General features: G+C 34.7%; 4 protein-coding genes across 11 annotated transcripts; 2 read left to right on the top strand and 2 right to left on the bottom strand.

The window, feature by feature from the left end:
• Positions 1 to 837: 837 nt before the first annotated feature.
• On the bottom strand, positions 838 to 6,812 carry LOC120351517. 3 transcript variants are annotated; one of them, XM_039429258.1, is made up of 3 exons: positions 6,324 to 6,812; positions 4,986 to 5,166; positions 838 to 1,215 (listed from the first exon to the last, which is right to left on the bottom strand). In XM_039429258.1, the coding sequence occupies exons 1-3, from the start codon at positions 6,795 to 6,797 to the stop codon at positions 857 to 859; spliced, it is 1,014 nt and encodes a 337-aa protein (XP_039285192.1). In that variant the 5' UTR covers positions 6,798 to 6,812; the 3' UTR covers positions 838 to 856. The 3 variants fall into 3 exon arrangements, 1 of the variants encoding a protein (XP_039285192.1); XR_005571440.1 differs by lacking the exon at positions 6,324 to 6,812 and adding an exon at positions 5,566 to 5,723 and having other exon boundaries at positions 1,199 to 1,215; XR_005571441.1 differs by lacking the exon at positions 6,324 to 6,812 and adding an exon at positions 5,562 to 5,710 and having other exon boundaries at positions 1,199 to 1,215.
• A 2,746-nt stretch (positions 6,813 to 9,558) lies between these two features.
• On the top strand, positions 9,559 to 37,160 carry LOC111063351. 2 transcript variants are annotated; one of them, XM_039429256.1, is made up of 7 exons: positions 9,559 to 9,802; positions 14,537 to 14,660; positions 20,828 to 21,084; positions 23,924 to 24,126; positions 27,615 to 27,708; positions 28,496 to 28,643; positions 35,549 to 37,160. In XM_039429256.1, exons 1-7 carry the CDS (start codon positions 9,712 to 9,714, stop codon positions 35,694 to 35,696), a joined length of 1,065 nt encoding a protein of 354 aa, XP_039285190.1. In that variant the 5' UTR covers positions 9,559 to 9,711; the 3' UTR covers positions 35,697 to 37,160. The 2 variants fall into 2 exon arrangements, with proteins under 2 accessions (XP_039285190.1, XP_039285191.1); XM_039429257.1 differs by lacking the exons at positions 9,559 to 9,802; positions 14,537 to 14,660 and adding an exon at positions 18,024 to 18,141 and having other exon boundaries at positions 35,549 to 36,328.
• Positions 37,161 to 42,592: 5,432 nt separating this feature from the next.
• Positions 42,593 to 94,814, bottom strand: LOC111063362 (serine/threonine-protein kinase grp). Of its 4 annotated transcripts, none has more exons than XM_039429253.1 (11): positions 94,658 to 94,814; positions 77,384 to 77,504; positions 75,313 to 75,536; positions 71,836 to 71,900; positions 69,962 to 70,087; positions 67,484 to 67,613; positions 59,796 to 60,005; positions 49,012 to 49,265; positions 46,962 to 47,093; positions 45,725 to 45,897; positions 42,593 to 43,083 (listed from the first exon to the last, which is right to left on the bottom strand). In XM_039429253.1, exons 2-11 carry the CDS (start codon positions 77,446 to 77,448, stop codon positions 43,050 to 43,052), a joined length of 1,413 nt encoding a protein of 470 aa, XP_039285187.1. In that variant the 5' UTR covers positions 77,449 to 77,504; positions 94,658 to 94,814; the 3' UTR covers positions 42,593 to 43,049. The 4 variants fall into 4 exon arrangements, with proteins under 4 accessions (XP_039285187.1, XP_039285186.1, XP_039285189.1 ...); XM_039429252.1 differs by having other exon boundaries at positions 94,553 to 94,710; XM_039429255.1 differs by lacking the exon at positions 94,658 to 94,814 and adding an exon at positions 85,136 to 85,157.
• Positions 94,815 to 98,051: 3,237 nt separating this feature from the next.
• On the top strand, positions 98,052 to 112,485 carry LOC111063508 (TLC domain-containing protein 5). Of its 2 annotated transcripts, XM_039429251.1 has the most exons (5): positions 98,052 to 98,183; positions 104,382 to 104,698; positions 107,905 to 108,057; positions 111,252 to 111,622; positions 111,744 to 112,485. In XM_039429251.1, the coding sequence occupies exons 2-4, from the start codon at positions 104,473 to 104,475 to the stop codon at positions 111,617 to 111,619; spliced, it is 747 nt and encodes a 248-aa protein (XP_039285185.1). In that variant the 5' UTR covers positions 98,052 to 98,183; positions 104,382 to 104,472; the 3' UTR covers positions 111,620 to 111,622; positions 111,744 to 112,485. The 2 variants fall into 2 exon arrangements, with proteins under 2 accessions (XP_039285185.1, XP_039285184.1); XM_039429250.1 differs by lacking the exon at positions 111,744 to 112,485 and having other exon boundaries at positions 111,252 to 111,693.
• Positions 112,486 to 113,885: the final 1,400 nt, after the last annotated feature.

Genomic DNA, 113,885 nt, shown 5'->3' with positions numbered 1-113,885 from the left:
CTTAAAGATGCATACCTCTTTAAGGTCTTTGATTGAAACTATAGACCTTACAGAAATAGACACGGCTTCTCCAGAACATCTGTGTAATCCACTTGTCAGCTGATTGATTATGAATAATTCTATAGTCTGATTAATCCTATCTTCAGAGTAGATGATATAATAAGTGATATCGGAGTAAGGAGGAATTGCTTTTCTTCTCATATTATTCCTAAAATGCAAAATTCAAAAAAAAACCTTGTGTATACATCGACGCGCAGTTGAAAAAGGAATATTCCTGCCAAATCTCATAGAATTCTATTAACGCATTTGGCCGTAAATGCGTTACATACATACGTAAAAGAGAAAATCCGAGTTGAAACATAGACCTCACTACGTTCGGTCAATTATATATTTAGAGCTTTGTCGAATGATAGACATGGATTGCAAGACTAATACTAGTAGTTCTGTGAACAGTAGACCTCACGCAGTATTCTCATTAACAAGTACCTGATTGAAACTATAGACCTTATGGAAATACAGCAATAGATTGGCTTCTCCACACATCTGTGTAATCACTTGTCAGCTGATTTATGATGAATAATTCTATAGTCTGATTTTTAATCTAATCTTGGCGTATGAAGGAGGCTCCTTTTTCCTTTTATATTATCCTTGAAATGCAAGATTTTCAAAAACTTGTATATACGTCGATGCGGAATTAAAAAAGGAACATACCTGTCAAATTTCATGAAAATCTATCGTTTCGCCGTGAATGCGCAACATATAAACATTAAGAGAAATGTCAAACCGTCGACTTGAATCTTAGACCTCACTTCGCTCGGTCAATTAATCAAATACTGCCATTATAACGAGGACCTCACTATAGTATACTTGGGTGCCACAAAGTGGCAGTGGATAACTTACCTACTACGTATTCTCTGATAGAAAGTGGTAGACGAATATGCTTCAAATCGGTTCCGTGACCTTCATGTTTGTCGAAAAATTTCACATAAATTTGATCACCTTCTCTCACTACTAGCCTTGATGGACACTTAGTTTCTAGTTTTGCAGTGCCTTGTGATTTCAGCTTTCGTTGTCTCACTTCTACAGGTTTATATCTTCCAGTTCGTGAGCAATGATAATAGAGGTGCTTAGTTCCCGAAGTACTAATCACTCCTGCCCTTCTGAAGTAGCTAGAATGTGTTTCCAGTTCCATCTTTGATTTCCATTCCAAAAATTCTGAAATAGAAGAATAATATGATGAACAATTATTAGTCTGAATAAACAATTCTAATGGAATATTATGCGACATTTAAACAAATAACGGAAACATTTGAAAACACCTTGAAACTTGAGTGGGAAGGACAAAAAATATTTTATTCAGACTAATGTAAAGTTCAAGATTTGCCATTTGAGAATTATTAATAACATCTATCACATTTTTCACAATCACTTCTTCAAGATGGCTTCCTCCTGCAGGAATACACTCTTGATATCTGTGTTGAGATTCCTGAACGATTGCTGAAACATTTCAGCTGTGCTTCTAGTGGAGAAGATTGTTTTAATTTTCGGAACAAAATATTTCAAATTAATATTCATTTTACAGTTTTGAGTGCTAAGTAGAATATATTTTGTTATCAATTCGGATCTTAATTTTTCTAAATTCAAAATTAATTGTTTGTATTTGTTAATTAAGTGTTTGTATTTTGTTTCAATTGAAAAGTCGCACGTAGCCTTTATTTGGACGATTTATTTTAGGAAATTGGGATGAAAAGAAGTTTTGGACTGTAGTCTGTTTCTTTGTCCTCAAGTTGATTGTAAATGATAAACAAATAAATAAATATTGTTAATTTTATCTTGAATTGTCTTTTATGATTGAACCACAGTTATTGGTCAAGTTGTGAAAACGTTTGATTCGAGATAGCTCCACAAACAGAAAATTGCAGGTGGACAGATCATGGGACCAGGTAACGCAGATGTTGCAGCGATCAATGAGGAATCGTCAACAAAGATTTCAAGAGTGTATTCGTTCAGGAGGAAGCCATCTTATAGAAGTAATTGTCAAAAAGTGATCGATGTTACTAATAATTCTCAAATGGCAAGTCTTGAACTTTACATTAGTTTAAATATAATCATTTTTGCCCTTCCCACTAATGTTTTATGGCGTTTTTAAAAATTCCCGTTATTCTGTGTCACTCTATATATAAGTCACTGTATGAAGCCTAATGCAATTGTTTTGTTTATTTTGAATGGGCACGTTCAGCTGTTGGTTTCAACTGATGTATAACAGTCTTGAGCACATTTACTTGATACTTGTTTTTATCCCACTGGAAACGCGGTCGCGTCGTGGTCGTCATTCTGCAGAAATTCCTCCACAGAGTAGAATGGCCTGGTTATCAGGTAGCTTTTCAGGGTTTTCATTAATTTGTGCTGTCCTTCTATGTGTCGTATGGTAGCTGGAACTTGGTTGAATATTTTGGTGCTCAAGAATTCAGGCCCATTCCTGGCTAAAGTTGATGTCACCTACGCTACATGGATCATTCGTGTCTATCGGGTGTTATATGGATTAAGGTGGGCCGTCCACTGGAACTGATTTCGTCTGAACTAGCATCGGCCGAAAACTACCGAACTCGTCCGAACGATCCCCCAACAAAGAAATTGACGTCCATTGCAACAGGCTCACACGGCCGTGCATGGCCGTCTCCGGCCGAACAAGTTTTCGATTCGAATTGAATGGGATTTTCTGGCTCTCTCCGGCCGAAGTCGAGCTGAGACAACATCATCCTAACCTCAAAATTGTTTCACAGTCTTGTCTATTTTTGTTTTTTCAAGTTCTTCTGTTTTATAAAGTTGTAACTAAGGACAATGAAAAGTTGATAAGTTTTGTTCAAGAGCATGTTCCATTGTGGGATATGCGAGACAAAAGATATCATCGTCGTGATGCTCAAAGGAATCTGTGGACAAAGATTGCTGAAAAAATGGGATCTGAAGATAAGATTATTATAATGAATAACTAATTTAGTGGATATTATTTTGTTTATTCAGTTTTCAAAATCTCAATATAATCATTATTTATGAAAAATTTTGGTGGCTATGAAAATAGTTAATTCAATAATTTGCAACCAGCCTACTACTGAACTAGACTGACGTAAACGGTTCCAATGGACAACCATATTCGGACGAATTAACGGCCGGCAGATTCGTCCAATGCAACGGCCAAACGGATCGGCTGAATACGGTTTCAATGGACGGTTACCCTAAAGTTATTATTGCAAACATTTCGTGTTTCCTCTTCACCATCATGGCTGTCTCCAGGATAAACATCGCTGGTACGATCAAAATACTTAGTTGTAGAAACAGCGGTCTACAATGTGCTATATATATTATGATGCTTTACAAATCGAACGCACAAGTCAATATGCTTCTGTAATAGAAAAATTCTGTTAGCCAATGCGCTTCCACCCCACATTGTTATGCAGTAGCTCATAAGGCCTCCACTTGAGTGCTTAGTACCATGGAGAAACAATAGCATAAGTAGATATCCCATGGTATAGGGCGTTAATGTCGCAACTTTTACTTTTATCTCAAGCCGATAGTTCATGTAATTCTTTCCCGTGAAACTGTGTGACACTGGTAGTCTCTCATATTGTGCCTTTCATACACTCTCACCCCAACAAAACAGTAAAATTCGACAATAAATAACAGTAATCGGCTTGAGATAACAGTAAAAGCTGCGACATAAACGCCCTAAACATGGGATATCTACTTACGCTATTGTTTCTCTATGGTAGTACCGTACATTTTTAATAAAAGTGAGGTTATGTTTGATGAGAGTAATGTTTTATAATTTTAGATAAGACAATAATAAATAAATGTTTATTTCCCAAAAAAACTAAAACTACAACATCAATTACACAAAATATTAGATAAATTACAAACATACAATAGTTAGTTACAAAAAAATCTTATGTGTCCTCTACTTGTTTAGTTTTTTCTGTGTGGAAATTAACCTACTCCACTATGGCGTACCATGTTCTAGAGTAGGTTAAGAAGAATTAGAGAAGACAATAATATTCACAAAATTTGTTACATGCTAAGTAGTGACGAATTAGATCTTATATTTTTAATATGTGAGGTTAGAAATGGAGTAGCTTAGAACTGAAGTAGTGACAATGAGCAAGACAGTCGTAAGGTCGAGAGACTGGAGTATCCTCGACTGGAGTCGTACGATTTGAGTCGAGGTAGTGTAAGTTGAGCCTTATATGCTGCTAAAACATTTATAGTAGACCTTCATCAAAACGTCCCTGTCTTTAATGGGCAAAAGCCTGCGAATCACTGATGTCAGTCTTGATAAAACATTTACAATGTGCTAGTAATATCAGAGGTTACTATTTATAGTGGTTCCAAGATATTTCGTAGATTTGCTTACTGAAATAATACTGCTGTTGTCCAGTCTAAGCAGTGGCGATTTGTCAGGCTTCTTACAATTGTAAAATTCTACTATATTTGTCACATCTCGATTTAAGAACAGCTGTTTACTTGTGCACCATTCTTGCAACCCTTTTTGAGTTTTATATCTCAGTAATTATCATAGCTTAACCACCTACATTCTCCTATGATCTGCTTAAATTATAGTATTGAAGAAAGAACTTCTGTTAGGGACTCCCCACGAAAGCCATAAGATTATTATTATTAGTGTGATTGAAGTCTATAAATTCATTTCAAAGCCTACACTAATCTAACAAAGTCTAACTTATGAATCTCTTGTTCACATGAACCAATTGCTGTATTTGAAAATGTTCTATTTGACGTCAATGTTAACAGAGTTCAATGCAAATTAAATATATTAAGAAGTATGAATAGCTTCAATACAGAGAACTAAGTACTGGTATGAATAGGTTAAATAAAGAGAACAAAGTATGAATAGCTTGAATACAGAGTCCAGTATAAAGATTACATACAATTTAAATGAACTAAAATTAAATTATTGATTATTTCAATTGACTTACCTTCCATAGAATCAAATAAATATTCCATGAAGGATTCTGTAGACCTACTACATTTTACTTTTTTTCTGTGGCGCTCCAAACTATTTTTGCGAGGAAATGTTTTATCACAAGATTCACATTTAAAATCCTTACATCCATCCATATGATTTTTTGTTTTGAAAAACCAGTTACTGTACCAATACTGAAAGCATAGAGGGAATAAGATAATTTATTATTAGAAATATAATATATTTATTTGGTAAAAACAAAGTACCTATAACAGGACACTCAGTATTTAGACGGTATTAAAAATATCAGATGAATTTTACTAGTGAAATAGACGACAGAACTAAGAACCTAGAGTCTTTATTTGATTTATTTAGTTTTATTTTATTTATATAGACAAATTTTAACAATTAATATGGCCTATTGAAAACTGATTTTGGCTTAACCTAAAATCTATAATACATTAATAATTAATAGTAGTTGAAAGCTTGCTATACTTTCTTATGCTTGTGAAAAGACTAAATTGCTTGACGAATTTTGTTTTCAAAGAGATAACTAGATTAACATAACAGAAACAAACAACGTTTTTACCTACTTTACAAAATATTACCAATATTTTTAGGTCTTCTAAAGTTCCAATAACAAATTTTGCGATCTGTCAAATAAACGGCCAACACACACAAACACAGTTTCAGACCTTGAACCGATAAGCTAAAAATCAAAATTTGGGCAAGTCTTTAGTGCTTAGCACTCCAGTGTAGTGGGCGTTAATTCAAATATATACAATGACAATATTCCTGATTCTAAGTCGTGAAATTATTAAATAATTCTGACCCCTATAATATTAAGTAACCTCTAAATGAATTATGAATAACCCGTTACCAAACCTCTAACCTACGAACCAGCGCTTCACTCTCGTCGATTGCATACAAAATATGGTCTATAGTGAGGTCCATGTAATAATGGCAGTCACAAAGTAGGAGAACATTCTCTTCTCTTTATCCTCTTCTCTGTGTGGCAGTCGAGAAAAATAGGAGAGCAACGTCGCCGATCCTCACTGTCTATAAAAATAGACAATGCTTTTCCAACGTTAGCTGATACAGGTTTATTAATGTAATATTAATTGTTCATCTTCGTTTAAAATAATCAATTATATCTTATCAAGCAAGAAATTATAGTTTTCAATAATTTCATAATTAAGATGAAATATTTTGTGAATCAATTATCTATTTAGTATTTATTTAAATAGGTCTATAAAAGGGATCACTAAAGTGAAGCCCACTGGGACACGTCAAAAAAGTAAAAAAAAAAACTGCCCGGAGGCAGAAATCAATTAAGAAAATAGGCACTCACCACACTGCTCTCCAACATAAAGAACTCACGGAGTGAGTACAGAGGGTGATCCGTCAGCAGGCTTCTCAGAGCCCCTCGAAACCACACAGCAGGCAGATCCCTGGCCAACAGAGGCAGCCTATTATAGAGGCTGATAGACATATGAGCCAGACCAGTCCGAGTTCTGCTCAGCCTCTGGTAGGGTAAATCCAGCCTGAGTCTACCCCCAGTCTCATATGGGTGGAAGCTCTTTCGGGTCACGAGCAACCCCACGTTTGCATGTGTTCTGCAAAGGGTATGAAGAACATAGAGGGAGAAGACGGTGAGGATCCTCTCTTTGATAAAGAGCGGGTGACAGTGGGCTAATCTACCATCCCCACAAATAATCCTCAGGACCCTCTTCTGGAGATGAAGGACTCGGGCGACATCTGTGGCTCCACCCCAGAGGGGGAGGCCATATAAAATCACGCTCTGAAAAAAGCCAAAATAGCACATTTTAAGATAATGAGGTGGCACACTGTATTTGAGACCTCTCAGCAGAAAAACCACTCTGCTCAACCTGGCACAGACTATCACAATGTGCTCGCCCCATGAGAGCTTCCTGTCAAGGGTAAACCCCAACAGTTTGATGGGGGCAAAATTGTATTCATTCCCATTTCTGAGACTGAACACAATAGACTGAGTTTGTCTTCATTGAGGAGGAAGCGATTGGCAGAGAACCAGTCCGATTCAAATGCCCCAGTCTCCACCATAGCTGCTATCAATAATTCTACATTGTTAAAATCCGATCTGGCAGTGGCAACAGAGCAAAGCAAGAGAGAGATAGTGCTATCCGCTTTGTTGAATGAAAGATAAGGATAGCAATACCATTGCTAATCAAACACTCATTATAACGTAGACTTCACTATAGGTGGCACAGTCCTGGGGTCTGTGGCATCTAACCTTGAAGCACGCAGTAAAGAACACTAACACTGGTTTCCTTATTCCGTGCTTGAAGGCAGGAAGCAAGTGGTGCAACTTTCAAATTTAATGCTGTAAAGCATGGAGTACTACAAGGATCAGTCCTGGGCCCCCTAATATTGCTTATTAATGACTTCACGAGCACAATGAGGTGCAGTACTTTTTGCAGATGGCACCACCTTTGATATCCAGATGCATCACCATCGAACAGGTGAAAGAAATGTCTGCCAGTCTCGTTGAGGAGGCCAAGCTATTGCTTCTATAGTGAGGTCCACCACGGTATTTAGATGAACGGTATTTCTTCTTCTATATACCGTGAGGTTCACGTTATAATGACAGTATTTGATCTACTTTGGTTTTGCTATCATTGTCTATCATTTGACAAAGCTGGTGGTACTATCCTTTTCTAGGTCCACAACGATGCCAATTATGTTTTTCACAGTGTAGAAATATAATTAATTAATGCAGAGAATCGGCATCGCTATTCTTCTATCTTTATCCACTGTCATTATAACGTGGACCTCACTATAGGTGACAAATTGAAGCTCAATGGAGATGAAACGAGCATTCTAGTCTGCTCAGCTCGATAAAGAGTTGAACAGGTGCAGAATAACCAGTAAAGCTGCTAGGTTTCTGCAGGAAGCTGTGGGAGGTTGAGCTGGATCATCATGTTGAACAGGTGTGCAGGAAACGTTCAAGACTATTATACCTCCTCTGAAAACTGAAACACCTGGTTGACCATAGCGGCATTATCATGCTGCTTATTTCTCCAGAGCCACATGAACTATGGGTTACTGCTGATGGGTCATTCAGCAGCCATCCATGATGTTCTGCTTCTGCAGAAAGAAAACACTGAGGATAGTGTCTTTCTCAGACTTCAGGGATCATTGCCAGCCTCTCTTCAGGAGTCTTGGAATCCTCACTGTGTGCAGCCAGTATATACTGTACTCACTGATGTACATGAAGAAGAACCAGCATCTGCTACAAAGAAAGGTACATGTGTAAAATACAGTCATGCTACCTTATTGGAGATGATGCAGCAGACAGCTTCTCAACACAGACTATAAAATCCTTCAACAGTCTCCCCATCCCAAGGAGATACAAAGCAAACCAAACGCTAGGTTCTACACAAGAATTGCAAAGAACAAACTCATCAAAATACCACTCCACTCATTGGGGAAGTTGAGGGAGGACTTTTTTGTAGAGCACCTCCACAACATGAATATTCATGCAGTTTTTTCTAAATGTATGTGACAGAGGCCACCACTCGCCTCCACTCCACACAGCTCACCTTGCTCTTCGATTTTTGTCGAGATTATACTAGCAAAGGCAAGTCACTTCCTGCCTTGATGAGGCACTCGTCTTCTGGTCACATTGCAGTGTGAATAGCAGATGAATGTGAGCTGTACATGTTGACTATTTGGCGAGAGTGTCTAGGTACAACACAAGCGGATCGCACTCCTCTTGCCATATACAGCAATGAGCCACAGAGAAAGAAATTCCTTCTACTTCGTGAATGAGCACAGAATGCAAGCCGTGACAAAGTTCCTATCCACACTCTTAAGCTCATCCTCATTTGAACACACACTTGACAGGAGTGTGGAAGCGGCAGTTTAGAGAAAATTTATAATTAGCTAATTACAGTGAAGTGTAATTGAGAGTTTACCAAACTAGTTGGATGAACAATCACATTTCTGTTCTACTCTGGGCTACATATATAGTGAGGTCCACGCTATAATGACAGTATTTGATCAACTTTGGTTTTGATATCCTTGTCTATCATTCGACAAAGCCGGTGGTACTATCCATTTCTAAGTCGACAACGATGCCAATTATGTTTTTGACAGTGTAAAAATATAATTAATTAATTCAGAGAATCGGCATCGCTATTCTTCTATCTTTATCCACTGTCATTATAACGTGGACCTTACTATAGGTATATTGATGAGACTCAAATTTAGGGATAGGTTAGAGGATTTGATTTTGGCTTTTAATAATAATTATATCATTTTGCTTCCAGCACGGTATTTAGATGAAAAATAATCTTCTTCTATATACCGTGGCTTCCAGCAATATGTATAGAATTATTAAATTCTACAATTGAAAATATAGATTCTGACTTTTTAAAAATTAGCTCGAGTCAATTTCAAAATTTAGAATCAGCAATATCGTCAATGTAGCTGACAAAACAGCCACGTTGAGCGCTTGAGGTCAGAGACTTATCCAAGTTTAGATTTTTAGACAAATGTAATAGCGATTGCGTAGTTCGATGCAATTTTCTCGATAGAGAAAGTCGTCTCATCGTGTCGTTTCTTGTTCAACTTTTCATGTGTCAATCGTCGGCCCGCCGATTTCCAACGTTGTATAGCTAGATTTTTTATTTTTTAGCAAATATTTAAAGCATTGTTGCCACATAATTTTCTTAGTTTTTCAAACTTTATTCCTAACAATGTTTCCTCACAAACAGTTTGACTCGCGACATCCGACATCAACTCCAAATATGAATAATTCACAACTTCGAATCCCTCCATCCATAAAAAGTAAGCAAGCTTTAACACCAAAATTTCTATTTTTTTGTATTTAAATACATAGATTTCAATGTAAAAGAAAATATTCTCTTTAAATTATATTATTTATTATTATTATATTATTTATAACAAACATGTATTAGGTGTAAGTGCACGTCCAGTGCCAACATACCTATTATCAAATTATTGGTTGGGATCGATTTAGTATGTTATTTTGAGCACAAAATCGCAAAAATAAAATAAAATAAATAAAAATAATTTTTTTTCGTAAAATAGAAATCTGGATTGGTTAAGTTGAATGGTCCCGTAGGATCAAACATATGAAAGCTTATTCTGTACTGTATTGAAACTGTAATACTCTTTCTATTTTTAGATCTCATGCTAGTGATGATTTAGTCATAATTTCTAGAGAATTCCAAATAAAATTTTTGCTTACCGTATATAATTGTTTTGTTAGGCTTCAACAGATAACTTTTTATGTATAAAAAACTACCTACCGTACTTTTTTGTCGGCACTTCAAAGTTTTGGTCTGTCATCTTGAATCCAAATTTCAATGTCCTTTTTTTATTAATGGGAAGGTGGTTTTATCCTACATGTTTTCAAAATGTTCAAGATAAAATTAATTGCAAAAACCGCAAATCTCAAACCGTTTCAAAGCTTTTCACATTCAAAGATAGGTACTATAATACCTCAATACCTCCTGCTCCATCCATTACCCACATTTGTGAGATCAATGGCGTCATAGAATTCAATTTTAATAAACATAATTAGCCTACTTATAATCTACTTATTCAAATTACTCATGAATTTATTCACATTATAATATGCCTTATCACAAAGCAGCTTCCTGTCGGCTCTCTTGAAGGCGGCCTCATCTAACTTCACACCAGGAGGCAGTTTGTTAAAGAATTTCAGTGTAGAAAATCTATAACTGGCGACACTCAGCAGCTCGCGGTGGCTGGTGTTGTGGTAGTGAATTTTACTAAGGGCAGCCAGTATATGCTGTATCCTCTTGACATAGATAGATGTAGACAGATAGATTTTATTTTTCAATTATTACTAGGCTTGTCGCCTATGGTAACATGGTTACATGACAATATATTCATAGTTTACAATACTATTAATATTAATACCATACTTACTTACTCCCAGGGCCATCTATATCTAGGTTGATATTTGGCCGCACCAACAAACTGTCTCCACGTAGTTCGCTCCTCAGCATCCAAGTCTCTCCATGTCAGTCTTAACCTGTTGCCACCATCTCTGTCTGGGTCTCCCACGGGGTCTTTTACCTAGAGGGTTGGGTGTTGGAACTTTTTTCAGCTTGGACTCTTTTCCTCTTGTGAGTATGTGTCCAGCCCATTGTAATCTCCTACATTTTATTTCACTTACAATGTCTGGTTTATTGTAGAGGTCTCTGATTTCCTTATTATGTTTCCTCCTCTATTCTCCTTGCTCGTACGTGGGCCCATATATCTTTCACAACAATTTATTTTCAAATACTATGAGCTTTTGTTCTTCTTTCTTGGTCATTTTCCAAGTTTCAGACTTAGAGTAACACTGGACTTATAATTGTCTTGTATAGTCTGAGCTTTGTTCTGTGAGATAGGGACTTTGAAGAAAGTAGCTTTTTGCAGGCATACATACACCCGTTTGCTGAGTTTACCCTATTTTGTATCTCTACACTATCCAAATTTTTACTTGAGATTGTTACTTTGAGATATTTATACCATTTACAATAATATTCATAGTTTTACAAATCATCCTAAAAGATGATGACACGGTTACATGACATACACCAAGCACTATAATGGCTGAAGACCATCAGCACACCAAGGCGAGCAAAGTTGGGCTTGCAGTGGGCAAAATTGTTGCCGCCTGTTATGAATCTTACAGCCCACTTTTACAGCCTCAGGACATCTACAGCCCCAGCCGAATGACCCCACAGGAGCAATCCATAGGTGATGTGGCAATGGAAGTGCTTCTGATGTTATTCCAAATACATTACACCGATGTATAGATGCTGGGAAGAAAGGGGGAAAATTTGAGAGCAACAATATAGGTAGAGTTTGTGTGTGAGAGAGAGCAAGAGAAAGAGTGAAAATGAGAAAGTGAAGGATAAAGAAGAAATAGAATGACAGAGAGGTAGACGGATATAGTGAGGTCCACGTTATAATGACAGTATTTGATCAACTTCGGTTTTGCTATCCTTGTCTATCATTCGACAAAGCCGGTGGTACTATCCTTTTCTAGATCCACAACGATGACAATATTATGTTTTTGACGGTGTAGAAATATAATTAATTAATGCAGAGAATTGGCATCGCTATTCTTCTATCTTTATCCACTGCCATTATAACGTGGACCACACTATAGAGAAAAAGATAGATATAGTGAGGTCACGTTATAGTGGATGCGTTTGATTAGCAATAGTATTGCTATCCTTGTCTCTCATTCAACTAAGCGGATAGCACTCTCTCTTTCTCGCTTTGTTCTATTGCCAGATAGTCTTTTAACAATGTAGAATTAATAATTAATCAACAAAATATTTCATCTTAATTATGAAAATTCATTATGAAATTATTGAAAAATATAATTTCTTGCTTAATAAAATATAATAATTATTTTAAACGAATCAATATACGAGTGCGTCAACCTAAATTTATTCGGGTAAAGTACCATTTGTATTCTGGAGAATTTGAAATCTTAATGAAACTAATATTAGGCAAGGGATGTGACAGAAGAGATCATTTCAGGAATGAAGATATTAGGAAAGAATTGAAAATCTGCAGCATGAATGAAAGAGTTACGGAGAATCGGCATCAATGGAGGGAGCATGTTCAAAGAATGTCAGCTGAAAGAATACCATTTAAAGTCTATAATTATCAGCCAGTAGGCAAAAGAGATGTTGGCAGACCACGCAAGCGTTGGCAGTAATAGGATTTTTTTATGTTTATTTGAATAATTGGCTAGATGTGAGTCGGAACAGGTTAAAGCCTAATCCTTGTTTGTAAGAAGAAGAAGAAGACTAATATTAGGCTACTATACGAGCTATTAGACTAACAAATATCAGCCCAATCGGTATTTGAAGGTGACGAATAAGCTTTCTCTAACCAGTACTTGAAGTAGCGAACTTCTCAATATTGTTGGAAATACAATAGACCGATAGGCTGAAATAGAAACACCGAGATCCAATGATGAAGTTCTCCAATGTAAATAAGTTCCACACGTCTTACCGAATTCCGCGCATTTACATCATTATAAGGTACTTCTCAGTCACCAGGCCCCTCATCTTGAGCAGCAGAAACAAATGCGGGAGAGTCCACTGGTTACCTGCTGTATATGACTGTTCTAGCTGAGTTTGCTGTCCAGCAGTTTCACTGGATTCTGAGGGTCACGCAGTTCTCGTGACAAGCTGCAGATGATCCTTTAAGTTTAGTCCTCATTCAGCTGGAATCGAATAGCCAGGAACCATGAAGTTGCAAATCGAAGATGCAGTTAAAGAAATGACGTTATTCAACTATATTTTCTGTATTATTGTTGAATAAAATGAATATTCTATTCTATTCTAGGAATCTTCTTCTTCTTCTTTTTCTTGACCCCCTCTGCCGTTACAGCGTAGGGGTACCAGCCTCGGTCCATCTCCTCCATGCAGTCCTATCCTCGGCCATTCTTCTCATATCTCTCATTGTCTTGCCTCTCTCCCTCCCCAATTCCTTCAGATAGCCTTCCCAGTTCATCCTAGGTCTACCTCTCCGTCTCTTTCCTTCCCTCCTAGCCTCCACCACTTCCTTTACTGGGCGACATTCTTGCATTCTAGTGAGGTGTCCAAACCATTTGAGTTGCCTTTCTTTTATGTCTTCCATTAGTGCTCTTCTTCCCACTTCTCCTCTCACTCTCTCATTTCGCCATCTATCGTGTCTTGTCTTTCCTATTGCTCTTCTGTGGTACCTCATTTCTGCTGCAGTAACCTTACTCCAGTGTTTCTTGAGGGTTACCCAGCTTTCACTGCCATAAATGAGAGTTGGAGCAAACACACAATTAAATATTCTTTTCTTTGTCGTCATATTTAACTCTCTTTTGCCAACCACGGTGCTGTTCAGCTGGAAATATTGCTTTTTTCACTCTGTTTGCAATTTCTCTATGTAGTTTTCCATCTGCACAGATAATTGCTCCCAGATACTCGTACTGGTCTACCTCATCCAGGGTCTTTCCTTTGCATGTTATTCCACAGCTATCTCTCTCTCCCACCGCTACCCTCATAATTTTACTTTTGCTCGTATTCACCTCCATTGATCGTCTTGACAAAACCTTTTTCCATACGTCAACTGCCTTCTGGAGTTTCCTTGCACTGTCTTCCATCAGAACAATATCATCTGCGAATACCAAGGCCTGCAAGTATACTGGTCTAAGATTTTTATGACCCACTCTCATTTTTGGGGTGTTTCTTTTGCAATACTTTAGTATACTGTTCCTATTCTAGGAATGCCTTGTAAAATAAATATTAAGTCACTGTTAAAAATGATCGCTAGATCGAAAGTACTTCAGTCAGCAACTAAAAGTTTTTAATTATTTACTTGATGATTGACTGCATGTCGTGTTTCATTACATCGAAAAAAGTGTGTAAATATTAAGTTGTTTGGATAATTCCCTCCAAACGTGTATAAAATATCCTTTGACTGCATACTAGATGATTCTGATCAATTATTAGATTGATATACAGTACGGTATTTAATTTTTTATAGATCAAAATATGGCACAGCAATTCACAAGCAATAAGGAAAATGAAATGTATCCAGGATCAGGTTTTCATCCAGATGTTTCAATGCAAGCCATGAACTTGCCATCCAGGCAGATGCCTCAAAACAGGTTAGTCTAAAAACCTTAGTAATATTATAATTAAGTCAATTTTAATAATTTGATTGTAGTGGTATTTCTCCATAATTGAAAGAATAAGACGTTGATATTGGTAATACAAATTTTATGTATTCGAATATTAATTCATAATACAGAACCAGGTTTCATTGTAATACCTACCACATCTTCAGCTGAATCAACGTCTTTTCTTTCAATTTAGTCAATTTTTATTCATCATCTCAAGACTTTCATAATGATATGTAAATACGCTATATTATCTGCTGCAAATGTGCACTTTCTGCAATATATTGAGACCCGGTTGCACAAAAGGCCTGTATAATTTTAATCGTGATTAAATGCCACGAGAACCAATCAGAGAAGGCTTCTATGATTGGTTCTCAAAGCTTTCAATCAAGGTTAAGGCCTTACAAAGGCTAAAAATAAACTTTCTACTGATGATATTTTTCAAAGTTTTTCGACTTCTATATCATCAAGCTATCAAAATGAAAAAGTTTTCTCAGGATTTTTTTTCTGATCATTACTTTTTGAGATGAGCGTCTAAAGTTCAAATTTTTGGGACAGAACATTTCAAATTCGGTAAGAGATAATGAGATCCATGAGATTTAGAGGATTGATTTTTCATGGTATTGCTGATCTAGTAAAACAGAAATTTTCTGAAAATATCAATTTTTAAGATAGTTATCCAATTTACTAATACTAACCAAAAATAACTTTTAGTTGAGGTATTTTTGGTAAATTGAATAACTTTTTCAAAAGTTATATATTTTCTTCTCTCTAATAATAATGTCCTGATTTTTAATCTTCAAATAATTATAATTTAGGTCTCAGATGTTAACAAAATCACTGTGACACAGACACCCGGTTGCACAAAAGACTGTTAACTTTTAATCCCGATTAACTGCCACGAGAACCAAACAGAGAAGCCTTCTTCTCAGAAAAACTATCACTGATTGGTTCTCGTGGAATTTAATCTTGATTAAAATTTAATAGGCTTTTGTGCAACCGGGCCTGAGTCTCGAGTGTCTTATTGTGGCTTGTAGCGTCTATCATGTCAGGTACTCTATTTCTTGTTGCTCTCTCAAATTGTATCATAATATCGGGAACCGAGCTACGCTCGTTATTTTTACTTTCCTTGCCCTATTACCATAGGTAAGGAAAGTATTGCTTTCCGAGAAAAATTAAGGTACCCAATTTCTAAATTTCTATACGTTTCAAGGTCCCCTGGGTCCAAAAAAGTGGTTTTTGGGTATTGGTCTGTATGTGTGTGTGTGTGTGTGTGTGTGTGTGTGTGTGTGTGTGTGTGTGTGTATGAGTGTATGTGCGTCTGTGTACACGATATCTCATCTCCCAATTAACGGAATGACTTGAAATTTGGAACTTAAGGTCCTTACACTATAAGGATCCGACACGAACATTTTCGATCAAATTCAATTCAAGATGGCGGCTAAAATGGCGAAAATGTTGTCAAAAACAGGGTTTTTCGTGATTTTCTCGAAAACGGCTCCAACGATTTTGATCAAATTCATACCTAGAAAAGTCATTGATAAGCTCTATCAACTGCCACAAGTCTCATATCTGTAAAAATTTCAGGAGCACTGAACCATCTATGCAAAGTTTGGTTTTAGATTCTCAATTATCAGGCTTCAGATACAATTTAAACAAAAAAATTCAAGTGGAAAAGATTGAGCATAAAAATCTCTACAATTAATGTTCAGTAGCATTTTCACCTAAAATTGAAAATAAGCTCGAAATTCGAGAAAAAAAGATTATTCAATTGCAAACTGTTGGCAACTGTTGATTCTATAAAATCATTCACTATGAAGAGATAGCAGACTTCGTGTGTCAGCAGCGCTATTGTCCTGTCACCAGCTGGCTCAAATCTTAGAAAAGTAGACCTGAGATGCGCGGGAACACTAGCGTCAGTTGATCAATTTTCATAACGGCAAGGAAAGTTGTGTGAGTGCACCACACCAGATTTTTATTTATTTATAAACAGAACGCAGTTCTCGTGACAAGCTGCAGATGATCCTTTAAGTTTAGTCCTCATTCAGCTGGAATCGAATAGCCAGGAACCATGAAGTGGCAAATCGAAGATGCAGTTAAAGAAATGACGTTATTCAACTATATGGACATTTTCTGTATTATTGTTGAATAAAATGAATATTCTATTCTATTCTAGGAATCTTCTTCTTCTTCTTTTTCTTGACCCCCTCTGCCGTTACAGCGTAGGGGTACCAGCCTCGGTCCATCTCCTCCATGCAGTCCTATCCTCAGCCATTCTTCTCATATCTCTCATTGTCTTGCCTCTCTCCCTCCCCAATTCCTCCAGATAGCCTTCCCAGTTCATCCTAGGTCTACCTCTCCGTCTCTTTCCTTCCCTCCTAGCCTCCACCACTTCCTTTACTGGGCGACATTCTTGCATTCTAGTGAGGTGTCCAAACCATTTGAGTTGCCTTTCTTTTATGTCTTCCATCAGTGCTCTTCTTCCCACTTCTCCTCTCACTCTCTCATTTCGCCATCTATCGTGTCTTGTCTTTCCTATTGCTCTTCTGTGGTACCTCATTTCTGCTGCAGTAACCTTACTCCAGTGTTTCTTGAGGGTTACCCAGCTTTCACTGCCATAAATGAGAGTTGGAGCAAACACACAATTAAATATTCTTTTCTTTGTCGTCATATTTAACTCTCTTTTGCCAACCACGGTGCTGTTCAGCTGGAAATATTGCTTTTTTCACTCTGTTTGCAATTCTCTATGTAGTTTTCCATCTGCACAGATAATTGCTCCCAGATACTCGTACTGGTCTACCTCATCCAGGGTCTTTCCTTTGCATGTTATTCCACAGCTATCTCTCTCTCCCACCGCTACCCTCATAATTTACTTTTGCTCGTATTCACCTCCATTGATCGTCTTGACAAAACCTTTTTCCATACGTCAACTGCCTTCTGGAGTTTCCTTGCACTGTCTTCCATCAGAACAATATCATCTGCGAATACCAAGGCCTGCAAGTATACTGGTCTAAGATTTTTATGACCCACTCTCATTTTTGGGGTGTTTCTTTTGCAATACTTTAGTATACTGTTCCTATTCTAGGAATGCCTTGTAAAATAAATATTAAGTCACTGTTAAAAATGATCGCTAGATCGAAAGTACTTCAGTCAGCAACTAAAAGTTTTTAATTATTTACTTGATGATTGACTGCATGTCGTGTTTCATTACATCGAAAAAAGTGTGTAAATATTAAGTTGTTTGGATAATTCCCTCCAAACGTGTATAAAATATCCTTTGACTGCATACTAGATGATTCTGATCAATTATTAGATTGATATACAGTACGGTATTTATTTTTATAGATCAAAATATGGCACAGCAATTCACAAGCAATAAGGAAAATGAAATATATCCAGGATCAGGTTTTCATCCAGATGTTTCAATGCAAGCCATGAACTTGCCATCCAGGCAGATGCCTCAAAACAGGTTAGTCTAAAAACCTTAGTAATATTATAATTAAGTCAATTTTAATAATTTGATTGTAGTGGTATTTCTCCATAATTGAAAGAATAAGACGTTGATATTGGTAATACCAATTTTATGTATTCGAATATCAATTCATAATACAGAACCAGGTTTCATTGTAATACCTACCACATCTTCAGCTGAATCAACGTCTTTTCTTTCAATTTAGTCAATTTTTATTCATCATCTCAAGACTTTCATAATGATATGTAAATACGCTATATTATCTGCTGCAAATGTGCACTTTCTGCAATATATTGAGACCCGGTTGCACAAAAGGCCTGTATAATTTTAATCGTGATTAAATGCCACGAGAACCAATCAGAGAAGGCTTCTATGATTGGTTCTCAAAGCTTTCAATCACGGTTAAGGCTGTGCAAAGGCTAAAAATAAACTATCTACTCGTGATTTTTTCAAAGTTTTTTGATTTGTATATCATCAAGCTATCAAAATGAAAAAGTTTTCTCAGGAAAACATTTTTTTCCGATCATTACTTTTTGAGATATGAGCGTCTAAAGTTCAAATTTTTGGGACAGAACATTTCAAATTCAGTATGAGATAATGAGATCCATGAGATTTAGAGGATTGATTTTTCATGGTATTGCTGATCTAGTAAAACAGAAATTTTCTGAAAATATCAATTTTTAAGATAGTTATCCAATTTACTAATACTAACCAAAAATAACTTTTAGTTGAGGTATTTTTGGTAAATTGAATAACTTTTTCAAAAGTTATATATTTCTTCTCTCTAATAATAATGTCCTGATTTTTAATCTTCAAATAATTATAATTTAGGTCTCAGATGTTAACAAAATCACTGTGACACAGACACCCGGTTGCACAAAAGACTGTTAACTTTTAATCCCGATTAACTGCCACGAGAACCAAACAGAGAAGCCTTCTTCTCAGAAAAACTATCACTGATTGGTTCTCGTGGAATTTAATCTTGATTAAAATTTAATAGGCGTTTGTGCAACCGGGCCTGAGTCTCGAGTGTCTTATTGTGGCTTGTAGCGTCTATCATGTCAGGTACTCTATTTCTTGTTGCTCTCTCAAATTGTATCATAATATCCGGGAACCGAGCTACGCTCGTTATTTTTACTTTCCTTGCCCTATTACCATAGGTAAGGAAAGTATTGCTTTCCGAGAAAAATTAAGGTACCCAATTTCTAAATTTCTATACGTTTCAAGGTCCCCTGGGTCCAAAAAAGTGGTTTTTGGGTATTGGTCTGTATGTGTGTGTGTGTGTGTGTGTGTGTGTGTGTGTGTGTGTGTGTGTGTGTGTATGAGTGTATGTGCGTCTGTGTACACGATATCTCATCTCCCAATTAACGGAATGACTTGAAATTTGGAACTTAAGGTCCTTACACTATAAGGATCCGACACGAACATTTTCGATCAAATTCAATTCAAGATGGCGGCTAAAATGGCGAAAATGTTGTCAAAAACAGGGTTTTTCGTGATTTTCTCGAAGACGGCTCCAACGATTTTGATCAAATTCATACCTAGAAAAGTCATTGATAAGCTCTATCAACTGACACAAGTCTCATATCTGTAAAAATTTCAGGAGCACTGAACCATCTATGCAAAGTTTGGTTTTAGATTCTCAATTATCAGGCTTCAGATACAATTTAAACAAAAAAATTCAAGTGGAAAAGATTGAGCATAAAAATCTCTACAATTAATGTTCAGTAGCATTTTCACCTAAAATTGAAAATAAGCTCGAAATTCGAGAAAAAAAGATTATTCAATTGCAAACTGTTGGCAACTGTTGATTCTATAAAATCATTCACTATGAAGAGATAGCAGACTTCGTGTGTCAGCAGCGCTATTGTCCTGTCACCAGCTGGCTCAAATCTTAGAAAAGTAGACCTGAGATGCGCGGGAACACTAGCGTCAGTTGATCAATTTTCATAACGGCAAGGAAAGTTGTGTGAGTGCACCACACCAGATTTTTATTTATTTATAAACAGAACGCAATTCTCTAAAATGATCGTTTTTATATTTCACAGCTGGCTATACATTATCTTATGAATTTCGGGGATGCGATATTTTTATTTTACACATACTCACTCGCTCACTCACTATTTTACTATCCACAGACGACGAAAGGAGTTTTCCCAAGGATGAGACCTAGTGCAATCTTGTTTTTATATCATAAACCTACTATGTTCCAAATTTCGTGAAAATCGTTAGTGCCGTTTTTGAGATCCGTTGAACATAAATAACCATAGATAAATATAAATAACCAGATATAAAAATACAGAAATTGCTCGCTTAATATAATAGGATATTGCATTATTTTCACGGTAGCTGTTCAGCCAAGGATGAATTATCTTTTTAATGTCGTTCAGCGAGTTTTCCCAAGGATGAGACCTAGTGCAATCTTGTTTTTATATCATAAACCTACTATGTTCCAAATTTCGTGAAAATCGTTAGTGCCGTTTTTGAGATCCGTTGAACATAAATAACCATAGATAAATATAAATAACCAGATATAAAAATACAGAAATTGCTCGCTTAATATGATAGGATATTGCATTATTTTCACAGTATCACGCCAGATACCGCATTTCTTGTTATTTTCTCATATTGATACAACTGTGATATCCTGAAGATTGTAATATTTTGTGCTTCTTTTTCGCAGGTTCTTTGCTCAAAGCTCCGGCGGTTCACAGTCGCAGGGAGGAAATAGATACACCAATTTCTTTCAGCCTCCGAACGCTGGTACGTTTGTGCAAGGTGGTCAGAGGTACAACTCGCAAATTGTCATGCCTAGTCCTTGCAATGTACCAGGTTACGCTGGATACAACAAGATGCCTAGTCATCACATGAATGCGGTGATGCCGAATGCTGAGAACCAAGGAGCATGGCGTGACACCCAGTATCCTCCCAGAAACGTTTGTAAGTCACTCTGCAGTCTAGACAAATGATTCAAAAAGGACTTAACAACTTTTATGTGACTTCCGTTGGTTATCCTGCAGACATCCCATCGATAGTCGATTTCTTCCTAGACTCGCACTAGCATTCCAGGTGTAACTTGCTCAACAGCAGCGCAAATCTTTGCTCTAAGTTCAGGTAGAGTGGCTGGCAAGAGAGGTACGTACACCATTTATCTTTTATAAAACCCCACAAGAAAAAATCTATCGGTGTTAGGTCTGGTGAACGAGGGGGCCATGCAATTGGCGCATTACGGCCAATCCACTGTTTGGAAAGCGGTCATTAAGTAAATCCCGGGCGTCAGTCAGATAGTGTAGTGGTGCGCCATCTTGCATGAAGGAAACAATTTCGTTATCGGTCATCCTCATCGATCTGTGGTATCAAAAAGGTTTGCAACATATCAAGGTACACTCCAAGTTTTTTCTCGCGTAGTCAGCCTGGTCGCGCCGCATAAGCGCTAGCGGCAGTTGCATCAAAGATGGCTGCCTTCACTGGACCCGAGCGTGCTAGCTGTGTGTTTTGGTTTGAAAAACGGCATAGTGTACCTTGATGAAAACATTTTTGATACCACAGATCAATGAGGATGACCGAGAACGAAATGTTTTCTTTGTGCAAGATGGCGCACCACCATACTATCTGACTGACAACCAGGACTCCGCTTTCCAAATCAGTGGATTGGCCGTAATTGCATGGCTCCCTCGTTCCCCAGACTAACACCGCTGGAGTTTTTCTTGTGGGGTTTCATAAAAGATATGGTGTACGTACCTCTCTTGCCAGCCACTCTACCTGAACGTAGAGCAAGGATTTGCGCTGCTGTTGAGCAAGACCTGGAATGCTAGTGCGAGTCTGGGGAGAAATCGACTATCGATGGGATGTCTGCAGGATAATCAACGGAAGTCACATAGGACACTTTTAGTTTAAGGTAAGAAACGTGAATTGTTTTCCTTTAAAACAACACCAAGACCAGCTCTGTACCTTGTTCAATAAGATTTATATGAATTTTCAAAATTGTAAAGTCCTTTTTGAATTACTCGATATAGTTGAATAATGATTAATCCTTTAATATTTATAGTGCCGGTTGCACAAAAGCCGGTTAAATTTTAACCGTGATTAATTCCATGAGAACCAATCACAAAAGCCGTATTATCAAAAAGGCCTTCTTTGATTGGTTATTGTGAAATTAATCATGGTTAAAATTTAACCGAGCCGTAGACTTTTAATACTGTACCACTATAGTGAGGTCCACGTTATAATGGCAGTGGAGAAATATATGAGTACAGCGTTGCCGATTCTCTGCCTTGCCACTGCCTTCTATAGAGGATAGCTGATACCGGTATATCATCTGTTATATTATTCACTGTTTAAAATGAACAATCATCCTTTATTTTCGTTAACACAAATATTTCTCAATGATTAAATATACAGAGGGAGTCATATGTATGGGAACCCTTCAATAAGTTGGAGACTGCTGTAGATATAATACTGTAACTTTCAGGATATTTGGTCAAATTCTCTACCTTTTGATGAGTACAACCGAATTTCAACCCCCGTAGGTGACTTAGGGATTGTAACTCGAATATTTTTAATGTAAACACCCATTGTGTAGTACATCATTTTCAAGGTCTTTTTAAAACAAGAAAGATGGTATCGATAAAAAGTTCTATGATACTTGTATCCAAAATGACAGCTGATTGAAGTTTTAGTTTTTAAAGAAATAAGGAGTTGTTACTCAAATATTTTGAATGTTAACACCCATTGTGTGGTACATCATTTTCAAGGCCTTTCTAAAACAAGAAAGATGACACCAATATAAAAGTGTTCTATGATACTTTTATCCAAAATGGCGGCTGATTGAAGTTTTAGTTTTTGAAGAAGTAAATGATAAAGTTCAATCAGCCGCCATTTTGGATAAAAGTATCATAGAAAATTCTTATTGATGTCATCTTTCTTGTTTTGTAAATGCCTTTGAAATGATGTATCACACAATGGGTGTTTACATTCAAAATATTTGAGCTACAACCCCTCATTTCTTTAAAAACTAAAACTACAATTAGCCGCCATTATGGATACAAGTATCATAGAAAATTTTCATGGATGCCATCTTTCTTGGTTTAAAAAGGGTTAACGATTGATTCAGTTGTGTCCTAGAGATTTGAAGTGATATACTGATTCATTTACATTGATTAATACTGATTCATTTACATTGATTAATACTGATTCATTTACATTGATTGATACTGATTCATTCACATTGATTAGTACTGATTCATTTACATTGATTAATACTGATTCATTACATTGATTAATACTGATTCATTTACATTGATTAATACTGATTCATTTACATTGATTAATACTGTTTCATTTACATTGATTAATACTGATTCATTTTAATTGATTAATACTGATTCATTTACATTGATTAATACTGATTCACTAACATTGATTAATACTGATTCACTTACAGTGATTAATACTGATTCATTTACATTGATTAATACTGATTCACTTACATTGATTAATACTGATTCCCTTACATTGATTAATACTGATTCACTTACATTGATTAATACTGATTCATTTACATTGATTAATACTGATTCATTTACATTGATTAATACTGATTCATTTACATTGATTAATACTGATTCATTTACATTGATTAATACTGATTCATTTACATTGATTAATACTGATTCATTTACATTGATTAATACTGATTTATTTACATTGATTAATACTGATTTATTTACATTGATTAATACTGATTCATTTACATTGATTAATACTGATTCATTTACAGTGACTGAGAACACCCAGCTGATGAATGTTGCTAATTATTCGCAAAGGCAGTCTCCGAATTTGATGAGCTTTGAAGCTTCTAGTTCGCAAAAGATGGCAACTTCAAAGCCATCTGCTACAGACACTGCATCCAAAACTGCGGCAAAATTCACTCCATCTGCGTCTCCTGATAATAAGAAAAAGCCAATCAATCTGGACTTCTATGTGAGTATTTCCATGAGACAAATGCTTTCAAATGAAAAAATCATTTTCCTTCAAAAAAAGCATTAGGATAAATAAATATTTATAATTGTACAGATGAGAATCTCGAAGAAGGTTCCTCAAATGGGCGCACTTTTTGTAATTTTTTTATAATAATAACTTTATAGCCTGGTTTTCACTAGTAGAGTTAGTGGTCGAGTAACTGGCATACTAACTCTACCAAGCTAACTCTACTCTACTTACTTGCTCGAGTAACTGTTTTCACTACAATTGAAAATAGTACGTAAAGTGTGTTGTCTAGAGAACAGAACTAACATTAAAATGTTAATAATCAATATAAATAAAAATCGAGCCTCATCGATTTTGACGTTCAATAACTTTTTTATGTGTGCACAGACTTTGATGATTTTTTTTTTGGTTGTGTTCGCTATGTCCAGGACCAGGTTTATGGCCTATCAAGTTTATAATCCAACTTCAGGACTCTTTCCTATGGTCCTTCAAAGTGTACATGTAATCCTTATGGGAGAAGATTTGTGAGCTGGTCACACACAGAAATAAAAATCAGCTGTTATAATCATTGCGTCATACAACAGCCGTCGGTAGATAGTAGACAAGAGTGTGTGCTGCTCCATAAACACCCATGTATTCTATTCTAAACGCCCCGACTAAAAACAAAATGACTGTTCTGTGTGTAACCATCCATCAGTGCAGCCTCAGGTTGAAGACGTACATGCTCTAAAGACTTTGCTTTGATTCGAATAATTGTGCTGTCTTCGGTGTTCAGAATTAATTGATTTTTAGCAAATTATTTATTTTGCAGTTGGAAAATTATCTATATAAATAGAATGCCGTTTCGCGCCTCCTCAGGTGTGCATCCAGCTAAAGTTTTTCATGAGATGTCTTAAACTATTTGGCGGTACAAAGTTCGCCGGGCCAGCTAGTTAAACACCTAAACATCTTAACACTTTAATAAATTAACTCCTCTAAATAAATGTTGATAAATAACAATACTTCTTAAACTTGACAGCCTACGGCACGACTCTACTAGCTCGAGACTGTTTTCATTAGCATAGTAGTGGTAGAGTGGAGTGAGGAGCGGTGGGGGGAAGGCAAGTGGTAGAGTACAATCCCTCGGTGCTATACCACTCTACACTACTAAAAACTAGTACTCTACCACGACTCTACCATGAACGTTTTCATTTGGAGAGTTCACAAGGTAACCCAAGAGCCCAGATAACTCTACCACTAACTCTACTAATGAAAAAACCAGGCTTATGAGATAGAGTATTGGCCAGGGTAATAATAATGAAACTGTAATATTTAAAGTCGTTTGATTTTTTGTTGGTGAAGTGTTTTTCTCCTTTACTATACAGGAAGGTATCATCTCGCATGATAAATTATTTTATATTTTAGCCTCAAGACTTATATATCAGAGATATTACCACCTGGGGCCTATTTCACAAAGGTACAAGTATTGTTACCAACCATGGTTACGAACAAGTACTTGTAGTTACAAGTTTACAAGTACTCACGTTTCACAAAAATTTATGATCTGCAAGTTTACAAGTTTACAATTTTACAAGTCTACAAGTACTTCAATAGTAAACATAATCTATTTTCATGATGATTTCCTTTTTTCATCCTTTATAAAGGTTACTTGTACTTTTCAATAATTACTTTGAAAATATTTGAAAGCAATATAATGTTTTTTGTACAGTCTACTTCATTAAATTTTATTGCTGAATTTGTAACCTACACAGTACATGTACTCTGTATACATAGTATACATAGTGTATATAAAGTGAATGTACTATATATAATGTATACTATAGATATACTGTGTATATATACTATAGTACACATAACCTATGAGGTAACACATTAATAACTATTTTGGAAATTTATTAAATTCAATTTCCTGATGCATATATTTCCAAAATAATGAATAATAGAGGAATATAGGGCATTTTTGATTATTAGAAATATTTATTGAATATTTAAAATCATTTTAATAATCACTTGTAAATCCTTTACATAGCTTTCCACTTCGGTAGAAATTTCATAGTTACGAACAAGTAATTTCGACAAAAATTGTTGGCTACAATGAAAATCTTTGTGAAACACTTGTTCGTAACAAGCAAATCACTTGTAAACTTGTAGAAATTCATTGTAACTACAAGTTTACAAATTCTGCTTTTGTGAAACGCTAGTAATCAGCTGTTCTCCAAAACCATGGTTGGCAACAAGACTTGTAACCTACTTGTACCTTTGTGAAACGGGCCCCTGGTAATATTAGTTTAGTATAAGTTAATTGTTTCACAATGGTAGAACAGAATGTATTCTAATTACCTGTAAATAAACATATAAATCCCACTTCCCTTTTTAAAATGAGTTAATCATGACATGCTTCGGCTATATAATGCCATTATCAAGTGAGTGTTCAATTAGAACAATCTAATTACCTACTTTGGAAGGAATCAATAGAATCTTTTGGAGAAAATGTATGACAATCATCACATTTTATCCAAATATCGGGGCACCGTGCTTCGATCGTTATTTATTTATTGACTTTTGATAAACCAAACACAATTCTTTAAAATGATTGGGGAAGTACTAACAGGCGCAGCCCAAAACTGTTTCTTACCCGAATTTTGATTTATACACTATAAATAGTCCAGAAAGTAGGTTATGTTCCATACACTTGAATTCAGGTTCAATTTTCTGTTCAAACATTTGAAAACAAAAAATATATCATTTAGATTATATACAAACCAAATAACACTTACTAATCACTTGAAATTGTCAAATAATGATCAACTTTTAAAATTATGATATACTCTAGTTTAGGAGGATTGTCATGTCGTGTCAACAAATCAGATTATGTTGATCAAATCGATTAAATTGTCTAGCTAGATAAAATTTCTCGCTGATTGATTATGATTACACAGCTGGAAATAATTCTGTCTCTCTCCCACACAGGCACACGCATCTTCTGTTTCGTCGAGAGACGACGAAATTATCATCTGTTTTCCAAGGATGAATTATCCTTTTAATGTTGTTCAGCGAGTTTTCCAAAAAATGAGACCTAATGCAATCGAATCTTTATATCATAAACCTACTATGTTCCAAATTTCGTGAAAATCGTTAGAGCCGTTTTTGAGATCCGTAAAACATAAATAACCAGATATAAAAATAGCCAGATATTGCTATATACAGATATCTTTATATCATAAACCTACTATGTTCCAAATTCCGTGAAAATCGTTAGAGCTGTTTTTGAGATCCGTAAAACATAAATAACCAGATATAAAAATAGCCAGATATTGCTATATACAGATATATAATATACAGAAATTGCTCGCTTAATATAATAGGATATCGTACAGATATTATAATCAATTAATGTATTCTAGATAAGTTATATTTGTTGTGATATAATGTATGGATATAATCAAACTAATCTTTAATTTGTGATTTTTTCATGTGAATAGGAGCAGTTCAATATGATTGGCTCTGTGGAACAAGTCATTTGCTGGAATCAAATGGCTAAAGGAAAGAAATGCTTCATAACCTACGAAGTCCACGGTAAATATAGTTAATAATTAAATTACTGTATATGTACAATAAAATAATATTGTCTTCACCATAAGGCTGGGCGTACACCGGTTAGTCAAGACAAGACAAGACAAGACATGATCAGACACAATACCTCACTTAGTTGCTTATGACGCAACACACACTGATTAGGCTGGGCACACACCAGTTATACAAGACATGATCAGACACGCTTAGTCACAATACTTCACATAGTTGCCTATGAAGTCATGTCTAATTGCAATGATTAATCAGTGTGTGTTGCGTCATAAGCAACTATGTGAAGTATTGTGACTAAACGAGTCTGGTCATGTCTTGTCTTGTCTTGACTGAGTGGTGTGCGCCTAGCCTTTCAGTCACATTTTGATAACACGTTTATATACTCTATTCATAAAATTAAAAATATTATTCCCTGTATTGAATTATAGCAGGTATTATTCATAAAAGTCAATTAAATAATATTTTGGTGTTATTGAATGAAAAAGACTAAGAAATTATCAAAAACCACAGATTTATTGATACTTAGAAAGACCGGTTTCGGTTATTACACCATTGTCAATTTCTGATAAACTAAAACTAAATACAAGAGCAGCAGAATTTATACTAGTAGGCGAGTACTGCTATTGGTCAAGGGCATGAACGCCTGCCATTGGCCCAGCTAGACAGTCTCCTCCCACTCAACGGTGTGACAAAATGTTTTGAATTTAGAAAAATATACCAGAGTTCATGTTCTGCATAGATGTTGAATATTGAAAATTGGGTTTGTCAATTTTTTCAGGATTTTTGGAATCTGTCTCCGAAGAGTCTCCTTCAGTATCAGTACTGTGGATAAAGCAAGACCCCCACAATGGTCTCGTAATTCAGGGAGTATATTGTAACATCGATCGGAGACTTTCAGATAAACTGCAACCAGGAAACTATGTTGTGTGAGTAACAATTTTAACAATTTTGGAATTTTATTTTTTAGGGGGCGCGACAGTCGAGACCGACGACATTCGAGGCCTACGACCGTAGAGGACTGTTTTACAGTCCTCTACGGTCGTAGGCCTCCACCGTTGGGAGTGTACGAAAATTACATTTGAGGCCACTTTTTCAGGAGTCCTCTCCCGTCGTAGGTCTCGACTGTCGGGGCTGTACAAAAATTAGAGTGGCCTCAACTGTCGCCTAACGCAGGCGACATTTGAGGCCTCTTTTTCAGGAGTCCTCTACCGTCGCTGGCCTCGAATGTCGCTGGTCTCGACTGTCGGGCCTGTACAAAAATTAGAGACTCGCTTGCAGCAGGCGACATTTGAGGACACATCCTACTGCGATTCCAGACAAAATACATTTTATAATTATTATAACTTCCGATTTGTTGAAAACTAAATAATGGAAACTTCCTTCATAAAAAAAGCATATGAACTTTGAAGGTAGATAGTGCTTATCCTTGAAGGATTTTCAGAACGACGTATGATGTTATCATCATATGAAAGTAATCATGTAATTAATTCCATGAGCAACATCGTTAATGAAATAAATGAACAATTTAGTTGTTATGAGAAAAGCTCAATGTATATATAGATCAAGAAAATGTTATTGATTTGTAACAGGATATTGATTCGTAGAATAAAACTATCATGAACTGAGAATTTGACATCAAAGTATCAAAAAGGTATTTACGACTTTGAAAATTTCGTTTTTTATGATGAAGCAACTAAGGTTTATTTACAGTTGTAAAGTTGCAATACTTATTCATAATATGGAAAGAATAATGGGATATTATTCACTTGCTGGTAAATCCATACAAATTAAATGTTAATATTTTTTGGTGCTGTCTACCATTCTGGAGAGCCTAGCGCAGGCAACAGTTGAGGCCTCTTTTTCAGGAGTCCTCTACGGTCGCAGGTCTCGACTGTCGGGGCTGTACAAAAATTATAATGGCCTCAACTGTCGCCTAACGCAGGCGACATTTGAGGCCACTTTTTCAGGAGTCCTCTGCCGTCGCAGGTCTCGACTGTCGGGGCTGTACAAAAATTATAATGGCCTCAACTGTCGCCTAACGCAGGCGACATTTGAGGCCACTTTTTCAGGAGTCCTCTACCGTCGCTGGCCTCGAATGTCGCCGGTGTCTACCGTCGCTGGTCTCGACTGTCGCAGGACTCTTCTGTCGTTTTCCTCCGTTTTTTATGGGAATGATTTACTAATCGATGGATATAAATGATAAGATGTGATAGGACATTAATTATAATAGTCAATATTATATAATTATAATAGGACTATCAATAATCAATACAATTTAAGACCCACCTCAAATAAGCACCTAATCTATCATACTAACATTGAAAATATTAGAAGACAACTCATATATTTAAGCACTAAAATTATAAATAAAATTCCTGAACAAATTATTAGCTGTGCCAAGATAACAAAAAAAGTAAAAACAGATATCAATGCTTGGATCAAAATTAACTACTTCTTTCTACCTTTGAGAACTATAATAAGTTAACAGAGAACTTTTCTGATTAGTGCGCTCACTTCCCCTACTTGTGCTCTATCACATCCCTTTCCCAATCCTTTTCAAAAATTCCAAGGATCAAAAGCCTTCCTATGACATGGATAGCCATAGTTGGAAGAACTTTTGATCCTCTACCCTTCTTCACCACATAACATGTATAAATTGCCTTCTGATATTGTAATGTCTTCTCATATTTATGTTATTTATTTTATACTGTAAAGTTTTTTACTTTCCTTGCCCTACTACCATAGGTAAGGAAAGTATTGCTTTCCCAAAAAAATTAAGGTAACCCAATTTCAAGTTTTCTATACGTTTCAAGGTCCCCTGAGTCCAAAAACATGATTTTTGGGTGTTGGTGTGTGTGTGTGTGTGTGTGTGTGTGTGTGTGTGTGTGTGTGTGTGTGAGTGTGTGTATGTGTGTGTTTGTGTGTGTATGTCTGTGAACACGATAACTCCATTCCTAATTAACCGATTGACTTGAAATTTTAAACTTAAGGTCCTTATACCATGAGGACCCGACAATAAGAAATTCAATAAAATTCAATTCAAGATGGCGGATAATTACTAAAAAACCATATTTTTCACGGTTTTCTCGAAAACGGCTCTAACGATTTTCTTCAAATTCATACCATGGATAGCTATTTATAAGCCCTATCAACTGACATGAGTCTCATTTCTAGGAAAATTGCAGGAGCTGCGTAATATTCTCGAGAAAAATGGCGGATAATTACTGAAAAACCATGTTTTTCACGATTTTCTCAAAAATTACTCGACTGATTTATTTCAAATTCATACTCTGTATAGTTATTTATCAGCTCCATCAACTGGCATGAGTCTCCTTTCTGGGAAACTAATGGGGGGTTCACCCCATCCTTGAGAAATGGACTTTGTAACCTCCTTCTCGTGCATGAGGTAGGTAGGTAGAGCAGTTCATAAAAAGAACACATAGTCGAGATATTTAATCTGTAGAACAGCTGTTTTGACGACTTTTAAAAAAATCGAATTTCACAATAATTTACACAAAGGAAAAAGTACTCTGAAAACAATTATATATTATTATTTAGTAGTCTGATAGTAGTTTCAAATATGTTGACGCCAATCGTCATTATGTTATTCCCCTAAATTATTCTCGTTCAAGAATGAGGGTTACAGTTCAATGAGCAAGGAAAGTTGTGTGAGTGTACCACACCAGATTTTTTATTGATGTAATTAATTTTTATTTCATATTGATGTATCGTGTGTGTGTGTGTGTGTGTGTGTGTGTGTGTGTGTGTGTGTGTGTGTGTGTGTGTGTTTGTTTGTGTGTGTGTGTGTGTGAATAAATGAATTGAAATTGAAATAGGATATCACCTGCTATTTAAGAAGGTGATATGCTGACGGGGTGACCACTTGACGCAAGCGAGCAAGGTTATACTCTGTCGTGTACGGTCCCGACAGGATGCAACCTGCCATTCCATGCTGACGGAGGGACAAGTTGACGGTAGCTATATATTTTCGCTAGGTGATAAGATGTCGCCTTTGCTCAAAATGTCGAGGGGTGACATCCTGTCGCGTACCCGATGAGGTAATCAAACCTCCATGCTATCGGCGGGATTCGAACCCACGAACCAGCGAGGTCCACGTTATAATGACAGTATTTGATCAACTTTGGTTTTGCTATCATTGTCTATTGTTATATATAATTGAACTACCGCCTACACAGAGTATCCAACATAAAATATCTAGCATTTTTTACTTTCCTTGCCCTATTACCATAGATAAGGAAAGTATTGCTTTCCGAAAAAAATTAAGGTACCCCAATTTCTAAATTTCTATACGTTTCAAGGTCCCCTGAGTCCAAAAAAGTGGTTTTTGGGTATTGGTCTGTATGTGTGTGTGTGTGTGTGTATGAGTGTATGTGCGTCTGTGTACACGATATCTCATCTCCCAATTAACGGAATGACTTGAAATTTGAAACTTGAGGTCCTTTCACTATAAGGATCCGACACGAACAATTTCGATCAAATGCAATTCTAGATGGCGGCTAAAATGGCGAAAATGTTGTCAAAAACAGGGTTTTTTCGTGATTTTCTCGGAAACAGCTCCAACGATTTTGATCAAATTCATACCTAAAATAGTCATCGATAAGCTCTATCAACTGTCCCAAGTCCCATATCTGTAAAAATTTCAGGAGCTCCGCCCCATCAATGCAGATAGATTCCCAATTATCAGGCTTCAGATACAATTGAAACAAGAACAATCAAGTGGAGTAGATTGAGCATGAAAATCTCTACAATTTATGTTCAGTAACATTTTCACCTAAAATTGAAAATAAACTTTAAATTCTAGAAAATGTGATTATTCAATTGCAAATTATTGTTGATTCTATTAAATCGTTCACTATGAAGAAATAGCAGACCTCATGTGTGTCTCCAGCGTTATTGCCCTGTCACCAGCTGGCTCAAATCTTTGAATAGTAGACTTGAGATGCGCGGGAACACTAGCGTCAGGTGATCAATTTTCATAACGGCAAGGAAAGTTGTGTGAGTGCGCCACACCAGATTTTTGAATTACCCGATATAGTTGAATAATGATTAATACTTTAATATTTATAGTGCCGGTTGCACAAAAGCCGGTTAAATTTTAACCGTGATTAATTCTATTCTGTATCGTATTCGATTAACAATATACAGTGTTCAATAAAGATCATTGAAATAATTCTATGAGAGTTCTTATTCTTTCAAAAATACACAACATCTATCATTCGACAAAGCCGGTGGTACTATCCTTTTCTAGGTCCACAACGATGCCAATTATGTTTTTGACAGTGTAGAAATATAATTAATTAATGCGGAGAATCGGGATCGCTATTATTCTATCTTTATTCACTGCCATTATAACGTGGACCTCACTATAGCAGACCGAAGTTGTTACCACTAGACAAACCCTGCCAGACGGTTTAGATATTATCTGTATGAAGTTTTTGTTAGAATTCTAACTGCATGTTTAGTTTAACAGTTGAAGTTTCGCGACATTTGAATGTTGTTGGCACATTCAATATAATCATGTATTAATTTCATGCCTTAACTTCATGTAAGAGTTTTGCATTTCCACTCCTGATTGATTGAGCGTAGCGAAGTTCCTGTTCAGACTAGAATCTCTTCTATAAGCTTTACAATAACACTATTGATTAATTTCAAATTTTGTACACGCACATTCTGCAGCTCGAGTTCGTTGGCCAACTGAATTCACCCAACTGAGTTCAGTTGGCCAACTGAATTTACCCATTCTTTCTTCCTTCTTTGAGGATAACATTGAAAGTGCATCTTAAATAAGCCTTAGTAAATTATCTGATTATCTTATTATCTTATTGGTTATCTTATTAACAAATAATTTTATTAGTAATCGGATTCCAATCTGATATTGCATGAGGTACAAGGGTGTGAAGAACATAATTTTATGATCATCGACTTTATATCCAATTGAATTAAGAAGACGCAGTAAACATATTAATTCATATGACTTTGTGTATTTTTCAATGTAAAAATTAATAATTAAAATGAGATTCCATTGTCTTCCATGTTCAAAAACAATAATTCCACAGAACTGGAAGTTGTGTGATTCTAAATTAATCAATAAATAAACTTACACCCGGTTGCACAAAAGTTAACTTTTAATCCCAATTAAATGTTATTAGAGCCAATCAGAGAAGCCTTCTCTTCAGAAATACAGAACTTCTCTGATGGGTCCTTGGAATTCAATCATGATTAAAATTTAACAGGGTTTTGTACAATGGATTTAGCCTCAGTAATACTGTTTATATAGCCTCAGTATTTGAATTAGATGAAATAAATTTAGAATGTCTAGCAATTTTTCCAATGAAATATAATATTTTATAATATTTGAGATCCTGATCTCAGAACATAATGCTTATCCTACATTTATAATATCCGGTTGCATAAAAGTCTGTTCTGTTTAATCCCGATTAAAAGCCATGAGAGTCAATCAGAGAAGCCTTCGTCCCCTCAGAAAAACAGGAAATCAGAACTTCTCTGATGGGTCCTTGGATTTCAATCATGATTCAAATTCAACAGGCTTTTGTGCAATGATGGGCCTCAGTATTTGAATTAGATGAAAGAAATTTAGAATGTCTAGCAATTCTTCCAATGAAATAAACTAGTAGTTCTGTGAACAGTAGACCTCGCGCTCAGTAAGTTACATTGACCTGTTGATTGTATTCTCAAAAATTAATAAATAATTCATCAATTTAAAATGTCTAGAAAAAAATCCTAAATAAACATAGAGCTTTCTGTCCCATCTTACCGTGACGTGTCGTCCCGGAATGTGAGTGTGAGCGCTGTTATCAGGTCTGGATGCAACTGTCTACAACGTTGATGGAAAGATACATTTTCAAGATGTTTGATGTTTTTCAACGGGTAGTATAAATTATAGTGCACTAGACAGCTGAATTATGATGAATAATTCTATAGTCTGATTTTTACTCTAATATTGGCGTATGAAGGAGGCTCCTTTTTCCTTTTATATTATTCTTGAAATGCAAAATTTCCAAAATAAAAAGGAACATACCTGTCAAATTTCATGAAAATCTATCACCGCGTTTCGCCGTGAATGCGCAACATATAAACATTAAGAGAAATGCCAAACCGTCGACTTGAATCTTAGACCTCACTTCGCTCGGTCAATTATTTTACTAGTAGTTCTGTGAACAGTAGACCTCACGCAGTATTCTCATCCACTTGTACCTGATTGAAACTATAGACCTTATGGAAATACAGCAATAAAATGGCTTCTCCACACATCTGTGTAATCACTTGCCAGCTGATTTATGATGAATAATTCTAGAGTCTGATTTTTACTCTAATATTGGCGTATGAAGGAGGCTCCCTTTTCCTTTTATATTATTCTTGAAATGTAAAATTTCCAAAACCTTGTATATACGTCGACGCGCGATTTAAAAAGGAACATATCTGTCAAATTTCATGAAAATCTATCACCGCGTTTCGCCGTGAATGCGCAACATTTAAACATTAAGAGAAATGTCAAACCGTCGACTTGAATCTTAGACCTCACTTCGCTCGGTCAATTATTTTATAATACCTGAGATCATGATCTCAGAAAAATATATTACCACGTTTTGCCGTGAATGCGCAACATATAAACATTAAGAGAAATGACAAACCGTCGACTTGAATCTTGAACCTCACTTCGCTCGGTCAATTATTTCATAATACCTGAGATCCTGATACCAGAACATAATGCTTATCCTACATTTATAATATCCTATATAAGGCTATTGATTTTTGATTTATTATCAACGATGTTTCTATTTGTCTATAGGTGTTACGGACGAATGCTGAAAACGAAAATAATGCAGATTTTCAATGCAGTCGTGGATACCACAAGGGATGTTGGAATCAAAAGGATCTCATTCCTCTGCCAGAGATCGCTGCAAGAGTTCATCAATAGAGAGAACTCAAGCATCTAAGTTTTAATTAATTAAAACTACAGGCACATTCGCAAGGTTCCTGCATTTCTAGTCGGACCTAGTCGAATTATTGAACAAGTTCCTAGATCCGATAGTACAAGATTTATATAACTTAAAATATATCTAAATACGATTTAATGGTTGCAATACTAGGATAAGAAACTCCTAACAATGCTTTTGTTATGTGATAGAAATGATTCTAGAGAAAAGGTTCTCTATGAAATTACATTTACATTCCTAAATAACCTTCAACAAGTTCCTGTAGAGATCAGGTATTACAGTAAATATATAAATTTAATAGATATGAAGATGAGGAATTGGTGATCAGAAACTCAAAAATCGTTCTCGATATGTGATGAAATTATTACTAGAGAAATAGGTTCTCTATGAAATAACATTAATTTACCTTCCTAAATAATATTCAAGTTCCTGTAGAGATTAGATAGTAAATATAAATAACTTGGAATTATTTAAATATTCTATTTGATATGATGATAATATAGGATAAGATACAACGTTCTCGTTGTGTGATAGAACAACAATTCTAGAAAAAAATATACTTCATGAGTTTACATATACCTTGATATGTATTAACAAAATAGATTATATAGGTAGTTACATATACCTTGATATGTATTAACAAAATATATAGGTAGTAAGTTTCCTATAGAAAATTTCTCGATTAATTTTGTACCGTGAAATGTATAAGGAAAAATTTTCTTTCAAATGGATTTAATGGATTATAGTGCAATACCAACATGTTTGGTTTCTAGAATATTTCCAGAGAAAATATTCTATGTAAGTTAATGTTGCTGATAGAAACGTTACTTTAGATTATATTTTTAGTTGTTATTTAGTTCAAGGACGAAACCAATAATATGTAACCTGAAGGAGCTTAACAAGAACTTGATCTAAGTAAATTTGTGAAATCGAGTGCCTTATAATGGTTATGTCTGTTAATTACTTTTAGTAGTATTATTTTATCAATATTGGTTTTTAGAGAGAGATAGAGAAGAGGTGATCAGTTTGAATTACAATGAAACTCAAGTGCCTGATAATAGGTTTCTTCATCAACTACTTTTGAAAGTATTATTTCATCAATATTAGTTTATAGAGAAATAGGAAAAAGAATATTAGTTTGAATTGAAATGAAACTAAAGTGCCTAATAATGGTTTCTCCATTAACTACTTTTCAAAGTATCATTTTATTTATTAGTTTATAGTGAAATAAGAGAAAAAAAAGATTAGTTTCAACTCCTATGTTAAAATAGTACCGTAGATTTCCATCTGTGCAATATAGCAGAAATAAGCTCATCAATTAGAATTATTATCAAATAACTTATCAAGTACTCAGTAACTTAATAATTTTTATGGTGCACTCTGTACAATCTTTCTTCAGAAGTTCAAATTTTTAAGAATATTTTTTGTGAATTGAATCTAATAAAACAATTTCTGAATCTAAAATTTGAACATTATTCTCAAACTGAGTTTGATACAAGAGCACAATATTATTGTGTCGATGGAATTTTTTTAGATAGGGGCCTGTTTCATAAGAACTGGCTTTACCCTGAGAGCCTTCATGTAGCCTACACTTATGCCCGGTTGCACAAAAGCCCATTAAATTCCTGATTAAATGTAACGAGCACCAGAGGCATTTTTTAAATGAGTCTTCTCTGATTTGTTGTCGTGACATTTAATCCCGATTAAATAAGTAGCCTAATATTAATGAAAATGTAAAGAACTGACAATGCTAAAAATTATACTGTTTAAATTGAACTTCTCTTTAATAAAACTTGAACATTATTTCTTTGTTCTTAAGTTGATAGTATATTACTAGCCGCCAGGCTCGCTTCGCTCGCCATATCCGTCTAGCCAGGGGGCTCCGCCCCCTGGATCGTCCAAGAATGAGATCAGCAGGCGAGCTTCGCTCGCCTGCATTTTTCATTTGAGCATTTTTATCATATGTTAGGACAATCCAGTCGTGGGTCCAGACTAAACGTCTGGCTAAACGGATATGGCGAGTGAAGCGAGCCTGACGGCTAGTAATATACTATTCCCAGGATTGAAGTAGCAGTGCCCAATCAATTTTTCCGCGATAAATGCATTGAAATCTTCAACTTGGTGCCAACCTAACAAAGTCAACTCAACTTAATGCCAACCTGACAAAATTATTAATTTAGTTGCCAGTTAACAACTGTTTCGAAGAGGTACTCTATCTAGATTATAGTTCTATAGTAACATATGATATGGAAATTTCAATTATAATTAAGAGATTGGGAGAAGAAGAATATACATGCTAAAAGACGAACTTTAAACCCTTAAAAACAACCCTTAGAGTTAAAATATTGCCAAAAGATTTCTTAGTGCGCCTCTAAAGGGCCAACTGAACATACCTACCAAATTTGAACGTTTTTGGTCCGGTAGATTTTTAGTTATGTGAGTGAGTGAGTCAGTCAGTCAGTCAGTGAGTGAGTGCCATTTCGCTTTTATATATAGAAGACTGATGAATTCAGTACCTCTTGAATGTTTCTGCTGCCCTGGTGTATTTTCACTAAAGTCCGAGATAAATTACTTTTAACACGGCTCTTTCTCGAAGACAGAGAGGTCCGATGCTCTATCCTCCACTAATCACTCCCACTACCTAGCAGCATTCTCCTTCTTTTGTGTCCGAGTGAGAGCGGCAACACTCCCCTCCATATATTGCTGGCAATGTTCCAAGTAATGTACTGGTCAGCAGGTAAATTGGTTTGTGTATGTTACAGAGATGTTTTCATCACAAGAACATGAAGCAAAATGACACGGCGCATCCAATTGTGCGCAGGATGTCCGTCTGTGTCTATGCTACAAACTGTGGAGGGAGAAATGGATTTCTCCTCTTCAAGTTAAAAGTAATTTATCTCGGACTTTAGGTTATATCATTCAAGACTGCAAATTCAGTACCTCTTGCATGTTTCTGCTGCCCTGGTATTCTATCTTTTCTCTATGATAATACCTATTAATATTAAAAATTGTTTTTAGTTTGTATCTTTTAATACAATTTTTTTCTTATAATTTGACTGCAATCTAACACTTTGGTTATCGAACAGTTCAATTCTAGCTTAAATTAATAGGTTAAAGTTCGACACTAAAGGGAGGGTATACCCCTCCTTCACAGCCTAACTGAGCAATGCCCATGCACTATTACTTTCAGTATCACTAAGAGAAACAATAGCGTGAGATATCACATGGTATAGGACGTTTATGTCGCAACTTTTACGGTTATCTCAAGCCACGTAGTTCTTTCCCGTGAAGCTGGTAGTCTCTCATACTGTGCCGTTCATATACTCTCACCTCAACAAAACAGTAAAAATCGACAATAATCGGCTTGAGATAACAATGAATGTTGCAACATAAACGCCCTATACCATGGGATATCTACTTACGCTATTGTTTCTCTATGATATCACTCACTAACACTATACTACATTTACACGAGATCTGTAGGCTTCTTCCTTTTCAATGACATGAGTAATAATTCTAATTCTATTATCGATACGTTAATAAATAAATTAATTACTATTTGTTTGAACTATGTTGTAAATAAATGTGAAATATGAGAAGGTTGGGTAAAAAAAATTCAAAATACAGACAATTGATGAATAACACTAATTTTAATAGGTAAATCGTAAAAACTAGACTTATAATATTATTACAAAAATAATTGAAGTCAACATCGTTCAAAGCTATAAATTGTACTTTCATTCGAATAAACACAAGCAATCTAGTTTCTCTAAAGTAAAACTTTTCTCAATAGATTCAGTCTTTAAAATCCTAATTCAAGTGTTCAGTTTCATAGAAATGGTTCTATATTGGAGATACGAGATTTGAAATATACAATAAGACAATAAATTATACAGAAAAATCATTAAAAGTAAATGCGTATGGCTTTTGTTGGTGGGAAGGTCCCACCGCCTGAATATATAATTTAAGCCGTCAATGGGCCTTACGACTGTCATACTTCAGCCGGGACCGACAGTTGACGTGCCCATCCGATAACACGGGAGTGATCTGGTTTAAAAAAATGTTGATAATGATAGGGATTGAACCCGGGATCTCTATGCTCTACGCAAGCACTCTATCCACTAGACCACGGATCACTCCAGAAAAATCATTATTTCCAGCAATCGATATTTCAAGGTTTCATACCTTGAGAGACATCAGGTTCAACGTCAATTACCTCGAAAGTTGCGGCATGGTGGGGTCCATCATACAGCATAGCTCGAAAAACAGGACTAGAGATGCCAAACAACAGTTTATGACCTTTGATTCTGCACTTTTGTTCACCAACCAAGAATTTACAATCACTTAAATCGTCGTTATTGAGGCAAAGTTCAAACTTGCTCTTCAAGAATTTTGGAGTGGAACTCGTCATGTCTGTTCGATTGATTGTTTAACACTCGATTAATTTAGAAATAATATGAGAATTTTCACTTTTTGTGTAGTTGAGAAGTTGATATTGTGGTAATTATTCATATTAAAAATACTAACAAATTGTCAAAACTACAGATTTATTGATACTTAGAACTACCGGTTTCGGTTGTTACACCATTGTCAATCTCTGATAAACCGGTTTATTGATAAAACTCTGTTTATCAGAGATTGACAATGGTGTAACAACCGAAACCGGTCTTTCCAAGTAGCAAAAATCTGTGGTTTTTGACAATTTCTTAGTATTTTTATTCAATAATATGAGAATTGTTTACAATAATTTTATTTATAGGTATACGGTACACGATTTTATATTGCAATCGGTTTCATTCATAAAAATACAACAAGAAAATGATTCGAACTATTCGATTAAAGAAACTATAGAACACTATGGATTTTAGAATGCAATATAGCCTACCTACTGTAGTAAAGTTATTGATTACCGTACCGATTTATCTCTGAAGCTCTTCTGTTCTGGGTGTTTCTCAATAACCTTACAGTAGTAGATCTCAGATAAGATTATTTCTTTCACAACTATAAATGTCTCGTGAACATTTTCATGCTTTGTGAAAACAAGCACTGAACTATGGTGATAAAGTGATTGCTGGAAATAATTATTTTTCAGTATAATTTATTGTCATATTGTATATTTTAAATCTCGTATTTCCAATATTCACAAATAATATCAATATCTTCAATTGGTTCACCCACTACCTCCGTAAACACCAATGAAAATTCGTTGATTTCAGCTGATCTATATCAGCTAGTGTTTCTATTGGTGTAGGAGCCCTACCTGTGCTCACGTCACACAAATGCACTACGCCTTTGTTTACGGAGGTAGTAGTTCACCACAGCAATTTCCCATTTGCAAAAATGCTGAAACATGTTAATTCACGACATTAATAAAACATTTCAAAAGGATATTTGGTTATTTTTATTCAATTCTAATTGAGTATTTTACTGTATATTATACCATTTCTTGCTAGTTTTGAAGCATCTGTGCCTTTTGATGCAATCGAAATATTCTGTCTGCAAATCTACGTTTCGGCGATTAGCCTCTGCAAGAGCCCATTTTTCCGTATATTTGAACAACTAAAGTTCAGAGTCAAATTTCAATGAGCTCATTTTCAAAATTGTTTCTAGTGTATGAATATCAGTTGACAGAAACTTTTCACTCTGCATTACTTCTCTAGTTTTGTTCTGAAAGACCGTCAAACAATGTTTTTCAATGTCTGGTATGTTATTCTGGCGTGAAAACTCATAAAACGTCCAACACCTCAGAAACAGATATATTGGCCCATATGAATAAAACCAGAGCAAATGCTCATGAGCAAGAGCATGGAGCATAAGGTTTTGCTCATGAGCAAAAGGTAGAAGCAAAAGCATTTGCTCATCTTTTTATGAATAAGCTGTAACTTATACTCTTACCTTATACTCCTGAACTCTGGAGCAAATGCTCACGTATTTTAAAGATTTTTCATCAGCTGATTCGCTTTTGTAGCCTTACTTTGTTTTTATAGCTCACGGAAGCGCTAAATATGCAAGTAGGGTGCACCACTTGTTTTTGCGTTGTCTGTTCTGTTTTCTATTTATGAATAGAGTTTCAGGTTAGTTGAGTTCAGAATTTTGAAATAATAGCGTAAAAAAATTTCATCTCTATAATAATCTTCAGCATATTCTTATAATATCAATAGCCTTCTTATAATTGTCTACACTCTCATCTTCTTAAATGCCTATTTCCTATTTTGCGATGGCTATCTTTATAACAGGTACAGTAGCTATCTTTTGTATCTATTCTTTTGTAGGAATAATGATGATATATATCATGGTTGAATCTAAAAAGAGGTTTATAGTTCCCAGCTATTGGCTGTGATCGTATCTGGTATAGTTTCCTCTTCCTCATACGAATTAGTTGAGCCATTTTACTATGAACAAAAGGTAATAAGCCGCTCTAGACTAGACTCACCTTTTTTGAAGCATTTGCTTCAAAAGTTGAGCAAATGCTCTAGTCTATTCATACAATTTTGAGTATAAGCTTTCACTTTTGAGCAAATGCTCAAACTATTTTTTTGATGAGCATGAGCAAAAGGTTTTGCTCACGTTTATTCATAGAAAATGATGTTAAGGCTCCATATTTTAGAAGTATGAGCAAATGCTGAACTTTATTCATATGGGCCAATGTCTTCGATGTATTGAACACATTTTACACTATCTGTAAGGATAAATTGTTAAATAGAAGATAGATAAATTCACACTATCATATGCTTCAAAACTAGCAAGAAATGGTATAATATACAGTAAGTTACTTCATTAGAATAACATAAAAATAGCCAAGTATCTTTTTGAAATGTTTTATTAGTTCACGACCACATGTTTCAGGATTTTTCAAATGGGATTTTGTTGTGGTGAACCAATTAAACATTTTAAAAGAGTATTTACAATTTTTATTTAATCTAACACAATAAGGCCTGGGAAATTGTTGTGGTGAACCATTTCAAAAGGGTATTGACAATTTTTATTCAACACAATAACGCCCGGTTGCACAAAAACCTGTTAAATTTAAATTCCATGAGAACCAATCAAAGATGATTTTTCTGAGAAGGCTTCTCTGATTGGTTCACATGACATTTAATCGGGATTGAAAGTTAACAGACTTCTGTGCAACCGGATCTAACTGTAGCAGCCCAAAAAGGAAAAGTGAATACAGTAGTAAAGTACTCTTAAATTAAGATCATTGGAACAATATCAATGATAGTATATACTAGCAAAAACGTTCCACTAACTAACATCATGTCAAAATTGTTTGCATAAATAAATCTTTAAAGAAATTATTCGTCTAAATATCACACTTTTAGCTGGAAATCTTATAGCGAATGTCCCTCGTTTTCAACACATCATTGCATCATCTATCCGGCATTCCCTGTAAATAATGTAATACAATCATTATTAGTCTTAACACTCAATATTAAGAAATAATGTCATTGAAACTCAAGAAACTATGATGATCTCAATAATTATTTTCTCATGAAAATATGTATCTATCAATGTTGATCAAGCGGTAACTTAGAGATAGTATATTGAAGTAAATGTACTTCAATACAACATAATAACGTTGTTTAGTTGTTTAATATAGAATCTAGTACATCTCACTATACAAGAAATAATGCCATTGAAACTCAAGAAACTAATGATCTCAATAAGTTTCTCATGAAAACATTCATCGATCAACATTGATAGATAAATATTTTCATGAGAAAATAATTATTCAGATCATTAGTTCAACTTTAACTTTTTCTCATTAGAGAAACTTTTAGATCATTAGTGGTAACTGAAAGATAGCATAGGGAAATGAAATTGGCTGATTGAAATAAAGGTTTTATCACATAAACAGGATTCAACAATATTTCACAAATAACAATAATTTTATTGAAAATAATTAATTAAAATAATTAGTATTAATCTGGCACTTTTACAACAGGACTCACGGCTTCCTTGTTTGACGGACGCGTTTCATGGCATGTGATTCACTAGCTAGTAACTAGCTAAAGTGCGAGATAAATTTCTTTTAACACGGCTCTTTCTCAAAGACGGAGAGGTCCGATGCTCTATCCTCCACTAATCTCTCCCACTACCTAGCAGCATTCTCCTTCTTTTGTGTCTGTGTGAGAGAGCTTTGTAACGCTTCGCTCCCCTCCACTGGCAATGTTCCAAAGTGTGTGTTACGGAGATGTGTCCATCACAAGAACGTGAAGCGAAATGACACGGCGCATCCAATTGTGCGCAGGATGTCCGTCTGTGACTATGCTACAAACTGTGGAGGGAGAATTGGGTTTCTCCTCTTCATGTTAAAAGTAATTTATCTCGCACATTAGTTACTCCTTGTACGGTGAGGATGTGGCTCAGTGCCACGAAACGCGTCCGTCAAACAAAAAAAACCGTGAGTACTGTTGTAAAAGTGCAATATTAATTATTTATAAGATATTTATAGCATTAGTTCAAGTAGGATGAAAACTAAAGAAGAGACAGTAATTTTCATAAAAAAAACATATTTTCTGACGCTTTTGTGTCTGAATTGGATTAAAATAATATTGATGAACAAGTCTCCAAAACTGTACAGATTATTCATCAATATTACAGAGTGGAAATAACTATGTTTTAGAAGATAATGGTTTATAATGATCTCTATGTATACAGCTGTGCTTCTAGAATTAAGTTTGTTTTTTCGGTTCTTTTTCAAAATTATTTCTTTAATATATGAATCTTCTCTATTCAAGTGATAATAATGTGAAATATCTGTTCTATTTTTTGTTTTGAAGCATCTAAATTTTAAAATTTACTTTGTGAACATATTAGTGGTCTGAAAATTTTGCGAAGTGAAGAGCTACAGACTTAACCTATTTCGGACTAATTGTAAATTGGGGAGAGGAATAGCACAAGGTCACCTTATTTTTCCTCTCCCTATCATTTATATGATGTACACTTATTATATCAATCAATAAAGAATAAAGAATTATTTTCTAAATGTGAGTCGACGCATTGATTTTACTAAAATCTTAAAGAATCAGTTGGAATATTTATTTATTCCAGTAATTCATCAAAGAAGTCAAGATCTGCAGAACTGAATTCATTTAATAAGTTAATTCGATTGTTTTAAGAGCAGTACGGTAATATTTTTGTAATTTTTCTTACTATAATCAAGGGAAAAAATATCAAGCATAAGAAGATATCCCATGGTATAGGGCATTCCGTGTCATTCGTGCAATATCTCATATGTGCGAGTATTTCAACTTTTCATTAAGTTTATCACATAAAATTATCAACAAATTTCAAGTTATTATTAACATATTGCCATTTAAAAACCAAAACCTAGCTTTCCTAAACTTTCCTTTAAAATTTAATTGAAGAGAACCTTCTGCCAAAACAATGGACACAAGTCGACAGTAATCGACTTGAGTTAACATAAAATCGGCTTGAAATTTGGAACATAAACAAATATAGGATATCTTCTTATGCTATATTTTCTCTGTGCTCTAACGTACCAAATAGGATGATTCGATTAACCTTCCGACCGTCGCGCTGTTGTAAAAACTACAACAGTGTCAGTTTTTTTTTGCTGCACAAAACTATTGAATGGGGTGGTGTCAGTGAATGAGTCACCTATGCATTCCAAAACTTTCTCCCCATCACTCCACTGAGTTGCAGTAACAACCGAGCAATGGTTCAGTCTTTAGGTGCCATTTAGTCCATAAGTCGCACTGTGCATAAGATAGGGAAAGACTGTATACGGGGACTGTAAACGAACCAATAACACAGAATTGATGGCTTTGCTTGATGTACCTTATTGGGCTATGAAATGGTAATCATCCAAATGTTCATAGGCGTAAAATAACAGCAAGAACATGAAAAAAGTAATTATACAATTAATTAATATGTTTTGACAGTAAACAGAGTACATAACACCTGGAAAATTGGATGTTGTAAAAAATACAACACGCGACTGCTCGTGTGATTGAGTAGGGCGAGACTACCGGAAGGTTAAGGAAGTTGAGAAAATGTATTACCTAGAATGAATCAATCTCCTCAAGCTCTTCTTGATCGACAAAAAGCATCGTTTGAATTCTAAACCGCAGCCTTTAGAAAGTCTAAAGTCGACCAGTGTATCACCCTCCATTTTCAAAATGGTTGCTTTGAACACCAAATTGCACTTTCGTTTATCGACGGTAGATATTGTCACCTAAGAAAATAAAACATTATTAGTTGATTACAAAAAAACTTATGTTACAAAAATGAATACAATCAATTACACTGGTCCCTCCCTCCTGATTCCTTGGTTTGCTCCATTGTTTTCAAGGTTTCAAAATTAAACCTCAAGTATTAGCAAACACCTCCAATGTACCCTTATCCTCAAAATTGAACCTCAAGTGTCAACAAAATACTTCCAATTTACCCTTTCGATGCTCCCTTATTTTCAAGGTTTCAATATTAAACCTCAAATATTAACAAATACAGGGTGATACAGAATAACGGGAACTTTTAAAAACGCTGTTTGGACCAAACATAAAGTGGGAAGGACAAAAATGATTTTATTCAAACTAATGTAAAGTTCAAGACTTGCCATTTGAGAATTATTAATAACATCTATCACTTTTTGACAATTAATTCTTCAAGATGGCTTCCTCCTGCAGGAATACACTCTTGAAATCTGTGTTGAGATTCCTGAACGATTGCTGCAACATTTCAGCTGGGATATTGTTGATTTCATTTTGAATTGTCTGTTATGATTCAACCACAGTTATTGGTCAAATTGTGAAAACGTTTGATTTGAGATAGCTCCACAAACAGAAAATCTCAGGTGGACAGATCATGGGACCAGGAAACGCAACGTTGCAGGAACCAATGAGGAATCGTCAACACAGATTTAAAGAAGAAGTTCACATCTTGAAGAAGTAATTGTCAAAAAATGATAGATGTTATTAATAATTCTCAAATGGCAAGTCTTGAACTTTACATTAGTTTGAATAAAATAATTTTTGCCCCCTTCCCACTGATGTTTTATGGCGTTTTTAAACGTTTCCGTTATTCCGTGTCACCTATTCTTTGTAACCAGAAATGAGTGATTGAGACTATTTAAACTCTTCATTAAATCTGCATTAATTTAGTTATTGACATGTTATTTGAACTCTTCCAGTCAGCAGAGATATAGCCTTCTTCAAACACTTTTTGAGGTTTTTGTTACAAAATTGATATAAAATTAGTAAGGAATATGTTCAAAGTTAAACAGTCGAAATAATGTCTTACCATATCTGATCCATTTTTCTTCCAAGAGAATTCCAGGTCATCGAGTTTCTTGATTAGACATTTGATGGCTTCTTCTGTGTCAACTGTGACGAAGAAACGGGTCATTCTTCGAACCAGTTTCTGCATAGATGTCTGCAAAAAAGATGAAGACCGTTTCAAATTAGTCTGAACTGATAGCTGTATTATTTCGAAAGGAATTCCTGATTAGCAGGTAACCCGTGCTCCGCAAGCGTCTATTTTAAAACTTGACAGACTGAAAACTTGAAGAATTTAAAATAGGTCTATAACCATCCCTGGTTAATTAAGAATCAATATGCAAAATTTCAAGTTAATCAGTCTAGTAGTTCAGACGTGATGTTTCGTGAATTTCATAACCCGTACGTGTATAAGCCATTCTTTACTTTATTATATTATAGATTATAGACATACATTGTTATTTGAGCTCTATTTAAACAATACTTTACAGTATCTAATATTTTTTTTCTTTTACTACGATTAGTTATTTATTTTCACCGCTATTTACGGTATTCAATTGGTAGAAATAGCCCAGATCAATTTATTGTAAATTTGAAATTAATGGAATAATAGTTATTTGTGCAACTAGTGCGCAAAGTAACAGTTTGCTGCACCGAAAGAAACGTTTACGCCCGAGCCGTAGGCGAGGGCGGAATGGTTTGTTGAGTGCAGCAGAGGAACTTTGCGCACGTATTTCACATTAAATTTTTCCTACAGTTACCATTGAATATGAAAAGTGTGTAATTATGGGTAAAATTGCCTGAAATGCATCAAATGTTTTTCTGTGTAATTTTATCATTGATAAAAACCTTAATTTATTGTCAAATTGAATAAAAATGTTGTCCTTGGTTATAATATCTACTTAATAAGGTGCTCGTTGTGCTTCGTTGCACCTCTGCTCACTATAGCAGCCCAGTCACTGTTACCAACTTCATTTTCATTTTGCTGCACTGTTGCTCCATATAACCTACTAAGTATTTTGCGTTGCCATGTTGCAAATCTGGAGTGCAGAAAAGATTTTTCCCGCACTAAAGCGGAAAAGTGATTCTTTGCGTTCTGTAATCAGTGCAGCATTGCCACTTTTCAACGTAACTGTAGGAAAAAGAAATTTACACTTTTATAGACGGTAAGTTTGTAGAACAGCCTTTCTTCATTCACGCAGCTAGTAAACAACACATTTTAGTGTAAATCAACGTTATATGTGCGCGCCAAAAGCTTGAACCAACTATTTTGAAATGGCGTTCCATGGGAACATTTTGCACTAGTCACGTGAAGGAACAATTTACGATTGGAACTGGAACAATTTACTGTACACAGAACGTACACTTATAGACTCTATAGTGGGACGCTACACGATAGTTTAAGGAAATTAAGTATGTAAAGGACTTTTTTCCATATTGTAATTGTTTTTTCATGTACCTCTGACATGGGTTACATGACAGAGAAATAAAAATTGTGACTTGAACGAGTTGTGTAGTAGAAACCCACGTAAACTGTCTCAAATTCAGCTTGGGAGGAAATGGAATCAATCTACTTTGAGTTCACACAGGGAAGTGATTTTATTAAAAATACAGGATCGAACTCAGATTTGAACCGTCATGTGTCTCAAAACTGTTAGAGAAAGAAAGAAGAATACAATACTAGAAAAAAAAGAATGAATAGTCAGGAAAAAAATAGTGGAAGAAAAAATGAAGAAAATAGACTGGATAAATAAGGAAGAGGAGTAGTGTAGGAAAGAAATGATAAAGAATACTAAACCATAGAAGAAACAATAGCTTGAGTAGATATCACATGGTATAGGGCGTTTATGTCGCAACTTTTACTGTTACCTCAAGTCGATTACTGTAGATTTTTACTGTTTTGTTGGGGTAAGAGTGTATGAAAGATACAATATGAGAGACTACCAGCGTCACACACCTTTTTGGGAAAGAGATACGTGGACTATCGGCTTGAGATAACAGTAAAAGTTGCGACATAAACGCCCTATACCATGGGATATCTACTCGAGCTATTGTTTCTCTATGACTAAACTAACCTGACTTCCAGACGTTTGAGTGGACAGCTGTTGCGTGGAGACAAGGAGGTCGTCCATTTGCACAGGCTGCGAGAAAGAGTACAAGTTGCTCGACTGACACCAATCGGAGTGCATCGAGTCCACCTGGTCGCCATCTTCCAGCCCCACTGGGTTCGGCTGAGAGAGACAGAACACGTCCTTGTCATAATCGTCCAGCAAGCCGCCACAGGTCCGTACCCGTTTGCTACGTTGAACTACTTCCACGCTCGCTAAATCTACGACACAAGTGATAAACATATTACACATCTTGTTCACATTCAAGATCAATCAATCAATCAATCAAGAATATTCTTTATTCCCAAAATACAGTAAGTACAAAAATGATGAATAATATAAAATACAAATAATTATTTATATAATGGAGTTCTACAGAGTGATGGCTGCCCCTGTTCTCCTGTATGGAAGTGAATCATGGATCACCACGAAATCACAGGAGAGCAGGCTGCAGGCAGCAGAAATGAGATTCCTACGCAGAACGAAGGGCTGTGACAGACGAGACCACATAAGAAATGAAGAAATAAGAAGAGAATTGGGTGCCTTCAACATGAATGAGAAAGGTGTATGTCATCGAAACGAGTGGAGGGAACATATTATAAGAATGCCAACGGAAAGAATTCCTTTAAAAATTTTAAATTACCATCCGATAGGAAAAAGAGATTGGTAGACCTCGGAAAAGATGGCAATAGAGGAAATCAAATAAGAATATAGGAAAAGCTGATAAAGAAATTCAAAATTAATAACATTTTATACTTGTATAAGCTATAAATTTTAGATATAATATATTCCTCCAAAACATTTAAATTTTTTGTAGAATGCTGTTGTGAGTCGGAACAGGCAAAAGCCTAATCCATGAAGGCAAGAAGAAGAAGAAGACAAATAATTATTTACTTAAATCAGGTTTGCATATTATAGGTTACGGAATGAGCCTACATGGGCACTGTGGCCTGTGCGTAGACTCGAGTATTCACTCACTAAATCCAAGAACAAGTAAAGGCCGGGACACGTATATCCGTACCGAGCCCGCGCCGACGTACGGCCGAGCTAAGCACGCGACACGGTGATGGTGGTAGGAGAACAAGACACATATCCGTGCGACAGCAGTGTCTCAGTTCTGTAGTGCTACAAACTGTGATCTGATTTCTGAATGTGTTAAACTATTGTTAATAATATAACACTATTAAAAGCTTGTTACATCCGATTTCAACTTACAATTTCAATCTAATTACCTGTAGACACAGAAGATGAGAATCATTGAGTGCTGGGTATATATATTTAGGTTCACAGCTGTGGATTTTTGTAAAGTGTGAGGTTTTTAGCTCAAAACTTGTTAGTTTCATTCAAAATTTAGACTTTTTGAATAATTATTGAGTTACTGTTCTGGATTTTTTGATTCTAGACTCTAATAGTATCTATTTGATTCAAAATTTGTTCGTTTATCTGAGTATTGAAGAGCGTAAATTGTACCTATTTTGAAAAGTGAAAGTGACAACCAATTTTTTGATTTGGACAGTATAGTATAAATTGGAAATGGGACAGTTTTGGGCATGCGCCTGTTGTGCCTTTCCTCATGTTAAGTATGTGTACACAATGTGATAAATAAATAAATACCATCATCAGTCATGTATCGGAAATATATATCAGCAATGGAATTGTTTTCTTCTGCCTTCTGCATCTACACTTAGTTTTAAATTTAAAATTGAAGACACAGTCTACATATACTGTATGGAAACTCGACTAATACCCTGGCACAAAAATCCGCCATCTTGTTAGGAAGCGCCGCATTGTAATAGTATTGATGGGAGGTTCGGATCACTTTAATGATCCGGATCAATTGATCTCGTTCACTGCCGCGAGCCAATCAGAAGACCAGGATTGGAACTTTCTAAGGTCACGTGACGTGTCTAGTATTTGTGCCATGTAAAAAGCATTGGTTAGATAGGCGTTTGATTGATAGTTTCTATTCTGTATCTATTCTGTTGTCATGGGTTCCTTCTTTTATACTTTACTTGTTGTTTATTTATTATTCATTATACTATGTCAATTATACCTTTGGCTTAACTTATGTTTCCCGTTCAACCATATTACTCATCCTTTGATCGTACAAAACTGGAAAATTCCGTATCTTTTCAATAAAATTTTCACTCTATGTTAAACGAGGCCGCACCGACACCTTCCAAAAGTAAACTGAACTAGTCGGTGACGGCGCGGACACAAAAAAACACGGTGACGGTGCGGTAGTATGTGTCCCTACAGGTTTGAAAGCCTTTGTTTTCTCACTCACCGTAGTACGTCCGACACTTGGCCGTACGCCGGTGCGCGGTTATATGTGTCCCGGTCATAATGAGAATATTACAGTGGCCACTAGCAGAACAAGTATGTCGAACATATCTGTATAGATGAACATATCTCGTCATGTAGAAGTATGACGTCAGGAAGAAGTCATGTATGTTGTGTCATCAGCGAGAGGCTTTGAAAAAAACCCAGCTGTTTTACTGCAGTTTCAACATAAAATAAACCACTGGAGAATTAAAAATCTGGTGTGGCGCACTCACACAACTTTCCTTGCCGTTATGAAAATTGATCGATCACCTGACGCTAGTGTTCCCGCGCATCTCAAGTCTACTATTCAAAGATTTGAGCCAGCTGGTGACAGGGCAATAACGCTGGAGACACACATGAGGTTTGCTATCTCTTCATAGTGAATGATTTAATAGAATCAACAATAATTTGCAATTGAATAATAACATTTTCTCGAATTTATAGCTTATTCTCAATTTTAGGTGAAAATGTTACTGAACATTAATTGTAGAGATTTTCATGCTCAATCTACTCCACTTGATTTTTTTTGTTCAAATTGTATCTGAAGGCTGATATTTGGAAATCTAAAATCAAACTTTGCATTGATGGGACGGAGCTCCTGAATTTTTTACAGATATGGGACTTGTGGCAGTTGATAGAGCTTATCGATGACTATTTTAGGTATGAATTTGATCAAAATCGTTGGAGCCGTTTCCGAGAAAATCACGAAAAACCCTGTTTTTGACAACATTTTCGCCATTTTAGCCGCCATCTTGAATTGCATTTGATCGAAATTGTTCGTGTCGGATCCTTATAGTGAAAGGACCTCAAGTTCCAAATTTCAAGTCATTCCGTTAATTGGGAGATGAGATATTGTGTACACAGACACACATACACTCATACACACACACACACACACATATAGACCAATACCCAAAAACCAGTTTTTTGGACTCAGTTGGACCAGTTTTGGGGACCTTGAAACGTATGGAAATTTACAAATTGGGGTACCTTAAATTTTTTCGGAAAGCAATACTTTCCTTACCTATGGTAATAGGGCAAGGAAAGTAAAAATTATGATACAAACATAATTTAGCATCAAATTGAGCAGCGGAGAAAAAAACAACAAAATCAATCAAGTTTATACAAAACATTTTGCTCGAAGCCAATCACTTTGATGACACAACAATGTATGACTTCATGTGTGTACACACATGTTTAACACACTTGTCCTGTCTAGTGACCAACCTTAAAAATTGTTTACAAGCAATCTTCAATCAAGACTGATACATTTTTCTAAACTGTATTTTCTTATCTCTATACAAATTAGAACATGATTTGGAACATTCTACACAAGCCAAGTGTTCAGATGATACACTTCAATGACAAGACAATAATCATTTGAAACCTGGTTTTATGGCATAACAACACAAATTCAACTACTTACTAGTTTGATAATAATTAATTAATAAGCATTAAGCTGGGTTTACAAAGTTATAAACAAAATGTTAATAACTTAATCCTTATAGATTCTATCTGATTGAACATAACTTATCATACACATGATGAACATATGTGTTTGTCAAGTTTCATTCAATCTAATAGAATCTATATGGATTAAGTTATTAACATTTTGTTTATAGCTTTGGTGTAAACGCGGCTTTAGCCTATACCACCTCGAAACATGCTTATAGCAACATATCTATAAACGTTTACAACAAAACTAACTGGAAACAATGACTGAATATTGCAATGCATTGTCAGTTTGAAAACAGAATTTTCAACAAATTTATAAATGTGAAGTACTCTAAAATAAGACTATAATAGACTTGTGAATCTGTACCAAATTAGATCAAACACTTACAAAGACTGGTTATATAATTTGAAAGAAAATTTAATAAATGCACTCTTACAAAATTTCTTCAAAAACTCAAACATCATGAAACCGAATTAGGAGCCAACTGATCTCTCTCTATCTTAATAGTATTAATATAATTTAATCAGCATAACTAATACAATCTTAGGCTAGGTGCACACCAGTTAGTGAAGACAAGACATGATCAGACACGTTTATAAATGAATAAATTTTTATTGTCATTAAGCAACATTGGCAAAAGACCATTTAGTCACAATATTTCACATAGCTGCTTGTGACGCAACTCACACTGATTGCACTCATTGCAATTAGACATTTCTTTATAAGCAACTATGTGAAGTATTGTGACTAAACGTGTCTGATCATGACTTGTCTTCACTAACTGGTGTGAGCCTAGCCTTATAACTCTACAAGATGAATTGGTTGTTACATTGGTTGATTAGACATGTCTTTATAAGCAACTATGTAAAGTATTGTGACTAAACGTGTCTGATCATGACTTGTCTTCACTAACTGGTGTGTGCCTAGCCTTATAACTCTACAAGATGAATTGGTTGTTTAGACATGTCTTTATAAGCAACTATGTGAAATATTGTGACTAAACGTGTCTGATCATGACTTGTCTTCACTAACTGGTGTGTGCCTAGCCTTATAACTCTACAAGATGAATTAATACATAGGTTGTTTTCGTTATACAATCCAACAAAAAATTGCGTATTTATTCATACATTTACAAATAGATAATTCAACGATTCGATTAATATATGTTTATAGAGTTTCAATCTTCTCAGCCAATAATTACAATTAACCAAAAATCTTGATAATCGTATTATTATTTCATCCACTGACCACCTGTAAAAGGGGTAAAAGGATTTATCAATTTGTCATTAATCAAACAACAAAATGTTATCTATCTTCCTAAACCTCCAACTTGAGTGTGTAATGATTTGATATTTGGGTTTTCTGTAAAGTGTGAAGTTTTTAGCTCAAAAATTTCTAGTTTCATTCAAAATTTAGACTTTATGAATAATTATTAAGTTACTGTACTGAATTTTCTGATTCTAGACTTTAATAGTATCTATTTGATTCAAAATTTGCTCGTTTATCTGAGTATTTATTTATTCCATTGGCATTACAGATCATAATTATAATAAATATAATATGATTGGGAGAAGACAACAGGCATAGCCCAAAACTGTCTTCTCCCAAATTTTTACAAATAAAGAAGAGCGTAAATTGTATTTTGAAAAGTGATTGCTCGTTTATCTTAGTATTGAAGAGCGTAAATTGTATTTTGAAAAGTGAAAGTGACATAACCAACATTTTGATTTGGGCAGTGTAGTATAAATTGGAAATGGGACAGTTTTGGGCATGAGCTTGTTGTGCCTTTCCTCATGTTAAGTATTTGTACACAATGTGATAAATGAATAAATATTAATACAAAATCTACGATCAAAGTAATAATCTAGCGATGAGTTGATGCTGGAGTCCATACTATTTTCCTGACTTCGGTAATGTAGCTTTATGATGTGCTAAGTAACTCATACAGCTTACATCACCAAAGAGAGGACAATAGCATCCCTGTTGAATGTGGTTGTTGGTCGGCTGAAGATCACGAAGATCTGGAGATTGTCCCAGCCGCCATGCTTTGGTAATATAGCTTTATGAAATTGAAAACCATCATACAGCTACATAACCAAAGCAATGCAACTGGAAGTATTCGTGAAGTGTAGATATTCAGGCGTAGATTCAGCAATCAATCCAGGTCGTTTATTTTTGTACTTCAGAACTAGGTATATTGATTCACATAATATTACTTCATTACAGTATCATTGTATAGTATAAATTAATATATTGACAAAAAATATACATCGTATCGGTTAGAACTTCAGAACTAGATACATTGATAAGGTAATAACATAAGATTACTCTATTAGTATTACTGTACAGCAGGGCCAACCTACGACCCGCCGAGAGTCATGACAACAGATTTTTAAAAATATTATTTATTCATTTTTGACAAGTGTGAGTTCAGTACTCTTCTCTTACTAGCCACTCCATTTGTATGTAATTTGTATTATTTTGTATGTAAATAAATAAATAAATTTCTTAATTAGCTGTAAACAAGCAGCTTTTTGGATCTACCTATAAGTGTGAGGCGACATTTTCAAAAAAAATGTTTTTAAATCCAATTACAGAACTTCTTTGTTAGATGAACATCTGTAATCAATTTTAATGATCGGAACCACAAAGTTTGATCCTAAATGGGCGGACATTTCAAGTGGAAAACAAATGCAATCTTCTCATCAAAAATAAGTATTCTCTTTTAGCTTGGTAACTTTTTTTGTAAATTCGTATGTTGTCAAGTTTTCTTATGATCTTTTTACACTCAATAAATTGGACTTTGTATTAAAATGAAATGAATTGGTTTAGTTTTTCTTCCTGTGCTTTAATTAAACGTACTTAAAACTCCTCATATCATTTTAATGGAAATGTAATAATTTTACACCCTCCCAAATCCCATGTACATCCTTGTTATTGGCCCTCTAAGCCTCCCAAAAATTAACAATGTGGCCCTTGGATAAGAAAGGTTGGAGAGCCCTGCTGTACAGTGTAAAGAATCAACAATATAGATCATATAGATTAGAAAATTTTCTTAATAGATGATTCAACGCCTACAATTATATTTAATTTGATATTTACTAACCTTCTGGTCTTGGTACAAGGTGCGCCAGAGAAACTTACTTATTTTTAAAAAATCCCGCGCGGTGAAATGGTCGTGTAGAGAGGCAAGAGGGGGCGCATTTGGAGGGGGAAGTTCCCAAGTATATCCTCCCTCAAGTAAAGTATACTCCGTACAAAATAACTTTTGACTTGGAGGAATATGCGGCGCAGAAAAATGGAGGGAGATCAGTCAATTACTGTGATAGTTTGAGTCGACTGAAAGATTTCAGAGAGGAAGCTCCGTAAGTTTAACATGAGAGCTTGAATACTCACTAGAAATTAGAGGAATGCTGGCAGGTTCTGAACGGCAACATCACCGCCGTTGTATCCCTATCTCTTTTGGCCTTCTCTGCTGCGCATGTCCCACCCAAGTCACAATTTATTTTGTACAGAGTATAGTTCTCTGGTCTAGAGAGCAGCGAGTCTTCGCAGTTGAGAGCTTCTTTTCTAATGATCGGTCATTTGTTGTTGCTACGCAACGTGCCTTCCGCGCTCGATTTTAAAGTTATCCTCACATACTCGTTCCCGGCCGCGGTTAAATCCCTGGTTCATGTCGATCGACCACGGTGTTGCGCATCTTGTACATAAGCAACACAGCATTTGATAAGATAATTAAATTAATAATAATTAAAGATAAATAAATAAAGATACACCTCAAGAACAACAATCGCAACGCCATTGCCAACATACCGATTGATATACTGTAACGAGTGGATACAAATTTCAAAATCGACTTCATCATTGTATGCGCAATAGGGTCGCCATTGATCTGATGTCATTTTCAAGACTGAATGGAAAAAAATGGGATATTGTATCCCCATATAAAAAAAGATTAAAACAAAACTAGAGTACTTTTGTTTTTATTGACCTTTCAAATAAGTAAGTTTCTCTTGCGCATCTTGTACATAAGCAACACATCATTTGATAAGATAATTAAATTAATAATAATTAAATTGGTAGAAAATAGAATATAATCTCTATCAAGCCAGTTGAGAGTGACTTATCAGGTTATCAAATCATCTAGCTTATTATCGTACTTGAGAAATTAGTTTACAAACAATTTAAAGGATCTATCTACAAACTCATCTTGAAATACACATTTTTGATGTTTTGTGTGTGAAGTTAGGTGCTGAATTTGTATCTAGATAAAAATATTATTTAAATTGTATGCCATGACAAAAAAGGACTACATGAAGAAACAATAGAATTGAATACATAGGATGAATATTTTTTGTGAAAATGCTTGTGGACTGAAAATTTTGTGAACTGAAGAACTACAAGACTTAACCTATTTCGGACTACGTGTTATCTAAATTTGGGAGAGGAATAGCTCAAGGTTACCTTATTTTCCTCTCCCTATCATTTTGATAATGTACTTATTGTATAAATGAATAAATAAAGAATTGATCCAAACTAATAATATTCTATCAACACAAAATTTATTTTTCACAAAGATCATGGATCTTTTTAAAAAGATCAATCAATTCCAGTATTTGATTTGAATATTTTAGGTTATTTTTATTCAAATTTCTGCTTTTCAGTTGATAATTAGAATTATCTGAACAACTTTGTACCTAATTTGATAACTAAAGTGATCATCTCTTTATATAACTTGGGGTAAACTTCTCTAGGTACAACTTTGTACCTAATTTGATAACTAAAGTGATCATCTCTTTATAAATAACCTTTACTAAAATAAAATTACAGTAATATAAATTCCAAATAACCTTACTTAATAAATACTAAAGAAACCCTTTAATTTTCTCAATAAATTTTCCTTAAATTACAGAAGTCTTGCTGACGATGTAGATGACTGGTGACTGGACACCGCTGTGTGGAGGTACGTAGTGCTCCTGAGATTTATTAATGCACTCAGAGTCACTCAGTACCTGTCACAGAGGCTCCTAATGCTGCAACAATCTCCTCAATCGATAGGATTAGAAAACCAACAAGTTAGTGGACGTGGAAGGAAAAAATGAAATTTCTCACAAACATTACCATAATCTATACTACAGATATACCTAATTTAATAGACAAAGAAGGAAATCTCAAAATGTCTCACAGACCATACATTTAGGCCGGTTACAGAGCTCGACCGACCGTCAGTGCGTATGTACCATCCTGACCGTACGCATCGATGAATCAGTTTTACACATTCAGAGCTCGACCGACCGTCAGTGCGTATGCACCATCCTGACTATACATCAGTTTTTCTGACTCACAAAATGGACGCCTTTACAGATTGTTTAATTGCAGCTTATTATCTTCGTAAACGAAAGATTAAAAATACGTATATATCCAGTTCACCCGATGGTCGCCCAAAGAGCATTTCAAAGGGAATTTAGTACCATTATATACATCATTGCTTGGGGATGAAGATACATTTTTTAACTACCTCAGAATGTCCATCAGAAATTTTGATGAGTTATTTCGAGCTTCTATCACCATTGCGAATACTTGCAGTTACTTTAAGCTAAGGATCAAATGAATGTAGATAATATTAATAATATATGATTTTTTCAATAAAAAATTTAGAAATGTATAGAAAAAAACTCTGAATTCAAATGACACTATTAATTGAATTCATTCATTATGCTATTCAATATCAGCTGATTATCGGGCAGAGGTGTCAGCACATTGGTTATGTTGCGATCGGGCTACTGATCAGTACAGCTCTGAAAGCTTCTATTTGCTTCAATAGCGCGTCAGTCGACCGATGGAACGGATGCGCACGAGCTCGACCGATGGTCTTCGTACGCAGTATATAAAACGCATGGTCCTAACCGTGCGCATGCGTGCCGTCAGTCCTGCTCTGTACGGACACATGGAATATCTATGGAAAAGACAAGCGCGACTGACGGTCGGTCAAGCTCTGTAACCGGCCTTAGATTATAGATATACAGATATACCTAATTCATCAATCTCTAGCTGAGCATTGTTATTCTAGTCAGACGTCAATTTGAGACTTTGCTCTGAAAAACTACATGGCATAAGCCCGGTTGCACAAAAGCCGGTTAAATTTTAACCGTGATTAATTTCACGAGAACCAATCAGAGAAGGCATTTTTGATAAGACGGCTTCTCTGATTGGTTCTTGTGGAATCTATCACGATGTGAACGCTGACGTATGAAAGTTGGATTGTAACATTTTAATCACGGTTAAAATTTAACCGGCTTTTGTGTAACCAGCACATAATGTTGATTAATGGAAATAATTGACCGACTGTCATTTAACGTTTCAAATGTCTCCATGTATCTGTCTCCCAATAACTTTTATTCATCAAAATTTGCGAGAAAACAGTTTTGGGCTATGCCTGTCGTCTTCTCCCAATCATACTTTACAGAGTGATTATAAAAGGACTCTACAACTTTGAACGTACACATTATTTCATTAAAATCACTTACAGAATTGAGAAAGGTGTCATTTTGTTACAAAGCACTTCAAGTTTAAGGTGTGGGTGTTATTTTGGTTCGATGTGACAGCCGTTGGTAATGCGACATACATCCCACCGATAATCGATTTCTTGCTACACTCGTACCAGCATATTGAATCTTGTCTCACTCTAATCTTGACACTTTTTATGCTTATAAAACACATTGCTTCACTCTAATCTTGACACTTTTTATGCTTATAAAACACATAACGCTGGATACCCACATAAAATGAACGGCACAGTGAAAATTTAGTTTCTATTATTTCTAATGGGACCTTTCACACTCAGAACCGACGAACGAGTATGAATAGTCCCATTGAAACGTATGTGAATAATATTCTTACTTGACACTGATATGTGGGAATCTACCTTTGGTTTATAGCAACAGAAATACAAAAATATTCAAGCACTTACCACCGGATTTCTGGAGTCGTTTACAATACCAGCGATGATTTTTAATTTTCGCTATGGTATAGCGAGATGAGGGTAGAGGCACCAGGATTCTTCGGATCAGAGACAAGGCAACATTGTTCAATTTGGACCAGGGCGTTTTGCTCACGTAGTGGCCATCTTTCCATGCAATAAAATCCTTGCTCTTCAACGAGGGTTTGTCCCATGGTAGTTCTGAAACAGAGAGTTCACTGCAATTAGAATAAAACCAATGGTGGGGGATTTAAATAGATCAAAAGAATGGGTATTGTAGGTGGGTGATGAGATTATGTTTTTTTATAAGATGCGTACAGATTTACGCGCCGCGAACATGAGCAATTCACTTTTAATCAGCTGATGCCAAGATTTTTATAACTGTATCTTACCGTTTCTGTAAAAATACAGATATAGTCAGCTGATTAAAAGTGAATTGCTCATGTTCGCGGCGCGTATATCTGTACGCACCTATAGAGAAACAACAGCATGAGTAGATATCCCATGATATAGGGAGTTTATGTCGCAACTTTTACTGTTATCTCAAGCCTATAGTCCACGTAGTTCTTTCCCGTGAAGCTGTGTGACGCTGGTAGTCTCTCATATTGTGCCGTTCATACACTCTCACCCCAACAAAAACAGTAAAAATCAGCAATAATCAGCCTGAGATAACAGTAAAAGTTGCGACATAAACGCCCTATACCATTGGATATCTACTTACGCTATTGTTTCTCTATGGTTTTATCGAGTTCAACATTGTATATTAATGTTAATTTCATGTTTTTATTGTACATGACTACTGGCATGTCTTACTGTGGTTGACCGAGCGAAGTGAGGTCTAAGATTCAAGTCGAGGGTTTGGCATTTCTCTTAATTACAGATGGAATTAAATAGAGAATGCATTTATTCAAATGCTAATTAATATATAATTATTATTTAACGAAAATCCTAAATAAATGCTGCAAATCACCCTGAAGACTTCTGCTACTGCAGACATTGACAGCAGGGTTAACAGCTAGATGGAAATTCGATGAGAACTACTATCCAAAAATTAGTTGCCACGCAGGATTCTCAACCACAAGTACCTGATTGAAACTATAGACCTTATGGAAATACAGCAATAGACTGGCTTCTTCACACAACTGTGTAATCACTTGTCAGCTGATTTATGATGAATAATTCCATCGTCTGATTTTTACTCTAATATTGGCGTATGAAGGAGGCTCCTTTTTCCTTTTATATTATCCTTGAAATGCAACATTTCCAAAAACCTTGTGTATACGTCAACGCGCAATTAAAAAAGGAACATACCCGTCAAATTTCATGAAAATCTATTACCGCGTTTCGCCGTAAATGCGCATCATATAAACATTCAAACATCAAGAGAAATTCCAAACCGTCGACTTGAATCTTAGACCTCACTTCGCTCGGTCAATAAAGGATTTGTTTACAAGTCACAAGCCTTATTAGAGACCTATTGAAAGTATATTGGAAAGTTTGCTAAAATATAGAGTATTTTGTAGCATACAGAAGTATATGTGTAGGAAGAAATCCATTTTTTATTCTTACAGTACAGCTGTCTCTTGATAATCCGACAGTTAAGGGACTGAGAGTGTCTGTTTACCAAAAATGTCATATTATCAAAGATGTTTTATTCTCAATGTATTTGAACACAATGAAGCTGAAAAAAGGAAGAAACAGTAAAGGTACATATAAATTTTTAAAAGAAATACGGAAAGAAATTCAAGTAAAATATACAAGATTTTATATACAAGGTCAAGCCGCAGCGAGGGGAGGGAGGGAGAGCCGGCAGCGCGTCGAACTACCGAGTACGTCGGATTACCGAGGAATAGCTGTACTGTTTCCTACAATTCCAATACTCTGTTAAAAGTATCTTGAAGATATAACAAACTAACGATTCAACAAGAACGTTATTAAACACCTCCACAGTAATGCTACTATAAATGGTTTATTTCGCAACCATTGGAACCATTCATGAAATTAATTCCACTTGAATGAACAAACTTCTCAATAATGCTACTATAGTGAAGCCTGGTTTTCACTAGTAGAGTTAGTGGTCGAGTAACTGGAATACTAACTACTCTACTTAGTCGAGTAACTGTTTCTACTACAATTGAGAATAGTAGGTAAAGTGTGTTGTCTAGTGAACAGAACTTACTACAGATGGAAATTTCTGAGATATTTCAATCATTCAAATGCTAATGAATTCATAATATATTAATTAGCTTATATTAATTAATATAATATAATTATATTATTAACAGAGCTAACCTTAAAAACTACTCTACTCTACTAGCTCGAGACTTTTTTCATTAGAATAGTAGTGGCAAAGTAGAATGAGAAGCGATGGTGGGGGAAGGCAAGTGGCAGAGTACTACCCCACTCTACTCTACTAAAAACTAGTACTCTACCATGATCGTTTTCATTGGGAGAGTTCACAAGATAGTTAGTACTTGCCCAGGAAACTCTACCTCTAAGTCTACTCATTAAAACCAGACTTGTCACTCAAACTGGAGTACTATCTTCAGCTATTTTAGAACGAAACAAGATGGAATTAATTTAAAAACAGATTAGAGAATATTAAATATTATAATAGTATTATTACACATACATAGAATAAGCATACAGGAATAGTCTGCTGAGCTGCTTAGAATGAAAGTGGTCTAAGTCAAAAATGTACACTACTAGGTTCTTTACTGAAATGGGTTAATTTTTGGCTCCTCTATACAGTGTGATAGCAGTCCAAGTCAATGAAACAGTTTCAAGATTATCACCTGGATTTACTAACAGCTTGTTTTTGATAAAACGCCAATTACTCAAAAGCTTGTTAAAGTGACAGACCACTTTCATTCTAGTTCCACTTTCATGATACTTTATCAATGCAATATTTACAGTCTGTATCACAAGGGAAACTTGGAAATGTTCACTCCATGAAACTTGATGCAAGTAACTGATTTTCAAGTAAATTTAGTTGAAGGCGCGTCACTAGCTCAATTATAAGTTGAACCATAGATAAACAATAGCGTAAGTAGATATGCCATGGTATAAGGCGTTTATGTCGCAACTTTTACTGTTATCCCAAGCCGATAGTTCACGTAGTTTTTTCCCATGCAGCTGTGTGACGCTGGTAGTCTCTCAAATTGTGCCGTTCATACACTCTCACACCAACAAAACAGTAAAAACTGACAATAATCGGCTTGAGATAACAGCAAAAGTTGCGACATAAATTCCCTATACCATGGGATATCTACTTACGCTATTGTTTCTCTATGGTTAGACAGCTCAACTGTCTAGTCTGAACTGTCATAGATCAACATAACTCGACCATACAAATTTTCTTTTTTTGTTAGGACTACTCTTGAATAGAAATACAAATAAAGATCTAAGACAATTGAAAAAAAATTATACTTAGATATTTATTTGTATTTCTACTCAACCATACACCCTATATTATTTAAATCACAAACGATGACACAATATTATCAAGTAAAACTGGGACAATAATGATACAATCAAGTGATTCGAGTTCTAGATTCAGCATTTAAATAATTAGTGAAGCCTAAAGTTTTATTTCAAAGTATTTGTGTTGATTAACAACTTATATTACTAAATATTTTTCAGGATAAAATTCTAACAAAGCCGTTAAGTTTAAAAAAATCTGAATTCAGCATTATAAAATAATTATTGTTGAAGCCTACAGCTCTATTGTATTACTATAGTGACGTCCACGTTATAATGGCGCTGGAGAAAAACTTTGCCAAACCTCTGTCTTGTCTGTGCCTTCTATAGACGGTAGCTGATACAGGTTTATTGATGTAATATTAACTGTTCATTCTTGTTTAAAATAATCAATAATATTTTATTAAACAAGGAATTATATTTTTCAAAAATTTCATGATGAATTTTCATAATAAAGATGGAATATTTTGTTAATGATTAATTCTACATTGTTAAAAGACTATCTGGCAACAGAGCAAAGCGAGAGATAGCGATATCCGCTTTGTTGAATGATTGACAAGGATAGCAGTACCATTGCTAATCAAACATTGTCATTATAACGTGGACCCCATTATAAATATTTTTCAACTATATGTTCCAGAATAAAATCATAACAAAGCCACTCTAGATTCAGCATTTAAAATAATATTGTTAAAGCCTACAACTCCATTCCAAAGTATCTAAATTAAATGATTATTTGTATTACTATATATTTTTCAACAATATGTTTCAGAATAAAATTATTTAAAAACCACTGAAGCCCGGTTGCAAAACAGCCAGTTAAATTTTAACGGTGATTAACTTCACGAGAACCAATCAGAGGTTTTTTTTTTTGAAAAGACGGCTTCTTAGATTGTTTCTCCTGGAATTAATCACGGTTAAAATTTAACCGGCTTTTGTGCAACTGCCACTTAGTTTAACAAACCGCTCTAGTTTCAGCAAGTAAAATAATTTTTACAGCCTAAAGCTCTATATTCTATGTGAATTGATTAGCAGCTAGCATAACTAATTTTTCAACAATGTTTATTCAAAATTATAAGAAAACCATTGAGTTAATTACAGTATTTACAAAAAAGCATGTGTAAGTGAGCGATAATAATTAAAAACGGTGTAGATGTCCAAAAGTTAGCGATGTAGAGACGTGGAGAGCGTCTGGAAGAGCTTTGACTTTGGTATACTAGCTTTAGGAACATTGAAAACAGCCTTCAGCTAGCATACCAAAGAAAGAGATCGACCAATAGCAACGGAGGCAACTAGAAGATCCAAAGATCCAGGCGTGGCTCATATTTACAAGCAGTGTCAACTTTTCCCATGCACAGCAGCAGACAAGTAGAGCCGGTTTCCGAGCTCGGGATTTAGCCAAGTTCTAGACTCTAAACAGCTGGAGTCAGAAAATTGGCTTTCCGAAACGGGGTGTAGTCGCCGTTTGTATGATAATCTTCATTTTCTCATTTCTGCAATTGGAAATGTTTTTCCTTGACAAAAACATTCCTAAATAATTCAAAATAGCTGAAACTTTACACTATTTTCTCTTTATTTTATTTAGTGTTCAATTTTCTAGTTTTTCGAAATTTAATTTAAAAGTGGACTGCAACTTTGCCCAGTTTCAGAAAGCCAATTTTCTGACTCCATGGGTTCATAGTCTCAGGGGTGCCCATCCCCCCAATGGCCTATGTCGCAAAATCCCCCCCATAATTCTCAAAATTTGGTATCCATTTAGGTACTTAAAAGCTGTAGGCCTATATTGAAAAATCTCCAGTGTATGCGGAAAATTGGCGAACGGCGAACCAAATTTGGTCTTCAAACTGGATTAAAAACTTTGTTCGGTTCGTCCGCCAGGGCGATATATTCTATCTATATATATTCAATATATTTTCTTCCCACATCAGCTTCAAACTTTGAAACGCTCATCTCTAGACCCCGAAAGACACTGAAGTAACGAACGGTTGTTCGCTCTCCCCACTACAGTGTGTGGGACAAATCCTACACGAACTTGGTTCCCCGAACCAAGTTCCCTTTAGCTAAATCCCGAGCTCGGAAACCTTCAACATTATAAAATCAACATTCAACCTAATTCAAAGTAAAATACAGTACAAAGCTATTATACAGCTGATACAGTTTATTTTTCATAGTTATAGACAGCATAATATTCAAAGTGCAAATAAATCGTTTAGTAATAAGCAATGGTGTTACTTAAGGATACTACAATAAAGTGTCAGATTATTTTATATTACAATATTGTGTTACAAATCATCAAATAAATATTAATTTATTTCTCAATCACAAACCATTCGATTTAGTGCGCAAGCAGAGCTTCATTAAAATGTGTCATATCGGCGTGACTTGAACTAATTCTGTGTTATCGTATATTTACAATCCATGCAACTCAATACTCTATTCTATTCAGACTATAAAAATTTAAATCCAAGTTTGAATAATCATTGAACAAAACCGGAAAACTATTCAAAGTAGTCAATCCTAGTTACAGTTATCAATATAATAATATTGAACAGTATAATTTTGAAAAATTATATAGATGGAAATTACTGTTGTCAATATTTGCAGTAGCAGAAGTCTTCGGGGTGAATTACAGAATTTGATTGGGATTTTCGTTTAATAATAATAATAATAAAAATTATATACTTGAATGATTGGTTTTTTATAAAAAACCTACTGTACTGATTAAATCTTCAATTCGATTCATTTACAGCCAACAATACAAATTGTAAAACAAGCCAGAGTAAAAATATTATATAGTCATACAAATCTAGAAAAGTAGTACATTTCAGAACTTCAAACTAAAGCAAATGAGTAAATGTTTAGGTGATACTAGTTTATTACAGTACCTTAATGACCCAATGTTCAACATATAGTTGATAACGCTACATATAAAAATTATGTGTAAATTTTCAAATCTCTTCCAAGCAGTTCTTTTATATTTTAGAATTAGATTCTACGATACACTCAACACCTTGATAGAAAAATAGTTTGTAATGTGAGCATGAAATGTGTAAAATTAATAGAAACATGGTACAATGATAATCCAGCTAGAGATATTTCAACCAGTTACTACATCGTTTTGTTAGTAATAATTGTCGGTGCATTTATCATGAATATAAAGCAACAAAGTAGTCATTAATTGAAAATACAAAGCAATTTATTTGTGCACCAGTTTGTTTAAAACTGTCCAATACATAGAACACATGCATTGTAAAGCGAATGTGACAATGCATATTTAAAGTGAACGTTTTTGGCTCAACTCACACTTACGCGACACAGGTCGAGAAGAGACTGCGACTCTAGTCTCTTCTCGACGCAGCATGTGTTTTCAAATGGTGACGTCGCGGAGACTAGAATCGACCAAGGTCTATAAATACAGGTCATGCCACAATCCCGTGATGCATTGCAAAATCGCCATTTTATGGGATTCTAGTTTACCATATTTTCAAATTTATCAGCTGTTATCATTATAGATTGAACAACATGTGTTATTCTGCTACATTGTGCAAGGAATATTGCTTGGCTTTGAATTGTAAAATCAATTCTTCCGGCAGAATAATAATAATATTTAGATTCCAACTAGGACTGAATTGTTGATTTTTAGATTTAATTGAATGGGAACTTCAAACTGTTTATGATGTTAGCCTTTTGTCCCAATGTCTTATGAATCATAACAAGTTACAACAATAAGAACAATTTTTAATAGTAAAAAATGAATTATTGAACCATTTATTATAGAAATGTCATTATTAAAAAGTCGAATACCTAAATTTACATAATATTATCTGAACCAGAATATTGTTTTTAAAAAGCATAATGCATGAGTTTGGTATGGAATTTCAAATGTACCGCCATGGAGACCCCACATAATGGCCGCTCCATAAGGAACACGAGTGTCATGACCTGTATTTATAGACCTTGGAATCGACTGGTCTGAGTGTCACCATTTGAAAACACATGCTCTCGACTAGAGTCGCAGTCTCTTCTCGACTTGAGTCGCATAAGTGTGAGTTGAGCCTTAGAATTCACAATTTCCACAAAGATTTCAGATACTTCTTTTGAAGCATTTGAGTTAGAAATTTAGTTGTAAACTGTCGAAAAACGTTGATACTTTGTTGATCAAACTTTGGTTAATATTAGTTAAAAATTGATTTCCTTACCACCACATAGCATAGCTACTAGTATGATTCCACACGACCAAATGTCAGCTGGTTCTGCCATGTAAGGTCTCAAGATAACTTCAGGCGCAACATAGGGTAACGTTCCACATTGCTTGTCAAGTAATCTCTCCTGAAATAACAACAAAACAGTTCTAACTTATCAAGTTATTAACTCAACTATTAAATTAAGTTAATTGAAAGCAACGCATTATCAAAGTAAATTGAGAACTAACATAACTTGAAAGTAGTATAAAAACGGGAAGTCTGGGACACACGTAGTGTCCCAGACTTTCCATTTTTATACTACTCTTGAACAAGTTGTGATGTGCCAGTAACTTCTCCACCAGCAAGTGCACGCGTTCAGTGTGAGTTTTCCTGTGGTTCTTTCCCGATTTTGTTACTCATCTGCGCGCTTCATCATGCATGACCTCCCCTGCACTTGCACATACGTGCATCCAATGATCATACCTTAACGTAGACACTCTAGGCTACCAAGCTATATCGACTCTTTCCTGATATACTATTCTGAATTCAACAATTTTACTAAGTTTCCATCTTCCTGTTAAGATATTTCGGCAGGTTATCTTCCAGCCAATAGGTGATAATTTATGAGAAACTAATACAACATAGAAATACACTAAAGGTGCGTACAGACTGTCGCTCTGCTCCGCAACCGGACGTCACTCCAGCAGAGCGATTGATGATCGACCGGCGAGCAACAGTGGTTCGACCGGGGAACGTGAGAAGATCTAACATCTTCCGTAACGTTCATGATGGGTGCGTGGGCGGAGCGACTGTGGTTCGATGGTGGTACGAGGGCGGTACGAGGGAGGAGCGTGCTCGGTGCGGGTTGGAAGCGCGAATATGTGTACGCAGCTTTAGATTTAGGAATTCCTGTCTCCTACAGAACCTATATAGAACTTAGGCTCAACCAACACTTACGCAACTCAGGTCGAGAAGAGACTCAACTCTAGTCGAGAGCATGTGTTTTAAAATGGTGACGTCGCGGAGACTAGAATCGACTGGTCTGAGTGTCACCATTTGGAAACACATGCTCTCGACTAGAGTTGAGTCTCTTCTCGACCTGAGTCGCGTAAGTGTGGAGTTGAGCATAAGAGTTCACATAACATTATTGTCATAATAAAGAATCAACATCATTACTGTATATTATATTTTTCAAATAATGTATTGAATCTTTCCATATTTCACTAAAAACATAGTAACTACCCACATATAACATATTTCAATCTAAGTAATTTTTCTTTCAAGTAGAGAAATGAAAATAGCAAGTAACCAAGCCAAGCCAACTTGAAGGTACTGTACTATATAGTGGAACCTCGATATAGTAAACCCCGTTATAGCATTTTTCCACAGTTTCTTGAAACGTCCATATCCAGTGAACTTGATATAGTACACCCTAATTTAGTACAGACCTCGTAATAGACCTAGTACATTTTTGAGCAGTCCCTTGAGAGTTGAGATGTACTATATCGAGGCTCCACTGTATTATCATCAATCAAGAGTTTGGTGCATTCTATAAATGTGATTTATCAACACGTGAGCGTACAAGGAAAATACACAAAGTCTAATTTTTCCAAACTTTGATTTTGTATTAGTTTTTAATTAATTCTATAAACTATGAATGTTAAATAATTGATTATAAAACAAATGAAGAATATTTAATTTCTTGCGGTATGAAGTTATCTTGTAAAAGCTCACTATTAGGAAGTTATGATTGGTGTTATTAGAAATTGATTTCCCTGAAAATTTTACTTTTATGGACTTGGTCGATTTTCCTTGTATGCCCACGACCTACAAGAAATTAAATATTCTTTATTTGTTTGATAATTAATTATTAAACATTCAAAGTTTATAGAATTAATTAAAAACTAATGGTGAATCAAATCCGACTCCCAATAGATGATAAAAATCAAGGAAAATCGATTTTCGACTTTGATTTTCCTTGTATGCCCACGACCTACAAGAAATTAAATATTCTTTATTGTTTGATAATTAATTATTAAACATTCAAAGTTTATATAGAATTAATTAAAAACTAATGGTGAATCAAATCCGACTCCCAATAGATGATAAAAATCAAGGAAAATCGATTTTCGACTTTGATTTTCCTTGTATGCCCACGACCTACAAGAAATTAAATATTCTTTATTTGTTTGATAATTAATTATTAAACATTCAAAGTTTATATAGAATTAATTAAAAACTAATGGTGAATCAAATCCGACTCCCAATAGATGATAAAAATCAAGGAAAATCGATTTTCGACTTTGATTTTCCTTGTATGCCCACGACCTACAAGAAATTAAATATTCTTTATTTGTTTGATAATTAATTATTAAACATTCAAAGTTTATAGAATTAATTAACAACTAATGGTGAATCAAATCCAACTCCTAATAGATGATAAAAATCAAGCTGTTTCAAGCTGAATCAAATAAAACAAGCTGTTTCACATACCCTCCCAGATATTCTAAATATTGTCGCCATACCGAAATCCGATATTTTCAGGTTATTGTTATTATCCAGGAGCAGATTTTCCGGCTTTAGATCTCTGTGCGCGATCCCATGCTGATGTAGGTATTCCTGAAAGGTCAAACGTCATTATTATTTTAGATGCGAGGAACAATACTTTCTATGACATATAAACAAACTACAGCTTATTGAAATGATAATTGAATAGTCAGGGTTACATACGGGAAAGTGGTATTTATCGTGATCCAAGTTCACTTCAACATGAAAGTACTAGCCGTCAGGCTCGCTTCGCTCGCCATATCCGTCTAGCCAGGGGGCTCCGCCCCCTGGACCCCCGGCTGGATCGTCCAAGAATGAGATCAGCAGGCTCGCTTCGCTCGCCTGATCTCATTTGGGCATTTTTATATGTTAGGACAATCCAGGCGGGGGTCCAGACTAAACGGATATGGCGAGCGAAGCGAGCCTGACTGCTAGTAATATAATATTCCCAGGATTGAAGTAGCAGTGCCCAATCAATTTCTCCGCGATAAATGCATTTAAATCTTCAACTTGGTGCCAACCTAACAAAGTCAACTCAACTGTCAACTAACAACTGCCTACTTGACAAAATTATTAATTTAGTTGCCAGTTAACAACTGTTTCGAAGAGGTACTCTATCTAGATTATAGTTCTATAGTAACATAAATGATATGGAAATTTCAATTATAATTAAGAGATTGGGAGAAGAAGAATATACATGCTAAAAGACGAACTTTAAACCCTTAAAAACAACCCTTAGAGTTGAAATATTGCCAAAAGATTTCTTAGTGCGCCTCTGAAGGGCCAACTGTACATACCTACCAAATTTGAACGTTTTTGGTCCGGTAGATTTTTAGTTATGTGAGTGAGTGAGTGCCATTTCGCTTTAATATATAGATAGATGGTTACATTGCAAGATAATCCAGGAAGTTGAATAACCGATGTGTTAGGGCCGGTTTCCTAGCTCGGGATTTAACCAAGTTCTAGACTTTAAACAGCTGGAGTCAGAAAATTGGCTTTCCAAAACGGGGCGTAGTCGCAGTTTTTATTTTCTAATTTTTATATGTTGGAAACGTTTTTACTTGACGAAATTAAACAGACCTGAATAATTCAAAATATATGACACTTTACACTACCGGTACTCTCTCTTCATTTTATTTTGTGTTCAATTTTCTAGTTTTTCGAAATTTAATTCAAACGTGACTATGACACTACGCTCCGTTTCGGAAAGCCAATTTTCTGACTCCAGCTATTCTAAGTCTATAACTTAGCTAAATCCCGAGCTCGGAAACCGGCCCTTAGGCCCGCCGCAAAGTAGACCCACACTAATCCACGAAAAGCAACCCACGCCGTGGGATGTTTTGTAAACCATTGCTATAGAACTATTCATAATCAATCAGCTGACAAGTGGATTACCTATTCATTGCATGTATTACACAGATGTCTAGAGAAGCCTAGCAATGGTTTACAAAACATCCCACGGCGTGGGTTGCTTATCGTGGGTATACTTTGCGGCGGGCCTTAATGTATTATACAAAGAAGTGAATTAAAAGGATTAGTATACAAATTTTGTTCACTACTTTGTATGTTATTGCTATGTGGGATCCATCTTGCGAATACGAAAAGAAAATGATCATTTTTGAAACAGTATGACTGGGGTTGAAAAATTCCATAAACTTTCCATCAGAATTTTTTTAAATGTTCTATAGTAACGATTTTTGATGAATTTGGAAATGTAATATATATATATATAACACAAGGAGCTTGTAGTTTTCAACAGAGGAGCTAATATAAAATATGTAATGATCTCATTAAATTATGGGAATTATGATATAACTTACCACACCTGACAAAAGTTGGGTGAAGTATCTTTGAGCATCAGCTTCTGGCATGCCAATATCAGGTTCTGAAAAAAGCAAACAAATGAGAAATTAGCATATCAAAGTTGCAAGTAGAATTCCACTCCTGTCCAGCTGCAGTGGGCCTAACTTAAAAATATATTTGTTGTTCGAGTGACTATATATTGTATCGAGTGACCTGGCTGGCTGGAAAGTATTAATCAAAAGCCTATCCAACAAATGCTTTTTACATTGTCGCCAATACTTGAGTCATAGCCACCTCTAATACAAGGCCGCGGCCTACGATATTGCAACGTCGCAGCGTAGGCCTAGAATCTAATATAGGGTGATTACTGGGAAACGCATGTTTTTGACTTGCGTAGTATACAAGGAATGTCGATTGGCGGCGGCGGGAAGTTGTAGTGCTGTGGAGGGGGAAGCGTGCAGTTTCAGTTGTAGCCGAGATGTGGAACCTTGAGCATCGTACGTTCGTCATGCGACGGTTTTACGCAAATGTTGAATCAGTTACTCAGACTCAGCGAGACTTTTGTGCACATTTTAACGTTGCATGGCATGGTGCTATCCCTGATCGTAACACGATATTGCGTTGGATACATAATGTTAACACAACTGGATCTTTGCTTAAGAAGAAACCTCCTGGACCTGCCAGGACAGTTAGTAAGCCTACCCCTGAGGCTGTTGAAAGAGTGCGCCTTGCAACAGTTCAGAGTCCTAGCCACTCAATCCGGAAGCGGGCATCTGCACTCGGACTTCGCCCATCAACAGTGAGAGAGATTTTGGTCACAGATCTTAAATTCCATCCTTTCAAGCTGGATGTCATCAATTGAGTCAAGCAGATAAGAGACAGCGTGTCAATTTTTGTAACAGGATGAGTGAAATTTTGGAAGAAAATGACAATGCAGTTATCCTTATGAGTGATGAAGCGCATTTCCACTTGGACGGAGCAGTAAATAAACAGAATTTACGATTTTGGTGTGCAGACAATCCTCAAATACTGGCAGAGAGACCTCATCATAGCTTACGTGTGACTGTGTGGTGTGCAGTTTGTGAAAAGGGGAGCATTGGTCCTCATTTTTTTCAAGATAACGATGGCAGAACATTCACAGTGAATGCACAACGGTACCTGGATATGTTGGAAGAATATTTCTTGCCAGAGCTGCGCCGTCAACGTATAGAGATACGTAATGTATGGTTCCAACAAGACGGGGCAACAGCACATACGGCTCGCATTAGTATGCAATTCCTTGGGTGAACATTCCCTACAGAGTGATCTTGCGTTTTGGTGATGTCACTTGGCCTTCTCGCTCACCGGATCTAACAATTCCAGATTTCTTTCTGTGGGGATTTTTGAAAGCTAGAGTGTACATAAACAAACCACGAACAATACAGGAGCTTAATGAAGCTATTCGCCAGGAAATCAACGGCATTCCTAGAGACATGTTAGCAAAATCCGTAGCAAGTTTTAAAGAACGCCTTCAACAATGTATCCAAGCAGCAGGCGACCACCTTAGAGATGTAATTTTCAAATAATAAATTGTAAGTAATTTTATTTTGAAATTGCATATTGTGTACACTGTATTTTCACTAATAAATGCATTTTTTTACTCTGATTTGCAACAGTTCTTGTTATTTGAAAAACATGCGTTTCCCGGTAATCACCCTGTACATGATTGGTGGAGAAGATCAGCTGGTATTTTTTTAAATCTTTTTCACCAATCATGTATTAGATTTTAGTCCTACACTGCGACGTTGCAATATCGTAGGCCGCGGCCTTGTATTAGAGGTGGCTATGCTTCAGGGCACCAAGACACGTCACGTGACTGCGCCATCTTGTTAGAAATTAAAATCTTGGTCTTTTGATTGGCTCGCGGCAGTGAACGAGATAGATTGAACCGGATCAGTAAAGTGATCCGAACCTCCCATCAATACTATTATAATGCTCAACTTTCAAGATGGCGGATTTTTGTGACAGGATACTAGCCGACTTTCCATTCTGTATGTATCTGTGGCTCAGATCTGGTGTCAGAATATTCAGGTCACAACTGATCAATTTCAGAGCCTCTGACATTACCTAACGACTGTTTTTTAGGCAGCCGGGACCCACGACTTGACGAGTCCATCCGAAACACGAGAGTGGCCCAAGAAAAATATTTCGCCCGGGCCGGGATTCGAACCCGGGCCTCTGGATTACAAAGCCAGCATCGAATCCACTCGACTACGGCCACTCCATTATTTATTGTTGAATTAGCTAGATTCAATTAGCAAGAGAAATCGCTTTTGATACAACTCATATGTTCTTCTTTTATGATAATAAATTTTATAGAATTATTTTTCAATATTGAAGATAATTTACGTTTTCCAAGGCTCAACTCACACTTAAGCGACTCAGGTCGAGAAGAGACTAGACTCTAGTCGAGAGCATGTGTTTCCAAATGGTGACACTCAGACCAGTCGATTCTAGTCTCCGCGACGTCACCATTTGGAAACACATGCTCTCGACTAGAGTCTAGTCTCTTCTCGACCTGAGTCGCGTAAGTGTGAGTTGAGCCTTGGAAAGCAAAAGCTTTTTTTTACTAATTTAAAAATAAAAAACTTTGATCATATATCACTGAATATGAAGTTTGTAAATAGTAATTACAACACGCAACAAGCAACTAATAACTTATACCCCAACACATATAATTGAATCGGTCTGAGGAGAAAGGGAACATGTCAAAAATCAGAATTTTTCAGGGGAGAAAAAACTGAATACAGATAAAAGTATTGATAATTTCAAGATTGTTTTTTGTCATTAGGGTGCAAACTCTTTTAAGACAACAATTTTAATCCAGTATAAACACTTATATAAGATTTGTCACTTAAAATTGAGTTTTTTGTTAACTTCCTATTACTCATGATGATATTATAAATTATCACTCTTACTTTTACAATAAACACCTAAACCGAAAGCATTCTAACCTCAAAGCAACGCGTGATCAAGGATAACCTAATAATAGCATAAAAATCACAACTGACAAACACCTAATTTTCGAATGTTCGGCGTTGAAAGGGAACATGTGTGTCATGACTAGTTCCCTTTCACTCCAGTACAGCAAAAATACGATATCTGTTTCTCGTATAAAGAGAATGCTGACATGTTCCCTTTCAACTCCAATCGATGTATCCCACAGTAAACGACTCATTTCAACCATAAAAAAATGACAACTCTTTCTCCTCAGGCCGATTTAATTTATAGTGGGGTGTATATTTTTATTCATTAAATTATCTATGCCAATAAGGAATTATTCAATGCATAAAACTTTTGTTATTTGTATTAAATGTTACAGTATTCAAATTTGTATTGTATTCGATTTTTATTAATAAACGTTGATTCGATTTGATGAAGTTATTTTGAATTGAATTATTCCGGTACCGTGAATCCAAACAGTACACTTTTCTTCAAGTAGAAGCTGCACTTACCTATTCTGTCAAACAGTTCTCCTCCCGGCACATATTCAAGAAATATGTATCCCAGGTTGCGATCGAATCTCTGTCCATAGCATTGGATGATGTGGGCATTCGAAAGCAGCTTATGAATCTTCACTTCCTTGGGAACAGATTCTTTTGCCTCCGGATGTTTTTCAAAATCAATCACCTTCACAGCTACCAGCTCTTCCGTGCTCCTATTCATAATTAATTGGACTCTGGAAACCATAAAGGAATCTTTAGAAAGTGGATAAAAAACTGATACTAGTAAGTAGTTAGTTTGAAAAAGTGTTATGTTGTTATTTCCATACTAATCAACAATATTGAAGTAGCCCTATTAAAATATTTCATCTCTATATAAAAAATCTGGTGTGGTACACTCACACAACTTTCCTTGCTCATTGATCTATAAGCCTCATTAATGAGGATAATTCAAGGGAATAACAATATGCTGATTGGCGGCTAAATAATTAAAACTACGATTATACTATTGTTATCGTGTTCAGAGTACATTTTCCTTTGTTTGAATTATGAAATTTGAGGATTTTTTAAAAGTTGTCAAAACAGCTGTTCTACAAATAAAATATCGACATGTGTTCTTTTGAATAAACTGCTCTACCTACCTACCTCACGCACGAGAAGGAGGTTACAAAGTAAATTTCTCAAGGATGGGGTGGACCCCTGTTAATTTCTCAGGGAGAAGACTCAGTTAAGAGAGCTGATATATAACTATACAAGGTATGAATTTGAAAAAAATCGGTCAAGTCATTTTTGAGAAAATCGTGATAGAAATTTAACAAAATTCATTCTTCTCAGGAATATTACGGAGCTCCTGCAATTTTCCCAGAAATGAGACTCATGTCAGTTGATAGGGCTTACAAATAGCTATCCAGGGTATAAATTTGAAGAAAATCGTTAGAGCCGTTTTTGAGAAAAAACGTGAAAAACATGGTTTTTTAGTAATTATCCTCCATTTTTTCCGCTATATTGAATTGAATTTTATTGATTTTCTTATTGTCGGATCCTCATGGTATAAGGACCTTAAGTTTAAAATTTCAAGTCAATCGGTTAATTAAAAATGGAGTTATCGTGTTCACGGACATACACACACACAGAGACCAATACCCAAAAATCATGTTTTTGGACTCAGGGGACCTTGAAACGTATAGAAAACTTGAAATTAGGGTACCTTGATTTTTTTTGGAAAGCTATACTTTCCTTACCTATGGTAATAGGGCAAGGAAAGTAAAAAGGGTACTTTATGCAGTTATTCCCATATTAATCAAGCAATACAAGTAGACTATTGAAATACTTTACAGATGGAAATAAATTGGAAGTTTCATTTGTTCAAATGCTAATTAATGAATAATTATTATTAAACGAAAATCCCAATTAAATGCTGTAAATAACCCCGAAGACTTCTGCTACTGCAAATATTGACAACAGGGTAAACAGCTAGATGGAAATTTGATGAGCGCTTCTATACAAAAATTATTATTAATTAAAAAAAGAGTATTAATTCAAAAATTATTAATTATTTCATAATATAAAATACTTAATTATATTATAAAAACTAGCAGGTAACCCGTGCTCCACAAGGGTCTATTATTTTATTTATTTACGATACAAATGACACTGATGTAGTAAACTAGTAATAACATTGGTAGATAAAATAATAAGGTAATCTTTGTGCTATTTTTCTTCCAAGTCTAGGTGACACAGTCCAAGACAAGGTTAGCCTTCCACGTGTACAATTATTGTAGTCAAAAAAAAAACATGGAAACTAAAAAGTTTGAATTTAGATGGTTTAAATTGATTAATTAATTAAGAATAATTTTACTCAATTACCACTTGCAACAATAAAAACTTGACAAACTGAAAACGTGACCAACTGAAATCTTGAAGGATTAAAAATAGGCCTACAACCTTTCTCGGTAAATCAATATTCTATATCCAAAATTACAAGTTGAGTATTTGAGACGTGATGATGCGTCATTCTTGAATTTCCTATTCCGTACATGTGTAGGCCAATTCTTTTATTTATTATAGATTTCGAAATACTCACTCGCCATAGGCACCTTCTCCCAAGGTCTGAAGGATCGCCCATCCTTCCACAAAATCGTTTGACATGTTGCATGAGTGATGGGCTTCGTCGCCTTATATCAAGCCTTATTCCAAGCATTTGTCTAAAAGAAAAAAAACAACATAAACATTATATTGAGTGGAATATGGTACCTATAATGAATAGGATGGAGACTATATTATGATAATATTTTGTGAATATTTGAAGTTTGGTTTTTGTTTTAACGGAAGTTTTATTATCAATCTATCTAAATTTGAAATTCTTTGTTTTATTCTGATTCATAGTTTCAGATTGAAGATTTGGTGTTGAAATTGAAGTGAACATAACCTACATTTATATAATATTAGACGATTTGTGACAAAACCAGGAAATTGAAGAAGTTTTGGGCAATAGTCTGTTTTTTCTTTTCCGACTATTGCATTGTTCGCTCTATCTAATAAATAAATAAATAATTTAGAAATGGAGCTGTTGATGAAGGATTGATTGTAAGTTATAGAAAAAAATATGGAAACTAGTGAAACCGAATAAATTTAAAAAAATTGAATAAATTGATTAATAAAATAAAGAAAACTATTAAACCCGAATGAATTGGAATGATGCAACGAATAAAGCTGGACTCCCACATATAAGTGAAGGTGACCGGCAGTGAGAATATAATTTCCATTAGTTATAATGGGACTATTCACATACGTCGTGTTGAGTGGGGATAGTCCAATTAGAGTTCATGGAAATTATATCTTCACTGTGGCAATCACTTTCAATGGAAATCAACCTGAGACTTAGGTTGGTCACACACCGATTAGTCAAGACAAGACTAGACACGTTTAGTCACAATACTTCACATTGTTTCTTATGACGCAACACACACTGATTAGTCATTGCAATTAGACATGACTCCATAAGCAACTATGTGAAGTATTGTGACTAAATGTGACTAGTCTTGTCTTGACTAATCGGTGTGTGACCAGCCTAAGTCTCCGTATTCAGGTTGATTCCCATGACCAGCCTAATAAAAAATTAAGAATATAAATATTATAAAACAAACTGATAGTTTAACCTAAGAAGATCAATTTCTGCTTTTTTATCACCTACTAAACTTAGGTATAGTAAGAGGTCGAAAGAGCACGTCATTAACTACAACAAGTTCCGGTTGCAAAAAAGCCGGTTAAATTTTAATAGTGATTAATTCCACGAGAGGTCGAAAGAGCACGTCATTAACTACAACAACAAGTCCCGGTTGCACAAAAGCCGGTTAAATTTTAATCGTGATCAATTCCACGAGTAGATACCAATCAAAGAAGCCGTCTTTTCAAAAAAAAACTTGAGAAACTATTCACGGTTAAAATTTAACCAGCTTTTGTGCAATCGGGCCTAAGAGCTTATCTTGTAGCAAATATAGTGAAGTCCACGTTATAATGGCAGTGGAGAAAGATGGAAGAGCAGCGTTGCCGATTCTCTGCCTTGTCGCTGCTTTCTATAGAGGATGGCTGATACCGGTTTATATTATCAACTGTTCATTCTTGTTAAAGATAACCAATTATATTCTATTCGTCAGAAAATATATCTTTCAACGAATTTAATAATAAATTTTCATAATTATTGAGATTAAATATTCTGTTAATTATATTTCTACATATCTTTTAAAATGTATGAATTCATGGCTACTTTCTAAAGCAGTATACTCAATACTCAAAGCAGATAGCGCTATCCTTCTCTAGCTCTGCAAAGTTTCCAGATCGTAGAAATATAGATGTGTAGAAAAGAATTATAGTAGCCTACCCTTTAAAAATCTGGTGTGGTACACTCACACAACTTTCCTTGTTCATTGATCTATAAGCCTCATTCTTAAACGAGGATAATTTTAGGGGAATAACATTATGCCAATTGGCGGCTAAATAATTACGATTATACTATTGTTATTGTGTTCAGAGTACATTTTCCTTTGTTTGAATTATGAAATTTCAGGATTTTTTTAAAGTTGTCAAAACAGACAGCTGTTCGACAAATAAAATATCGACATGTGTTCTTTTGAATAAACTGCTCTACCTACCCACTTCACGCACGAGAAAGAGGTTACAAATTTCTCAGGGATGGGTGGGACCCCCTATTAGTTTCTCAGGGAGGAGACTCATTCCAGTTAATAGAGCTGATATATAACTATACAGGGTATGAATTTGAAAAAAATCGGTCAAGTCATTTTCGAGAAAATCGTGATAGAAATTTAACAAAATTCATTCTTCTCAGGAATATTACGGAACTCCTGCAATTTTCACAGAAATGAGACTCATGTCAGTTGATAGAGCTTATAAATAGCTATCTATGGCATGAATTTGAAGGAAATCGTTGAAACCGTTTTCGAGAAAACCGTGAAAAACATGGTTTTTTAGTCATTATCCGCCATTTTTCTCATGAATATCACGGAGCTCCTGGAATTTTCCCAGAAATGAGTCTCATGTCAGTTGATAGGGCTTATAAATAGCTATCCATGGTATAAATTTGAAGAAAATCGTTAGAGCCGTTTTCGAGAAAAACGTGAAAAACATGTTTTTTTTTAGTAATTATCCGACATTTTTTCCGCCATCTTCAATTGAATTTTATTGAATTTCTTATTGTCAGATCCTTATGGTATAAGGACCTTAAGTTTAAATTTTCAAGTCAATCGGTTAATTAGGAATGGAGTTATCGTGTTCACAGACATACACACATACAGACACACACACACACAGACCAACACCTAAAAATCATGTTTTTGGACTCAGGGGACCTTGAAACGTATAGAAAACATGAAGTTAGGGTACCTTAATTTTTTTTTTGGAAAGCAATACTTTCCTCACCTATGGTAATAAGTCAAGGAAAGTAAAAATAATAAAACAAGAATAGAAATCGTAACTAATAGTTTAAGTAATTACACCAACGTCAGGTTATTTAAAATAAAACTATTAATAAACATTTATTGGAAATTTATTTTTATAATGTGACGATGGTGTAACGATCACCGAAACTAGAAATTACAATTTGTATTCTTGTTTTATTATTTTATTAATTTTAAAGAGTACTATAATTCTATTCCACATATCTATATTTTTACGATCTGGAACCTTTGCAGAGGTAGAAAAGGATAGCGCTGTCTGCTTTGTCGAATGACAAACAAGGAAAGCAAAATCAATGTTAATCAAATACTGTCATTATAACGTGAACCTCACTGTAGTTATGCAACCGGAACTAACCATTTTAGACAGAACACCAAGAAATAATGTCAACAATGCTTTCTATCTTATAACACATCCGTTGTTAAACTGAGCCTAATTTCAACTACTTAGTGCCGGTTGCACCACAGCCGGTTAAATTTTAACCGTGGTTAATTCCACGAGAACCAATCAGAGAAGCCGTCTTTTCAAAAACGCCTTCTCTGATTGGTTCTCGTGAAATTAATCACGGTTGAAATATTTAACCGGCTGTTGTGCAACCGGGCCTTGGAGATTATTGTTTTCCTGAAACTTTCAAGACATTCAACTCATTAAAATTAAAAGGTACAAACTTGTTTCTCTTAAAATAGTAAAGAAGTAAAACTACAATTAATTTCGACTTAATTTAAGAGATAAATCTCTATACTTTAACTAAAGCTAAAAAGAAACATTTTACTGTTAATAAAAAAATGATTAAAAATCTATAACTTTCGATTTCGATAAACGAGGTAGAAAAATGCATAGTGCTTACAGAAATCCATGATTATTGTTGAGTTATGTAACACTAGGACATTAAATACAACAACATAATTAAAACTGTTTTCCCAGATATGAAACTGCAATCAGAAATTTCTATTAATGGAATAGAGTAGAATATTTATTCGCTGTTAGATATAATAAAGTACATTAAGCTTCAGAGCATAAAAATCAATCTACACTGCCCAATAACACGTATAAAAATACGTATAAACGTAATACGTATACAGGTATAAAAGTTCTCGTATACACGTATAAAAATTCTCCAAGACTATAAAATGCTCAGTTTTTGAGCCACTGTGACACTACTTTTCTGTATTTTAGAAGAGGAATCACATATCAAAATATTCTCCAAGACTATAAAATGCTCTGTTCTTGAGCCACTGTGACACTAATTTTCTGTATTTTAGAAGACATGTAATAATAAATTATTAAACTGAAAGTAATTGCTTGATACATGACTCACCAAGACAATATTTTATAAAAATGTTGAAATACAAGATTAGTCTACAACACGTTTCACAGTACTATTCACGATCGTAAAATTTCTGTTTAAATGAACAATCCATTCGAATAATCAAACACCGACATGAAAAGCTGTTATCTACAGTTTAAGATTAAGTAAACCGAACGCCACAAGCTGTTATCGAAAACGGTCAATAGATAGCATTCTTCGTCAGTTGATAAACCACATTTTATCAAGTTTCTTGAACGAGCAAGCCCTCTTTCATCAATTGTTTAATTTGTATTCAATCTGAAATTATTTTTACTATTATTTTCAACAATTTTTAAATTGCCGTGCACCATAATTCACATAAACTTGACAAAAATAGCAATATAATTGGAATTCAAAATAGAATAAATGAAAGTGGATTACTCATAAAAGCAAAATCATTTATTAAGCACTAGCAGGTAACCCGTGCTCCGCAAGGATCTTTTTTAAAACTTGAAAAACTGAAAGCTTGACGTAATGAAGTCTTGAAGAATTGAAAATAGGGCTATAACCAGCCTCGGTTAATTAAGAATCTTTATGCAAATGTTCAAGTTAATCAGTCCAATAGATCAGACGTGATGATGCGTCAAACATAATTTTCCTATTCCGTACGTGTATAAGCCAGAAGGATAGAACTGCCGAATTATGGAACAAATAATCAACTACAAGTATTATAGTCTTGAACGAACAATATCATAGCCACCTCTAATACAAGGCCGCAGCCTACGATATTGCAACGTCGCAGTGTAGGCCTAGAATCTAATACATGATTGGTGAAAAAGATCAGCTGGTATTTTTTAAAAATATTTTTCACCAATCATGTATTCGATTCTAGGCCTTCATTCACTGCGACGTTGCAATATCGTAGGCCGCGGCCTTGTATTAGAGGTGGCTATGACAATATACTTATTGAAAGAGCTTGATAAATACTTCATCAATAATATTGGATAATATTTATGATTGAATTCGTAAGCTAAATTTCCAGAGTACATAGAAATAGTCAGGTTTCAATAAAAATAATTATACCAGGAAATGTGGAATGTGTGACTTTGCAATTAATTCTTGTAATAGATTCATACAACACAGCCGAGGAAATTTTGTTGTAAATTCCATATTATTGAAATTATCAAACTTTCAACTATTTTTCAGCTTTTTAACAACATTAGTGAATTCAAAATTTTTATCACTAGTCAATAATTATTCTTAAGGAATATTCTCGGACCAGAAATGTGAAGTGTGTCACATACACATAGCCCTTAGAACTTCGTTACCATCAGGGTGGGCACACACCGATTAGTCAAGACAAGACTAGACACGTTTAGTCACAATACTTCACATAGTTGCTTATGGAGTCATGTCTAATTGCAATGACTAATCAGTGTGAGTTGCGTCATAAGCAACAATGTGAAGTATTGTGACTAAACGTGTCTAGTCTTATCTTGACTAATCGGTGTGTGACCAGCCTAATTCTCCATCTTCAGGTTAATTCTCATTGAAAGTGATTGCCACAGTGAAAATATAATTTCCATTCTAATTGAAGCAGCACACACCGATTAGTCAGTGCAATTAGACATGTCTTCATAAGCAACTATGTGAAGTATTGTGACTAAACGTGTCTTGTCTTTTCTTGACTAACTGGTGTGTACCTAGCCTTACAATTTGAAAGGGGAATAGTACAAGCTTAGCTTTCCTCTTTCAGGTGATATCTTATGAATCATATTGATAAATAATTATCGATTGTGATATTAAACATTTGAAAAATTATTAATAAAAGATAATAGAATTTTTCTAAAAAATCACGAATATTAGATATTTTTTTTTGGTTTCTTTCCCTGCCTCTCACACTTTTTTTTTTAATTTGCACTTTTACTTATTTATTTATTATTTTACAAAGGCGACTTTCTAGAAGTATTTTAAGCCTAGTGATGATGATGGGATGAATGATAATACAATGAAGGTAGAGTTATGAATGAATAAAAATGATAGGTTATGCTATCCACTTGAATTGATTTGAGTCCTCTTTTCAGTCCAGAAAGAAAACTAGAAATTTTGAATTTGATTTGAATAAAAACCGAATATAATAGAATGATTACATTCAATAAACTCCCCAGAATTGAAAATATTGAGTTATTAAGAAACATTTTGAACCAGAAATAAAACACAACTAATTCGATAGAAAACCGAACCTTGAAGCTTGTGCTCAATAGATACCTGATTGCACAGGACAACTAAAAAATTTGAGATAAATAATCATAAACGGTTTGATAGAATTACGAATACTTAAATAATTATCTATGAATTTTCAGTAATAAAACTTATAAAATTTGTTAAGAAATAAATAGGAAGAATAAAGCCAGATTTTCCCCACTTTGATTTATTTGTAAATAAAGCCGCGTTTACACCAAAGTTACTAACAAAATGTTAATTACTTAATCCTTATAGTTGCTATTAGATTGAATATAACTTATCATACACATGATGAACATAAGTGTTTGTCAAGTTCCGTTCAATCTAATAGAATCTATAAGGAATAAGTTATTAACATTTTGTTAATAACTTTGGTGTAAACGCAGCTTTAAGCTACAAACAGATCAGCTACTGAAATATATTTTCAATTATTCAATAAATTGTGAAACTAGAAATAAAATATAAAAATTCAAGTAGGCTACCTTTTTTTTAAATTGTAAAAAAACAATTTTAAAAAAGGGTACTCAAAGATTTCATTTTTTCATTTTTATTCAAGAGTAGCCCTATTGTGAAACTATTCTCTTTGAACTGTTGTTATGGAAAATAATAGCCCTAACAAAAATCACTAGATTAACTTGATTATTAGTTAGTAATAACTTAGAGAAACAATAGCGTAAGTTGATATCCCATGGTATAGGGCGTTTATGTCGCAACTTTTACTGTTATCTCAAGCTGATAGTCCACGTATTTTTTTCCTGTGAAGCTGTATGACACTGGTAGTCTCTCATATTGTGCCGTTCATACACTCTCACCCCAACAAAACAGTAAAATTCGACAATAATCATCAGTATTCGGCTTGAGATAACAGTAAAAGTTGCGACATAAATGTCCTATACCATAAATGTCCTATATACTTACGCTATTGTTTCTCTATGGTAATAACTAGCTACTAAATAATAGGCCTAACAAAAATTACTAGATTATCTAGATTATTAGTTTAATAACTAGTTACTAATAATAGGCCTAACAAAAATCACAAGATTATCTAGATTATTAGTTGATAATAACTAGTTACTAGTTAGTAACTAGATAATTAGTAATCACTAAAAAATAACTCAAAATCACTAGATTTTATGAAGAAAACTCAATTAGGAAAGTAGTTTGAATATTCAACAACGTGTCGGATATAATTGTTTCAGTATTAGCAGTAATTATTATTGTAATTCAAGTCTTTATATTGTCTATTATCCTAAACCACATTAAAAAGTTTTCTAAAGCAAGATATCGACCTCAACAGTTTCTCAGAATGATAAAACATGAAACGTGATTTACCTTGCAAAATGGCGACCAATGTATTAGAAATAACGAGCGTCAGTATTCAGATTATTGGAAACTAGGCTTGCTAGACATAGCACTGAATCCGAGTGGAATTATTCTAGTAAGGAATATTGCATTACAGCACAATGATTCTCAAGAAATTAATGCAACTAGGACTGTTTGTGAAATATGCACATTCCGCTATTCCACTTAAATTGAATGACATGACATCAGCTATTATTCAGCACATCGTGCCACTGTAAATCATAACTCGATACAAAACCACCATCATTAAATTAGCATGAATGCTGTTCATTTCACAAATTCAAACCTAAAGTGACCAACATACTTTCCAAACTATAAATAAAATAAATGCCAGTGAAAGTTTGATCCTCGACCACTCAATCATTATATCAAAATACTTTGTATTATCATATACCAAATACTGTATTCATTACAGATTCAAGCTTATAATATAAGAAAGTCCCATGAAAGTTTGTTATAGTTGAAAATACTTTGTATTATTCTATACCAAATACTGTATTCATTACAGATTCAAGCTTATAATATAAGAAAGACCCATGAAAGTTTGTTATAGTTGAAAATACTTTGTATTATTATATACCAAATACTGTATTCATTACAGATTCAAGCTTATAATATAAGAAAGTCCCATGAAAGTTTGTTATAGTTGAAAATACTTTGTATTATTATATACCAAATACTATATTCATTACAGATTCAAGCTTATAATATAAGTCAAATCATCATTCCTGGACCGAAAATCAAGTGACGAAGCAGTGTGTGATTACATAACCTTATCTTTTGGACAACATTAACATTTTATCAAAATTTTTGGAGAGAAATAGTACAGGCTAAGCCTAGTTTTTCCTCCAATGTCATAATTGTATTATGATTATAGTATTTTATACAATAAATGAAATGAAGAAAGTCCCATGAGAGTTTGTTATAGTTGAAAATACTTTGTATTATTCTATACCAAATACTGTATTCATTACAGATTCCAGCTTATAATATAAGAAAGTCCCAAGAAAGTTTGTCATAGTTGGACACATAACAGTCACCTAATAATATTAGGTACGGTTTGCCTATATTATATTAATAGGTAATATTAATATTAACTATATTAATAATATAGGTAAAGTTTGTCATAGTTGACCTAATGATATTAGGTGACTGTTACCAGCCCAACTATGACAAACTTTGTTGTGACGGCCTATGATTTAAACAAATGATCAAGTATTTAGAACAGTCACAAACACGATATTTGGAAAGAGAAACAGGCAATTGCCCAAAACTTCTTCAATTCCTTGATTTTGGCACATAAATAGTCCAAAGTGAGGTTAAGTTTAAAATTTCTGTTTTCACCAAAGATTAACACTCAGAGAATACGTATTCGAGATATGACTGATGGATTTTGAATTTCGAAGGGTTGATAAGAGCCGGAAATAACACTAAACAATCCGAAAGTTCCAATAATATTGAAATAAACTTGAAAATTTTGAGCAGAAAAATTAAAACTACTATCACTGCAACTAAGTATAAGTATTAATAAATAATTAAAGATATGAAGTATGTGACTTATCGTTACTTTCTGTTCATAATAGCTCAATCAAAATTTATTTTAATTTCAATTAATAGCTATCATTTCGATGAACATGAATCAAATAAAATAAATAGAAATATAAATCTCATGTTTCGGACATGTTGTGCCAAAAAATAATTTAAAAGGGTACTGAAATTTATATTTTTATTTGATTCATGTTTATCGAAATGATAGCTATAAGGCAATTGAATTTTGAATAAAGTTTGATTGAACTTTTATGAATGTTCGAAACATGTTGTCACAAAAAAATAATTTAAAAGGGTACTGAGATTATATTTCTATTTATAAAATAAATATCTTCAAGCTGATCCAGAGCTATTTTAATATTAGACAGTACATGAAAACAACGTGTAATTACTTGAAATTACTGAACAATATTATTGAACAAGAATATGCGAGCTTTCTCCTCCATGCATATCATCAGAATATTCAGAATTTGTTCACTCTTTTCATGTGTTGTATATTTTAATATTAATAACACAGAATTACCAACCTAAAACCAGCCAGATTATCGATGCATCTTGCATTTATTTCTAGGATTATTAAAGATTACTTTGTTCAATAAATTTCATTTCTTGTCATAGATCCATTTTTGGAAGAGGATAGTGCCAGCATGGATTCAATACATCACGAATCCGATAAATGTCTACAGCGATGTTCACGTTATAATAACAGTTGAAAAAGATAGGAGAGAAGCGTTGCCGATTTTCTGCCATGTCACTGCCTTCTACAGAGGATAGCTGATATCTGATGTAATACTACTACTGTTCATTCTGGTTTAAAATAATAAATTACATTTTCTTCAATGTTTGATTCCATTACGAACTGCTTGTTAAATGATCACTTTGAACAATTAATTACGACATAGCAGTAAGGTATTTATATAAATAAAAGCTATTAGCTCTTCTTCTTACATTAGTGTAGCGCTTTCGGACACTAGGCCCTTCATCAACAATCTGTGATGAGAGTGTTGATGAAGAGCCTAGTATACGAAAGCGCTACTCTAATGTAAGAAGAAGAGCTAATTGCTTTTATTTATATAAATACCTGACTGCTATGTCGTAATTAATTTCTCAAAGTAATTACATTTTATTCGTTAAGAAAATATAAAATTTTCAATGATGAATAATGCATCCTTATAATTGAGATTGGATATTTTTGTTGAATGTTCTTCACTGTTATACTACGATCTAACAACGTTGTGGAGCTGGAAAAGGATAGCGCTATCTGCTTTGTCGAATGGTAGACAAGGATAACAACACCAATGTTATTCAAATACTGTCATTATAACGTGGACTCGTGGACTTTACTAGTAGATATGTGAACAGTAGACCTCACGCAGTATTCTCATCCACAAGTACCTGATTGAAACTGTAGACCTTATGGGAATACAGCAATAGACTGGCTTCTCCACACATCTGTGTAATCACTTGTCAGCTGATTTATGATGAATAATTCTTTAATCTGATTTTTACTCTAATATTGGCGTATGAAGGAGACTCCTTTTCCCTTTTATATTATCCTTGAAATGCAAAATTTCCAAAAACCTTGTATATACGTCGACGTGCAATTAAAAAAGGAACATACCTGTCAAATTTCATGGAAATATATTACCGCGTTTCGCCGTAAATGCGCAACATATAAACATATAAACATCAAGAGAAATGCCAAACCGTAGACTTGAATCTTAGACCTCACTTCGCTCGGTCAACTAGAATGTGTCTTGTTGAGAATATAGTAGGCCTATACATGAAAATATTTTAATTAATATATAATATGTTATTCAAATACTGTAATTATAACGTGGACTTTACTAAAATTTATTTTATTTATTCACAATGCAAATGACACTAATGTAATAACATTGAAAGATAAAATAATAAGGTAGTCCTTGTGCTATTTTTCTTCCAAATTTATAGGTGACAAAGTCCAACATAAGGTTGGAGTTTCACGTGTCTTGAGAATATCCTTTCAGCAATCAATCTCAAAACTGATTGTAATACCGGAATGAAACTGGGTGAGATGGTGTAAGTAATATATTCGCAATAACCAAGATAATTTACACGAATGATTCATATCATGCATCATGCAAAGAATGGCAATAGAAGTAGACAATACGGGCGAACGAAATGAATTATTAGACACTTGGGACTAGAGTGGTCACTAAATAATTATGTAGAGCAGGAAATGCATAGATAGTGGCATTAAACAGCATTATCTTCTAGAATAGTAAAAACACGCAGACAATAATGATAGTAGAATATTACTGAGATCCATGTGGAACATAACTATTCCATTGTAAAGATAGGAAAGCATCGTTACCACTTTTATTTTCCACCGCCTTCTAAATTACAACGTTGTAATGTTATCCACAAAGTTATTGATTCATAAAAGTCGACTGAGTCATTGTCAATATTGTAGAACCGTTCGATAATTGAATAAAAACACACATATGTTGTTGAATTCTACAGTTTTATTCGGTTCACAACTTGAAAATGTGACCGGTGTGTTCACGAAACCATGCTCGTGTACCCAATAAAACTGTGTAGAATTTGACAACATATTTGTGTTTTTATTCAATTATTGATTCATACAATAATCACATAATCAAAATGATAGGGAGAGAAAAAATAAGGTAACCTTGTGTTATTCCTCTCCCAAATTTAGATAAGGTTACAAATAGTCCGAAATAGGTCAAGTCTTGTAGTTGTTCACTTCACAAAAGTTTCAGTCCTTAATTATTTTAACCTTCCGGTAGTCGCACCCTACTCAATCACACGAGCAGTCACGTGTTGTATTTTTTACAACATCCAATTTACCAAGTGTTATGTACTCTGTTTACTGTCAAAACATATTAATTAATCGTATAATTACTTTTTCCATCTTCTTGGATTATTTTACGCCTATGAACATTTGGATAGTTACCATTCCATAGCCCAATAAGGTACATCAAGCAAAGCCATCAATTCTGTGTTACATTGGTTCGTTTACAGTCCCCGTATACAGTCTTTCCCTATCTTATGCACAGTTGCGACTAAATGGTACCTAAAGACTGAACCATTGCTCGGTTGATACTGCAACTCAGTGGAGTGATGTGGGAAAGTTTTGGAATGCATAGGTGACTCAATCACTGACACCACCCCATTCAATAGTTTTGTGCAGCGAAAAAACTGAAAAAAGTAAATTTGTATGGCGTTTGTTGGTGGGGAGTCCCTTGCGGGAAGGTCCCACCGCCTGAATATATAATTTAAGCCGTCAATGGGCCTTACGACTGTCATACTTCAGCCGGGACCGACAATTTAACGTGCCCATCCGAAAACACGGGAGTGATCTGGTTAAAAAACGTTTGATATTGAGAGGGTTTGAACCCGGGATCTCTATGCTGCTACGCAAGCACTCTATCCACTAGGCCACGGATCACTGTGAAAAAACTGAAACTGTTGTACTTTTTACAACAGCGCGACTTCCGGAAGGTTAATCTGATATTAATTGTTGATATTGATTTGAAATGTAGGCCTATTCTATTCATCAATAAATTTTAAGTATTTTCAAGATTTAATAATACATTTTTATAATTGAGATTGAATATTTTGATAATTATTCATTATAACCTGTTTCTACGAAGTTAAGAATTCGACAATAGTGCGGAGTTGGAAAAGGATAGTGATATCTGCTTCATCTAATGACAGAGAAGGATAGCAAAACAATTTTAATCAGGAGCTGACTTTATAAAAAAGGGTATAATCACATTGTTTGCGAATTGCATGCCCAAGCGCGCAGATAAGAAAAAAATCTGTAAGTGCAATAGGAACACTCACACTTGCTGGTAGGATCCAGTGTAAGCAGCTACAGATAAGTCACAACGCATTTCAATGGCTCTTTCCAAATTTTGTTTGTTGGCTCATGCATGATCTGACGTGCATGTGCACATGAACGCATCATACCAATTATCTCACAATAGACAAGTATATGTTTATCCAGGTCTTTCCTAGACAAGCATACCCGTCTTTCGGAGGAGACGATAAGCCGTCGGTCCAGATTACCTAAAAAGTAGTCGTCATCTCTCATAATCATCCCTCTCACTCATTACCCACGCTCAAGCCTAAGGCTGGGCGTTCACCGATTAGTCAAGACTAGTCACATTTAGTCACAATACTTCACATAGTTGCTTATAAAGACATGTCTTATCTTGACTAACCGGTGTGTGCCTAGCTCAAGTCATTGCAATTAGACATGTCTTCATAAGCAACTATGTGAAGTATTGTGACTAAACGTGGCTTGTCTTATCTCGACTAACTGGTGTGTGCCTAGCCCAAGTCATTGCAATTAGACATGACTTCATAAGCAACTATGTGAAGTATTGTGACTAAACGTGGCTTGTCTGATCTTGACTAACTGGTATGTGCCTAGCCCAAGTCATTGCAATTAGACATGTCTTCATAAGCAACTATGTGAAGTATTGTGACTGAACGTGGCTTGTCTTATCTTGACTAACTGGTGTGTGCCTAGCCCAAGTCATTGCAATTAGACATGCCTTCATAAGCAACTATGTGAAGTATTGTGACTAAACGTGGCTTGTCTTGTCTTGACTAACCGGTGTACGCCCAGCCTGATAACTTATGTGGGCATCACCCTCAGTTTTGTATATCATATTTTTTATGCAAATGAAATTACAACACTTTATCGAAATAGAATCGAAAATACTTCAGTCAAACAGACTATTAGAAGTGATAAAATAAAACAAAAATAATTGAAGATATTGCTCTTTGATGGCATCTCCCACATAGAAATTTCTCGGGAGTGTCTTTCTCAGTAAATTTAGAGATTATACAGGGTTATCATAAAAGAATGGTGCGGTTTCGAACATTGTTTAAAGAAAAACCTTATTACTTACAGTTAATGTTTTTTATTAACCTAATTTGTCGTCTGAAACAGTTTTTTTTACATGATTAATAACTTTCAATAAGTGCGCCCTTAGTCGCTCGACGAATGTCCAAACGATAATAAATTTCTCTCTTAACATTCGATAACATTTCTTCGATTATGGTTGTCATTGGTTCTTTAATCCTGTTTTAAAGTGGTTCAGTTCGCGATTTCTTGTGAATAAACAATGTTTTTGATGTTAATTTACAAGAAAAAATCTACCTGAACCACTTAAAAACAGGATTAATGAAGCAATGACAACCATAACCAATGAAATGTTAGCGAATGTTTGGAGAGAAATTGATTATTGTTTGGATATTTTGTCGAACGACTAAAGGCGCACATATTTAAATTTATCAATTATGTAAAAAACTGCCTGGGACGACAAATTAGATGAATAAACAACATCAACTGTAAGTAATTTGGTTTTTCTTTAAACCATGTTCGAAACCGCACCATTCTTTTATGATAACTCTGTATTTAGAATATATATTATTGTAAGTACATAATTGTTCTAATTTCACAGAAGCTTATGTTTTCTTTTTTGTTTGTACTTTTGTTCACTTTCTTTACTGAGGAATAAAATTTATTATTTAAGGTGTGATCAGATTGAGTGCGATAACATGATCAAGTCAGATCACGCATGAGCAGAAAAACGAAATTGGAAAGTACCATTAAAACACGTTATGACTTGCATGTATAGCTGTTCACACTGTACGCAACCAGCAAATGCACGCATTTAGTGTGATGTTCCTCTTGTTCTTTCCAAATTTTGTTTCTCATCTGCACGCTTGGCCATGCATAAGCACGCAATTCGCAAACAATGTGATTAAACCCTTTGTTATAAAGTTAGCACCTGATTAAAGTTAGTAATGCATAACTAAACGGCCACTTGCACATATACGAAATTAATGTGATCACACATTCAAGTTAGAAAATTCATCTAAATACTGAAGGATAACTTATAATGAGTACCTACTGTAAGAGACACCAAAATCGTGAAATTGTTAGGGTTTAAAACCACTTGAAAATTGTATTTTATTTATTTATTAGAACAGTCACAAACACGATATTTGGAAAGAGAAACAGAAATTCCTCTCTTCTTGACAGACAAATCCATGTGGATATTGTCTGAAGGGCGACATAATTTAATCCATATTTCAGTTCATCTACAATGACTACCCATTTATCATACTTTTGAAATTACTCATTGGAAAATGATGTCTACAACTATAACTTTCTTATTACACGCAGGGAGAATTAGTATGATATAGAAACAATTTGGTTCTGGCACAAAACTGTTTCTAAATATTCAAAGGCACTAGATATGTGATAGGCTAGTACAAATAAAGAATTGGATCTCCAGTTTTTACTAAAATAATTTACACACAAAATGAATTAGTTCAATGTTGAATATGGAATATTCCCCAATTAATTAACGTTTAGAATAAAAAATTTAGTAGGAGTGAAGATATATTTTTAATGAGAGCTTGAACGAATTAGCCTACATAAAAATACACTGACGATTGATTTGGTGATCAGATATTTGGTTGAAATCACTGAGTGGAGATCATAACCCAATGCTCTGTAATATCGTGTTTAATCATTTCACCAATTCCAATAGACCCACTTAAAAATCTGAAATCATTGTTGTAGTTAGGTATGTTCTTGGCTTTATTATTCTGGGATTCAACAAGTCCTATACTTGCATAACTGCTTAGCTACACAAATTTCAATTTATTTTTGTGAAATATGCCAATTGCTCTATATAAATTTCTTTTAATAGGCCTATTAAAAGAAATTAATAATTTATTGTCCTTTTATTACCAATGTTTGTTGTGTAAATTATTTAGTAAAAAAGACGATGATCCAATCAACATTAAATTGAGAAAATTTAATCCTAACCTAACACTGCGTAGTTTACAGGCCTAGTATTAATTTGTTTCAAGTGAGAGCTATAAACCAAATCACTTTTTAGCCTACGATAAAGGTTAAACAAGAAAAACTGTTTCAAATTTCTTGATATTATTTCTAATGAATGCGTTAAATTTTAGAATTAAAGCTATAACAATATTCAAGAGTAGTCCTATGTAATTGATATTCACTCTCTCAAAAAGTAACTTTATTAGACATCCCAATACTTTTTAGAATGCTGAAATATTCAAAAATAGTTTTGAAAATAAAACTGGAAAATGGATTTTGGGAAAATTATACCTAAATTTCAACAGCCATACTCAACCTACAAAACCTACCTAATGAAACCAGCTTGGACAAGCTAGGTCATGAATAGGCTTCTTACTTGCAAAGAATGACAGAAAAATTTATGAAAATGTTTGTATTTAATAAGAGAACAATCTCTAGTACAGAAATTTAAGCCTTATTTGTGAATAATATTAAGTATTTGTATAGGAAATGGGAGTTATAGGTAGACAATAGACTTTACAATGAAGGTTAGTGGCACCACGTTGATTTAGGCTAACCATTATAAATTCTCAAAAATAATTAGGTAATCAAATAATACATACTTGCCTGGATAATTACGCCTTACAATATTTATTAATCTATTGTTAATAGGCGTTGAATACTCAATGAAAATAATTTGCTAGCTAACACGATTAGACGAACACGTAAAAACATGATTTTTTAGAACAGACACACCTTCCATGAAGGAAGAAATCAATACAGAGCACAAAGATCCTAATATAAAATTTTAAAAACAAGATAACGGTCAAAAAAGAAGGCAAAATACAGAAAATATTCTATTCAATTGAAATCGAACAAAAAGGAACATTCCCACAATGCTCTTCAGAGCCATCGCCCGGGAGATAGACTTCAAGGAAGGTGGAAAAGTAAAAATTCTGTAAAAATAGTCAATAACTTACATAGCGACATTGATAAACAGCTTCAGATGGTTTGAAATTTGAGTAGAAATTGTGAAATTTAGTAAAATTAGTTTATGAATTTGCAATTTTACTGGTAACACTCACACTCATGGCCGTCCTCCTTGCTCGTCACTCCTGCTTTGCTGCTCCTGGCTCCGCTTTCAAGGGATGCACGGTTGCACGCTCATCGTTGTACATCGTTTTCGCGCCGAGGCTAGCAAATGGCGTCATATTGAGCAAAATGACACAGGCAAATTCATTGAAAATCTGCAAAAAAAACATGTTTTAGCATTATCAACTTACTTTAGTTATACCTAATCCTTTATTCATTCCTATAAACGATATAATTCATGAATGAGAAGAGTATTTCAAATAGTAAAAGCTTTTTTTCACTAACTAATTTATGACGGGCGATTTAAAAATTTATTTGATAGAAAATTAAAGACATTTATTGAATTGGAAAGAAATATTATTATAAAATATTAATTTGTTTACAAAAATTGAGTCTTTCATATTGATATTTCTAAAAATTGTACTTTCTGTGATGCCATTCATAATCAATACAATATACACTTTTGAATCAAAATTATTCAAATAGAGTATTTCTGGGATGAAGTATCAGCATAGAAAATTATCTCTTTTTTTGACAATATTCTTGCAATATTATTGAATGTTTCAAAAATTAATCCAACCTGCATAAATGGACTACATAGCACTAGCTGTCTGGACACAACCAGCATTGAAAGTCGAAATTGCTCGAACTGTGAGTAGATGTAGTGAGTAAGTCGGTATGAATATCACAAATTAATTCAGTCCAGCCAATGAAGAATACTAAGAAAAGGGTATAGAAGAATATGGTAAGACAACATTTTTCGACTCAGAAAATTTTGTTTAAGGTGGAAACTTAATTACTTACTTTTTTAACTTTGCAGTCTTCACCAGCAGCCAGACCTTCAAGAATCGACCTTCCATCTTCCCATTTTTAGTGTCGTTTATCCCTCATGGTTTAAGGTGTGCTCGTCTACAAACTCGTCCCAGCTGTAGTAAGGTCTATTCCTTAGGTAGTGCTCTAGATCCCTAATGAAGGGTTTACTGTCTTGGATCGTAACCTATGTTACTACTGTACATATTAGTGTAGGTTACGCTTGATTACGGTATTTTTTATGCTAGATGGCATCTGGTTTCAGAGGTGAGGTCCGGTGTTGTAGATGAGAGACCTACTGTACTTCTGGAGTCCTTGATGTGGGAGATCTGTTTCTAGTGTTGTGAATTTGTCGGTCTGATCTGAGAACTTGAGTTGATTTCTTCATTTGGATAATGGATTCTAGAATGAAAAATGAACTGTGAGGATTTTGTATATTTCATGATAAGGGCTCAGCAGTGCTCAATTGGGTCAACTCTTATTATGTTTTATATAGGTAGCCCTTTTTTGTACCCATAGTATCCTCACCAGGTTTTCCTTAGCTGAGGATCCCCAGACAGTTATGCCATATCTTAGGTGTGATAGGCCACAAGAGCTGTGCCTTTGTTGGATATTATGTATTCTTCTGTGTCTTGCAGCTGCCTGAGGGGCATATGCTAATACTACATTTTACACTAAACCATGTTTGCTTGTAGATACAGTTGCATTTATATTAATGTGCTCCATCTGCGGTGTACGAATAGCTGACATTTTCCCATTCAAACCGAGTATCTGCATACGGGCCTAGTGATCAGTTTGAAGTCTTCAGTTCTGCAATTTATCCAATATCGTGATCGATATTGGATAAAGCTGATGCTTGCTTGGGGAGATCACATTCAGGGTGTCTGTTGCAGGCTCAATAGAGTGCTGTTCCTGCTGAGGAATCTGAGAGGTTGCATCCCGGGGGCCCATCATCGAATGTGCTACTTTGCCTTCTTCCATAGTGTAATGGCTTATGGTATTACACTGTGGGGTGGTGCCACCGAGGTGAAAAGGATATTGCTGGTGCAGAAGAAAGCTGTACAAATTTTATGTGGGGCTGATTATCTGGCAAATTGCAAGCCACTGTTTGTAAGGGAGCACATTATGACAGTCTTCAACCTCTACATTTTCAGGTCTGCTATTGCAGCTTTTCGGGGACTTGTTGCCTTGCCTACCAGAGGTGACTTTCATCAGCATGACGCCAGGAACAGGAACAGGCAGAACCTCCCTTACTGTAGATTGGGGAGGACTCAAAACAGCTTGGCCTACCAGCCGGTGAGGATCCTGAACAAGCTGCCCATTTCCGCCAGAGGTTTGCCTGAGGTGGTCTTGAGGAGGAGACTGAAGACGTTCCTGCATGAAAATCCCTTTTACTTCTTGAGGGAATTTTTTGAATGTGACATGGCAACTGTAAGTAGCTACTTCTTGCAACAGCACATTTGCCTGCTGCTTGGTTGTATTTTTTTGTGTTTCTTTTTTACTTTCTGTAACATTTTGACTGTCCATCTAAGGACTTGTTTTTATTATTATCTTGATGTGTTCCCTTATGGACATGCCCTGGTGGCATGTCTGTGCTATGAACAAAAACCATTATTATTATTATGACCAGGCTTCCCCAGATAATCGTGTCAAAAGTTGAATCAATATTTTACACATGGATGGCGGCGTCACAGATCAACATAGTCATCATTGGAAAAATCATTTAAAGAATAAAAGCTCCTTCCAATGAGCCACCTTAATAGGGTGTCTTGAACGCGGCAGGTGAGCGCCCCTTCACTGAGTGTGGCAGGCAGTTGAACATCTTGATTGCCAGCACCAGAAAACAATCCCTAATCGACAGTCGACGGCGTGGAACATCCAATTTGGTCCTCTCCCGAGTATTGTAGGTGTGCACTTCCTCTATTCTTGAGAACATAGATTGGTGTTTTTTGACATGCAAGAGTGATGCTAATATGTAAAGTTCATATACAGTATGGATTCCCAGACATTGAACTATACACTAGATAATAAAAAATTATTGACAAAGGAGATTAGAGGGAATGTTTCAAACACAAATTTGGATTTTTGGGACCAGTAATTTTAGTGTGTGGTCCAAGCTATAATGACAATATTCGATTAACATTGGTGTTACTATCCTTGTCTATCATTCAACAAAGCGGATAGCGCTATATCTTTCTCTCTTGTTCTGTTGCCAGATTGTCTTTCAAAAAAACAGATTGCGCCATCTTTCTATAGCTCTGCAACATTGCCAAATCAGTTTTTAACATTGTAGGAATATAATTTATCATGGCAGAAATCGGCTACGCTGTTCTCTCATCTTTATCACCTTTGCCATTATAACGTGCACCTCAATACAGAAGTTGAACATATCCATATCAGAGAATATTGATATCTTGTACACTTTCAAAACCTGAAATCACCTTTCTCAACGCTGGTGTGTTAAGGCACGGTACACCGAATCATCGTTGTGAAGCTTGTAGGCTTGAAATAATATTATATTGCAAAGGCATTGGGAAGGTCTCAGCTGTTTTCGAGTAGCCAATCATCTGCAAGCTTGTAGCAGACGATGCAAGCGTTTTGCATAGAACACATTTTCAAAATATTCTAGTATAGATTTTTAGATGTGATTCATCTGTACAATGTAACTTATTTGTCATGATCCATAATAAAATACTTTAAAGATTTTGAGTGAGTATGTTTTTCAGTCACTTTAGATGTACAATAAACTTTATTATAATTATTTTTAGTTAGCACAATAATTGTAAAAAATAAGATAATTTATAGACTTACGATTCTCAAAAATATTGTAAACTTGAATTTTATTGTTTTTTGATGGTATAATTTTTACCGTAAGTAATTTTCCTTTCTTATCAAAACTTGAATCTTAAATATCAAAATAAAACCTTTTCAGTGCTGTTTCAAGCCTTTTTTGTCATGAGGGAAAGGATAATACCTGTTTACAGATTCGACAGTGATCTACTACTTATTGGCCCTACGGCCCTTGAAGAGCCTTGGCCTCCTCTACAAGCCTTTTCCATGAATCTCTGTTCTGTGCTTGCTGTCTCCACCTTCTTACGCCCAAGGATTGAAGGTCTGCCTCCACGTCGTCCAAAACCATCTCTTGCGTGGTCGGCCTCGTTTTCTTTGTCCCCCTGGTTGCTGATACAGAGACATACGTGATGTACGGGTTTCCGGCATCCGTTTCACATGGCACAACCAACAAAATCTAGCTCTTCTAACTTCTATAATAATGCTGGTTGCTCACCTACAGATTTTAGAGCTGATCATTTTTTCTTAGTCGCCACCTATCAGTCTCTAGCACTGCGGCCCATAAATTCTTCTTAGGTTCATCCTCTCCCATCGATTCAACAGCATCTTATCACAACTTGTCAACACTCATGTTTCACAAGGATACATCACCACTGTCCTATAAATGTTAATTTTTCTGCTCCAGCTTAATAGCCTTGATCTAAGAATTTTATACAGTGACCTACGATGTATGGATATGTGGGGATTGAAAACATAGTAGAGCTGTGCCTTCTACCCACTAAAACCAAATCTTACTTCATAAACAGAAGAGGAACACAATCCTGAGCTTTTGCATTCAATATACCTCTCCTGGTAATGGATCTTCAACAGTAGAGCATTTCTCTTTGTGTGTTTGTGTTTAGGGGGTAAACATGCTTACATGTTTTCTATATGTGCACACCTGACTTGCTACCTGGACTCCACTTCTCAGGAGAGTAGTTACATAGCCTAGTTACATAATTACATAGTATAGTCAGCCCTATCATAAAGGGTCTGTAGTGTAACATAGACGAACAACTTGGTTGGCCACTGTCTCCCACAGACGGTCAACATGCTTTTGCCAACTTCATTTCCCGATCAGCTCTGCTGCTGTAGCGTTTAAACTCAACATTTACAGAAAATGAGCGATCTCTATTGAACTATACTAACTATGTGACGAACCTGGTTGTGAATAAATAAGGCTTTTACATAATATAACCTGGTTATAAATAAGAAGGCTTATGTATAATCCAACATTTAAGTTTAGAGTAGCCTATATATTCCATTTTTTAACAGGTCTATGCTTTATAACAGGCTTATGAAAAAGTGTTACATTAAAGATTTACTGTTTACATAAAAATTTAAAGGTTTTATAGGAGAACAACATTTAATAGAAGAACAAGAACGATTAACCGTCTTCACTTAAGAAGTTGAAGGAATAGGTAGGCTACTTATTAAACAAGAAATTGTATAAGCTCAATAAAAATTTCTCATTTTATTTCAGTCAAGACTAATAATTGTTACTCATCATACAAGCAAATTGTATTGTGTTTTGAGATTCTGCTCCCTGGCTTACTATTAGGGTTGCCACCCGTACTATATAATAAAGTATTGAACTTTATTTGGAGGTCTTGTACTTTATACTTTGTAAGCAATATAAGGTACGCAAAAATACTTTATTTTGCTCAATAAAGTTCTATATAAGAAAGTACGAGGGAATCAAAACATTTTAGGTTAGTAGAGTGGCGGAGACTCAAATTTTAACTAAATATTGGTTACATTTTTTCAGTGCTTGTGATGCTGATGAGTTCAAGAATTTGTATAAAGTGGTTTCATATTTACTCTCTATCCCTGCCACTTCAGCATTTGTGGAAATTGTTTTTTCGGTGATGAATAATAAGTGGAGAGATGAGAGGAGCAAAGCATTACTATTACTATGATAAGTGAAAAGGCCTGATTTCATGAAATAACCTGGATTTGAGCAACAGTAGATTCTAAACCATGAATAATTATATAACAGAACCATTTTAAAATCATCCTACTAGATAACTGCCTCTAAATAACCCAACTGCCTTCCAAACCTAGTTTTTGTTTATTGTGAAATAAGGCCTAAAAAATGCTTTTAATTATATTAAAGTACCTCCTGAGTACTACGACACTTTTCAAATACTGAGGTTGTGAACTGTGTTGTCAACTTCCCCACAGATGCTCCAACATGGTTGCCAACATCAAGCTCCGCTTACAGAAAATCAAAACTATTTGATCTCACACCAACCGTTGGAACGACCGGTTGCTACAACCGCCAACCTGCCCACAGACGTACAACATCTACTCCAACACAGCAAGTTGGCAACTAGGTTGCCAACTAAGTTGTTCGTCTATGGGCCGCTTAAGCCTAAACAATGTGTCCTACTGATTATCTGGCTTATTCCTTTGCTGTCTTCTGCTTGCCTGCCTTTTGTGAGCAGAAGAGATTATACTATTTTGTTCACAGTATCACATTATAAAGTAAAGATTATTTCAGTATAACCAGAATTAAATGAGTGAGACCATAGTGAAAAAATACCACAAGAAGACATCCCATGATATAGGACGTTTATGTTCCAAATTTCCCTGTTAACTCAAGCCGAAAATTCTAGAAGTTCGTTTTATTAAAAGCTATATGACGTTGGCAGTCTCTCATACTGTGCCGTTCTTACACTCTCACTCCAACAAAACAGTAATATAAAGGTGCGTACAGATATACGCGCCGCGAACATGAGCAATTCACTTTTAATCAGCTGACTATATCTGTATTTTTACAGAAACGGTAAGATACAGATATAAAAAGCTTGGCATCAGCTGATGCAGCACCGCGAACATGAGCAATTCACTTTTAATCAGCTGATGCCAAGCTTTTTATATCTGTATCTTACCGTTTCTGTAAAAATACAGTTATAGTCAGATGATTAAAAGTGAATTGCTCATGTTCGCGGCGCGTATATCTGTACGCACCTTTAGACAGTAGTCGACTTGAGTTAACAAAAATCAGCTTGAATTTTGGAACATAAACGACCGCTGCTGGGATATCTTCTAATGCTATATTTTCTCTATGACTGTACTCTTTCCAGATTGGCTCTCTTATATTGTCCTCATAATAGAGTGTGGAATCTGAGGTTCAATATCTCTTCAGTCCTAGTCTCTAGGGTCTCTCCAGAAGGTGTTCCCCGCGATATCTGCCTTCCCAAAATACCAGCAGTTGTCCTCTCCCAGTCTCCCAATCATATGTAGAATGTTAGTGGGAAGGATATTTTTAATATTCTTTCCGAAGAATGGACATTGATATGTCCAAAGCTCCGCCAATTTATGTAGATGCATAACAATATAATTATCTATAGTTATTGCAAATTGCTTTTTTCATATAATATACAGTTCAATAATTATTTTCTTAATCTATATTATGTCAATTCATATGTAATTTTGCTGTATTGTAAGCTATTGTATATAAGTGTATTAAGCCAGTATATATTCTATTCTATAAAGTACTCAATCAATCAATCATCTTCATGTTGTAACTTACCATGCTAGCAACTCTGAGATGAGCTGCTTGGTTCAACCTTGCTCCTGTATCTTGCTTCATGAGCATGAATCTTCCACTCCATGCATCCGACATGAGTTCAGTCTGACGGTAGTATACCTTTCTGTCTCCAGCATGCCTGTGATGCTGCCTTAAGTTTACAGTTCTTATTATCTTTCTAATTATTTGAAACGATATATTTTTCACGTGTTGAATACCTGTGCTTTCAACCTATTCAAATCCTCTGGCAGTTTATTGAAGATCCGCAAGGCCAATGCAGGAAATTCATCACGGGCTTTTGTTAAACGGCACATCTATAATAAGACCTCCACTTATGGTGTTGTGACCATGGAAGTCACTTCTTGTGTTGAACCTTCCAAGATTTGCTCGCAAAAGCATGGCTCATGAATATATGTGAAGAACTTTTTGTGTAGTTGAGAAGTTGATATTGTGGTAATGATTCATATTGAATGGAAAAGACTAAGAAATAGTCAAAAACCATAGATTTATTGATACTTAGAAAGACCGGTTTCGGTTATTACACCATTGTCAATCTCTGATAAGTTTATCTTATCTAAGAATATCTTATCAATAAATCTGTGGTTTTTGACAATTTCCTAGTCTTTTTCATTCAATATGTGAAGAACTACAAGACTGGACCCTTTTCAGATTTATCTAAATTTGGGAGAGGAAACGATAGTGCTATCTGCTTTGTCGAATAGTTACAAGGATAGTGCTATCTGCCTAGTCGAATGATAGACAAGGATAGTGCTATCTGCTTTGTCGAATTATAGACAAGGATAATCCCATCTGCTTTGTCGGATGATAGACAAGGATGGTGCTACCTGCTTTGTTGAATGATAGACAAGGATAGTGCTATCTGCTTTGTCAAATGATAGACAAGGATAGTGCTATCTGCTTTGTCGAATTATAGACAAGGATAATCCCATCTGCTTTGTCGGATGATAGACAAGGATGGTGCTACCTGCTTTGTTGAATGATAGACAAGGATAGTGCTATCTGCTTTGTCAAATGATAGACAAGGATAGTGCTATCTGCTTTGTCGAGTGATAGACAAGGATAGTGCTACCTGCTTTGTCGAATGATAGACAAGGATAGTGCTATCTGCTTTGTCGAATGATAGATAAGGATAATACTGTCTGCTTTGACGAATGATAGTACTATCTGCTTTGTCGAATGATAGACAAGGATAGTGCTATCTGCTTTGTCGAATGATAGACAAGGATAGTACTATCTGCTTTGTCGAATGATAGAAAGGATAGTACTATCTGCTTTGTCGAATGATAGACAAGGATAGTACTATAAATAGAAAGAAAAATAAAAATCTCAGTATCCTTTCTGAATTATGAATCACTGTGTGATTTTTATTTTTCTTTCTATTTATATTAGAAGTAGCCCTATACAGAAAAGATATAAATAAGGATAGTACTATCTGCTTTGTCGAATGATAGACAGAGATAGTACTACCTGCTTTGTTGAATAGTAGACAAGGATAGTGCTATCTGCTTTGTCAAATGATAGACAAGGATAGCAACACCAATGTTAACCAAATACTGTCATTATTACAAGGACCTCACTATAATCGTGTTTAAGTGGAAGAGGGGGCTCTTATTGCCTCAATTTCGCTCACATCACTTTTGATTGATATTGTAAAGTGTAAATAGAAGGAATTTATCTAACTAGTAGGTCTGTGAACAGTAGACCTCACGCAGTATTCTCATCCACAAGTAGCTGATTGAAACTATAGACCTTATGGAAATACAGCAATAGACTGGCTTCTCCACACATCTGTGTAATCACGTCTTGTCAGCTGATTTATAATTCTATAGTCTGATTTTTACTCTAATATTGGTGTATGAAGGAGGCTCCTTTTTCTTTTATATTATCCTTGAAATGCAAAATTTCCAAAAACCTTGTATATACGTCGACGCGCAATTAAAAAAGGAACATACCTGTCAAATTTCATGAAAATCTATTACCGCGTTTCTCCGTAAATGCGCAACATAGAAACATTTAAACATTTAGAGCCGTTATCCGAGCTCGGGATTTAGCTAATTCCTAGACTTTAAACAGCTGGAGTCAGAAAATTGGCTTTCCAAAACGGAGCGTAGTCGCAGTCATTGTCAAAGTCACGTTTGAATTAAACTTCGAAAAACTAGAAAATTGAACGCAAAATAAAATAAAGAAAAAATAGTGTAAAGTTTCAGCTATTTCGAATTATTTGAGAATGTCTAATTTTGTCAAGGAAAAACGTTTCCAATTATAGAAATGAGAAAATAAAAACTGCGACTACTGTTATAAAAACTGCAACTACGCCCCGTTTTGGAAAGCCAATTTTCTGACTCCAGCTGTTTAAAGTCTAGGACTTAGCTAAATCCCGAGCTCGGAAACCGGCCCTAAGAGAAATGCCAAACCGTCGACTTGAATCTTAGAACTCACTTCGCTCGGTCAACTAACCTTTCCTAATCGCTTCATAACGTGTTTGTGTGTCATTAATACTAACCACGTGTTTTTAATTTCAGGGGAACCTGTACACTCCACTACTGCTCTTATTTGGTATATTCTAAATATTGAGTCCGAGAGAGAGAATTGAATTCAGTCCAAGCTTCAAAAATGCAGGAAACAATGCCAAACCCATTGAGTCTTATTCCACTCATATTTTTGTCAATAATTGGATCATTAGTTTGGTTTGCATTGTATTTTGCGACGAGAAGAATGTTCTCACATAAATGTACAGAATTTTCGAGCAGAATAGTGGCTTGCATTCATGCAATCTCCATGACAATACTTTGTCTCCTGTGTCTAAAGCAAGGACCCAATCCACTGGATGGAGGTGAAGGTAGCGTATTATTTATTTTATAAAATATCATAATAGCTAAGCTATAAGCTCAAGATTATAATAAAATCGAAATTGAACGATTTATTTAGATATTTTCATTTTGAAGGACAGTTCCTTCTAGTAAAGCTTACTTTATTGGTGAGAAATTGCATTTATTCAAATGCCAATCGATGAATAATTTACTACTATTAAACAAAATTACAAAGTGTTTAAATCCCGGGCTGGCAAATAATTTTTGATTAATAGGTCTCATCGAATTTTCATCTAGCTGTTAACCCTGCTGTAAATAAGAATAAGAATGATATTTATTCCTTTAGTGCATACAAACAATGCTATCGGAAACGTCAAATTAAAATTATACATTGTAAATACATTCTAATAGAATAAAAGTTTTATTCCTTCAGGACACAAACAATGCTATTGGAAACCTCTATCTAAGGTTTCCTCCATATTTGTCAATAATATCAAGAGCAAAAATTCCAACGTACATAATAAATCATTTAAATATACACATAAAAATATGAATTCAGAGACTACGGAGTACTATCATAGAGAAACAATAGCATAAGTAGATATGCCATGGTATAGGGCGTTTATGTCGCAGCTTTTACTGTTATCTCAAGCCGATAGTTCATGTAATTCTTTCCCGTGAAGCTGTGTGACACTGGTAGTCTCTCATATTGTGCCGTTCATACACTCTCACCCCAACAAAACAGTAAAATTCGACAATAATCAACAGTAATCCGCTTAAGATAACAGTAAAAGTTGCGACATAAACGCCCTATACCATGGGATATCTACTTACACTATTGTTTCTCTATGGTACTATTACGTATGGTTTCCAAAAAATGATACTCTACTGGCAGCTGGAGGAAATCAGAAAGTGAGTATAGTGGGCACTGTAAGACAAGGTTTTGAAGGCTTTGTCGGAATACTGTTAAAGGCAATGTTTACATTAGCAGAAGTCTTTGGGGTGGTTTACAGCATTTAACTTTGGATTTTCGTTTAATAATAATCACTTATTTCAGAAGGAATTAGAATCATAAAAATAAACTTCAAAGTGATAATACATTGACATGAGCTGTGGATGACATTATTGTTTGTGCTGATACCGTTTGTATTCATAATCGAGTCAAATTAATTAATTCTAGTGGGTGTAGAGAATTTAGAATAACAATGAGTAAATTGAAAATCCGAAGATTGCCTTAACTACTCTCAATATGAACAATAGTTTGAATGTTGATTGTTTAGTCTCTACGTTGTCAAGATTTCTAGATGCATATTTATGTAAAACAAAAAGAAATCTATTTTGGAAAATGCTATGTGTTGCAGGCTCACCGAAGTATGTTTCATAAGAGATAAATAATTATGGAGTAGATTCATACTTTACTATATTGTAAAACTTATCCACACTAATATCAACAAAAGGTGACAAATATTGTCCACCCATCTATTGGTAATTGAACTGTGGAATAGAATCACTTTTTTCTTTCAATCACCTTGGTATCAGAATCGCAATAGCCTAATTGAAATTGGCTTACAGTTCAAAAATTGTCTATACTTATGAATATTTGTTCAAATACAGTATCTGACCTCTAGAAAAGGATTTTTCTTTTTTTAAGAAGCAAAAATTACATTTCTTAAGGTTATCTTCAATTATTATTTTTAAATCTATTCACAAATTTCTCCGCCGATTGCTTCCTTGGAAATACGGGATAATGAATAGAAATTGGATATGAGTAATTTGTTCCACAATGATAAACTTGTTAGAGCACTAGACTTTTTAAGAAAAATTAGTATTTATCTCATCCCACAATAGTCTTGTACTAACTTATGATTTTAGACAATTTTTTATCCTTCAATTTCATGGAACATATTAATAGACTACTGTATAAAAAATCTGGTGTGGCGCACTCACACAACTTTCCTTGCCGTTATGAAAATTGATCACCTGACGCTAGTGTTCCCGCGCTTCTCAAGTCTACTATTCAAAGATTTGAGTCAGCTGGTGACAGGGCAATAGCGCTGGAGACACACATGAGGTCTGCTATCTCTTTATAGTGAATGATTTAATAGAATCAACAATAATTTGCAATTGAATAATCACATTTACTCGAATTTAAAGCTTATTTTCAATTTTAGGTGAAAATGTTACTGAACATTAATTGTAGAGATTTTCATGCTCAATCTACTCCACTTGATTTTTTTGTTTCAATTGTATCTGAAGCCTGATAATTGGGAATCTATCTGCATTGATGGGGCGGAGCTCCTGAAATTTTTACAGATATGGGACTTGTGGCAGTTGATAGAGCTTATCGATGACTATTTTAGGTATGAATTTGATCAAATCGTTAGAGCCGTTTCCGAGAAAATCACGAAAAACCCTGTTTTTGACAACATTTTCGCCATTTTAGCCGCCATCTTGAATTGCATTTGATCGAAATTGTTCGAGTCGGATCCTTATAGTGAAAGGACCTTAAGTTCCAAATTTCAAGTCATTCCGTTAATTGGGAGATGAGATATCATGTACACAGACGCACATACACTCATACACACACACACATACAGACCAATACCCAAAAACCAGTTTTTTGGACTCAGGGGACCTTGAAACGTATAGTAATTTAGAAATTGGGGTACCTTAATTTTTTTCGGAAAGCAATACTTTCCTTACCTATGGTAATAGGGCAAGGAAAGTAAAAACCGTTCTAATGTAATTGTATTCTGTTACTGCCATTTGTACTATATACGTTACAGTTTTCATGTACAGTAATTATTTTTAAATGTTATGTATTTGATCCAGGGAAACAAATAGCTAGTGCATGGAAAATCTCTAAAATTGTATCTGTATTCTGTCTCTGTCATTTGTTTACTATATTCGTTACAGTTTAGTGTTTGAAAATGGCATTAGTAGCCGAAACATGTCATGACGAAATAATTTAAATGGGTACTCAGATTTATAAACTCCGGCTGACGGCTTCGGCTATGCCTAAGAATTTTCGGATTATTAAGAACTATTGTATTCATTGGTGACGAATGAAATTGTATTTGATTTTATTTTGTATTGTTTTTTGAAGTGAAAAATAAATTCTTTAATTATCTATCTACTCAGATTTATATTTTTATTTATATTAAAAGTAGCCCTAAAGAAAAAATACGTTACAGTTTTTATGTATTTATTCTCAGTTCTTTTGTATCTGTTGCAGGGGAGTCGAATACTTGGCTGCAAATATTCACAATGTTATCCAGCCTGAGCTACTTTGTGTATGACCTGTGTTGGTGTCTTTATTATCAGACGGAGCCTATTATCATGCTTCTACATCATGTGGCCAGCATCATCTCGCTTGGCTGCATCCTAGGTAACTACCTACTACTTAATTCAAAATATCGGGGACCGAGCTTCGCTCTGGAGTACAAAAGCATAAAAAATTCATTACGAAAGAAGAAATTAATAACATTCATACATAACTGTTCTTATAACAATCTAATAACAATCTAATAACTGTTCTAATAACAATCGGCCTACAAAAGCATAAAAAATTTATTACGGAATAAGAAATTATAATAAAATTCATACAGAAATGTTCCATCTAAACAGTAAATTGAGATTAATTCCCAGAGGAATGCAAAAATTTCCCTCACAAAGGCCCAGTTGCACAAAAGCCGGTTAAATTTTAATCCTGATTAACTTCACGTGAACCAAATCAGAGAAGACCATTTCAAAAAGATGGATCTACTGGAATCAATCAGGATTGAAAATAGCCCGGCTTTTTTTGCAACCTGCACTAAGTACCTGATTGAATCATTACAAAAGTTTAACAGCTGAGTCATAATTTTGACACAGTCCCACTCACATGAACTATTATACACTCACTTCCATAACTAACAGACGACGAAATATAATTATCAGATGTTTTTCCAAGGATGAATAATAATTATCCTTGTCCTTCAGCGAGTTTTCTCAGGGATGAGACCTAGTGCAATCGAATCTTTATATCATAAACCTACTAGGTTCTGAACTGCGTGAGAATCGTTGGAGCCGTTTTCGAGATCCGGTGAAATACAAACATATAAATATCTAAACATCCAAACATATAAACAGAAGTTGCTCGTTTAATAGTATAGGATAGTTGTCAACTTGTTGAAATCGGATTTTTTGAAATCTCAAGATATTTGATTATGAAATGATTATAATATTGTTTTGAAGATGAAAATCTGTCAGGAAGATTTTCTTGTAACTGTAACTCGTAACTCCTAGTCTAGAGTGCCAGTAGTTAGTTACAATACAACTTAAATAGGAATATATGTATTTTCCCCAAATATTTTTCCTCAAATTATTTTTTAAGATCCAAGGTATCCAGCATAAAAGATATTCTTCAATGTTGTTTTCCATCACGAACTGCTTATTAATAAATCACTTTTTGCTATAAGAAAAAAAGGACTAGCAGTCAGATATCTGAAAGATAAAGAGAGAAAACTTCTTTTTAAGAGAAAAATTGTTTTTACAAAAAGAATTAGCTTGCATGTATATAAATATTGAAATTATGGAGGTTAAAATTATTATTCAAAAAAACATTCTCAAAACAAATGTAAATACTAAAAAATAAAAATAAAACACAAAAATTGTAAAAGAAATAATTAAAATAGGTATAATTATATTTATTCTATCAGAATTTGCTATTAGAAAATAAACGACTAGCAGTCAGAAAGTTAAATAAATAATAATTAATACACTTTTCTAAAACCAATCGTGTCATCAATAATGATAAAAGTGTACTAGTGATACTATGTAATAAAATTTAAAATAATTTTGAATTTTCATAAAATCAATACAATTTGGAACTAAAATGTTATCTCTACTATAATTAAGGAAATAATTGTCTTATAGACGTACGGGATAGGAAATTCACGAATTACACATCATCACGTCTGAACTACTGGACTGACTAACTTGAAATTTTGTATATAGATTCTTAATTTACCGAGGATGGTTATAGGCCTATTTCAAATTCTCCAAGATTTCAGTACGTTGAGTTTCAGTTTGTCAAGATTCTAATTAGACCCTTGCGGAGCACGGGTTACCTACTAACTAGTATTAAATAAATTCTGTTGAATGAAATATCATTACAATATGCTAATATCATATTTCACAGCCAGAGAGTGTTAAGATATGTTGATCAAGTTTTGACACTAGAATGATGACTTGTAGAATACATTACGATCTGAAACTTTTATTTTTTCTATCTTAAGTTTCAATACTTATCATTGTAATAAACTTCGTTATTATTCATAGCTTGTAATTTATTTTATTATTGTTAGTGTTTTTCTTTATGTGTGATAATTTGCGACTCCTCCCTGCACACGGACAAATCATTCATGCAGGGAGAATAATCATGTAATCCATAACACTGTTATATTTTGTAATTATTTGCTTGACCGAGCGAAGTGAGGTCTAAGATTCAAGTCGACGGTTGTGCATTTCTCTTAATGTTTAAATGTTTATATGTTGCGCATTTACAGCGAAACACGGTAATAGATTTTCATGAAATTTGACAGGTATGTCCCTTTTTTAATTACGCGTCGACGTATATACAAGGTTTTTGGAAATTTTGCATTTCGAGGATAATATAGATGGAAAAAGGAGCCGCCTTCATACGCCAATATTAGAGTAACTAGTAGGTCTGTGAACAGTAGAACTCGCGCTCAGTAAGTTACATTGACCTGTTTCTATGTTTTCTCAAAAAATAATAAATAATTTATCAATTTAAAATGTCTAGAAAAAATCCTAAATAAACATAGAGCTTTCTGTCCTATCGTACCGTGACGTGTCGTCCCGGAATGTGAGTGTGAGCGCTGTTATTAGGTCTGGCTGCAACGTTGATGGAAAGATACATTTTCAAGATGTTCGATGTTTTTGAACGGGTAGTATTATTGACCGAGCGAAGTGAGGTCTAAGATTCAAGTCGACGGTTTGGCATTTCTCTTAATGTTTAAATGTTCATATGTTGCGCATTTACAGCGAAACGCGGTAATAGATTTTCATGAAATTTGACAGGTATGTTCCTTTTTAAATTGCGCGTCGACGTATATACAAGGTTTTTGGAAATTTTGCATTTGAAGGATAATATAAAAGGAAAAAGGAGCCTCCTTTATACGCCAATATTAGAGTAGAAATCAGACTATAGAATTATTGATCATAAATCAGCTGTCTAGTGGACTATAATACTACCCGTTCAAAAACATCGAACATCTTGAAAATGTAACTTACTGAGCGCGAGGTCTACTGTTCACAAAACTACTTGTCTATGGCGATTTTAAAAGTTCCCGATATTCTGGGTCACTCTGTGCTTCGCATCTCTGGGGATGTCGGTGCTCCATTAATATTTGAGAGTAATAATAATGTATCTATTTATTCATGAATTTATTCTGTTATAATGTAGCACTGATTGATGATTGATGATTGCAGCTAGTTTTAGAGTAATCATAATTTATTTATTTATCTATTCATTTATTTTTTATCTATTTATAATGTAGCACTGATTGATGCTTGCAGCTATGGGTTTGTCAGGCGCAGAAGCAGTGGCCGGCCTGGGCAGTATGGAGGTGACCAATCCCCTGCTGCAGGCTCGCTGGTTCCTGCGCACAGCTGGCTACAACCGAACACCCATCCACACGCTGGTCGAGGTCGTCTTCATAGTCATGTTCGTTGCGATGCGACTCGTCTACGGGTCTCGGCTCACCTACACTATGATCACTTCCAACAAGGTGCCATGGCAGGTGAAGACCTGCACGGGTGCCCTCTTCCTCATCTCCATCACTTTCCTGTATCATATATTCGAGTTTGTCAAGAGAAAGTACATTGACAGGTCCGGCACGCATTGTCATCCCATCATTTGCGAACCTGACATTAAAGATGATTGATTTTGTTTTCAGTTGGGATTTGTTTTTGAGGTTATTGTTGTGTGCCAATTAATTAAAAGTAAGTATCAAGTTGAGCAGAATATTAATTGATCTCTCATTATGAATAGATTCAAAACTATAGATCTGTTTCCAGCTGAGATTTGTTTTTGAGGTTATTTTTGTGTGCCAATTAATTAGAAGTAAGTATTAAGTTTGGCAGAATATTAATCGATCACTCATTATGAATAGATTCAAAGCTATAGATTTGTTTTCAGTTGGGATTTGTTTATGAGGTTATTGTTGTGTGCCAATTAATTAAAAGTAATTGTATTGAAAGTAAATGTTAAGTTGCAGAATATGAATCGATCTCTCATTATGAATAGATTGAAGCTGCTTTTACACCAAAGTTATTAACAAAATGTTAATAACTTGATCCTTATAGATTCTATTAGATTGAACATAACTTATCATACACATGATGAACATATGTGTTTGTCAAGTTCCGTTCAATCTAATAGAATCTATAAGGACTAAGTTATTAACATTTTGTTAATAACTTTGGTGTAAACGCGGCTTTAAAGCTATAGAATTGTCTTCAGCTGGGATTTGATTTCGAGGTTATTTTTGTGTGCCAATTAATTGAAAGTAATTGTGTTGAAAGTAAGTGTTAAGTTTGGCAGAATATTGATCGATCACTCATTATGAATAGATTTATAGCTATAGATTTGTTTTCAGATGGGATTTGTTTTCGAGGTTATTGTTGTGTACCAATTAATTAAAAGTAATTGTATTGAAAGAAAGTGTTAAGTTTGGCAGAATATGAATCGATCACTCATTATGAATAAATTTAAAGCAGCCCATAGACATACAATATTATTGAACAATATATATTGCAATAACTATATTGATTTTCCCACTCATGAATAGTGCAATTTATGTAAAGTCCACTTAATGACTTCATGTCAATTATTTATCCTTAATACTTTCCGAGGAGTAATGTGTACTCCATATACGAGTATTTTCATTAATAAATTAATTTCTTCACTTTGATGAAACTGCAGAATTGATTTCATTCCAAAGTTTATGACTGGCGTTAAAAAAAATACATGAGAAACACCTTTTTCAGCTCATAATGTACTTTATGTAAATCACTCATATATTTATTGATGTAAAGATAACAGTTATGAAGGAGAATGTGTATTTTTTCATCAAGAAATCTCTTACCCAATATGGGAAATTTCAGTATTATTTTAATGCCAAAGTCTAGTGCTATATTTAGTATTTTTGTATAATTCTCTTTCATATTATTTATCTATATTTATCCTTAATATGTTTCGAGGAGTGATGTGTATTTATATAAGAGTATTTTCATTAAGAAATTCCTTTCTCCACCTTGAGGAAACTGCAGAATTTTAATGTCATTCCAAAGTTATTATTGGCTTTAGGGAAAATACATGAATACTTTTTCTAATTCATGATGTTCTTTATGGAAATCATTTATATATTTATTGATGTAAATGTACTTTTTCCAATTCATGATGTACTTTAAGGAAATCATTTAAGCTGCGTTTACACCAAAGTTAATAACAAAATGTTAATAATTTGATCCTTTTAGATTCTATTAGGTTGAACACATCGTATCATACACATGATGAACATATGTGTTTGTCAAGTTCCATTCAATCTAATAGAGTCCATGAGGATTAAGTTATTAACATTTTGTTAATAACTTTGGTGTAAACCCAGCTTTATATATTTATTTATGTAAAGATGAAGAGCTATGGAGGAGAATGTTTATTTTTTCATCAAGAGATCTCTCTTACCCAACATGGGAAAATATTATTGTACTGTTATTAATTATTATGGGAAAATTCCAGTATTATTTTAATGCCAAAGTCTAGTATTATATGCTTTATGCTATATTTAGTATTTTTGTATAATTCTCTTTCATATTATTTATCTATGAATAATATATCTATATATTTATCGATATTCAACTATCCATTATTTATCTACGTCTTTCTACGTACGGCATGTAGGCTATTATGTCCAACCAAAGAGATAGTATATTTTCATACTATAATATTCCTTACTTCCATACAAACCTCTATTCTTCCAAGAAACTTTAGTCTGTTGCAATTAAAGCTGCGTTTACACCAAAGTTATTAACAAAATGTTTATTTTTCCGCCTTATAGATTCTATTAGATTGAACGGAACTTGACAAACACATATGTTCATCATGTGTGTGATAAGTTATGTTCAATCTAATAGAATCTATAAGGACGG

This window comes from Nilaparvata lugens, chromosome 5 (assembly GCF_014356525.2).
Source record: "Nilaparvata lugens isolate BPH chromosome 5, ASM1435652v1, whole genome shotgun sequence".
NCBI lineage: Eukaryota > Metazoa > Arthropoda > Insecta > Hemiptera > Delphacidae > Nilaparvata > Nilaparvata lugens.
Note: the sequence above shows the minus strand (reverse complement) of the source record. Positions and strands in the feature narration are given on the sequence as shown.

What these genes read in the sequence shown, in the direction of transcription:
- LOC120351517 (XM_039429258.1), bottom strand. Translation starts at nt 6,797, where the DNA reads ATGTGCTATTTTGGCTTTTTTCAGAGCGTGATTTTATATGGCCTCCCC. An exon ending in TTATGTTGGAGAGCAGTGTG is followed by an intron (nt 5,167 to 6,323) that starts GTGAGTGCCTAT and finishes CTATGCTTTCAG; the next exon opens with TATTGGTACAGTAACTGGTT. An exon ending in TTTATTTGATTCTATGGAAG is followed by an intron (nt 1,216 to 4,985) that starts GTAAGTCAATTG and finishes CTTCTATTTCAG; the next exon opens with AATTTTTGGAATGGAAATCA.
- LOC111063351 (XM_039429256.1), top strand. Translation starts at nt 9,712, where the DNA reads ATGTTTCCTCACAAACAGTTTGACTCGCGACATCCGACATCAACTCCA. An exon ending in GTATCCTCCCAGAAACGTTT is followed by an intron (nt 21,085 to 23,923) that starts GTAAGTCACTCT and finishes ATTCATTTACAG; the next exon opens with TGACTGAGAACACCCAGCTG. An exon ending in CAACCAGGAAACTATGTTGT is followed by an intron (nt 28,644 to 35,548) that starts GTGAGTAACAAT and finishes ATTTGTCTATAG; the next exon opens with GTGTTACGGACGAATGCTGA.
- LOC111063362 (XM_039429253.1), bottom strand. Translation starts at nt 77,448, where the DNA reads ATGTCAAACGATTTTGTGGAAGGATGGGCGATCCTTCAGACCTTGGGA. An exon ending in CCCAACTTTTGTCAGGTGTG is followed by an intron (nt 70,088 to 71,835) that starts GTAAGTTATATC and finishes TTGACCTTTCAG; the next exon opens with GAATACCTACATCAGCATGG. An exon ending in CTCAAACGTCTGGAAGTCAG is followed by an intron (nt 47,094 to 49,011) that starts GTTAGTTTAGTC and finishes TCTTTTTTGCAG; the next exon opens with ACATCTATGCAGAAACTGGT.
- LOC111063508 (XM_039429251.1), top strand. Translation starts at nt 104,473, where the DNA reads ATGCAGGAAACAATGCCAAACCCATTGAGTCTTATTCCACTCATATTT. An exon ending in TCCACTGGATGGAGGTGAAG is followed by an intron (nt 104,699 to 107,904) that starts GTAGCGTATTAT and finishes TATCTGTTGCAG; the next exon opens with GGGAGTCGAATACTTGGCTG. An exon ending in CTCGCTTGGCTGCATCCTAG is followed by an intron (nt 108,058 to 111,251) that starts GTAACTACCTAC and finishes TGATGCTTGCAG; the next exon opens with CTATGGGTTTGTCAGGCGCA.